Genomic DNA, 139,480 nt, shown 5'->3' with positions numbered 1-139,480 from the left:
TAGAAGGAATAAAGGCGTAGTCTATTTTCTAAATGGGGAGTAAATTCAGAAATCAGAGGTGCAAAGGGACTTGAGAATCCTAGTACAGGATTCCCAAAAAGTTAACTTGCAGGTTGAGTTGGTTCTAATGAAGGCAAATGCGATGTTAGCATTCATTTCAAGAGGACTAGAATATAAAAGCAAAGATGTAATGCTGTGGCTTCATAAGATGTTGTTCAGACCACACTTGGAGTATTGTGAGCAGTTTTGGGCCCTATATCTAAGGAAGGATGTGCTGGCATTGGAGAGGGTCCAGAGGAGGTTTACGAGAATGATCCCAGGGAAGAAAGGGTTAATGCGTGAGGAGCATTTGATGGCTCTGGGCCTGTACTCCCTGGAGTTTAGAAGGATGAGGGGGGATCTTCTTGAAACCCACCGAATATTGAAAGGCCTGGATAGAGTGGATGTGGAGAGGATGTTTCCAGTAGTGGGAGAGTCTAGGACCAGAGGGCACAGCCTCAGAATAGAAGGGTGTCCCTTTAGAACAGAGATGAGAAGGAATTTCTTCAGCCAGAGGGTGGTGAATCTGTGGAATTCATTGCCACAGACGGCTGTGGAGGCCAAGTCATCGGGTATATTTAAGGCAGAGGTTGATAGGTTCTTGATTAGTAAGGGTTTCAAAGGTTATGGGGAGAAGGCAGGAGAACAGTGTTGAGAGGGAAAAACAAATCAGCCATGATCGAATGGCAGAGCAGACTCGATGGGCCGAGTGGCCAAATTCTGCTCCTATGTCTTATGGTCTAAATCTTCTGCACACTCTTTCCAGCTTAATGACATCTTTCCTGTAACAGCGTGACCAAAGCTGTCCACAATACTCCAAGTACAGCTGCACTGGCGTCTTGCACAACTGCAACATAATGCCCCAATTCCTGTACTTTTAATAGAATGAAAAGAGGGAAAATATTCCCCCTCACAGGGGTATCAGTGACTGCAAGCCGAGGGTTGAGGAAACTGGCAACAGCAGCAGAGATGACAGGAGGAGAAAACATTGGGAATGTTCCCTCCGATCTACGCTGCCCTTCCTGAACGAGTAGGGAACAGAATAACCTTCAAATGGTATTGAAATAAATACTTGACAAGGGGAAAGAGTGGGTGAAGCGGGTGACCAGAAAAATGTCACCAAGCACAATGAAAAGAATAAGTTTCATTTTTGTGGCCCCTTTCACAACTTCCCAAAGTACCTCAGATCCAATGAAGATTCTTTGGAAACCAGCAATATCCCATACATGGTAATATGACCAGATCATAAGATACATGAGCAGAATTAGGCCATTCAGCCCATCAAGCGCTCCGCCATTCAATCATGGCTGATTTTTTTTTCAACCCCATTCTCCCACCTTCTCCCCGTAGCCCTTAACCAATCAAGAACCTATCCATCTCTGCCTTAAATACACCCAGTGACTTGGCCTCCACAGCCCTCTTTTTGGCAATGAATTCCACAGATTCACCACCCTCTGGCTGAAGAAATTCCTCCTCACCTCACTTCCAAAGGGACGTCCCTTTATTCTGAGGCTGTGCCCTGAGATCCTGGACTCTCCCGCTGATGGAAACATCCTCTTCACGTCCACTCTATCCAGGCCTTTCAGTATCATCTGCTTTAGTGAAGTTGGTTCAGGGATAAAGATCAGCCAGTTTGACTCTCTTCCTTGAGGGAGCACCAATACATCTTGCTACAGAGTGTGGGCGAGGTGCACCTGGAGTACTGTGCACAGTTTTGACCCCATTATTTATGAAAAGATACACTAGTATTGGAGGAAGTGGAAGAGGTTACAAGGCTAATTCCTTGGATGAGAGTGTTGTCCTATCATGAATGTCTAAAGAAATTGGATCTGTGTTATTTAGAGTTTAGAAGAATGACCTTATTGAACTTTATGAGATCTGAAGGATGTTGGACAGGGTGATGTTGAGATGTTTCTACCAAGTCGAATGAGGGACATAGTATTTTTTATTTCAAAAATTAATTTTATTCATAATAAAATATATATACAATAAGAAAAAAAACCAGTGCAAAAACATTTTACATTCTTGTGCAAAATTTTCATTCTGAATGAGGAACACAGTTATAAGGGAAATTAAACCTGAGATGTTCGGAATTTGTTCTCGCAGAGGGTGGTGGATCTCTGGAATTCACTGCCCCAGAGGGTTGTGGAGGCTGGGTCACTGGGGGCTATTCAAAGAGGAGGCAGATAATTTTTTGAAAGATCAGGAAATTTAGGGCTATGTGATACTGTCAAAGAAGAGGGGCTGAGACCTGGGGGATATCAACCATAATCATATTCAATGGCGGGACAGGTTTAAGGGGCTGAGTGGCCTACTCCTGCTCCCATTTTCTTGTGTTCTCCTCCACTTGAAAGGTCAGACAGAGCCTTAGATGAACACCTCATCCAAGAGGCAGTCCCACCAACACTGCTCCAGTGGAACCACTCAGCCTGGACTTCGTGCTCAAGTCTCTGAAGTGAGACTCGAACCCACAACGTTCTGGCCCAGCAGTGAGTGTGTTACCCTCTGGGCCACAGGTGACGGGAGCCCCATCTGGCCTGTGTCATCGTGTGACCCTGTGAGACTGGTGCCTGTGAGAGGGTGGCTGATGCAGCAGGTCCCCACTCGTTCCCAGTGGAGAGCAGGAGGGGGTGGGGAGATATTCTGGTCTTGCTGTGGGGGAGAGTGAGCTGGCTGCAGTTTGTCAGTGAGTGAACACCAACCCTGTCGTCCAGGAATCCCTGCCAAACACCAGAAAGGTTCAAGCTCCAATCCCCTCCTCTGTCTAGCCTACATTACAACTTGGAAGGAGGCCATTCAGTCCATCAGCTCCATGATAGCTCCCTGCAAAGCAATTCCATCAGTTCCATTCCACTGTGTATTTTCCCTATAACCCTGCAGCTTATACTCTCCTACGTACCCCATCAACTCTCCTTTGATTCTGTTGCCAACTTACCTACACTCGGGGCTATTTACAGTCGCCATTCAACTGACAACTCTGTGATGTGGAAGGAAATTAAACTACCTGGGGAAACCCACACGGTCACAGGGAGAATGTGCAAACTCCACACAGACAGCACCGGAGGTCATTATCGAACAGGTCCCTCAGACTGAGGCAGCAACACTAACTGCAGCACCACCAGCTTCATTGTTTACACTCATGCATCATTACCCTTAGTTTACTCTCTGCTATTGCCAAGGGGCTTTATCAGTTTAATTAAGCGTTATTTGATCTTCAAAAATCCAACCTGTTTTTTTTATACATATTTTCTCTATTTAAACACGCACTTATCATTTTTAGTACAGACTTCAGTATCTTTCCTCTAACCGGCTCATTGTTCTTGGGTTTTATTCACCCCCCCCCTTCACGTATGTAGGAATAACATTGGCAGTCTCCACTGTCCTTTGGAAATACTCCTCCTTCAATGCAACTTGGTTGCATTTAACTTTGTAGATAATAAACGAATGCGCTGGTTACCTTCAGTATACATGGGTGTACCTCTTCTAGTCTTTCCAGTTTCTCAATCATTTTCCTGTGTTTTTTTCCAGAATGCACAATACCTGGCAATATTGCCTCTGTAACCTCTCCACGAACTATTTCTACAGCTTTATGCATTTCAATTTGAATGTGGCAAACCTTTCTTTACTGATCATGAAATGTTTTTCTTGCATTCCTTTGCTCTGTGACTTTATCTGAACTCTGGCCATCCCCACCCTGCCCATTTCTTCGTTCCTTCTTTTTAATTTGTCCTTGCTTTTCTTTTGCTCTTTCATTTTCGGTCTACTCTATGTAATTTCCAGCAGTTCCTTTCTTATGTCTGTCCCCCAAGTTATTTAATTCCTGTTTACTACCATAGTTCATGAAAATTTACAAAGAGAAATACAAATACTGGAAATCTGAAATAAAAACAGGGAATTCTGGTAAAAACTCAGCAGTTCAGGCAGCATCTGTGGAAAGAGAAACAAGCTCCCCCCCCCAAAAAAAATAGACTTTATTCATGGTAAAAACATATGTACAAAAGGAAGAAACGGTGCAAAAAACCTTTACGTTCTTGGTCAGTACATTACATAGTGAAAGCTTTAAAGAGAAAAAAAAAACCACAAACAAACATAGCACCATTGCCATCACATAGCGCGCCCCCCCCCGCCCCCCGATGTGATACCCCTTTCATTGTCCAAGGGGCTTCCCCCACCTAACTCCCACCCCTCCATGTGAGGTAGTGGAAGGAGCCCAGGGGAATAAGTGTCCAAGATTTTCTCTTCAGAGAGACTGACGTGTTTCCAACACTGCAGATTGCCTGGGTGCACTTGGTCCAAGGAAGGATCTTTGTTTCCCATTCTGCTGAAGGGAAGGCTGGAGACCTCACCTCCTCAGCCAGGAGATGGAAGTCTAGAACTACAGTGCACCTGACTTGTTGAATAACCCATTACCCCCCCTCCAGTGGGTGGGGGGAGAACTCACCCTGGGCAAGGTTCTCTATTATTGATTATATGGAAAAGGTACATATTTAGAATTAAAATAAAAACCCTCCCTGTGTTCAGCCACACTGAGACCAATCCCCGGTCACGTGTCGGGCCCAGGCTGAAGCTGACCCGTGTCACTGTGTTGTTCCACCGCGCTGAGGATCACACCCGTGTCATATGACGTGTCCCGCCCGGAGACGGGCCCCCCGTCACGTGCTCTGTTCCTCTGGCCGGGACGTGTCGATGGTGACGGGGGTGGGGTTGAAATCCGGGGCAATAAACAATGTTCTGTGTTTACTTTCTGCCTGTGTGTTGGGAGGATGTGGGCAGGGGAGATATGCGGGGTGGGGCTTGGTATCAATGCAAACAGGCAGGCCAAGCTTCTTATTACAGGCAGACCAAGGGTATAAATGCCTTTTGAAAATTAGCTTTTTATAATTATTAATTTTATTCATAATAAAAGAAACTATATACAATAATAAAACAGTTCAAACCTTTACATTCGTGTACAGTTCCATTCTTAGTGTTACCTTATATATTAAAAAAAACAGCACCGCTGCCACTCGTGTGGCTCCCTGGGGGTGATACCCCCAACCATATTTACAACATTTGAGAGGCTTCCTCGCCTGACCCCACCCCTCCCTCTCTTGTGGCAGAAGAACCCTAAACTGTTGTCCTTCCTTTTGAAGCGACAGCAGAGTACAGGCGTTACAAACATAAGTTAACATGAACTTAAATTAACAAATATTGTTTGCACGACAAAAACAAACATAATGACACATCTTAGTGCATGTGCCAATAATAAACCGCAGGGAATCAAGTGATACGGGCCAAGTAGGATTAGTTTGAATTGGCATCATGGTTGGCAGAGACATGGTGGGCTGAGGGGCTTGTGCTCTGCTCTTCTCAGACGCTGAGTCCATGCTGTCAGCCACTCATTTACACCAGTCATATTCCATTTTATTCTCCCCTCATCCCCCCACTTAATTGCTGGCAGACTGACCCCATGTAGCCAGATCCTGAAACCCCAGTGAGTAGTCCCACAACATCTGCTCATGTAACATGCACCAATTTGCTGAGGTGAGTGGAGTCACTTGTGCTTTATGTTGATGTTCCGTTGTCACCACGGCACAAATACTTATATTTTCTTTTCCCGCCGGGGGAGTGATTGGCTTCCCTGGTTCATCAGTTTCACTGGATCCCAAATTCAATGTTGATCCCCGCAAGAATGAAATTGTTTGGACTTGCGCCGGCAACAATCTCTCCTTTTGGATCACGTCCCTGATTTTCACACAGTGAAACCAAGTGAACAGTTCAAATCCCGCTTGTGGTTCACTTCTTCTAATTGCGCAGATGATGTCAATTAGAAGTCAGTGATCAAGCAGATAACACCTTTACTATAGATGCACAAGAGCAGAACATAATACATTTGTGAGTGGTTTTGCTTGTGTGTGAAGCAGTATGTGAACCATTCACCAGGCCAGGGTGTGCAGTAACTGCAGCAAGCTGGACATGTGGCATCACAGAGCAATGCTCGCATCTTTAGAAACTGCAGGCAGGAAGGCCACCAGACTGAGGACAGTAAGGTGGCCACGTGTTACAATCTATGTGGGGAAGCTAGCCATCCTACAGGGCCTGCCACAAGTGCTCCTAAAGTAATTCACAGGCTAAAATAGGGGGAGCTGCCAGAAAGCTCTAAGAACGACACCTCTCCTCTACTGAGAGTGAGGCCTGGGTAAAAGGAAAGAAGATCCAGCTATCTCAAGCTGAATGCCCCAGGAGATGGAGAGGATTGAAGAGGAGGCTGCAGAGGAACAAGCAGGGTAACAGCAGGTAGTGAAGAGGGAAGAAAGTGCAGAAAGCACCTTCCAAAAAGCCAAGTAACCTCAGACAACAGCAAGATGAATGGGGAAGAAGCCACAGATGTCTCGGATGTCAGCAGCCTCTCCTTGTTCGAGGATGGAGCCTCACTGGCAAATCAATTTTGCGGGCAGAGTGACAGAATGGAAGTGCTGGAAAGAAGAAGAACCTACCAGGAACCTGTGATGGAGGTAATCAGCCCAGTGACCCCCAGCTCTGGGTGACGGCGAGCAGTATTGTATACAAGCCACCCCAGCACCACAAGACAAGAGTACTGACACAGTCCAGAAACAGATAGAGATGGTTGTTCTTCCCTCAGCAACACTGCAGGGAACCCACAGCCTGGGGAGATCAGAGCCTGTACCTCAGCCCAGAACAGGGCAGTGGTTGTCTTATCTCTGGCTGCTTATTTTGCTGTGGGTCACCAGCATTGAAGTCAATGAGGTGGTTGGAGGGTGTCTCTTTGTGGCACATGTAAGGTACAGAAATGCCCTGCCCAGAAGGACCAATGACTGGCTGTCCTCCAGCAGCTCCCACCACTGCTGAGGGAGGGGGCAGTGAAGCTCGGTGCAGAAAGTTGTTAAAACCCTAGGAGCTGATCATGTATATCCTCTGGGTATCATCTTCAAAGTTTTACATATTCCAGAATGGCTCCTGCAGATTGAACGGAGGCAAAAATGACCCATTTCAGAAGTGCAATAGAAAATAGGGAAGTACTGATTTGGGAAAATGTATCTATGCAGTATTAAGCTAGTTAGAAAATAAGCAGAATCAGCATGGGATTCACAAAAGAGAAATGAGATGTATCCAGCAGAGGAGGTACCATTGGATGAGGTGTATAAAGTCCCAGACAGATCAGTGAACAAGATTACAGCTCCTGGGATTGGGGTACTATGAGTGAGGATTAACAAATGATGTTAAAAAAGATCTTTGTTTTCTCTCTGTTAAATAACTCTCAAATGTACTCAAACTAAAGGAATGGGCATTTATTACAGAAATGTTAATGTTCTTCATTCAGAGGACTGCAAGTATTTGGAATTCGCTATTTATTGCATGAAGCACTGCGACATTTCTGGATATTAAAGGCACCAAGTGATGCGGGGGCGACACGAACATCAGGGTCGAGATCTGAACTGTGCTGTTCCCCTCTCGATCAGTCCCAATTCAGTTTGCTTTCAGTTTCACACTTCAGTTTCCATTTCAGGCTGAACCCCGCCCTGGGTTCAATGTTCAGCGTTTCCAGCTGCGGTCGGTGTCTCTCTCGCCCTCTGCCAGTCTCCGGGTCCCGGTCCCGGTGGGTGCGGGGTCCCGGTGCCGGGAAGCTCAGACTCCGGGAAGGTCCTCAGTGACTGAAGCTTCGGCTCCCGCTCGGCGCTCGGACATGTTGTCGCTCGTTCTCCTGTTCGCGCTTCGTGTGTTGAACGCGGAAGGTGAGGAGCGGGGACCGGTTCAACGGGGGGGGGGGGGGGGACCGGGAGGCGGGGGTTCACCCGGGGGGGGGACCGGGACGCGGGGGTTCACCGGGGTGGGGGGGGACCGGGACGCGGGGGATTAACCGGGTGGTGGGGGGGGGGACCGGGAGGCGGGGGTTCACCCGGGGGGGGGGGAACGGACGGGGAGGGGGTTCACCCGGGGGGGGGAACCGGGAGGCGGGGGTTCACCCGGGGGGGGGAACCGGGAGGCGGGGGTTCACCCGGGGGGGGGAACCGGGAGGCGGGGGTTCACCCGGGGGGGGGAACCGGGAGGCGGGGGTTCACCCGGGGGGGGGAAACCGGGAGTTCACCCGGGGGGGGGGAACCGGGAGCGGGGGTTCACCCGGGGGGGGGGACCGGGACGCGGGGGTTCACACCCGCGACCGGACGGGACGTTCCCGGGTCCGGCGCTCGGAACCGCGGCCTCGCCCGCCGACAAAATGGCGCCTGAAGTCCTCGGCCCAGTGCGCATGCTCCAGGGCCCGACAGGTCACATGACGGGGGGGGTTGTTGCCGCGTCTGAGTCCGTCGCTGACCGGTCACGTGTCCTCAGGAGGTTCGCGACCGTCTGAGCGGTGGGAATGGGCGACTTCAGTTGCTGTTGCCTGATGTCCCGGTCAATGTGTCCTGCCCCTCTCTGTGTCCTCCTTCACCCACACCCTCAGCTCCCACCCACCCTGTTGCCATCTGCACAACTAACTATGGTATTTTTTTGAAAATAAACTTTATTCGTAATAAAAGACAAACTATATACAGTTGTAAAACAGTGCAAACCTTTACATTCTGGTGCAGATCATTCACTAGTGTTACCTTTTTATATAGAAAACAGCACCGATGCCACACGTGTGGCTCCCTGGAAGCTACCCGGTCCTGTATTTACAATATTTAGGGGCTTTCTCCCTGTCCCCGCCCCTCCTCCAGTGGCAGCAGAAGAACCTTAAACTGTAGTCCTTCCCCACCGAGCCTTTTGCGTTGGCTGCGCCCAGCTTCAGTGCGTCCCTCAGCACGTACTCCTGCAGCCTGGAATGTGCCAGCCGGCAGCATTCCCTACGGACATCTTGCAGTGCTGGGAGACCAACAAGTTTCTGTATTGTTTATTATTGTCACTTCACCGAGGTACAATGAAAAACTTGCCTTGCAAACCGATCATACAGGTCAATTCATTACACAGTGCAGTTACATTGAGTTAGTACAGAGTGCATTGATGATGTAGTACAGGTAAAAACAGTAACTACAGAGTAAAGTGTCACAGCTACAGAGAAAGTGCAGTGCAATAAGGTGCAAGGTCAACAAGGTAGATCATGAGGTCAGAGTCCATCTTATCACATAAGGGAACCATTCAATAGTCTTATCACAGTGGGATAGAAGCTGTCCTTAAGTCTGGTGGTACGTGCCCTCAGGCTCCTGTATCTTCTACCCGATGGAAGAGAGAGAGAAGAGGGAATGTCCCGGGTGGGTGGGGTCTTTGATTATGCCGGCTGCTTCACCAAGGCAGCGAGAGGTAAAGACAGAATCCAAGGAGGGGAGGCTGGTGTCCGTGATGCGCTGGGCTGTGTCCACAACTGTCTCTGCAGTTTCTTGCGATCCTGGGCAGAGCAGTTGCCTTACCAAGCCGTGATGCATCCAATAAAATGCTTTCTATGGTGCATCGGTAAAAGTTGGTGAGAGTCAAAGGGGACAAAACCAAATTTCTTTAGCCTCCTGAGGAAGTAGAGGCGCTGGTGAGCTTTCTTGGCTGTGGCATCTACATGATTTGACCAGGACAGGCTGTTGGTGATGTTCACTCCCAGGAACTTGAAGCTCTCAACCCTCTCGACCTCAGCACCATTGATGTAGACAGGTGCATGTACACCGCCCCCTTTCCTGAATTCAATGACTAGCTCTTTTGTTGTGTTGACATTGAGGGAAAGGTTGTTGTCATGGCACCATTCCACTAAGCTCTCTATCTCCTTCCTGTATCCTGACTCATCACTGTTTGAGATACGGCCTACAACGGGGGTATCATCTGCAAACTTGTAGATGGAGTTAGAGCAGAAGCTGGCCACACAGTCAGGAATGTATAGGGAGTAGAGTAGAGGGCTGAGGACGCAGCCTGTGGGGCACCAGTGTTGAGAATAGTCGTGCCGGAGGTATTGCTGCCTATCCTCACTGATTGCGGTCTGTTGGTTTAGAAAGTCAAGGATCCAGTTACAGAGCAGGAGGTGTTGAGTCCTAGGTCTTGGAGTTTGGTGACAAGCTTACTTGGGATTATTGTATTGAAGGCAGAGCTGTAGTCAATAAACAATAGTCTAATGTATGTGTCTTTACTGTCCAGATGCTCCAGAGCTGAGTGTAGTGCCAGGGAGATGGCATCCGCTGTAGGCCTGTTTCGGCGATAGGCGAATTGCAATGGGTCCAGGTTGTCTGGGAGGCTGGAGCTGATGCGTGTCATGATCAACCTCTCAAAGCACTTCATGATGGTGGACGTCAGAGCCACTGGTCGGTAGTCATTGAGTCATGTTACCTTGCTTGAAGACCTGACTATTTCCGGCATTGCAGTATTTTATTTTTAAATGGTTAGTGAGGTCAGAAAGCAGACCAAGGAGTCGCAAAGGGACCGATATTTTTGAACTGCTGACAGGAGGGGGAGATGTGCCTGGTGGAATTTTGTTGGAGCTGGTGGAAATTGTGAAGGATGTGGAGACGAGTTGGGTGGAAGATGAGGAACAGGATACTTCTGGTAGCTGCCACCTTCATGGGTCAAGTAACATTACTGTGGTTGTTTGGGACCGGTGGCATTCCCTGGGTTGTTTCCTCAGCAATGATTGCACGGGTAGGACATGGAGACCCACTTGTTTTCATGCCAGAGTTGGTGACAGACACTCAGTTCCTTCATGTATGATGGCTGTGGAATTGTGAACAGGGATTATTCTTGTGGATTTTCCAGGAGTAGGTGTGGCCGTCCTGTACTGTTGCCAGTCCTGAGAAAAGGAGAGTAATAGTGCTCGTATTACCAAGCAGAGAAGAAGGTGCCTGTCAGGGATTGAAAACAAGGTGAACATCAGAAGCCAATGCCCAGTCCTCCAGTTGTTTACCACTCTTTTTTCCCCTACGATACGTGATGGTGGCTGTTAAAATTGCCAATGCAATGGATGGATGGTTCGCATTTGTTTGAACAAATTGTAGAATAAGTGAGATTTGGGAGGATAAACTAGATTGACTTCCCTGGAGGGTAGTGAATCTCTGAAATTCTCTGTCCAGAGGGTGGTGGGGCCCAGGTCATTAGATATATTTGAGGCGGAGATGGATAAATATTTGAAAGATCGAGGAATTGAGGGTTATGAGGAAATAGTCGCTCAAACATAACCTCTACCTTGCAGTGTGATCACTTTTTAAGTGATTGTAATAGATTCGGAGCTGATTTGGCTGGTATGAGGGAAGCTTTGAGAGGAAATCGGTCTAGATAAGTTGGATAAATACAGGTGAAGGAGAGATGTGGGGAAATTTACGGTGGGGATCATAGACTAGAAGTGGGTTGGGAAGTCATTCGAGCAAGTGAACGGTTGGTGAGCAGAGGGCCATTCTCCAAGATCTCACATATGGTGTCTGTAAAATATTCTTTCTTTTGCACCCTTCCTTGCCCAAATCTATTTGTTAGCCATCAGATTTCTTATTCCACAGCCATTATACTTGCAGCAATGTTGGTTCTACTCCCAGCCCTACCTTCCTGCTGGGTTGTGAGGGCTTGCTAGATGTTGGTAGAGGTGTTACAAGGTCATGTCATTGCACCATCTTGTAAGTTAAACCAGCAAAGGATTCAATATTTTTATTTGATGATGTTTTAAAGGCAGCTTAATCAAAAGCCAACTTTCCAAATTTGATACTGGGAAATAGGACAAATATCTCTGTCATTCATTTTCATGACAACAACCAGCGTTTTTCCTTTTGTTAAGACAGCCCATTTTTTTGTGAAACATTCTGAACAATTCTTCTGTATCACTTGCTTGCCCCAAGTGTGGATGAAATGGTGGAACATTTGGGACATTTTGAGTGCTTTTTCTCAATTTCTTACTTTCATTTTTTTGCTCAACTTTCTGCCTATTCCTAGAAGCTCTGCCGGAGTGGCCTTTTAAACCACATCTGCAAGAACTTTCTTATCTGAAGCAGTATTCAGACAGGAGGGCAGCAATGACGAAAGTGAGGCAGTAGGGCCTGAAAAATTGACAGTCCATTTCCCTCCATAGATGTTGCCTGACCCGCTGAGTTCCTTCAGCTTTTTGTGTGTTGCTCAGCATTCAGGCAGTGAACGTTTCCCTCCACAGCAATTGTTTTAAATTTGTAAAATAATATTGGGTTTTAAGACATAGAACATTGCAGCACAGCACAGGCACTTTGGCCCACAATGTTGTGCTGACATCTTATCCTGCTCTAAGATCTATCTCACCCTTCCCTCCCACACAGCCCCCCCCCCCCCCCCCCCCCACCCCCCCCCCCCCCCCCCCCATTTCTCATCACTCATATGTCTATCTAAGAGTCTCTTAAATGTCCCCAGTATATTTGTCCCAACAACCTCTGCTGGCAGTGTGTTCCACACACCCACCACTCTCTGTGTACCAAAAAACTTACCACTGACATCCCCCTTATATCTTCCTCCAATCACCTTAAAATATACCCCTTTGTGTTAACCATTGTCGCCCTGGGAAAAGTCTCTGAATGTTCACTTGATCTATGCCTCTTATCATCTTCTACACCTCTATTAGATCACCTCTCATCCTCCTCCTCTCCAAAGAGAAAAGCAGAAGCTCACTCAACCTATTCTCATAAGACATTCTCTCCAATCCAAGCAACATCCTGGTAAATCTCCTCTGCACCCTTTCCAAAGCTTCCACATCCTTCCTATAATGAGGCGACCAGAACTGAACAAAATTCTCCAAATGTGGTCTAACCAGAATTCTACAGAGCTGCAACATCACCTTGCAGCTCTTGAACTCAATACCAACGAATGAAGGCCAACACCCAATATGCCTTCTTAAAACCCTATCGACCTGCGCGGCAACCTTGAGGGATCTATGGATGTGGACCCCAAGATCCCTCTATTCCTCCACACTGCTAAGATTCCTGCCATTAACCTTGTATTCTGCCTTGGAATTTGATCTCTGGTTGAACTCCATCTGCCAATTTTCAGCCCAGCTCTTGCATTCCATCAATATCCTGTTGTAATCTACAGCAACCTTCTACACTATCCACAACACCACCAACCTTTGTATCATCAGCATATTTACTAACCCACCCTTCCAGATCCTCATCCAAGTCACTTATTAAAATCACAAAGAGCAGGGGTCCCAGAACAGATCCCTGCGGAACACCATTGGTCACCGACCTCCAGGCAGAATACGTTCCTTCTCCTCTGAATCCATACAGCCAAGTTTCCCTTGATCCAATGCCTCCTGACTTTCTGAATATCCCTTCCATGAGCAAACCTTATCAAATGCCTTACTAAAATCCATGTACACCACATCCAGTGCTCTACCTTCATCAATGTGCTTTGTCACATTCTCAAAGAATTCAATCAGGCTCGTGAGGCACGACCTGCCCCTCACAAAGCCATGCTGACTGTCCCTAATCAGCCTATGATTCTCCAAATGCCCATAAATCCTGTCTCTAAGAACCTTCTCCAGTAACTTGCCCACCACTGAAGTAAGACTCACTTGTCTGTAATTCCCAGGGTTATCCCTACCCCCTTTCTTAAACAAAGGAACAACATTTGCCACCCTCCAATCATCCGGCACTACTCCTGTGGCCAGTGAGGATGCATAGATCGTCGCCAAAGGCACAGCAATCTTTTCCCTTGCTTCCCGTAATAACCTTGGATATATCCCGTCTTCTCTATCCTAATGTTTTTCAAAAGTTCCAGCACATCCTCCTTTCTCATGTCGACATGCCCCAGCATATCAGCCTGTCGTACGCCATCCTCACAAACGTCAAGGTCTCTCTCTCTGCTGAATACTGAAGCAAAGTATTCATTAAGGACCTCCCCTACATCTTCCAACTCCAGGCACGTTTCCTCTTTTATCCCTGATCATCCTACCCTCACTCTAGCCATCCTCCTTCACATATGTGTAGACTGCCTCGGGTTTTCCTTGATCCTACTCGCCAAGGACTTCTCATGCCCCCTTCTAGGTCTCCTAAGTCCATTCTTAAGCTCCCTCCTGGGTACCTTGTAACTCTCCAGAGCCCTGCCTGATTGATGCATTCTAAACCTCAGGTCAGCTTCTTTCTTCCTCTTGACAAGATATTCTACATTTCTTCTCAACCATGGTTCCTTCACTCGAGCATCCTTACCCTGCCTCAATGGACAAACCTATCCAGAACCCCATGCAAGTACTCCTTAAGCAACCTCCACATTTCCGCCGTGCGCTTCCCCAAGAACATCTGTTCCCAATTTATATTCCCAACTGATGCTCCCAAGTTCCTGCCTAATAGCATCATAATTCCCCTTCCCCAGTTAAATACTTTCCCATATCGTCTGCTTCGATCCCTCTCCAAGGCTTTGGTAAAGGGTTTTCTTCAGAACCATGCGTTCTGCATTTCTTGTTTACGTATGTTATTGCAGAGAACATACAGTATCACTTGTAAGTCCTGCATATTTTAATAGAACATAGAACAGTGCAGCACAGGACAGGCCCTTTGGTCCATGATGTGTGCTGAATTATATGAACACCTGCTCCGTGATCAATCTGACCCTTTCCTCCTGCACACCCATAATCCTCCATTTTTCTCACTTCCATGTGCCTATCTAAGAGCCTTTTAAATGTCCCTATTGTATCAACCTCTACAACCACCCCCAGCAGTGTGTTCCAGGCACCCACCACTCTCTGTGTAAAGAAGCTACCGCTGACATCTCCCCTGAGCATTCCTCCTCTGACCTTTACTTGCCCAGTCACTGCTTGGGCAATTTTCAGTGCATTCTTGGAGGTTTGATTTACCTCTGCTAACAATTGGCTCTGAATGCAGTCCTGATTGATTCTACACATTAAGCATCTGTGAGAGTGTGTTGCTATCATTATAGTCTTGTGGTAATTTCATCAATTTGGCTGCAGACCTGGCCACTACTTCATCAGGTTTTCTTAACCATGAATCAACTTAAACCTTTGCAGGATCGTACTTGGATTTGGCTTCCAGTAATTCAACATATCCCAATTCCTTAATTTTCTTTTATTCCTATTTCTCCAGCTTCAGCAGGTTTCTGATTAAACTCTAATGCAGCTGTTCCCACCATGCCAGTGAGGATAGACCACTGTTTGTTTTCGTCATAAATGCTGTTTGCAGCAAAGGTCATTAACAGTACATTGCGGCAACCCGGCTCCGAAGTCGGTGCCCGTCGGCAGACAGGCCAGCCGCAAAATGGCGCTGGGCCTTCTTCAACAGCGAGAGGAGAAAGCCCGCGCATGGGAAGAGGTTCGGTTGGCGCACCTCCGACGTCATTGCCATGCGTTGAGCACGGGAACTTAACTGCTTAAAAAGCCAGCACGGCAAGCTTCGAATAAACCAGTCTCAAGTTCAACCCACCAACTACGTGTCATTATTCCTAGCTCAGTGCTTAGCCCATCGCTACAACATCTCAGTATTTCTGCCTTGTCTGGAGTGAGAATCAAATGCTGCCATTGAGCCTGTTGTTGTGGTCATTTCCTTTTTTATTGCAAAGGGTTTTTTTTTAGACTTTCCTTCTCTCCCTTGTTTTCTTTTCTTTGGTAAGAGCTTGTCTTCACTCCAACCAGATTTTGGGAATAATTGTTCTTGTCACCACTATGTTACATCTTAGCCTTCACATCTTTTTGTATTCTGAGTCTTGCCCTTCAGGAGTTTTTTTTCTGAGGCCGACTGATTGCACATGTCTGGAAATGCAGCCCTGCGAGAGTTCAACTGATGAACGGCCTCTTTGAAAGGTCAAAACTTTGACACAGGATAAGCTTCCAAAAGCACCTATTGGCTTGGAGCACATTTATCAACTATATTCATTCAATACTATGTTACTGCAGTAACATATAAAATTTATGCTGCACAAGTCATGGGAAATACTGTGTCAACAAATTTCCTGTGTTGAAGCAGTGGGAGAATTATTGTTGTGTTTGTAAACAGTGAAGAAAATACTACTGGCTTTCAGGAGGGAAAACAGGTTGGAGGAATAGGTGAGCACATGGCAAATGGAATTTACTGATGAAAAAGTAAGATGAACCAATGCGAACCAAGTTTTTGAGGGGATTTAGAGGGATTCCTTGGAAGGTTTTTTTATTATTTGGCCAAATTCATCTCACTGCCTGCAAAGCTGCAGTTTTAGAGATAATAGAGAGACTTGGAGGTCCACAAGTCTCTGAAGGTGGTGAGATGGGATTACAAAGCAGTTAATAATGTAAGGAAAAAGATCCTGGGTTTTAAATGCAGAGTTCAAAAGCTAGGAAGTTACACTAATCCAGTATAAAAGTTCAGTCCAGTTGGAGTATTGTGTCCTATTCTGGGCTCTGTAGGAGATTGAGAAGGCTTTGGAGAGGGTGCAGAGGGGATTTACCAGAACGGTTCCCTGGACAAGACTGGAAAATCTGAGATAGGTAACATGGCATAGAGAAGATTTGGCAAAGATGTTTAAATTCAGCATGTGTCAATTGGGATAAACTAGATCTGAAAGTATTTTGAAGAGTGAAAGAGAGCGTGAACACGTAGTTCCTGCTGTTATTCACTCCCTGACCTTTTGATCTCGCTCAGATAATGGGTAGATAGTGGATCTTGCACAGATCAGGTAACCCTACAAGGCCAGGTCCTGACACTGCAGTAACTCGTCCCATAACATCTGCTCATGTAATATTGCTCACATGCACCGACATTTCAATGTTTCTTTCTCTCTACAGTTTAAATGATTATATTTTCTTTTAATTCCAATCAGCTGAAAGGGAAGAAGTGGTTGGTGTCCGTGATTCATCAGTTTTATTGGATCCTGAAATCACTGTTGATCCCAGCAAGAATGAAATTCTTTGGACTTTCAAAGCCAGCAACAAAAGCCTGGATATTATTTTGAATCACATCCCAGGTGTTGCCACAGTGGAACCAAGTGAACAGTTCAAGGACCGTTTACAATTCAATGCTTTGAGTGGTGCGCTGACGATAAATGGATTAAATGCCAGAGATCAAGGAGATTACACCTTTATTGTTGATGGGAAAGAGCTGAAAGTAATCGAATTGCTCATCATTGGTAAGAAGCTTCACACATTTGTGATGCAGTGTGTGATTTATTCATGGCAGAAACTGCCGTGGTATCCATGATCTGTGATTGTTGTTGCCATTAAAGACGAAGTAGAATACCTCTATGTGACTACTGAACTGAGTCATCGGAGAGACACTGAAGCCGGTGATGTAAACGTCTTTATTCAATACAGCAGATCCTCTGGAGAGAATCTGGTTCTCCTCTTCTCACACAATGTTTTATATTTTTAAAAACACAAAGACAACAATTAACTGCAGTTTCAATGGTTATAATTACCTGCTTAACTTTAACATTTTGAATGTGGACAGGTAATGTTGCAGAATTACATATTTACAATGGTAGCACATCCCAACCAGCAGAACCCCTTTGAATATTCAAACTGGTTGCTGGTCTGAAAGCTTCTGAGCACAAACTCCAGACACCCAGAATATACCTCTTAGTAAAGTGTTGAGGGATGGCTGTCTGAATATACAACTAGCCTTAATATTAAGTGACAAAACTGTACATTAAGTGGCAGGGATACACCTTTAACAATGTGTTAATACAGGAGATGGCCACTTAACACCTTCCCTGATCTCATCCTGAGGGTTTCAATGACCAGCAATTAACATGAACATTTGTCTATTACCTTCCCTTGTACAGAATCAGAATGTTCCAAACTCAGTGATGGGTTTCAATAGCCTAAAAGTATCAGTTGAAGTTAAATTGTGAACAGCTTCATTTCCAGAAGACTGGTACTCATTCTTAATATCTGCTATCCATAATTTCATAACTCCATGGTAATCCCAACACTCACCTGGTAGAATAACCACTGCCGTACGAGATATTGAATGCAGTCATTCCGTCATCTTCCATGGCTGTGATGTGTCTGCCTTACAATGGAACAGTTCACTTGGGATTTCATGCAACATCCACAGCTGCACTTGTGAGATAGATGTTGTTGAAGGGAGGGACGGACAGGACAAAGGGAGTATCTCTGATAGGGTGGGCCAGGTTGCCTTAGTGGAAAAACAGATGATGATGTGATGTAGTTGATTGGTTTATGAGGGCAGTTAGTGAGAGAGGGAGAGAGAAAAATCCTGGCTCAGAAAATCGCAAAGGAGCTGAGGATGGTTTCTGCAATGATGACAACAGAGCCCCATTAACAAGCTAAGACATCAGGATGGCCGTGTTCCTGGTGCAGCTGGATCCTTGTTGTTGGGTCACAAGATACTGATAGAGAGGAGGGAGGGGATAATTCAGCAGCCTACTTAAATCAGGTTTGATGAAGTATCTTGGAGATGGAGGGACAGTGGAGTTCAGGGAGGGAAATCCAGAGCTTGAGGGGAGAGCTGACAACGGTAGGGAATAGAAAATTGGGGGTGCACAAGAGGTCAGAAGCTGAGGGTTTGGAGTCTGAGGGATGTTCCAGAAAAAGGAAGGAATGAGGCCCCAGAGAAATCTGAAGGGTTGGGAATTTAACTTTCTGGGGGATGGGAGATGGAGAATGGAGAATTGAGAATTTCAAAGCCAGTGCATTGCCAGATCAGGAGCTAACATCAGTCAAAGAGCAGTGGAACCCGGCCTGTACGGGTACAGTAGGGGAGTCTTGGATCAGCTTAAGGTGGAGGGGTTTGAGGTGGGAGGCCGTGAAGGAAAGCACTTTCACAGCAGTCTGGTCCTAAAGAGCCAGTTCCTGTAACCCCAGCAAAAAAATGTCACACTTATCTTCGCATGTTGTATGTACTCATTTGCTGTTGTTTTCACACAGTGCTCTGTCTCAATGTTTCACAGCCACCACATTTTAAATGAGTACAATTATTTTTATCAACAGATAAAGATAAAGAAGAGATTGGTGCTCTTGGCTCATCAGTTTTACTGGATCCTGAAGTCAAAGTTGATCCCAGCAAGAGTGAAATAGTCTGGACCTTCATCAGCAGGAGCATTTTACGTCACATCCCAGGTCGTGCCTTAGTGAAACCGAGTGACCAGTTCAAGTCCCGTCTGCAGTTTAACACTTATAATGGTGCTCTGATGGTAAATGAATTAGATTCTGGTGACCAAGGAGATTACGCCTTCATTGTAGATGGACAAGAGCTGAGGATAATACAATTACTGCTCTTTGGTAGGTAACTTTGTTTCGTGATGTGATTGAGTACAGAATCCACCATAGTTTTTGTGGTTGTTGTTTCCAGTGGAGGCAAAGTTGGACACCTCACCTGGTAGAATAAACACTGAGATACCAGATGTTGAATGCAACCATTCAGTCAATCCCCATGGCTGAGATGTGTCTGCCATTCCCTGAAGGAGACCGCTCAGGATTGTGATTCACCATCCATTGCTGTACTGGTGGGATGGGAGAAGGAGAACAGTTTGTCAAACCCAAGGCTCGGATTTTCTGTTGGAGAGGATGAAAGAGATGGTTTTCTGTTGGAGAGGATGGAAGGAGGATGGAAATGTGGACGGATGGAAAATGTGGAGAATTAGGATGAGAGTAGGAAGGGAAGAGAGGATGGGAAGGGAGGGAGGTACAGAATGCATTGGATGAGTGTGGGAAATGGGGAACGGGAACATGACAGGATGATGGGAAGAACTTTCAATTCTCCCATATAACCCAGAGTTATCAAATTCCACCCCACCCAAATCTTATCTGTGCGTATGTATGAGTTAAGACTATTGTTTGCACTGTAAAGTCAACAATGTGTTGTATTAAAGTTTTCTATTTCATTTGGTGATTCTCGGTGCTGAGACAGAGACAGGAATTTTGGGAAGCTGCCCTGGGAGGAAGATGGAGGAGAGTAAAGGAGTTAGGATTGCTGTCTCTGTTTTTTGTTTTTGAAATCCATGCAATCCCCACCATGGTCACCTTAACCTCCTTGTTTAAACCCACTTCTGAGATGACAATTCAACTCCTGGAGAAGGTGATCAATGAGGAATAATTACAGAGCCTGGCTGATAAAAAGGCAACGAGCCTGAGGATGTTCTCTAATATCATGAGACCAGAACCTCATTTAAAGGGCTGAGATGTCGGGGTATCCATGTTCCCCATGCAGATGGGTCACTGGCAGGTCACAATGTACCGATGAACACCTTCCCTTCCTCCTGACGTGCCGTGCCTGACGGTTTCCTCAGCAGTGTCCGATTTGAGGATTTCAGTGTCTGTTCCTTAAGACAAGTGGTTAATAAAGCATTTTCAGGTGTGAAGCTGGTCAGTCCTGCTGGGAGACCAGCAGAATTGTTGGAGCTGGTGGTAATTCTGGGATCAATCACTTACCCCTTCTCTTTCCCGGGATGGGGGAATGTGAAATCATTGGTCTTATAAATATCTTGTGGATCTACAGGGAAGTGGAGCTGACTGTATGTGGCATCTATGAGAAAAACATGCTGTCACAGTGATAGAGATGTACAGCACGGAAAGAGGCCCTTCGGCCCACCAAGTCCACATTGACTGTCAAGCACCATTTCCACCAATCCCATACTGATTCCATTTTATTCTTCTCACATTCCCATCAATTGCCCCCAGATTCTACCATTGACCAATTACTCTTCCAGCCCACGCATCTTTGGGATGTGTGAGGAAACTGGAGCATCGGGGAAACCCACACGGTGACAGGGAGAACATGTATTCCCACACCAAAAGCTTCAGAGTTCAGGATTGATCCCCAGTACTGGAGCTGTGAGGCAGCGCTCTGTTAGCAGGGAAATCATTTGCTGAAGACCCCCAGCAGGTTTGGATCTTCACTACTTGAGGGGAGGTGGCAAAGTGACAGCCCAGTAATCAGCCTGATCGATGGTCAGTAATTTGCACAACAGATGAGACAACTATCACCACAACATATAGTTGGTTGATGCTGTGCTGAATGGTCTTTAGTTACTGAGTTCATTCTTCCCTTGTTGAACAGGGCTACAGCATTTGCCTTCAGTCCTTTCACACCAGTGGAGTGGAAAGATGATCATCACTCCTCCATGTTTCCTTTGTCTATCAACAACCTCTGGTACACCACACCTGTCAGAGAATCCTCTGCTCTTTGTGCTGCCGTCAGTTTTATTCATTTGTCTGCAGGATGTGGGCTGGCCAGCAAGGCCAGTGTTCACTGTTATCACTGAATTACTGACTGAACTGATTGTCTGCTGGAGCCCAGTGCACTGGTGCATCAGGAGTCAAAGGGTAGCCAGACCAAGTAAAGATAGCAGATTTCCCTCCCTGAAGGGCATGTGTAAGTCAGGTGGATTTTGTGGAAATCTGCACATTCATTGTCACCATTGCTGATATGTGAATTTAACTTCTGCAGCTCCTTCGGTGGGATTTGCTTTGTCAGTTCCAGGCATGTCTGTATTCTGCATGATTTTGTTTCCAATATCAATATGTCAGTGTGCACATGGGGTATCTAGGATATTAATTATTGTTGGTCTCACTCATCAGTGTCAGTAAAGGGTAATATAACATTTGCATTACTGTGATTTTAATGAGCTGAGGAATTTCCCAGAAGTCTCAGCAGTCGGTCTGATGTCGGCAACCTAAAGATATCAGATAGTGGCCAAAAGCTGGGTTTGTTGTGTTTGATAAGGTATCAGAGAGGTCGAGGAACAGTGTGGATCAGGGAGGGAATTCCAGAGCAAGAGGGTGCAGCTGTCAGTGGAGGGGATGGGAAGTCTGGGTTGTGCAAGAGGCCAGAAGGGAGGAAGCTGGAGATCTGAGGGTCCTGAGTCTAGATGATTCTGAGTCGAGGGATGTTTCAGGAAAAGGGAGAAATGAAACTCCAGGAAGTTCGAGATGAGATGGGAGAACTGAGAATTCTGAAGCCAGTGCATTGGCAGAGTAGGAGCCAGTGCAGGTCAACGAGCACTGGGACCCAGCTTGTTCGGGTATGGTATCAGTGTCTTGGGTCAATTTAAGTGATGAGGGGTTTGAGGTGGGAGGCCAGGCAGGAAAGAGTTTTAACAGGAAACAGAAACAAGGAGAAGTGCTGTAGTTTGGTCTCAGCTGGAGTATTGTCCAGTTCTGGGCATATCACTCTGGGACAGGTGTTGAGGCTTTGAGAAGATGCAGAAGGGAGTTACCAGAATTTGACCAAGTATCCAGAGCTTGAATCGTGCCATCCAGAGTGAATCGAGAAATTGATATTGATATTCTTTGAGCTGAGGTGAACAGGAAATTTAATGGATGTTTCAGAACTATGAAGTCCTGATGCAGGGTTGCGATATGGAACGTCGATTCTCCCATTGCCTCCACAGATGCTGCCTGGCTGGCTGAGATCCTCCAGCAGCTTGTTTCTTGCTCCAGATTCCAGCATCTGCAGTCTCTTGTGTCTCGTTTCAGAATTCTAAGTGGTCTTGAGGGTGGAGAAGCAGAAACTGCGGGCAGTTTTGCAATCAGATGACACAGTGTTGAGCAACAAACAGTCTGCTGGAGGAATGCAGTGGGTTGAGCGCATCTGTAGGTGGGGGAAGAACTGTCAACGTTTTGGGTCGAAACCCTGCAACAGGCGGTTTGGTAAAAATTCCAAGGGTGAAATGTGTGGGGAAAGAGTCAAAATCAAGTTTATCGTCATCTGCACAAGTACATGTCTGCACAGTGTCATGGGAAACTTACTTAGCAGCATCACAGGCACAGCATCAGATACGCAACATTCACAAGGAAAACGTAAACTGAAATTGCACACAAATTTTACATGAAAAAACACGATACGAAAAAAAAATGCAAGTCCTTTGCAGTGCAAAGTGATCATAGTGTTGCTATACTGAGATAGAGATTAAGGTTGTGCAAGTTGGTTCCCTCACCAAATGGTTGAAGGGAAGCAGCTGTTGTTGAACTGGTGGTGTGGGACTTCAGGCTTCTGTACCTCCTGCCCAATGGTAGAGCAGAGTGTATTGGAGCCAGCGCAGTGGGTGGGCTGTATGGCCCTTGCGTGATGTGATTCTCTGGTCTGTTTCCTTGTCAGCTTCAGGTTTAAATGTTTATCACCTCTGGTGTAGTTGGTGTTGAAACCTGTCCCTGGACTCCCCCTGATTGCAGCAAAATGAACATCTCTCCGCCTGCTTTTCTGTTCCACTTTTTTGAATTCTCTCTCAGTGAATCTTGGAGTCGCTCCCTCCCCTGTCCTGACACTGCTGAAGCCATGTTGGCCTCGTTGACACACTTCATATCCTGAGGGGTTGTGACAGAGTGGAGGTGGAGGGGTGTTTCCTCTTGTGGGAGAACCTTGAACTGGGAGTCACAGTTTAACCATAAAACTTTGCCCATTTAACACAGAGAGGAAGGTTTTTTCCCCTCTAAGAGGCTTCAAGTCTTTGCTTCCACTGTTCTTTGAAGAAGGTGGTTTGGAATCTTGAATATTTTTGAGGCAGAGGTAGATGAATCCTGGATCAGCATGGGGGTGAAAGGTTATTGTGGGGAGATGTGAATGTGTCCCATCAGGTCAGCTGTGATCTCACTGAATGGCAGAGCAGGGTCGAGGATCAATGGTCCAGTGCTGCTATTAATTCCATTGCTGTGTGTATATTTGGTGTGTACGAACCTATTGTACTTTCGTACCTTGTTGCAATGTCACATGGTGAGATCACATTCCATGTCAAGAGAGAATATCATAGTTTGGTCATCAATATTTTCTCTTTAGATCAGCTGTCAGAAGCTTCCATATTGACCAACACTGAAGCATTGGGTTTAACCGTCGAGCTCACCTGTGATGTCAGTGGAGATTCTAATGAGTATCAATGGCAAAAAACGGAGGGGAAATCTCCAGCATCACCAGCTAATGGATGAAAACAGGACCCTTGTCATCCCAAGCGCTTCATTTGAGACTGTGGAATGTACACCTGTGTCACAACCAATCCCGTCAGCTCCATCCAGGCAAATTTCACCTTAATTCTTCAAGGTAAGCTTTATTCATGAATGACATTTTACAGTTAACATTTGTGACCACCTGCTATTGCTGGGCCGTTGAACACAGCCTGTGCAAATCAGCACTACAGCAGAGATGGGCAAAAGCTGAAGTAATTGAGTTCACAGAACCCCAGAATGTTATAGCACAGAAGGAAGCCATTTGGCCCATCAACTATCTCCTGGTTCTATCTGAGCAATCCACCGAGTCTTCCTGTCCTATTCTCTCCCCATAGCCCTACAACTATCTTTCAGATTATTATCCAGGCCTCTTGATGAAACTACAATTGAATCTTCTTCACTACTCCTGACAGTGAATTCCAGATCCCATTCCAAATACTGGCATAACAAAAGTATCTTAAGGATTTTTTTCTTTTCCCAATCACCTTCATTCCCACCCAGAAGTGGTTTTAGAAAGTTCCACCGTGACTTGTTCTTTATGCCTCTCTTCATGAAGCCCAAGATCCTGTACGCTTTTAACTACTTTCTCAGCCTTGAATGACACTTTCAGGAAATCCCTTGTTCTTGTAACCCTTTTAGAATTGGTTCCTTGAGTTTCTGTACTCTTCTCATTCTTTCAACACATGGGATGGTATCAAGGGGCAGATAATGCATCTCACTGATAAATTAGAGCCAACTGCCTAAAGGTAGTCCTGTTCCCTGCCCATATGTACCATCTGGTGTACCAGCCCATAACATCAGGGGAAAGTAGTGGATTACAGTACCTATCACGTGTGAGTGTTGGAGGGGTGCCATTGACCATGTGGGCATCAACCTTCTGATCCAGAACCGCTTTCTCTCCTCGGACATATCACTGACCACGTCACAGAAATCTGTCAGAAATATCCTCTGTCAAAAAGATGGAAAAAAATTACAGGACATAACAGTGGAAGGGAACCAGCAAGGAATTATCCACAGGGATGGGTTCGTATCTGCTCCAGTTATGAATGGCAATGTGACAGAGCCTGGTCAGATTGAGGGAGGGAATCAACAGCTTTCTCACAAAATCATCAGGGCTTCTCCATAACCTGTAGGTGTCAGCGGAAGCAACCCATGTATCATCTCATATATGTTCGGTCACACCATAATGTACTACTCAAGACCTGGCCATCCCAACACCAGCAGGAGCAGCCAGAGCAGAATACGAGCAGCAGGGTGAGATGTAAAGATTGGACTGGAGACCAGTGAGACGACTGAATAGGCCCCATGAATCATCTATCATTCGCTGGTATAACAATTCATTGTGGTTAATCCACCTCAGAGCAGAGTCAGTTGGTGTCGGCCTGGGTCACTGGTTGGTGAGACTGGGCAGGGGTTGGCACATTCCCTTCTCTGCAGGAAATAAGGGAACAGTTTGGTTGTTGCATCATCTGGCAGCTGGTGCCTTGTTATGTGTTTAATTATTTGAATTTGCTTTTAATTGCAGGCCTTTCCCCCAAGGACGTTGCAATTGTTGCTGCATTGACTGCAGGCCAACTGATTTCTGCACCATCTCTTCGTTCAGCTGTGTTGCCGGACCAGTGGAGGTGGAAAACACTCGGAGGTATTTGCTTTGAATGAACCTGCAGGCACCACCCAGTAACCTTGGATGAACTTTAACAAAATGAGAAAAATGTGGTAAATGCATTCTCCACCACCGTCCCTTACCCTCAGTCCCTGTGACCTGGGGGATGCAATTGCCCATATTTTCCCAGTTGTTAGGTGGCACTTCGCAGTGACACGGGACACCTGGAACAACCTTGGAGTCGCCTCCAATCTAACTGCAGAAGATGCTGAGGAGAAGTGGCCATGAGAGGATCTGCCTTAATTCACTCGTGTTTGCTGCGTTGTGTTGTCACACCTCATTGTAACACCGTCTGTTTCGAGATGAGGACTGAGGGAAAAGCCCTTTGATCCTGACGGTGGCAGCATGGATCGGCGGGGGCCCTCATTCACATATGGGGCAGGGGTGTGAGGAGGGTTCCCCTCCCCATCTAGTAGCGGGGGTTTAAGGGAATGTCTCACAAACCTGGCGGAGACAGTATAAGAGGGTGTCTCCTTCAGGCTTGGTGATAATTCTTCTTGGGTGTTTACAACAGTTTTTTTTCAAAAGCACTTTCATTCCCATGGTGTTTACCACATGGGAACACCACTCGCTCCCAGAACCATCCCATGTCCACCACCAGACATGCCTTTCCCTTCCCTCCCCTTTCAGCATTCAGAGGGATCTGTTCCCTCTACATCTCCCTGCTTCACTCTTCCATCTCCTCCACTGCCCACTCCCCTTCTCACGGTACTTTCCCTGCACCCAAAGAAGATGCAGCACCTGTCTTATTACCTCCTTCCTTTCCACATTCCTGGGGCACAAATATTCCCTCCAGGTAAAGCATATTCTTACAGCACGGAAACAGGCCTTTTGGCCAACTGGTCCATGCTGACCGAGATGCCCCATCCAAGCTAGTCCCTTTTGCCAGAGTTTGGCCCATAACCTTCTAAACCTTTCTTCTCCATGTCCCTGTCCAACTGGCCTTTTAATGTTGTTATTGTACTTGCCTCAATCACTTTCTGTCGCAGCTCATTCCACATGGATACCCCTTTGTGTAAAAAAAAGTTGCCCCTCATGTTCCTCTAAATTTAGCCCTTTCACCTGAACCTTTGCCCTCTAGTTCTTGATACCCCAACTCTGAGGAAAAAGACTGAGTGTATTCATCTTATCTCTGCCCCTCATGACTTTATACACTATAAGATCACCTCTCAGTCTCCTATGTTCTGAGTAATAAAGTCCTGCCCTGTCCAACTCAGTCCCTCAAGTTCTGGCAGCATCCTTGTAAATCTTTTCTGCACTCTTTCCAGTTTAATAACATGTTTCCTATAGCATGGTGACCAAAACTGAACACAATACTCCAAGTGCGGCCTCACCAGCGCCTGCCATGACCTCCCAATTTTCATACTCAATGCCCTGATGTACGAAGGCCAATGTGCCAAAAGCCGCCTTACTGCCTACCTGTGACTGCACTTTCAGTGAACCTGTACTCCCAAGGTCCCTCTGTTCTACAACAGTGCCCAGGGCCCTGCCATTCACTGTGAAAGTCCTACCTGGATTTGCCTTTCCAAAATGCAACACCTCGCACTTATCCAAATTAAACTCCATTTCCAATCCTCGGCTCACTTACTCAGCTGATCAAGGACCCCCTGTAATTTTTGATAACCTTCTTCATTGTCCACTGTACCACCTATTTTTGTGTCGTCTCCAAACTTACTACATGCCTTGGTTGCCTGTTGCTTTAACTCTCTGTCTGATCTCCCTGCCTTTGGCCTTTCTACAGTTCCAGCAACGCCCATGAGGAGCAGCATCTCTTATTCCATGCACCTTGCAGTTCCTGGACTCAGTAATGAATTGAACAACTTCAGATAACCAGCCTTTCCAGTTTGTGTCAGAACTGGCTACTCCTGATATAAGATCATCAGCCTGTACTTAACTCCATTTTCCACTCTTCACAGATGCTACCTCACAGGCTGGGCATTTCCAGCATCCTCCTTTTATTTTAGACTTCCAGTAGTTTTAGTGCATTGTACACCATTATTTTTTCTCTCCTCCCGCCGCCTCTCCCCCATCCCCCTCTCTTCTCAGGATTTCCCTCTATTTGCATCTCATCCAGTCAGATCCACTGTGATTTAATAACAATCCCCCACCCTTTCTCAGCCATTGGTGTCATTCGGTCTCTGTTAGTCTCCTCCTTTGCGCACACATCCCTTCTGTTTTCACAACCCCTCACTCTTCTCTGTGACTGGAAACATCAAATCATTTCTCTCTGCACAAACACTGCCTGTCCTGTTGAGTACCTCCAGCGTTTTCTGTGTGCTTTTGGCTTCCAGTTACTACATTGATTTGGCCACAGTCAAGGTGCTTTGTTCAATTCCAGTCACCAGAGAACTGGATGGAGCTGATTGCACCTGACAGTGATGTTGCCGTGGCTGGGAAATTCTCAGTGGAGTTGTTTTCTTTGGAACAAAGGAGATTGAGGTGTACGGGATTATTAAAGGATGGTAGATGTTACGTGGACTTTAGCAAGGACTTTGACAAGGTCCCTTGTGGTAGGCTGGTCTGGTCAGGGTGAGCTGAATCAGGTGCAGCTGGATCTGGTGGTTGGCTAAAACAGTTGTTCACCAAGGACATTTACTGTTATGTCTTTTACACCTGGGGGAGTTTAGATGGAAGCTTTGCCATTGGTAGCAACTGAGTTGAGAGAACAACAGTTGGGGGTGGACAAGGGTTCCGATGATAATAAGAGGGTGTGATTCAGCACCTCAGTAGCTCCAGAGACATGAATCACAGGATTTAGAATTTGAAAATGCAAATAATAAGGGTTTTGAGAGAGAATATTTTTGAGGAATGGGATTTGAAGAGGGTGGGAACATGGATGGAGAATAAAACAAATAGCTCACCACCACGTTGAGAGCAACCAAAGATGAAATGCTGGGCCCACCAGCAATACCTGAGTTAATTAAGAAAAGATGTCTGGTGAAGGTGCGGTGTCCCTTGGATCGGGTGGTGATTGATTCCAATTACCAGAGGACCTCCTGGGAAACCTCCATCCTTATTATTAGATCTGGAGACGATGATGTCCAGAAGGTTCTTTGAAGTCAAGAATGAGGTGCAAATCTTATGGTTACAGCCATTTTATCAGATGTTCGTCATAGTACAGGTGTACCAGCAAGCAAGGCAAGTAAGAAGTAACAAAGGAACTTGAGCACATGCTTTCCTTTTGTACTGCAAACTGGTCTGAAGTGGTTTAGATAAGAAACCTGTGAACAGGTACTGACTGAGTCACATTTCAGCTTTGCAGACAAAGAAACTACAAAGTATAGAACCAAATGTACTCCAAGTTTCTAAAAGTTTACAAACAAACAGGTGATTCTGCAAACATACAAGCAAGCATAAAGAAGGGTAAAACTACAAGGAAAAAACACAATAAAAACAACAATATGGACCCTAATCCAACATTATCTACATCAAATATCCCAGCACTTGGACAATTCATCCTGAACACTTCCATAACCAAAAGTCACCATCCTGAAGCAGAACACTGCTGATGCCCATGAACACCTGGGCGCAGTGACGTTCCAGTCCTTTGCGTCAGAGAAAGCTTCACAGTCAAACAGTGCAACTTCAGTGTTGCAGCTGGGATTGGTTTTTGCTGTCACTGACAAAACCCTGTGAGTTGTAGCCCTTGACCACTGAGACAGGACACAGAGCTGATTTACAGTGGACTGTTACCTTGTGCGATGAATGTGTACACACAGTGAAACTGTAGAATACCTACCGCTTCCATATCCACAGCCAGCAGGTGGGGGATTACCAAAGTTACAAAATGTTCAATGTTTCCAGAAGGGAATGTTTTGGCTTTCCCTGGGCTCTTCACTACTACTGGTGTGAGCAAACACTCTGAACCTCCTTCAGTCCAGGGTTCTGATGTCTGATCCATTTCTGGGCTGGTTGGATTGCCTTGCATTTCAGACACTCAAAATTGCCAGTAACCCCACCGACCTTGGGTCCATTACTTGTTATCTGGGCCCTGGAAAGTCATTGATGCATTAAATCATTGTACTGAGCTGTTCAAATGGGTGCCACAAGGTGGCACAGCAGAGAGTGCTGCTGTGAACAGCTCCAGCGATCCTGACCTTGGGTGCAGTCAGTGTGGAGTTTACTCCCAGTAACTGCTGGATCTCCACTGGGTGCTCCCGTTTCCTCCCACACCTCTATGATGTGTTGGTCGGTGAATTGGCTGCTGTAAGTTACCCTTGATGTAGGCAAACAGCAAAAAGAATCAAAGAGGAGTTGATGGACAAGTGAGGGGGAATAAACTACAGGAGGAAAATGAGGAGGGTTGGGGGTGGGATTATTCCCTGGGGAGCTAGCATTGACTGATGTGCAGAATGGCCTCCTTTTGCATCGTAATTGATCTGCATGGATTGTTAACGGCTCTCACATTCTTGTTCATTTCTCCACAGCACTTCTGGGAATTGCATTTTATTTTCTGATCCTGTTTGTCTGCAACAGTTTGTCTGTTACTGCCACGTACGTTGCCTTCATCTATTGGATTGTGTTTAAAGGTACGTGCACCAATATTCTGTACTTGGATGATAATGATCACTGTGGTACTCTGCAGAGAGGTTGGAGTGAAAGGAGTTTCTCACTCAGTACATTGTAAACCACTTTACCTGGACCACCAGCACCTTTGGTCCTTAGTCCCACAGCCAGGGGCAGGGAAACCTGCTGGAGGTTTAGACTTTAATGGGTGAACATCATTGGTTCAGTTCAGAACTGCTGGCCACACCCAGCACAATTTTTTCCCAATAAAGAAAGGCTATGCAATGCCCCAGCATGTGTCTGGTGTCCAGAAGTCATTTGATAAAATCATTCATCCATGAAACTCACAGAGTTGGAAGGAAATTATTGCCCAGTGCAGACAGTTGCCTCAGTGATAGCCCCACACTACAGGAAGGATGCACTAGCCTTTGTGGGAGGTCTGCATAGATGTACTGGAATGTTAAACTATGAGAGATTGCAGAAACTAGGTCTGCAGTTTGCACAGTTAAGAGGTGGTGTCACTGATGTTTTCAAGATATTAATGGTGAGTGATAGAGGAGATGGAAACTATTTCTACTGGTTGGGACTGGGAATCATTGCCCCAGAAATTCAGTTACAGTGAAGAAGGTTGTCTGAGGTTACAGCAGGATCTGGGTCAACTGGGTAAGTGGGCAAAGGAATGGCAGATGGTATTTAACATGGGACATACACTGCGAATGGCTGGGCCCTGGGAGTATTGTTGAACAGAGACACCCAGGGATACAAGTACATAGTTCCCCGCATGTGGTGACACAGGCAGAGAGGGTTGTGAAGAAGGCGTATGACGTGCTTTCCTTCATCGGTAGGGCATCGAGTACAGGAGTTGGGATGTCACGTTACAACTGTACAAGTTGTTGGTGAGGCCACACCTGGAGTATTCTGTGCAGTTCTGGTCACCACACTTCAGGAAGGATGTGATTACACATGAGAGAGTGCAGAAACGATTCACCAGGACATTGCCTGGACTGGAGAGCTTTAGTTACAAGGAGAGACTGGAGAGGCTGGGATTGTTTTCCCTGCAGTGAAGGAGGCTGAGGGGTGACCTTGTAGAGGTTTATAAAAATCATCAGGGGCACAGATAGAGTAGATGTTCACAGTCTTTTTCCCTCCCGAGTAGGGGAGTCTAGAGGGCATAGGATTAAGGTGAGAGGGGAAAGATTGAAAGGGGATCTGAGGGGCAAGTTTTTCACACAGACAGTAGTGGGTGTATGGAACAAGCTCAGAGGAAGTGATAGAGGAGGCAACATTAACATTTAAAAGACGTGGACAGATGCATGGATCGAAAAGGTTCAGAGGGATGTGGGCCAAACACAGGTAAATGGGACCAGCACCCTGGTTGGCATGGGCGAGTTGGGCTGAAGGACCAGATTTTCAGCTGTAGAACTCTATGACTCTTTGGCTTTTCTGGTTTCTGTCACATTGCTGTTTGTTCAGCATTGCTCAGTACAAACTGGAACAGTGCCTGCACTTGAAGAACTTCATTGGCTGAGACCTGCTCCTAGGCCTTAGGTGAAAGGTGCTCTGAAGTTGCAAGTTTCCTTTTGCATTGGAGGAATTCACGGTTTCCCCAACGCACAGAAACTGGCTGAATTTTTCAGTCAATGAATAGATACGCAGAGTCAAAGCAGCTGTCGAAAACACTCCTGTTTCCTGCCTCTGTTCACCATCTGGTGTGCCAACCCCAAACACCAGGAGTGATGTAGCTGGTGACAGTGAGCACCATGTCTGAGTGTTGGACAAGTGTCACTCACCATATGGGCATCAGCTTTCTGAATCAGATCCACTTTCTCCCCTCCCGTGCACTGTTGACCACATCATGGAATGAGGGAAATCGGTGACGAGAACGTTGAAGGGAACCAGCAAAGAATTTCCCCCAGTGAGGTGTTGGCATCTGGCTCAGTTCTGAACAGCAGACGCTATGGAACCTGGTCAGAATGGGAATGGAAATTTCAGCAACTTCCATGTGAAATTGATGGGGCTTCTCCATGATCAACTGTTGTGGATGTTGGGAGAAACAAACCATGGACCATCTCCTGGATCCCAGCAGCAGCATCATGCACTCCTCAAGTTCTGGCCATTGTAACACCAGAAGGAGCAGCTGGTGCAGAATATTGGCAGCAGGTGACATGGAGAGATTGGACTGGAGACCCCTGGGGAAGGTTGAGTGGGCACCATGAATTATTCATTCTTGCCTGGTGTAACCATTCAGTATCTTGTTAACCCACCACAGAGCATGTTGGTGCAGGCCTGGGTCACAGGTTGGCAAACTGGGTAGGAGATGGCACGTTTCCTTCCCTGCAGGACATCAGAGGAAGAGTCTGGTTGTTGCAGCCACTGGAAGCTTTCATTGACATTTCTCTGGAGCCTTGTTACATGTCTGCTTATTTAATTTATTTTTAATTGCAGGCCTTTCACCACTGGACTTTGTAGTAGTTGCTGTGTTGATCATAGGACTGCAGATTTCTTCATTCTATATCAGAACACTTTGGTATGTGGACGAGATCTGGGAATCACTTCAAGGTATCTGTCATTATTTAATATACACTTGGGTATAAACTTGTGAGCAAGTGAATCGTAAATCTTTTCTGAAAAACAAGATGGCAAATAAAATCTTGTCTGAATTATCAATCTCCCGTCCCAGCTTCCCCGGTCCCCAATGTTTAGGATGCAGTTGTCCTGTGTTTTTCAGTTCTGAGGTGATGTTTTGCAGTGACACAGAATGCTGGAAATATTTCAGAGTTGCCTCTGACCTGACTGCAGACGGCTTCAGAAGAAGAGACCCTGAGAGGAGCTGTCTCAATTCATTTGTGTTTCACAGATTGTGTTGAACTTCATTGTAACACTAAATCAGTTGGGGGGGAGGATGGAGGGTTGGCGAGGAGACTCGGGCAGGAGTAGAGCTGTCTCCCTTGTGCCTCTCTTGAATATTTACAACATTTTCCTTCAACAACACCATTTAGCTCTGTGGTTTTACCACCCCTCAGGTTCAAAATATTGTTATTCTTCCCTCATGTCCTAATTCAGGATCTTCCTGGCAAGTCCACTTTGGAACTAACTTCTCAACACAGACTATAGTCCAAGAACAGCAGCAAAACCTCCAGCTCGTGACATGAGTGAAATGAAACCTTCCATGATGCTTCAGAGGCAAATTGCAAAATAACATCTGTCAGCAAGCCACAGGAGGCAATAATGATACAGGTGACCCTAGGATGGTCGCAGAGTTAGGTTTTAAAGGAGGATTGTGAGGTGGAGGGTTTCAGAGAGGGAAGTTCAGTGGTTTGGGTTGTGGTAAAGTACACAAACCAGTGGTGGAGTGATGAAGATCAGGAGTTCACAGGAGGAGAGTATTAGAGGAGTGCAGAACTTTAATTTAAACAGTTGTAGAGCTGGGTCTGGGGAAATGAGGTGTAAATGCACGAGAGGGTTCTGAAAGCACAGCTGAGCTTTATAATATTGAGCTGCTGTCTGAGTGGGAGCCAGTGCAGGTCAGAAAGGCCGGGAAATTACAATCATCAGGCAAAAGGAACTGAGCAAGTTGTTGGAACTGTGGTCTGACACGTCCCAGGGTCCAAACTTCATCTGAGCATCTTTCAAGAAGTGACAAGTGTTGTAGTTCATGTATCGGTTTTAATTTCCCAAAATTCTCCAGGCTCAGGAAAGATTCTGTTAGATTGGAAAAAAGCAAACACGACCGGTTCATTCAAGGCAGGGAACTGCAGGCTGGAGGGAAAATGTTAGAAGCTATTCGTAAAGATGTTATAACAGGGCACAAAGCAAACGTCCCAGTATCAGATAAGGTGAACATTGTTTTGTGAGAGGCAGATCATGTTTGACCAATCTATTGACATTTTCTGCAGTAACAACATATGTTGTGGATGAAGGGTAACTGGTGGATGTACTGTACTTGGATTTCCAGAGAGCAATTGATGAGGTGCTACATGAAAGGTTGTTGTGGAAAACATAAAATTATGGTGAAGGAGGTCACAGAAGATTGGCTGACAAACAGCAGACAGTAGGCATAAATGGTTCTTTTTCTGGTTGCCAAGATGTAACAATTGGTGTGTCCCTGTGTTTGGTGCTGGGGTCACAGATTTTCATATTTTTTCTGATTTATTGTCCACCTTGCTGAGGGAGATATGATGAGGGTACCAAAGGTATGGTTGTTAAATTTGATGCTAGCATAAGGAGGAAAGTAAATTGTGAGAAGGACATGAGGAGGTTACAAAGGGATAGAGTTAAGTGAATGGACAAATCATCTGGCAAATGGAGTATAAGGTGGCAGAACGTGAAATTGTTCATTTTGTCAGGGAAATTGAAGGAGCATATTATTGAAATGGAGAGAGGCTGCAGAGCTCTGAGATGCAGAAGGATCTGGGTTCACTGGGTACGATTTGCAACTGGCTGAATTTCAGGTTCAGCAAGTAATGAGGAAAGCCAACAGAATGTCACAGTTATTGTAAAGTGAATTGAACATAAACGTAGGGAGTTATGCTCAGTTAAAAAGGACACGTGTGAAGCCACATCTGGAATACTGAACTTATTTAAGGATTTCCTTATCTTCTGGTCCCCTTACTGAAGGAAGGATGTTTATGCTTTAGAGCCGGTTCAGTCCGTATGATAGAAAGGCCAGAGACAGCACAACCTCCCAGAATTTCCTGTCTTCCAGCACGGAGGTCTTGGACGACAGCAAGTGGGAGAGTGTGGATCAGCCACTGACCCTGGAGGAGCTGACTGGTTCCATCTGTTGCTTTAGCTCAAATAAAACTCCTGGATGTGACGGCTTACCGGCAGAGTTGCACTCGGCTCTGTGGGCATGGATGGGCCCGGACCTGCTGAAAGTGAACAACACTATGCTTCTGGTTTGCAGCATGGTAGAATACATGAGGCAGGGCATCATTACCCTTGTCAACAAACAGACGGGAGAGAGCATGGATGTCAGGAATTAGGGAACCATTTCGCTGTTGAGTGTAGATGATAAGATCCTGTCCAAGGTCATCGCCAACCTGTTCAAGTCTGCTCTGGGACAGGTGATCCACCGAGACCAAACCTGTGCTGCACCTGGCTGGAAAATCTTTGCCAGTGTTGTGCTGCTCAAGGATACCATCGCCTCCGTGCAGGACAGAGGGGTGGATACCTGCCTGGTCAGCTTGAACCAGGAGAAGGTCTTCGACAGGATATCACACATGTACATGTTGGACGTGCTCTCCCAAATTGGTATTGGGGAGAGAATCAGGAATTGGATCCAACTGCTCTGCACAGATATCCGTAGCGCAGTCCAAATCAATGGGTGGGAGACAGATGGTTTCCCCATGTCTGGAGTCAGGCAGGGTTGTCCACTCTCCCCTGTCTTGTTTGTGTGTTGCATAGAACCTTTGCTGAATCCATCAGGAAGGACGAGAGCATAAGAGGGTGACATTGCCAGGCAGAGGCACACAAGTCAAAACCTCCCTGTACGTGGACTATGTCGCTGTCTTCTGCTCAGATCCACGGTCAGTTCACAGATTGATCAGCATCTGCAAACAGCTGGAGTTGGCATCAGGGGCCACAGTTAACTGCATGAAGAGCGAGGCCACGCTCTTCGGCAACAGGCCCGATCGATCCAACATCCCCTTCACCGTCAGGTCTGACTTCGCGACGGTGCTGGGGATCTGGTTCAGAGGGGCCAAGGTGTGTAAGAGGAATTGGCTGGAGTGGATCAGAAAGGTCAGACAAGAATTGGGTCTGTGGAAATGGCGCTCTCTCTCAACAACTGGGAAGAACTTGGTCATCAGGTGGGATGTGCTCTCGGGGCTGCAGTACTTGGCACAGGTGTGACCCATCCCCCCCACCTCCTCCTTGGTAATCACCCAGGCCATCTTCAAGTTCATCTGGGGATCCAAGATGGAGCGAGTCCGACAGCTCACGATCAATAAGTCCCCAGGGAATGGGGCCAAAAGAGTACCCAACTTTGCCCTCATCCTGATGACCACCTTCGTGTGTGGCTGCATCAGGCTGTGCGTGGATCCAAAGTACATGGGCACAAGTGTCACAACGTGCTGAGGTTCTACCTGTCCCGGGTGTTGCGGAGGATGGGTCTGGCCCCATTGCTGCACTACCTGTCCTTTGTGGAAGAGTTCTTCCAAGCAAACGCCTTTGACCACAAGTCGGTGGTCAGTGCGGAATGTCCTGTATGGGACAGGGATACTATGGAAACTGTGGGGTGGCTCCCTGAACAAATTGTCCGAACCATCTGGCAGAATGCCTCATCACCAGACCTCACCAACAAGCACCAAGACCTTGTTGGCAGTGAGAGGGGCCCTCCCAGTCAGATCCCTCCTGCACAGACAAAATATCGTCCCCAACGCACGCTGCCCTTGGGATATCTGCGGTGGGGAAGAGACAGTCACCCACCTCTTTCCAGACTGTGGATTTGCTAAGAGGGTGTGGAGAAGGATGCAAGGGTCCATGTCTTGGTTCATCCCCAGCAGCTGTGCAACAGCAGACTCTCTGATCTACGGGCTGTTCCCAGGGACACACACCAAGACAGACATCAAGGAAGGTCAAGAAAGAAGGTGAAGAAAGAGCCTTTGCATTGGCTGCACTGAGCTTCAGTGCATCCCTCAGCACATACTCCTGCAGACTGGAATGTACCAGTCAGCAGCATTCCCTTACAGACATCTCGCTGTGCTGGAAGGTCATAAACTTGGTGAAGGAAGCATTGGTCTTCCTGAAACCTATTGATCTTCCAGCACAGCGAGATGTCCATAAGGGAGTGCTGCTGACTGGTATATTCCAGGCTGCAGGAGTACATGCAGAGGGATGCACTGAAGCTCAGTGCAGCCAATGCAAAGGCTCTGTGAGGAAGGACCACAGTCTCGGCTCCTTCTGCAACTGCACACGGAGGGTCTGTCGGGTGGGGAAGCCCCTCAAACACGTGTGGCAATGGTGCTGTGGTTTTATTTTTTTAAAAAGTAACACGACTAAAAGTGTTGACCATGAATGTAAAATTTTGAACAGTTTATTTTTTGTAGTGAAAATTTTTTTTCAAAGTAAACTTGGTTCAGAGGTTTACGAGCCTGAGATCTGAATGGCAGGGTTGTCTTATGAGGAAATGTTACCCAGGTTTCACTTGTCTCCCAGGAGGGGAGTGATTAAGGTGCAGATCACATTATTGGGCAGGAGCTCTGGAGAGTAAACTGGGAGCAGCTGTTACTGGGTAAGTCCACGTCTGACATGTGGACATCAGCTGATCATAGTTGAGGACCAGCACGTTCCAGTAAGGAGGAAGGACCAGGATGGGAAGGTGAGGGAACCTTGGAGGAGGAGAAAGGTTGTAAAAAGAAGCGAATGTATGGTTCAGGAAGCTGAAATTGGACAGGGTCTTTGAGGAATATAAGGAAAGCAGGAAAGAGCTCAAGCAGGAAATTAGGGTCAAAAGGAGCTATAATGTGTCTTGGCAAGTAGGATTAAAGAGAATCACAGGCATTTTATACGTCCATTGATAACAAGGGAGATGCTAGGATCTCTCGAGGGTAAAGGAAGGAATTTATTCAAAGGAATGTTTACAAAGGATGTGGGCAAGGTACTAATTGAAAAATTTGCATCTGTATTCACCAAGGAGAAGAATATGGAAGGTAGTGAGATCGGTGTGAGTTACTCTAATATGCTGGGGCATTTTGAGATTAAGAAGATGGTGATGTGGGATATCTTGAAGAGTATTAAGATGGGTAAATCCCCAGGGCGTGATGGGATCTATCCCAGTTTATTGAGAGAGGCAAAGGAGGAGATTGCTGGAGAGTTGATGATGTTCTTTGTTTTCTCTCTAGCCAGAGGCAAGGTCCTGGAAGACTGGAAAATAGCCAAAGTTGTTCCTTTGTTAATGAAGGGAAATGGGGATCATCCAGGGAATGATAGGCTGGGATGGGCTAATTAATGAGCATCGGCATGGTTTTGTGCGGAGCAGGTCACGTCTAAGAAACGATTGTATTTCTTGAGGAGGTGTCAAAGGTGATTGATAAGGGTAGGGCAGTGGATATTGTCTACATGGAATTCAGTAAGGCATTTGACAAGGTCCCTCATGGTCTGATCCAGAAGATTAAGATGCATGGGATCCACAGTGATTTGGTAGTTTGGACTGAAAGGAATGTGATGGAAGGGTGTTATTCTGGCTGGAGGTCTGCGACCTGTGGTGTTCCGCAGGGATCGGTGCTGGGACCACTGTTGTTTGTGATATATATAAATGACTTGGACGAAAATTTAGATGGATTGGTTGGTAACTTTGTAGACAACACAAAAATTGGTAGAGTTGCTGATAGTTAAGAAGGATGCAGCAGGATATAGATCAGTTGCAGATATGGGCAGAGAAATGGCAGATGGAGTTTAATCTGGGTGTGTGTGAGGTGTTGCACTTTGGGAGGGCAAATGTAAGGAGAAAGTAAACTTAATGGCAGGACACTTAACAGCATTGACATACAGAGTGACCTTTGGTTCCAAATTCATAGCTCCCTGAAAGTGACAACACAAGTAGATACAGTGGTAAAGAATGCAAAGGGCATGCTTGCCTTCATCGGTTGGGGTATTGAGTATAAGAGTCAGGAAGTCATGTTGCAGCTGTACAAAACTTTGGTTAGGCTGCATTCAGAGTGTTGTGTGCAGTTCTGGTCGCCCAGTTACAGGAAAGATCTGGAGGTTTTGGAGAAGGTGTAGAAGGGGTTTACCAGGATGCTGCCTGGATTAGAAGGTATGAGCTATAAGGAGAGGTTGGACAAACTTGGATTGTTTTTTCTGGAGTGTCGGAGGCTGAGGGGAGACCTGATAGAAGTTTACAAAATTATGAGAGGCAGAGAAAGGGGGAGACAGTCAGTCTTTTACCCAGGGTAGAAATGTTGAATACTGGAGGGCATCACTTTCAGGTGAGAGAGAGAAAAATTTAAAGAAGATGTACGGGGCAAATTTTTGATACAGAGTGGCAGGTGCCTGGAGCAGGCTGGCAGGGGTGGTGGAGGAAGCAGATACGATGGTGGCGTTTAAGAAGCATTTTAATAGGCACAAGAATCTGCAGGGAATGGAGGGACGTGGATCATGTGCAGGCAGAGGGGATTAGTTTCATTTGGCATCATGGTCGGCACAGACACGATGGGCCGAAAGGCCTGTTCCTGTTCTCTGCTGTTCTATGTTAAGATCCTGAGGGTCTTGACAGGGTGGATGTCAATTGGATGTCTCCTTTTCTGGAAGAATGTGGAACTGGAGGGTCCTTGTTTGTAAGTAAGGCGTCACCCATTCAAGATGCATGAGGTAATATTTTTAATCTGAGATTTGTAAATCTGTGGAACGTAGGGCAGGAATGTGGAGTTGAGGTTGCAATCTGATTGGCCCTGTTCTTTTTGAATGGGGAATCAGTGGAGTGATATTTCATCAGCTCCAATTGTAACCTGGTTTCCTTTCTTTTGGTAAGTAGCCAAGGTGCAATGTACAGATGAGAAATGGGAGTCTCAGGATAGATCCTTGGGAAGCTTAAGGAGTGGGAGGAGAAAACGCCAAAGGGGATTCTGTCGACAGTTGGGAAAAATAGGAATGGATCCAAGTAAGAGCAGTCTCATCGAGCAGGGGAACAAAGGAGACCCAACTTGTTCAAACATTTCAACATGGGAGTGTGTCGATGAGGGTATTTGATGCAGTACACATGTTTGTAACAAGGCAGATTGGTCAGAGTCAGGTTTATTATCACCGTCTTATTTGACGTGAAATTTGTTGTTTTGCGGCAGCAGTACAGTGCAAAGACAAATTACCATGAATTACCAAATAAATAAATCGTGCAAAAAAAAATGAAATCATGAGATAGTGTTCATGGACCGTTCAGAAATCTGATGATGGAGGGGAAGAAGCTGTTCCTGAATTGTTGAGTGTGGGTCTTCAGGCTCCTGTACCTTCTCCCCGATGGTAGTAATGAGAAGAGGGTATGTGCCGTGTGGTGAGGGTCCTTAATAATGGGTGCCGCCTTCTTGAGGCACCGCCTCTTGAAGATGTCCTTGATGGTGGGGAGGTTTGTGCCTGTGATGGAGCTGGCTGAGTCTACAAACCTCTGCAGCCTCTTGCGATCCTATGCATTGGAGCCTCCATACCAGGCTGTGATGCAACCAGTAAGAATGCTCTCCACTGTACATCTATAGAAATAAATGGAAAAGCCTGTGGATCTGAGAAAAGGTGGCAATGGATTAAAACTGGCCAGTGGGAGGAAGCAAAAGGTGTAGGTCAGTAGGAGTTTTTGTGATCAGAGGTAGATCTCTGACCTTAAACCTATGTCTTCGAGTACTTGATTCCCCAACCCTGGGAAAAAGACTGTGCATATTCACCCTATCTATGCCCCTCATCATTTTATACACCTCACGTCTCATTCTCCTGCACTCCAGTGAAAGAAGTCCCCATCTGTTCAACCTCTCTCCATAACTCAGTCCCTCATCCCAGAACATCCTTGTAAATCTCCTCTGCACTCTTTGCAGCTAATGGCATCTTTCCTATAGCAGGGTGAGCAAAACTGCTTCACTACTGCAACAGGACTGTTCCCCAGACACTCAAGCATCAAATTGCCCACTGATTTAGGAGATGCCAACAAGGGTTTGTGGATAGGAAAGGTAGGCTGGTGATGGGGGAACTAATTTTCAAGGACAGTGGGAATATTGGGTTTGGTGGGGTCAGTCCGTGAGAGAGGTGATGTGGGAGGTTTGATAGGAGGAAGATGAGTCCTGTCAAACCATAAACAATGTGAGTTAACACTGGGTCCTGGAAGGGAAATTGGAAATGAACAGGACTGTGTGAACAGAAGGTGCATTTCGTGGGTAAGTTTAATGTGGAGAGGCAGTGGGATAAAATCTAGATGGAGATAAAATTTCACCAATGGGGCAGCAAGGACGAAGGGAAAGGAGAGAAGCCAGAGAGGCTGGTGAATCGTCTGAACCACAAGTATCCGTGGAGACAGGAGACTGCAGATGCTGGGATCTGGAACAAAAAACAAGCTGCTGGAGGAACTCAGTGGGTCGGCAGCACCTGTGGAGGCAAAGGGAGAGTCGGCGTTTTGGGACGAGACCTGATGCAGCTTGTTTTTTTGCACAAGCATCCCCGGTTTGTTGTAAATTGTTGTAAGACATTAAGGTGATGAACTTGGGGTTAACTTTGGATTCTGGTTAATCCTTAAATAAACAGTTTGCTGGAGAGTAGGACCTAATGATGTTTGGTGGGCAAGAGCTAAATCTGTTGATCGTTGGTTAAACCAGTTTATAGACGGGGTGTTCAGGCCTCTTAATCTTGAGTGAATGGAGATGGAAGGTGTGCCAATGGGGAGCGTCTCGGGTGAAAGAGCTACAGTTATAACAGGGACAAGGGATTTGGTGATATGAAGGAGATTTGATTCAACACCTCAGTAGCTCCTGGAACATGGACAAAAAGGGTGGGAATTTGAAAGTGCATTTGTGAGGGATTTGAGAGAAAATCTTCTCCAGGAGTGGGATTTGAAGAGGGTGGGAACATAGGGGGTGAGAGCAAAACAAGAAGCCAGCTCATCACCACTTACTTGAGAGCAACTGAAAATGAACAAAAACTACGAGAGGAGAGGTGTCCCTTGGATCTGGTTCACTGCTCACCACTGGATGTCCTGGACAACCTCTACCCTTGTCTGTATTAAATGTCCCAGCATTTGGACAGTTCAGCCTGAACCCTTGAGGTGTTTAGTTTCCACCTTGGAATAAAGCACTGCCTGATGCCGTGAGCACCTGTTCCAATCCTCAGCATCAGAACAGCTTCACAATCAAACCGTGCAACTTCAGTGCTGCAGCTGGGGTTGGTGGTTGTCACCACTGGCAAGTTGATGTCAATTTCAGCCCTTGAGATGATGAGGGATACAGCAGAGATGATCTGCAGTGGGCTGTTGCCTTATCTGCTGGACGTGTACACGGGGAAGCTGCAGTGTACCTGTTGTTTCCACATGCACAGTCAGTGGATTAGGGTTTACCTAAGTTATCAAACGCGATGAATTTCCGGTAGCAGCCACAAAATGTGTTTTGTCTTTCTCTGAGCTCCCCATTTGCTGCTGTTGTGAGTGGACTTTCCGAACTTCCTGCAGTCCAATGGTCTGATGTCTGGTCTTTTTCAGAGCTGGTTAGATTGCTTCATGTTAAGGACACTCGATTCCACCACCAGTCTAAACAGCCCTGGGTCCAGCTCTGTTCCCTGGAACACTTGTCCATTGATGCATGTGCTAAGTGATTTGTGTTGTTCAGTTATCAAATGTTTCGAGTTTCTTTTTATTCATGAAAAGGTTCTCGGGCAGCCAGAATTTGGTTGAAGTGCAGTGCTCTCTATGAAGCGGTCCTCATCAGTTGCCTCATCGTTGCCTTCATTGTCAATGCTGCGATTTCAGGTATGTGGTCAAATATCATTCTGAACTGGAATGAAAATGATGGACTCAGCACTCTGCAGGGTGCTTGGAATGCATTATTGAGTATCTCAGTCAGTACATTGTGAGCTGCTTTATCCGGACCACCAGCACCTGCAGTCGTCGGCCCCACAGCCGGGGACAGGGAAACCTGCTGGAGGTTTAGACGGTAATGGCCGAACATCAGCAGTTCAGAACCACCGGCCACACCCGGCACAGGTCGGTTCAATGCAGATAAATCAGTGGAGAGACATAGGTAAACCGGACTGAGTGCTTGAATTTCCAGAAAGCATTTCATACAATCCGTGATAAGCTGAAGCTCATGAAATGGAAAGTCTAGAACAGAATTGGGACTTTGTAGGTGCTTGGATTGGCAGGAGGTGACCAACGGTGTCCCGCAAGGATCTGTGTTGAGGCTGCAACTTTTCACCAGGTTCACACAGGTAATGAGATAAAAAGTCACAGAACCAAGTTTCCCAGTGACACAAAGGTAGGTGATAATACAAGCGACATGATGGCAGCATCGAACTACAAAGAAAAATGATAAATGCTGTGAATGAACAAATCTCTGGCAAATACATTTCATTGCAGCCAAATAAATCAGTTGTCTTGGACCTAAAAAGGACAGAACAGTGCAGTTTCTAAATGATTAATAATTAGAAGCAGTGGAGGCCCTACAACCTCGGGGGTGGGGTCTGTGTTCATCGATCATTAAAATGTCACGGACGGGTACAGACAATCATCGAAACAGCTGATGGAATCCTGCCCTTCAGATCCAGAGCACTGGAATACAGCGGGATAGGAGTTGCACTGCAGCCAGACGAAGCCCTGGTTGGACCACAGCTGGAGGATGCAGAGCAGTTTTGTGCCCCACACCATCAGAAGGATGCATTGGCCTTTCAGTAGGAATGTTAAAATATCAGCAAAGATTATAGAAACTGAGGTTTGTTCCTTGGGGAGATATGATTGGAGCTTTGAAGACATTAGTGGTGAGTGACGGGGTTAGATGGGAACGTTTTCTGCAGGTTGAGCCTGGGACGAGGAAGCAGAGATCCTAGAACAGTACAGCACAGGAACCGGCCCTACGGCCCACAATGTCTGCACCGAACACGATGCCAAATTAAACTAATTCTCTTCTGTCTGTACATGATCCATATCTCTCCGTTCCCTGCATATTCATGTGTCTAACACCCTCTTAAACGTTACTATCGTATCTGCTTCAGCGTTCTGTGTTTGAAAACAAAATTGCCCTGCACATCTCCTTTAAACTTTCCCCCCTCACCTTAAACAGTGGGAAACAGATTCTGACTTTCTCCTCTCTCTATGCCTCTCATGATCTTAGAAACTTCTATCAGGTCTCCCCTCAGTCTCCAACACTCCAGAGCAAACAACCAAGTTTTTACAGCCTCTCCTTATAGCTTGTACCCTCTAATCCAGGCAGCATCCTGGTGAACCTCTTCTGCACCTTTTCTAAAGCCTCCATATCCTTCCTGTAATGGGGCAACCAGAATTGCATGAAAATGTTCCAAGTGCGGCTTACCCGAAGCTTTATATGGCTGCAACATGACTTCCTGATTCTTATACTCAGTTCCCTTCCCAATGAAGGCAAGCATGCCATGTGCCTTATTTACTATTCTATCTACTCGCATGGCCACTTACAGTGATCTATGGACTAAAACCCCAAGGTCCTTCTGTACATCAATGCTGTTAAGGGTTCTCCCATTAACTGTGTACTTTCTCCTTACATTAGACCTGCCAAAGTGTTTCACCTTACACTTGCTCGGATTAAACTCCATCTGCCATTTCTCCACCCATATCTGTAACTGATCTATACTCTGCTGTATCTTTTGACAGCCCTCTGCACTCTCCACAACTACATTAATCTTTGTGTCATCTGCAAACTTGCTAACACACCCATCTACCCCTTTCATCCAAGCCATTTAGATACATTACAAACAGCTGAGGCCCCAGCACCGATCCCTGCAGAACACCACTGGTCATGGACCTCCAGCCAGAATAACACCCTTCCACCACTACCTTCTGTGGACAAGCCAATTCTGAATCCAAACTACTAAGTCACCGTGGATCCCATGTATCCTCGCCTTCCGGATCAGCCAACCATAAGGACCCTTGTCAAATGCCTTTACTCAAATCCATTTGGACAACATCCACTGCCCAACCTTCATCAATCACCATCGTCACCTCCTCAAAGAACTTGATTGAGCTTGTAAGACATGAATTGCTCCATACAAAGCCATGCTGTCTGTTCCTTATCAGGCCATGTTTTTCCAAATGTGTGTAAATTCTATCCCTGAGAATCCTCTCCAATACTCTCCCTACCACTGATGTGAGGCTCACCGACCTATAATTTCCAGGATTATCTCTATTTCCCTTCTTGAACAAAAGAATAACATTGCTTAATCTCCAGTCCTCCGAGACCTCGTCTGCTGTTAGTGAAAATAAAAAAATCCTGCAAATTGCCAGCAATCTCCTCTCTTGCCTCCCTCAATAACCTGGAATATATCCCATCAGTCCCTGATGACTTATCCATCTTAATGCTCTTCAGAACAACCAGACACCACCTCCTTCCTGATTTCAAACTGCCCTCGCACATTAGCATGCCCCAAACTGCTCTCACTATCGTCCATGTCCTTCTCCTTGGTGAATACTGATGCAAAGTACTCATTCAGTACTTTGCCCATGTTATCCGATTCTAAGCATAAATTCACTCCTTTAGTCCTGAGTGGTCCTACCCTCTCCCAAATTATCCTCTTGTTTTTAATGTAAGTTTTAAATTTCTTGGGGTTCTCTTTAATCCTACTTGCCAAGGACATTTCATGGCTCCTTTTTGCCTTCCTAATCCCCTGCTTTAGCTCTTTCCTGCTCTCTCTATATTCCTCCAGGGCCCTGTCTGAATTTAGCTTCCGATATCTTACATGTGCTTTTTTTTTTACTAAGTTCATAATCTTTCTCATCATCCAAGGTTCCATTACGTTGCCCCCCACCCCTTGTCCTTCCTCCTCACTGGAACATGTCAGTCCTGAGCTCTGATCAGCTGGTCTTTAAAGAACTCCCACATGTCAGATGTGGGCATGTCTGACAACAGCTGCTCCCAATTAACTCCCCCTGGCTCCTGTCTAATAATGTCGTAGTTTGCCTTCCCTCAACTGAGTACTTTCCCACAAGGTCCTGATTTGAAATTATTCATAACTCTCTTTAAACTTAAGGAGTTGTGATCACTAATGCTAAAATGTTCTCCAGTGAAGGGCCAGTCACCTGTCCAGGCTCATTTCCCAAAACATGGTCCCTCCTCTAGTTGGACGATTCATGTGCTCTTTCAAGAAACCCTCTTGAATGCACTGAAGAAATTCTGCTCCATTTAAGCCTCTTGCACTGAGGAAATCCCAGTCAATATTGGAGAAGTTTGGGTCACCCGCAGAGACAACCCTGTTGCTTTTATATCTTTCGATAATCTGTCTATGTATCTGTTCCTCTATCTCCCTGTGGCTATTGGGAGGCCTGTAGTATAACCTCAACAGAGTGATTGCACCTTCTTAGTTTTGAGCTCCACACATGCCTCAGTGTATGAGCCCTCCAGTATTTCCCCTCTGTGTGTAGCTGTGACACTCTCCCTGATTACTAAAGCCACTCCTCCACCTCTTTTACTTCCCTCTCTGTCTCCTCTAAAACATCGAAACCCAGGACACTGAGCTACAGTTCTGTCCCTGTTGCAACCAAGTCTCTGTAATGGCCACAACATCACAATTCCATTCACTGATCCAGGCTCTGCCTTACCCATCATACTCCTTGCATGAAAATAAACACACTTCAGTCCATCAGTCCAACTATGTTCATAAACCTGACCCTGCCTGTCCTTCTGGTCAGACTTGCTCGTCATAACATCTACTTTCCCCTCAACCCCTCCACGTGCTGCCCTGCTGCTTGGTTTCCCACGCCCCTCTTTACCCCCCCCCCCCCCCCCCACCCCCAACACCACTCTAATTTAAACCAAATTCAGTTTCAGATCAGTGGTGTGAACACCAATCACCCTTGCATCCGGACAGGATTTCCATGTCCGGGACGTGTGGCAAAGTCATTCCCTGTGTGACATCCTCCTGTAGGGGAATTGCAGGGCAATTGGACCATGTTTGTCCCGGTAGCTTGCTCTGTTGGACAGTCCCAGGATGATTGGGTTTTACCATCTCAGTTCCAAACTTTGACACCTGCAGTTTTTAATTGCCGGCCTTCATCCCTCAGGGCTCCCGGCCACCCCGACAGTATCTGTTGATTCTACCGGTGCTGATTTTTCTTTCTCATCTCCTCCTTCCACTCCCTCAGTTGACTCTGCTGTTTCCCTCTGTTTTAGTTTTGTCATTTGAGTGAGTTTGGTGCAGACTTCCCAGATTTGTATCTGGATTCTGGTGTTCCGGTCTCAAACCCAACCCCTGCAAAGCCCCAGTAAGTTTGGACGTGTGGAGTTGGGACATAATCCCATTGAACAGCTTGAGGGGGTGAATTGTCAGCTCCTGTTCCAGTGCTCTGAGTATCCTCAATAAAAGCTGAATCAGCTGAGAATGCTCAACAGCTCAGGCAGCACCTGTGGTGAGAAAAAGACAGTAACTGTTTTAAATTGATGAGCTTTAATCTGACTGGGAAAATTCAGAAATGAGAAAAACATTTCAGTGCAGCAAAAGGTGAGAGGAGCAGAGGGAACTAAAGGAAAGTGTGTGACAGGTGGGTGATCAAGGGAACGTTTGGGTGTTGGTCGAAGCACAACTGGTAATTGTAGCCCCAGTAACAGTGATCTCTGTGACTCTCAAAGTCCGTCATTTAATTACAGTATTATAATGGCTCATACACAGTGATATCACGATGACATCACAGTTTCAGCTCATGTACACGGCAGCAGTTTATTGTCACTGGGTGAGTATCCTGGAGTCCCAACCCGGCATCCTCATGTGAACAGCAGAGTTTCCAGTGGGAGGCTCACCATCACCCTGTCAGGATAAACAGATGGGGAATAATTGTGGCCTTACCAGCATCACCCACATTCCCAGACCCAGTGCTGAGGAAGTGTTGCACCTGCGGAGATCTCCTCTTTTGAATGAGACATTAAACCAGGGTCCGATCTATCTTCTTTGGGAAGATATAAGTTGTTCTATTAATGTTCTAGAATATGTAGATATCAACAGAGATGATGTGCTGGAGTTGTTTGAAAATATTAGGACAGATAAGTCCCCGGGGCCTGACAGAATATTCCCCAGGCTGCTTCGTGAGGTGAGGGAGGAGCAGTTGGTTAGGATCTTTGAGTCCTCGTTGTCAACGGGGATGGTACCGGAGGATTGGAGGGTGGCGAATGTTGTCCCCTTATTCAAAAAAGGTAGTAGGGATAGTCCAGGGAATTACAGACCAGTGAGCCTTACGTCTGTGGTGGGTAAGCTGTTGGAAAGGATTCTAAGAGATAGGATCTATGAGCATTTGAAGAAACATGGACTGATGAGGGACAGCCAGCATGGCTTTGTGAAAGGAAGATCTTGCCTCAAAAGCCTGATAGGGTTCTTTGAGGAGGTGACCGGGAAGATTGATGAGGGTAGTGCAGTGGATGTGGTCTACATGGATTTTAACAAGGCATTTGACAAGGTTCCACACGGCAGGATTCTTCAGAAGGACAGAGGCCAAGGGATCCAGGGCGGCTTGGCCGTGTGGATTCAGAATTGGCTTGCCTGTAGAAAGCAGAAGGTTGTGGTGGAGGGAGTACATTCAGATTGGAGGGCTGTGACTAGTGGTGTCCCGCAGGGATCGGTTCTGGGACCTCTACTTTTTGTGATATTTATTAATGACTTAGATGAGGGGGTGGAAGGGTGGGTTCACAAGTTTGCAGATAACACAAAGACTTGTGGTGTTGTGGATAGTGTGGAGGGCTGTTGAAGCTTACAGAGGGATATTGATAGGATGCAGAGCTGGGCTGACAAGTGGCAGGCTGAGTTCAATCCAGACAACTGTAAGGGAGTACACTTTGGAAGCACAAACTCCAAGGCAGAGTACAAGGTAAATGGCAGGATCCTGGGCAGTGTAGAGGAGCAGAGGGATCTGGCAGTTCATATCCACAGATCACTGAAAGTTGCCTCATAAGTGGATAGGGTAGTTAAGAAAGCTTATGGGATGTTAGCTTTTATAAGTCGGGGGATCGAGTTTAAGAGCCGCGAAGTGATGATGCAGCTTTACAAAACTCTGGTTAGGCCGCACTTAGGGTTCTGGTCGCCTCATTATAGGAAGGATGTGGAGGCGTTGGAAAGGGTGCAGAGGAGATTTACCAGGATGATGGTTTAATGTCTCATCCAATTAGAGAGTATGGATTATGAGGAGAGACTAAAGGAGCTAGGGCTATTCTCATTGGAGAGAAGGAGGATAAGGGGAGACATGATAGAGGTGTACAAAATATTAAGAGGAATAGATAGAGTGGACAGGCAGTGCCTCTTTCCCAGGGCGCCAATGCTCAAAACAAGAGGACGTGGCTTTAAGGTATTGGGTGGGAAGTTCAAGGGTGATGTCAGAGGGAGGTTTTTCACGCAGACAGTGGTTGGTGCATGGAATGCGCTGCCTGGGGTGGTGGTGGAGGCTGATATATTGGACAAGTTCAAGAGATTGTTAGATAAGCACATGGAGGAATTTGTGGGAGGAAGGGGTTAGATAGTCTTAGGTGTGGTTTGAAGGGCGGCACATCATGTTGGGCCGAAGGGCCTGTATCGTGATGTATTGTTCTATGGTTCTATCCCTCGATGTTATTTCCATAAGAGCAGAAGAGTTCTTCCTAGTATCAGAGAAAATAATTTTCTCAACCCGCATCACAAAACCAGCTTGTCTGGTTCCTGTCACGTTGCTGTTTGTTCAGCCTTGCTCAGTGCAGACTGGATGCCTCATTCCCTCCAACAGTGACTGCACTGAAAGTATTGGTTTATTATCGTCACTTGTACCAATGTACAGTGAAAAACTTGTCTTGCATACCGTCCATACAGGGCAAATCATTACACAGTGCAGTTACATTGGGTTAGTACAGCATGCATTGAGATAGTATAGGTAAAAACAATAACAGTATAGAGTAAAGTGTCACAGCTACAAAGAAAGTGCTGTGCGATAAGGTGCAAGGTCACAACAAGGTAGATCGTGAGAAGTACTTCATTGGCTGAGACCTGCTCCTGGACCAGAGAGCAGTGAAAGGTGCTGTGAGATTGCAGGTTCTTTTTCTCTTTAGAGAAATTTACTGTGACCCCTGCCCACAGGAATTGGGTGAATTTTTAAAATTTGTGTGGGGCATCATTGAACAGATATGAAGAATGAGAGAAGCTGCTGAACACACACTCCTGTTCCCAACACTATGCAACACCAGTCCCTAATGTCAGAAATAAAGCAGCTGGTGACAAATAAACATGATGTGTAAGTGTCAGAGAAATACACGCATATCAATGTTCCCTTCAAGAGACAGCATTCTCTCCTCTGATGTACCCCTGACCACATCATGCATATCACCCAGAACTCTCCCGGCAAATGGAATGGGACAAATCAGGTGACAAAGTGTGGAATGGAGACAGCAAGGAATTGCCCCCAGCAAGGGGTTAACATCTGGCTCCAGTTATCAATGGCAGATGTGACAGAGACCGATGAGATTGAGATTGGGAGATTCAGTGACTTTCCAGTGAAATTGTGGGGACAACTCCAGAACCAGCTGTTGTGGATGTCGGGAGAATCAAACCATGGATAATGAGATGGTCGGCCACACTGCCGTGCACTCCTCAAGGTGTGGCCATCCCAACACCAGAAGCAGCAGCTGGTGCAGAATATTGGCAGCAAGTGACCTGGAAAGATTCGACTGCAGGGACTAATTCTGGGCTGGAATATCAGTTCAGCTTGTTCTCCACATCGGAGGGCATGCAGAGTCGGTTGGTTCAGTCATGTAGACAAAGTGAGGAAGACTGGCCAGAGGTTGGTGCATTCCCTTCCCTGCAGGAGATAAGTGGAACAGTTTGGTTGTTGAAACAGTGGGCAGCTGTGCTGGTTATTTCTCTGGTGCATTGTTACATGTTTGCTTATTTGAATTTGTATTTAATTGCAGGCTTTTCCGCCACGGGAACTGTAACTCTTGCCTTGGCAATCATCGTGCCACTTGTGTTTATTTTGATTCCGGTGTATCTGGACATGAGGCGGAATTTGAAAGCAGGTATCTGTCATTGTGATTTTATACTTGTGTATCAACTCCGGTCACCTCTCCAAGTAACTTTGGACTCACTTTAATGAAAGCAAGATGGAAAAGAGAAATTTGAATAATCATCACCCCCACTGAACCCCCACCCCTTCTGAATTCCTGTGAGCTGTGGGATGAAATTGTTTTACCCTTTTGCCCAAATATGAAATTGTGATTCACGGCGACACCACGGCAGGAATGATTCTGGACTCGCCTCTGACCTGACTCCAGAGGGGTCTTCAGAAGAAGTTGGCTTGAGAGGAGGCTGTCTCAGTTCACTGGTGTTTGACACATGGACTTGTTAAACTTCAGTATAAGATCAGGTTGGTGTAGAGGTGAGGAGTGAAGATAGGATTCCCCTTGATCCCAGTGATGGTGAGGTGAGTGAGTGATGGGGGACTTCCTCATCCTTGATAGAGTTGGGTGTGAGGAGGCCTCTCCTTCCGGCTGTCAGTCATCCCACTTGGATATTTGCAGCAGTTTTGTTTTCAACATGATCTTCCAGTCAGTCAGCACGAGGGAACACCACCCTCTCCCTTTTCCTCTCCAAGTTATAAACCATCCAAAATGTTCACATTCCTCCTTCATGACCTAATTCTAGCAAGCCCTGGCTAAGTTCACTTTGGGAACGACTTCACCACACAGACCATAGTTGTTCAAGAATAGAACCAATAGCTACTGATGTTTGTGTTGTAAGTGTGCTCTGCTGTTTCACAGGGAAACTAGCAAATGAAGTCTGTCACCAAGCCACAGGAAGCAAGAAAAGGGCAGATGACCCCAGGCTTGGTCAGAGAGTTGGGGATTACAGAAGAGTTTAATGGATTAGGGAGGGATAGAGAGCTTTATTAGTGGAAAATTCAAGATAAGAGACAAGACTGCTCAAAGCAAGAAGTGATTAAGATCAGGCTGGCTCAGACGGACAGGATTAAAGGGGTGCAGAAATATAGAAAACATGAAGACTGCAGAGAGGTCAGGGAAGTGAAATGTAAAGTCACAGGGGTTCTGAAAGAGCAGATGAGCATTTTAATATTGAGCTGCTGTCTGAGTGAGAACCACGTTGGGCAGTAAACCTGGGGACGTTGCGATCACCAGGGAAGAGGTACTGAGCACGTTGTTGGAGCTTCCATCTGACATCCCAGGTCCAGATGGACTTCATCCTGGGGTCGAAAAGAAGCAGCTGATGATGTAGTTTATGCATCAGTTTTAATTTTCTCAGACTCCCCTGGTTGGGAGAATATTCCATTAGATTTGAAAATAGCAAACTTAATTATTCAAAGAAAACAGGAAACTATAGGCTGTTACCTTAATATCTGTCATAGGAAAAATATCAGAAGCTATTGTTAGAGACATTATAGCAGGTCACAAAAATCACAGGATTGGGCAAAGTTAAAGTGGGTTTGTGAGGGGGACAGTGTGTTTGACCAATTTATTGGCATTGTTTGAAGAAGTAACGTGCTGTGAATAGAGGGAACCAGTGGATGTGCGATGCTGAGATTTCCAGAGGACATTTGATAAGATACCACATACACTGTTATTGTGGAAATACCTCGTGGTGAAAGGAGGTCACATACTGATATTGACAGAAGACTGGCTGCCTATCAGGAAACAGACAATAGACATAAATGGGGCTCCTTTTTGGTAAGATGTAACAAGATGTGTACCACAGGGACGGTCGCTGATGCAACTTGTTATCACATTTTGTGGTGCCTTCATTCTATTTCTACCAGTAGGGTGGACAATCTATCAAAGGACTAGTTGCTAAATCTGACCGAAAGGTGAAAAGTAAGTTGTGAGGAGGTCATTAGGAAGCTACAAAGGGATGGAAGGTGAGCAAAGATCTGTTGGATGGAGTATAATGTGGGAGAATGTGAAACTGTCCACTTTGAAAGGGAATATGGAGGAGCTTATTGTCCAGTGAGAAATGGCAGCTGTCTGAGATGCAGAGGGATCTGGATGTCCCCATGTGTGATTCACAAAAGGCTGGAATGCAGGGTCAGCAAATGATTGGGAAAGTGAACAGATTGTTTTTGGTTATTGAAGATGGAATATCAAGGTAGGGAAGTTATGCTTCAGTTATTTCGGACATAGTCAGACAACATCTGGAATACTGTGAACAATATTGGTTTCCTTCTGTAAGAAAGGATGCAGTAGAGGTAGTTCAGAGAATGTTAACCAGACTGGTGACTGGAATGGGTGGGATGTCTTCTGTGGAATCGTTGGACAGTCCAGTCTTGTATCCTATGGAGCTTAAGGGTCAAGGACAACTTGTTTCAAACCTGTAAGATCCTGAAAAATGTTGACAGGATTGGTGCAGAGAACGGGATAACCTAAGACCAAGAGATCACGATTTAAAAATAACAGAAATAAGACAATATTTTAAATCTGAGTGTTATGGGTTTCTCTTCTTCAAAGGGTAGTGGAAGCAGATTCCCTGAATATATTTGAAGCAGAGGTAGATGGATTCATGGTTAGTGAGGGGATGAAAGGTTATTGGGGGTCGGGTGGTAATGTGGAGTTGAGATTACAATCGGATTGGCCGTGATCTTATTGAATTGTGCTTCAGCCTTGATGAGCCTCCTCCTGCTGCCAGTTCATATGTGTGAATGTAGTCGGTGAGCACGAATGGAGCGAGTCAATGTGGGTAGCAAAGTTTTGAACAAGCAGGTAAGGGCATTAGGTGGAAGGCATGTCCGGAGAGAACGTAAATGGTCAGATCTGAGGTAACAGATGGAAGATTGTTCACTCCCTCCTGTAGAGGAACTGAAGGGAAATGGGGCCTTGTTGTTCTGGGGGCTCCCGCTGTTGCGTCAGTCCCAGGACCACTGGGTTTTACAATCACGGCTCTGAACTTGGACGGCTGCAGCTGATGATTACTGACCTTCATCCCTCAGGGATCTCAACCACCCCGACACCAACCATTGATTCTGCCGGTGCTGATTTTTCTTTGCCCTCCCCCCACTCCCTCAATTGTATGTGGACCCCGGGGTGTTCTGGTCCCAGTCCCCACCCTCCACAAACACCAGTAAGGTCGGGCATGTGGAGCTGTGTCGCGGGTCAACCAGGTCCCATTGAGGGGCTAAATCACCTGCTCCTTTTCCAATGCTGTGCGTAGCTGCAATAAAATCTGACTGAGCTGGAAATGCTCAGCAGGTCAGGCAGCATTTGTGGAGAGAGAACCAGGGTAAATGTTTCAAATCAATGAGCTTTAATCAGACTGGGAAGATTTAGAAATGAGGAAACGTTTTCAGTGCAGCAAAAGGTGAGAGGAGCAGAGGGAACTAAAGGAAAGTGTGTGACAGGTGGGAGATCAAGGGAACATCTGGGTGTTGGTCTGAGCACAGCTGGTAATTGTAGCCCCAGTAACAGTGATCTCTGTGACTCTCAAAGTCCGTCATTTAATTACAGTATTATAATGGCTCATACACAGTGATATCACGATGACATCACAGTGTCAGCTCATGTACACGGCAGCAGTTTATTGTCACTGGGTGAGTATCCTGGAGTCCCGACCCAGCATCATCATGTGAACATCAGAGGTTCCAGTGGGAGGCTCACCATCAGCCTGTCAGGATAAACAGACGGGGAATAACTGCGGCCTTACCAGCATCACCCACATTCGCAGACCCAGTGTTGAGAAAGTGTTGCACCTGCAGAGATCTCCTCTTTTGGTGAGACATTAAACCAGGGTCCGATCTATCTTCTTTGGGAAGATATAAATGATCCCTCCGTGTTATTTCCAAAAGAGTTCTACCCAGTATCGGAGAAAATAATTTTCTCAACCAGCATCACAAAACCAGCTTGTCTGGTTCCTGTCACATTGCTGTTGGTTCAGCCTTGCTCAGTGCAAACTGGATGCCTCATTCCCTCTAACAGTGACTGCACTGAAAGTATTTCATTGGCTGAGACCTGCTCCTGGACCAGAGAGCGGTGAAAGGTGCTGTGAGATTCCAGGTTCTTTTTCTCTTTAGAGAAATTCACTGTGACCCCTGTCCACAGGAATTGGCTGAATTTTTCTGTTCCTGTAGCGCATCATCAAACAGATATGAAGAAAGAGAGAAGCTGCCTAAAACACTCTCCTGTTCCTGGCACAATGCAACTTCAGACCCTGATATTTGAAAGAAAGTAGCTGGTGACAATAAGCGTGATATCCAAGTGTCAGACAACTCTATGGGCATCAACCTGCCCTTCAAGAGATGGCTTTCTCTTCTAATATATCCCTGACCACATCATGGATATCAGCCAGAACTCCCTGTGGCAAAAGAAATGGGAGAAATTGTGTGACAAAGTGCAGAGTGGATCCAGCAAGGAATTGCCCACATTGAGGGGTTAACACCTGGCCCCAGTTATCAATGGTAGATGAGACAGCGACTGATGAGTTTGAGGTTGAGAGATTCGATGAATTTCCAGTGAGATTGTGGGGACAACTCCAGAACCAATTGTTGTAGATGTCGGGAGAGTCAAACCGTGGATCATGTGCATGCCGGCCACGCTGTCGTGCATTTCTCAAGGTGTGGCCATCCCAACACCAGAAGAACATTGGCAGCAGGTGACATGGAAAGATTTGATTGGAAACCTCTGAGGAAGACTGACTAGGCCTCATGAATCATCCGTTCTAGGTTGGAACAACAGTTCAGCATCTTGTTTTCCCACATCGGAGGGCTTGCAGAGTCAGTTGGTTTAGTCATGTGGACAGAGTTGGTAAGACTGGGCAGAGATGGACACATTCCCTTACCTGTGGGAGATTAATGGAGCAGTTGGTTTGCAACAGTGGGCAGCTGTTATGTCATTTCTCTGGTGAATTGTTACTTGTTTTCTTATTTGAATTTCTTCTTAATTGCAGGTGATTCCATCAAGGACGCTTTAATATTTGCCTTGAAATTAACTTTGTGGTCATTGCCATTTGTGAATGTTATATATTTGGTGTATCAGCTCTGCAAGAAGTCAGACACAGGTATCTATTATTGTGTAATTTATCTCTGTGTATATTACCTTTGTGACTATTTTGAAAAAAACAAGCTGAAAAGAAAAATTTGAACAATCATCTCCCCCAGAGACCCCACCCCTCTGAGTCCTGTGACCTGTGGGATGAATTTGTCATACATTTTGCCCAGTAGTGATGTGGAGATTCACAATGACACCACAGCTGGAATGATTCTGGCGTCACCTCTGGCCTGACTACAGAAAGGTCTTTGGAGGAAGTGGGCTTGAGAGGAGACTGTCTCAGCTCACAGGTGTTTGGCATATGGTCTTGCTGAGTGTCAGTATAACATCAAGTTGGTTCAGAGGTGAGGAGTGAGGGAAAGGTTCCCCTTGACCCCAGTGATGGCGAGCTGGTTGAGTGTAGATGTCTCTCTCATCCTTGATAGAGTTGGGTGTGGGGAGGCCTGTCAGCAATCTCTCTTGGATATTTGCAACAGTTTTCTTTTCAACAGCACCTTCCAGTCCATCAGCACAAGGGAACACCACCTTCTCCCTCTACCTCTCCAAGTTCCAGATCATTCAGTATTCAAAATATTGACATTCCTTCCTCATGGCCAAATTCAAGCAAGTCCTGGCTGTTCACTTTGAGAATAACTTCACCACTGTGATGATATTGAGAGCACCTGTTCTAGAGTCCTAAATTTAAACCAAGACCTTAAGTCTTATAAATGTCTATAAGTCCCCTTACTATAGGGCAATTATATTGTATCAACCGATAATTCAAAGACTACTTTGCTTAACTACTTTAGTCTCTTTTCTGAAGGGGTTTGGATGTCAATAATCAGTATTTTGAGTGGTGGGTCCCCCTCTTAACCAAGGAGGAGATACTTCCAGCTAATGAAGCAGATTAAATGCAGTTACTTTATTTTAAATGGAGCACATTTATTCTGAGAAGTAATTCTAACAGAGATGATAATTCTACAAGTACAATTCTTACAAACTAGAAGACCATATCAATGACTTGCAGATGAACATGTTGTCTGTGGCCAAAAGAAGGCTCTGGGAAGAGATCCTTCTCAGGTGGAGGCTGAGGAATGGACTCTGTCTTCATCTCAGTAACTCCTCCCCACCCTGACTGCCTTCCAGTATATATAACTTTTTTGCCAGTCATCGAGTGATGACCTCACCTGCTGTGATGTTTCCACAACTGCATTGATCAGGTCAGATGGCTGGAGATTGTTTCTTCTGATTGGGTTGCAGTCTCAGTTAAGGCAACAATAGGCTTCCTGAGCCTGGGCAGTATTGTTTCTCAAGAGGATGGGTAAACAGTGGGTTAAAAATTAGCAATAAACATTTTGAACCTTGAACAGTTTCTTCTGCTGTGCTAAAAGGCTGAGTTCAGCAAAAAGCCTCTGGACCCTGGATAGTGAATATCCATCACACCACACAGACTATAGTTGTGCAATAGTACAATAGCTATTGGTCTTCATATAGAAAATTCCCACTGCTGATTCACAGGCAAATTACCAAATGAAGTCTGTCACCAAGTGACAGGAAGCAAAAGGAGGGCGGATGACCTGAGTTTTGGTCAAAATGTTCAGTATTAAAGAGGAGCGTAAAGGATTAGGGAGAGGTGGCGAGCTTTAGTGGAGGAAAATTCAGAGGTAAAGGACAAGCTGCCCAGCAGAAAGCATTTAAGATCAGGCTGGCTCAGGAGGAGAGGACTAGAGCAGAAATATTAGGCTTTTAGACTGAAGGGAGGAGGGTGGGGAAGTGAAATGTAAAGTCAGAGAGAGTTCTGAAAGCACAGATGAGAATTTTAATATTGAGCTGCTGTCTGAGTGAGAACCAGTGCAGGGCAGCAAACCCGGGAACATTCTGATCATCAGGGAAGAGGTACGGAGAAATTGTTGGAGCTTCCATCTGACAAGTCCCAGATCCAGATGGACTTCGTCTTGTGGTCTAAAAGAAGTGGCAAGTGATGTAGTTTGTGCATCAGTTCAAATTTTCTCTCCATTCTGAGAAGGTTTCATTAAATTGGACAATAACAAAGATAATTGCTTTGTACAAAGAAGGGAAGAAATGAAAGGAGTGTACGGGTGAGGGTGCTGTGTGGGAAGTTTTGTGGATAGCACACTTGGAGAGGAGATGGGGTGGAATCTAGAGATGGATGCAGTTTCAACACTGGGGCAACAGGTAACATTTTGAAGGGTTGATCCAATGGGCAGATTAAAGGGAGGGAAGCTGCAGGGACAGATGAATAATCTCAGTCACAGCCATCCCTGGCTTCCTGACAGGTTGTTGCCAAACTTCAAGGATGGAATTGGGGGTTACTTTTGGATTCAGGATAATCTTTGAACAGACAATTTGGTGGCAAATTGAATCTGATGATGTTTAGTGTGAAGCAGCCAGATCTGTTGATTCTTGGTTCAAACAGTTTTTCAGGCAGTATGTTCATAACAAGATCTCAAGAGTGAATGGAGCTGGAAGATGTGTCAATGGGGAGCGATGGGTGAGAGAGCAACAGTTATAATGGGATCAAGGGATTCAGTGATACTGAAGACGGTTTGATTCAGCACATCAGTAGCTCCTGAAACATGGACTAGGCTGGGGATTTGCAAATGCCATGGGAAGGGATTTGAGAGAAAGTCTTTTCCAGGAGTAGGATTTGAAGAGGGTGGGAATATGGGTGGGGAGCAAAACAAGAGGCAGCTTACCGCCATTTCCCTGAGAGCAACTGAACACGGAGAATAAATGCTGGGACTCACCGGCAACACCTGAATGAATTAAAGGAGACACCGGGTGATGGAGAGGAGTCCCTTGGATCTGGTGGGGATGGATTTCTTGGATCTGGATCACTAGTTAGCAGTGGATTTCTCAGGCATCCTCTGCCATTGTCTGCGTTACATGTTCCAGAATGAGAAGATTTCAGCCTGCACTCTAACGTAGTTAAGTTTTCGTGTTGAACCAGAACACTGTCCAATGCCATAGAGCATCTGGACCCTGTGATGTTCCAGTTCTCTGCATCAGAACAGGCTGCACTGTTAGACATGTAACTTCAGCCACTGGTGAGATGTTTTCAATTGCAGTCCTCCAGTCACTGGAATAATTCAGCAGAGCTGATTTACAGTGGCCCAATACCTCACCCACTGGACGTGTACCCGGGCAAACTGCAGCGCACCTGCCATTTCCACATGTGAGGCCTGTGGATTAGTAAGTTATCAAATGTCAAGTGTTTTCAGAAGCAGCCAGAAAGAAGATGCTTTTGGTCACTCCCTGAGCTCTTGTTGCCAGTGTGAGTGAGCTCTGTGAACCTCCTTCAGTTCATGCTCAGATGTCTGGTCCATTTCTGAGCTAGTTGGTTGCCTCATGTTGAGGACACCCAATATCACCACTAACCCGACCAAATCTGCGTTCATCTCTGTTCACTGGAACACTGGCTGTTGATGCAAGTTTTGAATAATTTGTGTAGATTTTCTAACTCAGAATTTAAAATGCTTTTAATTTTTTGTTCTTTTATGAGGTCTCAGTTATTGGTCATGGAGGCAATCCTTCCAAAACAGTATCGTTAACATGGCATTCTTCATTAGCATCACTCTCAGTGACTTTATTGCAGGTACGTGTTCGAACATTATTCTGTATTTGCATGAAAATGATGAACTCCGAACTGACCAGAGGGGTTGGAATGGAGTGAGTATCTCTGTCAGTACATTGTGAGCTGCTTTATCTGGACCACCAACACCTGCAGTCCTCGGCCCCACAGCCAGGGCAGGAAAATCTGCTGGAGATTTAAAGTATCTGAATGTCCATGAAAGTTTAAACCTCTGGTCAGAACAGCTGTCCACATAAAATACAGTTTGGATGAACATCGATAAATTATGGAAAGGCAGGTTGTGTTTCTGAACTTCCAGAAGGTATTTGATGAATTCAGTTGAAGCTCATGGAATGGAAGCCGTGTTGGAGTGCAGTGTAAGGATAATTTTCAGGATCTCAAGTTGGTAGGATTTGACTCGTGTCAGAATTTGAATTTTGGCTGTCACTGTACACCAGATTTGATCAAGTGATGGGATTAAAGGGTTGAGTAACCAAGTTTCCAAATGATGCAAGGAGTGGTGACGTTGTAAATAGTGTGAATGGCAACATTAAATTATGAAGAAAAAATCTGAATGTAGTAAATGAACGAATCTCTGGCAAACTCAGTGCAAGCAACTATGAGGTCATTCATCTTGGACTTAGAGGACCGAATATCTATCTCCCGCACCTTTGCTTTCACACCCTCTTCACCTACACAGGAACAAAGTTCCCCTTGTCCTCGCCTTCCACCCGCCAGCCTTTGTGATCAGGAGATCATCCATGCAGTTTCCACCAACTCCAACAAGGTTCCACCACCAGGCACATATTCACCTCTCAACATTTTGAAGGGATCACTGTCTTCACAATTCCCTGGTCTGCTCTTCTGTCCCTCCCAACCACTCCTCTCCCTGGGACACTTTCCTGTGTAACTGCAGGAGATGCAACCCTTGTCCTTTCACCTCTTCCCTCCCCACCATTCAGGGACACAGACAGTCCTTCCAGGTGAAGCAGTGATTCACTTCTTCCAATTAACTGAACTGCATTTGGTCTTCACAGTGTGATCTCCTCTACACTGGAGAAACCGGATGTAGAGAGGTGTATTGCAAAGCGATTCCCCAGTGTTCCAGGTCGAAGGGGCAACCCCGAGCTCCCAATTGTCTGTTACTTCAGTTATCACATTCCCACTCTGACCTCGTCTGTGGCCTCCTGCACTGTTCCATGGCCGAATATAATATTGAGGAACAGAATCTGAGGGCATGTTGCAGCTTTCTGGATTTGATATTCAGTTCACTCACGAGGTAAATTGCTTTTTCTTTTCATCTTCTTCAGAATTGCCCATTTCTGCCAGTCATCCCTCTGTGATTTTGGCTCGTGTTTTCTCTAACAGGACATGTCCCACAGCCCTGTTATTCATAATGTGTAACACCGATAAAGAAGCTTCTAATTGCAACATTAACTCGCCCTATCAGAGATATTCCCTGTTCTCCCCATCCCTGCCCCACCTTCTCTGCTCCTGAAAACTCCTTCTCCCCACTCTGAGTGTCTGGGACGTGTAACATTAACTTGGTTTCACCTTCCACAGATGCTGCCCAACCTGCTGAGTGCTTGCACCATTTTTGCTTTTTATTAAGGACAGAGCTGTTAGTTTCTCGATAGTAAATAGCTCAAAGCAGCAGCGGTCTAATACCTGTTGGGGGCTGTTCTGTTCATTGATTAATATAATGTCATGAACAGGTGGAGAAAGTCATGGAGGTGCATGTTCCGATGAGGATATTTGGACTGTGCGAGAGGATATAGACAGATTCAATGAGTGGGGGATAATTTAGCACATGGAGTCCAATCTGGGAAAGTGTGAGGTCACACACTTGAGTAAGAGGAATCAGTCTGTTATCTCAGTGGAGAGGGATCTTGGTGTTCTTGTAAATGAACCATGAAAGATCTGGTGCAGCAAGTAATTAGGAAGAGGATTGGCATATTGGCTTTAATTGCAAGGGGGGTGGAGTTTAGAAATAGGGAAGTATTGTTACAATTGTGCAGGATGTTGGGGAGGTCACCTGGTACTGTTCACAGTTGTGGGCCAAGCCTTATTTAAGAACAATTACTCTGGCACTGGAGGCAGTTCAAAAGAGATTCATTCAGGTAATTCCTGGGATGGGTTGGTTTTCCCACTATAAGCTTAAAAAATCTGCGTTGTTTGGTGCTGAGAAGATTGAGGGGTGATCACACAGCAACATACAAGTTCCTGAGGAGACATGACAGGGCAGATGTTGAGATGTTTCCACTTGTGGGAGAGGTTCAAATGAGAGGAAGTAGTTGCAAGATGAAGGGGCCAGTCACTTAGAACTGAGGTGTGCTGGAACTTCTCACAGAGGGAGTGAATCTCTGAAATTCTCCACCCCACAGGGTTGTGGAGGTGAGATCACTGGAGGTATTTAAAGAAGAGATAGATAAATTTTTGAAAGATCAGGGAATTCAGGACTGTGTGGGACTGGAACAGGAGGAGATCAGGCCTGGGGCAGATCAGCTCCGATTGTATTGAATGGTGGGGCAGGTTTAGGGAGCTGAGTGGTCTACTCCTGCTCTTATTTTCTTGTGTTTTTTATCTTCTTGCAAAAGAACAAGTAGATTTCTGGCCTTTGTATTCCCGAGTGTAGTAGTACAGGGAGGTAGGGATTATGTTACTGCCACACAGAGTTGGTGGTTGGACCACAGAGGGAGGACTGAGAGCAGTTCTGTGCCCCACACTAGAGGAGGGATCCATTGACCTTTGAGGTTGATTGTGGAGATTTACCGGAATATTACATTGGGAGCAGAGATTACAGAAACGAGAGCTGTGTTCCAATAGCATGTCAACGGTCCAGGCAGGTGTGATTGAGAATTTCAAAATATTAACAATGAGTGACAGGGTTGATAGAAAGTCCTGCTGCTGCCTGGGATGTCTGGGACTGGGAAACCTGAGGCAGGAAATTGAATTGTGGAGCGTTGTTTTGTTCCAGTGTTTTACAACTGGGAATCATTTTTCCTGGAGTAACACCCACTGCAGAATTGCAGCTGGGCACTGTGAGCACAAGTCACTTTGCGCCCCAAACAGGATTTCCTCATCAGGGACAGGTGTTGATATCATTCCCAGTGCAACACCCTCCTTTAGAGGAACTTCAGGGTAATTGGACCATGTTGTTCTGGGAGCTCTCACTGTTGGCAGTCACAGGACCACTGGGTTTTACTATCACACCTCTGAATATCTTGGTGTCAGTCTCGGGGTTTGCTGAACCTTGGTGGCCACCTGCAGCTGTTAATTACTGACCTTCATCCTTCAGTGTTCCCGATCACCCCGACAGCAGCTGTTGATTCTGCCGGTGCAGATTTTACTTTCCCCGTCCTCCCACTTTCTCGGTTGACTCTGCTGATCCCCATTGTTTCAGTTTTGCCATTTGATAAAGTGCACTAGATTTCCCAGAACTATTTCTGAATCCCGGTGTTCCAGTCCCAAACACATCCCCCACAACACATCAGGAAGATCGAGCAGCGTGTCCCTTTTGAATGGTATCAGGGGCTAAATCATGTTCCAATTCTCTGAGTGGCTGCAATAGGAAACAGCCGGGAATGCTCAGCAGGTCAGGCAGCATCTGTGGAGGAAGATGCAGTTGACATTTCAGATCAATATCCTTTAATCATACTGGAGAAATAAGAAATGAAAAACACCTTTTGGCTGCAGAGAGAAGTGGGAAAGGCAGAGAGAACAAAAGCGAAGTGTGATCGATGGAAAACATCGAGAGCTTTTAACTGCTGGACTACCCGTGGCTGGTAAATGTAGCCCCAGTAACACAGTGATCTCTCTGACTCTCAAATTCCTATCATTTAATTACAACATAATAATGGCCCATACACAGTGAGATCGCAATGACGCCATGGTGTCCGCTCACATAAAACTCAGCAGTGGATTGTAACTGGACCCCCCACCATGAGACCAGCAGAGGTTCCAGTGGGATGCTCCCCATCACCCTCTCAGGATAAGTGGACAGACAATAACCCACGTCCCCAGAACCAGTGGAGGTGTTGCACTTTCAGAAGTCTCCACTTTTGGTGGGATATTAAGCCAAGGTCCCATCTGCATTCCTCAAGAGGACTTAAGAGGTCCCATGGCACTGGTTTACAAAGGAGAAAGAGTGTTCTCCCCAATATCTGGAGAGTAATTCTCTCAACCAGCAGCAATGAAGCAGCTTGTCTGGTTTCTGTCACATTGCTGTTTGTTCAGCCTTGCTCAGCACAAAGCAGATGTCTCATTCCCTCTAACGGTGACTGAGACCAGCTCCTGGACCTTAGGTGGAAGGTTCTGTGAAATTCCATGTTCCTGCTTCTTGGAGAAATTTACTGCAGCCCCTGTTTACAGGAATTGGCTGATTTCATTTTTAAATTTTTGCAGACGTCTTAGACACACTCCTCTTTCTTGCTGCAGTGCACCATGTGGCAAAGCAAGCCCCTAAGTCAGGCGTGAGGAAGCTGGTGACCATAAAGATTTTGTGTGCATGTTGGACGAGCGCCACTCACCATGTGGGCATCAGCTTTCTCACTGAGGCATAGCTTTCTCACCTCTAACGTGCCATTGCCATCTTCACCGAAATCAGCCAGAATACCGTCCAGGAAAAAGAGTGGGAGAACTTGGGTGAAAAAGCGAATGAATGGAGGCAGGAAGGAGTTGACCCCAGTAAGGAGTTGGTGTTGGGCTTCTAGCTGATGGAGTCTGTTCAGATTGAGGGTGGCAGATTCTCAAGAAATAGTGTGAGCCTCTCTATAACTGTCTGTTGTGGATGTCGGGAGCAGCAAACCATCTCCTGGATGCCCGGCAATAACGTAATTTATTTGTCAAGATCTGGGCATCTCAACATCAGGAGGAGTAGCCAGTGCAGAATATTGGCACAGGTGACAGGGAAGTATTGACTGAGGAAGAGTGAGTCAGCCCCATGAGTCATCCATTCTTGGCTGGTGTAACAATTCAGTGGCTTGTTTACCCACCTCAGAGGGCATGTAGAGTCAGTTGGTGCAGGCCTGAAGTCACAGGTTGGTGAGACTGGACAGGGATTGGCACGTTCCCTTCCCTGCAGGAGATGAGGGGAACAGTTTGGTTGTGGTAACAAACGGCAGCTCTCCTGGTCATTTCTCTGGTGCATTGCTGCATGTTTGCTGATTTGAATTTATTTTTAATTTCAGGCTTTTCCAGCAAGGACACTGTAACATTTGCTGTGTCAATCGCAATGGCAGTGTTGGTTTTGGTGCTTGTTATTTCATTTGTGTTTCTCTGGCAGAATCTATTTCAGTACTATGGTAAGTGTTATTTTCCACACCTGTGCACAACTTCAGGCATCTCTCCAAGGAAACTGCAGTTAATTTTAATTTTAAAAAATACCCCCAGCATCCCTGAGACCTGTGGGATGAAATTATCCTGTATTTTCACTCAGTTGTGGAGTGGTGTTTCACAGTGACACCACTGCTGGAATGATTCTGGAGTCACCTCCAACCTGGTGTCAGAGGGGTGTTTGGGAGAAGTTACTTGTCAGTGAAACATCTCAACTCATTTGTGTTGGATACATTATGCTGTGACCAGTGACAGAGGTGAGGAGTGAGGGAAAGTTGCTCCCTAATCCTGATGAAGGTGAGGTGAGGGGGTGGTAGAGCCCTTCCTCATGCCTGGGAGAGGTGGTGTGGGGAGGTCACTCTTTCCAGCCTGGTGCCAATCTCCCATGCGCACTTGCAACAGTTTGCACCTTCCAGTCCGTGGCTTTTACCAGGGGCTGTTAACACAAGGGAACATCACCACTCCCTCTTCCTCTCCAGGGTATCAACCATATTAAGTACAAAATATTTTGTTTACAGTAAAACCCAGTCTTTCAATCAGTCGGAAAAAATAAAACACTTCAGACACTTGGTTTATTCCAAAGCCCGTTTATTTTATTCCCTTTAAACAAGTCAGTAAATTGAGGCCATCACTGGTGTGTGAGGGGTTGAGTATTTCCCACTTGTTTCCGAGGTGACCAGGCTCTGTATTGGAGGGGTTCGACTGTCGCTTATGTCCCAGACCCAAGGTTCCTCTTCTTCCTTGTCGACTGTTGGTCTCCAGAGTTGTTGCTGCCCATGTATTTGATGTTTTTTTTCTCTTGTAGATGTTTTTCAGAATGTTGGGGCTCCTTGAACCTCAACTGAGCCAATCAGGCACAGGGAATGTGGAACTGATTGCTGCTGAGTTTTCCCTCATGGCTCTTCTGCCCGCTGTTGAGGCCTTGGATGTCATGGGAGATGTTTCAGAGTGGACCCATTGTTTCTTGTCTCACTGCAATCAGAAGGCCACTGTTTTATTGTTTTCTATATATCAGACATCCAAGACCATGGGTCTCAGCAAAGCCAGACAACTCCCACTCAGAATAATGAGACAGAGACGATACTGATTTCCAACTTTGTTACCTTGTCCCATGAAGGTTTGATATTGCCCTGTTTAATTGCCACAGAAAGCTTCTCAAAACAGTGCTGATTCATAATTCTGTGATCAATAAATCAAAACCGGAGAACATCCTTCCAATTATGTTGTTATCAATGTCTTTGCCCCTACTCTTGTGAGCACTTTCAGAGAACTTGAACATAGAACAGTACAGCACAGGATCAGACCCTTTGGCTCATGGTCTTTGCCGCACACGATGCCAAATTAAACTAAATTTCTTCTGCCAGTACGTGATCCATATTTCTCTATTCCCTGCATATTAATGTGTCTATACAACAGCCTCTTAAACACTACTGCCATATCCCCTTCACCACCACCCCTGGCAGCCCATTCCAGGCACCTAATATTCTCTGTTTTTAAAAAAAAAATTGCCCTGCACATCTCCTTTAAACTTTCCCCTCTCACCTTAAAGCATGTCATCTTGTATTTGACATTTTTACCCTGCAGGAAAAAGATTCTGGTCGTCTACCCTATCTATGCCTCTCGTAATTTTATAAACTTCTCTCAAGTCCCCACTCAGCCTCTGACACTTCAGAGAAAGCAACCCTGGTTTGTTCACCCTCCCCTTGTAGCTCATACCCTCTAATCCAGGCAGCATCTCTTCTGCACTCTCTCCAAAGCCTCCACATCCTTTCTGCAATGGGGCAACCAGAATTGCACACAATACTTCATGCAGCCTAACCACAATTTTATATACAGGAGCTGCAACATGACTTCCTTACTCTTGTACTTAATGCCCTGACCAATGAAAGCAAGCGTGCCATCTGCCTTCTTTACCACCTATCTACTTGCGTAGCCAATTTCAGTGAGCTGTTGACTTGGACCCCAATGACACTCTACATCAGTGCTGATGTCCTACATCAGTCCTTGTAGACTTTTCTCTTACATCTGACCTCCCAAAGTGCAGCTGTTCTATATCCTGCTTTATTCTTTGACAGCCCTCTGCACTGTCCAGAGCTCCATCAATCTTTGTGTCATCTGCAGTCTTACTGAACCACCCGTCTACATTTTCATCCAAGTCACTTATATATATATCACAAGCAACAGAGACTCCAGCACCGATCCCTGTGGAACACCACTGGTGACGGACCTTCAGCCAGATAACACCCTTCCACCACGACCCTTCTGTGGGCTAGCCAGTTCTGAATCCAAACTTCACAGCCCATTAACTGAGGTAAAGGACAAGGCTGCTGAAGGCACAAAATGACTGAGATCAGGCATGCACAAGAGGAGAGGATTAGAGGAGTGCAGAAATTTGGACAGGAATAGACTACAGAGGGGAGGGTGGGGAAGTGAAATGTAAAGTTATGGAGGCATCTGAAAGCACAGATGAGAATTTTAGAAAGCACATGAGATGTTGTCTGAGTGAACCAGGCCAGGTCAGCAAACTTTGGAAAACTACGATTAGCTGGGAAGAGTTACTGAGGGAATTGTTGGAATGACAAGTCCCAGATCCAGATGGAATTCATTCTCGGGTCTGAAAGAAATGGCTGGTAATGTGGTTCATGCTTCTGTTTCAGTTTTCTCAAGCTGTCCTGATAGGGGGAAGTTTGCATTAGATTGGAAAATAGCAAACACAACCTATTCACTCAAAGAGAGCAGCAGATATCAGGAGATTACAGGCCATTAGAAGCTGGAATATTAGTCGCTATTATGAAAAACTTTGTACCAGGACACACACAATAATCATGAGAGTCAGGCAGAGTCACGTGATTGTGAGAGGGAAGCTATGTTTGACCAATTTACTGACGTTCTTTGAAGAAATAACATGTACTGTGCATAAAGAGGAACCGATGCACACAGTATACATTTGATAAGATGCCACCTGAAAGGTTATTGAGGAAATGAAGGCTCATGGTGAAGGGGGTCCCACGTTGACATGGGTGAAAGATTATCTGGCTAACAGGAAACAGACAATAGGCAAGATGATGTGCCACAGGGATCAGCACTGAGGAATCACCTTTTCACAGCTTTTCATAATTTATTTTCCACCCTGCTGAGGGAAATGTAATGAAGGCACCAGAGGCACAGTTGTTAAATTTGATATAAAGATAGGTAGGAAAGTAAGTTGTGAAAATGCCATATGGATGTTGCAAAGGGATAGAGAGAGGTTGAGTGAGTGGGAAAATCATCTGGGAAATGAAAATAAAGTGGGAAAATGTGCCACTGTCCATTTGACAGGCCAAATAAAAAAGAAACTATTGCCTAAATTGCCGAGCTGTGAGATGCAGAGGGTGCCCTAGTCCATGATCACCAAAAGGCGACTCTGCAGGTACAGCAGTGAGCAAAGCTAACGGAATGTTATTGTTTATTGCTGGGGAATGCAAAAGTAGGGAGAGAGTGGTTACGTTGAACAGGACTTTGTTGAGACCACATCTGAATGATTGTGTGCAATTATATAAGGTGGGGTGTTAATGCATTGGAAACTGTAATTGGTGGGTTGCCTTCTGAGGACAGGTTGGATGGGGGAGGTGAGGATCTGCTGGAGTTTAGAACAATGAAAGGTGGCAAGACTGAAGCATGTAAAACCCTGTGGGACCTTGATTGGGTGGATGTAGAGAAGGTGTTTCCTCATGTTGAGGAATCTGGAACTGGGTAAAATAGATCACCCTTTCAAGACAGAGGTGGGGTGAAATTTTTCCTCTGAGCTGTGGACTCTCTACCTCAAATGGTGGTGGAAGTTGAGACTTTGAATATTTTTAAGTCAGGTGGAGAGTGTTTAAAAAAAAATCTATCAGTGAGGTGAGTGGTTACCTGTGTGGTTGGAAATGCAGAGCTTGAGTTACAGTCAGATCAGCTATGATCTTATTGAATGGTGCAGCAGGCTCGAGGGACTGAGTGATCTACTTGTTAAGTTGTAGGAGATTCCAGCTCATCCAGCGTTAGATATCAGCAGAAACGTGCAGCAGATTTACAATTGCGGGCAGGTTGTGTGAGGGAGAGAGGGAGATTAGTCTCAATAACATATAATTGGAAGCTGGTGTTTTTCCTTTCGGTAATACAGCCAAGGGACAATGTGCAAATGAGAATGAGGGACTTGAGGATAGAATCTTAGGGATAGAGTCCTGGAGCGATACAGGCCCTTCAGCCCAACCAGTCCATGCTGACCACGGTGCCCACCCAGCTAGTCCCAATTTCCTGCATTTGTCTCATATCCCTCTAAGCACCGCCCCTCCATGTACCTATCCAAGTGCTTCTGAAATGATACTATTGTTCCTGCCTCAGCCACTTCCTCTGGCAGCTCGTTCCATACACTCTCCACCACCTGTGTGGAAACAGTTGCCCCTCAGGTCCCTGTTAAATCTTTCCCCTCTCATCCTAAATCTGTGCCCCCAGGTTTTGGACTCCCCTACCCTGGGGAGAAAATGTTACCGTCCACCTTATCTATGCCTCTCATAATTTTAAACACTTCTATCAGGTCACCCCTCATTCTCATTTGTTTCAAGGAATAAAGACCAAGTCTGGCCAACCTGTCCCTTTAACTCAGGCCCTCTCATCCTGGCAACATCCTCATAAATCTTTCCTGCACTCTTCCCAGTTTAACCACGTTTTTCCTATAACAGGGTAACCCAAATGTGCATAGTACTCCAAGTGTGGCCTCACCAACGACTTGTACAACTGCAACATAATGTCTCAGCTCCTATACTCAGTGCCCTGACTAATGAAGGCCAGTGGGCCAAACATATCTTTCACTACGCTGTCTACCTGTGATGCTGCTTTCACTGAACTATGCACTTGTACTCCTAGGTCTCTCTATTCCATTACACTCCCTAGTGCCCTACTATTCATAGTTCAAGTCCTACATTGGTTTGACTTTCCAAAATGAATCACCTCACACTTATCTGTATTGAAATCCATTTGCCACTCCTCGGCCCACTTCCCGAACTGATCAGGATCCCCCTGTAATCTGTGATAACCTTCGTCACTATCAACAATACCTCCTAATTTCATGTCATCCGCAAACTGACTGATCAAGCCTTGTGTATTCACATCCAAATCATTTATATAAATAAAGAACAACAAGGGTCCCGACACCGACCCTGCGGCACACGACTAGTCACCGGTCTCCATTCTGAGAAACAACCTTCAGCCACCACCCTCTAGTTCCTACCTCTGAGCCAATTGTGAATCCACCTGACTAACTCTCCCTGGATTCCATGGGCCCTAACCTTCCAGACCAGCCTACCATGCGGGACCTTGTCGAAGGCTTTGCTAAAGTCCAAATAGACAACATCCACTCCCCTACCCTCATCGACCTTTTTGGTTAACTCTTCAAAAAACTGTAAAAGGTTCATCAAGCACGACTTTCCACGCATAAAGCCATGCTGACTCCTGGGGTATTGATTCAAAGAGCAGTGAGGTAATGTTGCAGCTCTATAAAACTCTGGTTAGACCACACTTGGAGGATTGTGTTCAGTTCTGGTTGCCTCATTATAGGAAGGATGTAGAAGCTTTAGAGAAGGATGCAGAGGAGATTTACCAGGATGCTGCCTGGATTGGAGAGCACATCTTATGAGGATAGATTGAACGAGCTAGGGCTTTCTCACGAGGGGGCATAACTTTAAGGTGATTGGAGGAAGGTATTGGGGGGATGTCGGAGGTAAGTTTTTTTACACAGAGTGGTGGGTGGATGGAACGCACTGCTGGCAGACGTGGTGGAGGCGGATACATTAGGGACATTTAAGATGGTCTTATATAGGCCATATATGATAGAAAATTGGAGGGCTGTGTGGAAGGGAAGGGTGAGATAGATCTTAGAGCAGGATAAAATGTCAGCACAACGTTGTGGGCCGAAGAGCCTGCACTGTGCTGTAATATTCTATGTTCTAATCAGGCTCTGTCGATCCAAATAATGGGAGATCCTGTCCCTCAGAATTCCCTCCAGTAACTTCCCCACTATTGATGTCAGGCTGACCGGCCTGTAGTTTCCTGGCTTGTCCTTGCTACCCTTCTTAAACAACAGAACAACATTAGCCACCTTCCAGTCTTCAGAGAGTTCACCAGTGGCAAATGATGAAGGAAATATCTCTGCAAGGGCCTCCACAATTTCTTCCCTAGCCTCACACGAAGTCCAAGAATGCACTTGGTCAGGCCCTGAGGATTTATCCAACTTCGTGTGCTGCAAGGCTGCAAATACCTCCCCCTGATAAGATGAATTCCCTCCAAAACATTTCCACTAGTCTCCCTTGTCTCTTAAGCAGCCATAATTTTCTCCTCAGTAAACACCGAAGAGAAATATTCGTTAAAAATCCCACCCATCTTCTGCGGCTCGAGACATAGGCAGCCCTGCTGAGCTCTAAGGGGACCTACTCTCTCCTTAGCCACCCTTTTAATATACAGAGCCTCTTGGGATTTTCCTTAACCTTACCTGCCAGATCCATCCCATACCCTCATTTGCCCTTTTGATTTCCCTCCCAAGAGTATTCTTAATCTTTTTATTGTCCTCAAGGGATTCACTCATCCCTGACCTCCTAAACCCAATGTATGCTTCCCTCTTTGTCTTGACCAGAGCCTCAATATCCCTCGTCAGCCAAGGTTCCCTAAACTTCCCGGGTTTACCCTTCACCCTGACAAGAACGTGCTGCTCCTGGTCTCTTTATATCACATTCTTAAACCCTCCAACTGGCTATTCCTTCCTTTCCCTTCAAACAGGCTCACCCAATTGACCTCTGCTAGGTCCTTCCTAATTACCCCAAAGTTAACCCTGCTCCACTTTAGGACCTCAGCCTGTGGACCTGTCCTATCTTTATCCATCACTATCCTAAAACTGATAGAATTATGGTCACTAGAGCCAAAGTGCTCCCTGACTGCCACTTCTGTTAATTGCCCTACCTCGTTCCCCAAGGGGAGGTCCGGTATTGCATCCTCCTGTGTAGGATCCTCCATATATTGACTCAGGAAACTTTCCTGGACACATTTCACAAATCCCACCCTGTCCAAGCCCTTAACACTCTGGGTAGTCCATTCAATACCGGGGAAATTAAAATCCCCCACTAATACGACCCTATTATTCTTGCGACTGTGAGCAATTTCTTTACACACCTGCTCCTCAAGATCCCGCTGGCTATTCGGGGTCTATAATACAGCCCCACTCGAGTGATCCTCCCCTTCTTGTTTCCCAGTCCTATATGGCCTCTGAGTTCTATATGATGATTTCCCCAAGAATGTCATCTCTAAATTCTGCTGTTACACCCTCCCTTATCAAAAATGCAACACCCCTCCTCGCTTACCTGTACCTCTGTCACACCTGTCGCATCTGTATCCTGGAATATTGAGCTGCCAGTCCTGCCCCTCTCTCAGCCATGTTTCATTATGGCTGTAACATCCCGGTCCTCAGAGCCAATCCACGCTCTGAGTTTGTCCGCGTTACCTGTTAAACCTGGTGCATTGAAATAAATGCACTTTAACTGGGTATTCCTTTCTCTGGCTTTACTGTGCCCCTGGCTGTCCTTATTACTAAACTTTCCCTTGCTGACTCCTGCTTTATCCCGTGACTTTCTCCTGCTCAGAGCCCCAGCCCACTGCCTATCTAGCTTAAAACCTCCAGTGTAGCATTAGCAAATTTCCCTGCAAGGATATTGATTCCTCTCTGGTTCCAGAGCAACCCGTCCCTCTTGTACAGGTTGCCTCTACCCCAGAAGAGAGCCCAATGGTCGAAGAACCTGAATCCCTGCCCCCTGCACCAGCTCCTCAGCCACAAATTCACCTGGCCAATCCTTTTGTTGATTCTGTGCCTGCGTCAAAAAGTAAGAAATGGAACCCAGCAAGATCAGTCCCATCCAGCTGGAGAACAAGGGAGACACAAGTGAAGCAATTCAATTAAAGCCAGAGGAGTATTGATGGGGGCAGCACGCGTGATGCTGTGTACATTGATTTTCCCAAAGCTTTGTTACAGTGCCACGTGGTGTGCTCAAGAAGGAAATGTCTGTGAGAACCAAGAAAGGATGGCTTTGGATTAAAAATTGGTTCAGTGGGAGGAAGAAGTCAGGATCAGTGGGAGTTTTAGTGGCTGTTGGGCCATGTGCAGTGGGTTAAGCAGGGTTTAGTACTGGGTCCCTGCTTTGAGGTATTTGTCAATGATTTGAACTTGAATGGAGCAAATACGATCAAGAAGTTTTCTGCTGAGGACAAAATTAGCAGTGTGGTTGATGGTGAAGAAGAAAGGTCTGGGTCACAGAAAGGTGTCAATGGTCTGCTTGGGGACACAAAAGCGGCAAATGGAATTCAATCTGGGACAGTGGACAACAATGGCTTTGGAGAGGGCAAATGAGAAAGGAACCCACAGTAAACAGAAGGAGACTGAGAAATGTAGAGGAACTGACAACTCAATGTTCATGTGAACAGATCCCTAAAAGGGAGCAAGATGGGTGGAAAAGGTAAAGATGCCTCACAGTACACGGCCGTTGGCTGAAGTGCAGAATACAAGAGCGGGATAGTTTGAGCAGGACTTTATGAATCTTATTGGTTCTGCCACATCTAGGACAGTGTGTTCCGTTCTACAGGAAGGACCTGATGGTACCAAACAAGGTGCAGATGAGAGTTACGATAACGTTACCAGGGCTGGAGAACTCTAGGTGTGTGGAGAGACAGTTCAGGCTGGGATTAGCTTTGGAACAAGTGAGACTGAGATGCACAGAATTATAAAAGTTCTTGTCAGATTTGGAGTACTGCTTGCAGTACTGGTCGCCCTGCTATAGGAGGGATGTCCTTAAACTGGAGAGGGTGCAAAAAAGAGTAACAAGGATGTTACCGGGACTGGAGGGCTTGGGTTATAAGGAGAGGCTGAACAAGCGAGGACATTTTCCCCCGGAGCCTAGGAGGCTAAGGAGTGAGAGAGGTTCAAGGTTTATAAAAACACGAGGGGCATAGATAAGGTGAAGAGCCAAAGTCCTTTTTTCCAGAGTAGGGGAGCCCAATACTAGACAGCATCAGTGTAAAGTGAGAAGGTAAAGATTTAAAAGTGACCTGAGGAGCAATCTTTTCACACGGAGGATGGTGAGTATATGGAATGTGCTGCCAGAGGAAGTGGTGAAGGCAGTTACAGTTAGGACATTTAAAAGGAATTTGGGCCGTTACAGGGATTGGAAAGGTTTCGAGGGATATGGGCCAACGCAGGCAAGCTCACTTAACTACTTGGTCAGCACACTGGAGTTGAGCCAGAGGGCCAGTTTCTGTGCTGTATAGCTCCATCATTGAATTTCATTTGGCAGAAGATTACAGAAGAATTCAAAATGTTTTTTACACATTGCAGTGGGGACTGGAGCTGGAGACATAAACCACCAGGGAAGAACAGGAGCACAGTTAGTCGAGCTGGTGCTTCACAGCTCCAGTGACCTGCGTTCAATCCTGACCCCCAGTGCTGTCTCCATGGAGGTTGCACGTGTTCCCCATGACTGCCTGGGTTTCCTCCCACAGCCCAAAGAGGGGGTGGTAGGTTAATTGGTTGCTGTACGTTGCCGTACTGTAAGTGGGTGGTAGATTTGATGGGGATGTGAAGAGAATAGGTTGCAAGGACAAGTAATCAGGGAATGGGGTTGCTCTGTGAAGTGGCATAGACTTGGGCTGAATGACCTCCTTCCATGTGGTTAGGAAATATGGAAATTAATTTACAGGGATAATGGGGTCTCTCCTTTTGTTTGTGCAGAGAGGTGATGATGGGAGGTGTGAAACTGTGAGGAACAACACCTGAGGAGAGGGAACCATTGGCAATGTCATTAACATTGAGGCCAGGATAGGAAGCTGGGAATGAATAGGATGAAGGAGGGTTGAGCTGGAAGGGGAGGTGGATAGAATCCAGAGAGCAATGCAATTTCAACACCAGGGCAGCAGGGAACATTTGGGAGGGTTGGTCCAGTGGACAAAGAGAAGGGAGGGAGACCACAGGGGCAGATGGACGGCCTGAATCCCAACCATTCGTGGTTCAATGCACATTGTTGGAAGATTTCAGGAAGGCGAATTGCAGAGATGGTGGTGAATTAAGGATTATCTTTTACGCTTCTGAATAATCTTTGAACAAACAGTTGAAGGAGGGCAGGACCTGATGATACTGAATAGGGTGCAGCCAGATCTGACAATTGGTAGTTAAAGCAGTTTTTCACCAAGGACATTCACACTTGCATCTCTCAGGTGAGGGAGTACAGATGGAGGCTGGACCTCAGCAGTGACTTGGGTGAGGGAGTCAATCTATAATGGGGACAAGGGAATCAGTGATATTGAGGAGGGTGTGATTCAGTACTTCAGTCGCTCTTGAAACAAGGAATATAGAAACATAGAAAAACTACAGCACAATTCAGGCCCTTCAGCCCACAAAGCTGTGCCGAACATGTCCCTACCCTAGAAATTACTAGGGTTACCCATAGCCCTCTATTTTTCTCAGCTCCATGTACCTTAAAAGAGACCTCCATGTCTCTTAAAAGACCCTATCGTATCCGCCTCCACCACCGTTGCCGGCAGCCCATTCCACGCACTCGCCGTTCTCTGAGTAAAAAACTTACCCCTGACATCTCCTCTATACCTGCTCCCCAGCGCCTTAAACCTATGTCCTCTTGTGGCCACTATTTCAGCCTTGGGGAAAAGCCTCTGACTATCTACCTGATCAATACCTCTCATCACCTTGTATGTGGTTGAGAATAAAGTGAGAAGAGATGTGAGATAGAACTACTTCTAGCTGTGGAATTTTACAATTGCAGGAACATGGTGGGAAGCAGCTCACCTTCACTTTCTTGAGTAATTGAAGATACACAGTAATTGCTGAACCCAACAGTCAGAATGAATTTTTAAAAAATCTGAGTGAAGGAAAAGTGTCCCTTGGATCTTATGGTGGGAACTGCCTTAGACACGCAGCACTGGGTACCAGTGGACTTCCTGGACAGCCACTATCCTTACCGATGTTCAATGTCCCAGCGTTTGGACAGTTCAGTCTGCACCCACGTTGAGTTATGTTCTTCTCTGACCAGAACACTGCTTGAAGCCTTGAGCATCTGGGTGTAGTGATGGTTCAGTCCTCAACAATAGAACTGGCTTCACAAACCATGCAACTTCAGTGCTGGGGCTGGTTATTGTCACTACAGGCAAGACCATGTCAAATGCAACCCTTAAGACCAATAGGATAATAGAGTTGATTTACAGCGAACTATTACCTCATCCACTGGATGTGTACACAAGGAAACTGCCGTTTACCACCATTTCTGCATGTGCAGTCAGTGGAGAAGGGATTACAGAAGTTGTCAAATGTAAAGTGTTGTCAGTGGTGCTTTTTGTCACTCCCTGGACTCTCCACTTGCTGCCGGTGTGAGTGAGATTTCCAGACCACCTTCAGTCCAATGCTGTAACTTCTGGTCCATTTCTGAGCTGCTTGGGTTGCCTTGTGTTTAAGAAGCCAAACTGATCCTGGGTCCATCTCTATTACCTGGGTTACATTGTGCATTATGCGTGTATATCATCTATTATAAAATTATACATTATGCATGTATAAAAGAATTTGTGTAGATCTGTCACTATGGATTTCAAACTGTTTTATTTTCATTTATCCAAAGGCTACGCCAAATTTCTAAGATGGATGTCTATCTTTAACGTTGGTTTTCTTATTGTCATCCTCATTGCTCTCATTTCCTGGATGGCAATTAAAGGTACGTACTCATATCGGTACAGAATAATATATGTAACTGATGAACTCAGTACTCTACAGGGTGGCTGGAATGGAGTGAGTATCTCAGTCAGTACATTGTGAGTTGCTCTACCTGGATCACCAACACCAGCACACAGCTGGGACAGGGAATCCTGCTGGAGGTTTAAGCTTTAATGGCATTTGATGAAATCCCTGATCGATGCTCATGGAACTGAAGGCAAACTGTTGACCTGAGTGGACAGTTACCTTGATGGGACAAGGTAGTGTAGGGATAATTTGCAGGAGCTCGAGTTACTCACATTGAGATGATGTAACATAGAACATTACGGCACAGTACAGGCCCTCTGACCCACGATGTTGTGTCGACCTCTTAGCCGACTCTAAGATCAATCTAACCATTTTTCTATCATCCATGTGCCTACCTAAGAGTCTCTTAAATGTTCCTCATGTATCTGCCTCCACCAGCACCCCTGGCAGCGCATTCCATGCACCCACCACTTTCTGTGTATAAAAAAAAACAAACTTGCCTCTGATAGCCCCCCTGTACTTCCCTCCAATCACTTTGAAATTATGCCCCCTCGTGTTAGCCATTTCCACCCTGGGAAAATGTCTCTGACTGTCCACTCGATCTATGCCTCTTATCATCTTGTACACCTCTATCAGGTCAACTCTCATCCTCCTTCGCTCCAAAGAGAAAAACCCGAGCTCGCTCAAATGATTCTCATGAGACATGCTCTCCAATCCAGGCAACATCATGGTAAATCTCCTCTGCACCCTTTCTAACGCTTCCACATCCTTACTGTAGTGAGGCGACCAGAACTGAACACAATATTCTAAGTGTGGTCCAACCAGGGTTTTTTAGAGCTGCAACATTACCTTGCGGCTCTTGAACTCAATCCCCTGACTGATGAAGGAAAACACAGCATATGCCTTCTTAACAACTCTATTAACTTGTGTGGCAACTTTGAGGGATCTACGGACTTGGACCCCAAGATCCCTCTGTTCCTTCACTCTGCTAAAATTCCTGCCGTTAACCCTGTATTCTGCCTTCAAATTCAACCTTCATTTCACACTTTTCCTGGTTGAACTCCATCTGCCACTTCTCAGCCCAGCTTTGCATCCTATCACCGCCCCATTGTAACCCTCGACAAACTTCTGCATTATCCACAACACCACCAACCTTCATGTCATCTACAAACTTACTAACCCACCCTTCCACTTCCTCATCCAAGTCATTTGTAACAATCACAAGGAGTAGGGGTCCAGAACAGATCCCTGTGGAACACCACTGGTCATCGACCGCCAGGCAGAATACGCTCCATCCACAATCACCCTCTGTCTTCTATAAGCGAGCCAATTCTGAATCCACACAGCCAAGTTTCCCTGGATCCCATGCCTCCCAACCATCTGAATGAGCCTATCATGGGGAACCTTATCAAACGCCTTACTAAAATCCATGTACACCACATCCACTGCTCTACCTTCATCAGTGTGTTTTGTCAAATCCTCAAAGAATTCAATCAGGCTCGTGAGGCACGACCTGCCCCTCACAAAGCCATGCTGACTGGCCATAATCAGACCGTGCTTCTCCAAATGCTCATAAATCCTGTCCCTAAGAATCTTTTCCAATAATTTGCCCACCACTGAAGTATGACTCACTGGTCTATAATTCCCCGTGTTATCCCTACTCTCTTTCTTGAACAAAGGAAGAACATTTGCCACCCTCCAATCATCTGGCACTACTCCTGTGGCCAGTGAGGACGCAAAGATCATCGCCAAAGGCGCAGCAATCTCTTCCCTGCTTCCTGTAAAAACCTTGAATATATCCTGTCTGGCTCTGGGGACTTATCCATCCTGATGTTTTTCAGAAGTTCCAGCACATCCTACAAACATCCTACTAATAACACAACTAATGATGACCTACAAGGATTTGTGTTGGGGTTACAACATTTCTCAGACTGACTCGGGGGTGAGGGGATAAAGGTCACATGACCATGTTTCCCAATGAAACAAAGAGAAGTGGTGGCAGCTTTGTGGATAGTGACATGAAATCACCAACAGAGATTAATAGATGGTAATGAGCAAAACTGTGACAAATGGATTTATTTGTAAGCCAATATATGCCATTAAACCAGAAGGTGGGAAAAACAGAAAAGGGTAGTTTCTAAATGGTGAATAGTTCAAATCAGTGGAGGTCCAATACCACTGTGGGTCTGTGTTTATTGATCAATAAAATGTCACCGATGGATGCAAAATGTCGTCAAAGGATTGCTGACCTTTGAATCTAGAGCACTGGAGTACAGGGGATAGAAGTTCCATTACAGCCAAAGTCCTGGTTGGCTCAGACTTGGAGCACAGAGAGCAGTTCTGTATCCCAAACCACAGGAAGGAGAAATTGGCCTTTGAGGCTGGTGTAGGTTGACAGACTAGAAGTTGCAGAAACTGGGACTGTGCTCCCTGGATCATAGACAGTTAAAGGATGAAGTAATGAAATTTTACAAGAAATTAATAGAAGTTCACAGGGTAGATTGAAAGTCCCGCTGCTGCTTGGGGTGTCTGGGACAGGGAAACCTGGGGCAGGGAATTTAACTGCAGAGCTTTGGTTTGTTCCAGTGTTTTACAATTGGGAATCCCTCCTCCTGGAGAGAAAAAGTGGTAACGCCCACTACAGAAATGTAACTGGGCACCGTGGGTGCCGGTCACCCTCGTGCTCCGACAGGATTTCCACATCAGGGTCACGTGATGTCACTCCCCGTGCAACACTCCCCTGTCGGGGAACTGCAGGGTAACTACCGTGTGTTTTTGGGCACTCCTGGAACAATTGGGTTTCACTATCACAGCTCTGAACTTGGACAGGTGCAGCTGTTAATTACTGCCCTTCATCCCTCAGGGCTCCCGACCACCCCAACAACGACCATTTATTCTGCCAGTGCTGATTTTCTTTTCTCCACCCTCCATTCTTACCTTTGACTCTGCGGATCCCCTCTGTTTTAGTTTTGCCATTTGAGTGACTTCCCAGAAGTATATCTGGACCCTGGGGGTTCTGGTCTCAATCCCCATCCCTCACAAAGCCTCAGTTACACTAGGCGTGTGGAGCTGGGTCATTTGTCAGCCATGAACAGTTCGAAGGGACTAAATCACCTGCTCCTGGAATTAAAAACTGAATCTGCCTGGAATTCTCAGCAAGTAGCAGGGGAGGCATGTGCGAGAAAATAGGTTGCAGGGAAATAGAGCGGTGGTTGGGAATGGGATTGATGGGATTTGCTCTGAGAACTGACACAGTATCAGCAACCTCCTTCTGTGTGATGAGGAAATATGAAACCAGCATCACTCTTCAGCTTGTCTGTTTTCTGTCACGTTGCTGTTTGTTCATCCTTGCTCAGTATAAACCACATGCCACATTCCCTGCAACAGTGACTGCACAAGATCATTGGCTGAGACCTGCTCCTGGACAGAGGGCGATGAAAGGAGCTGTGTAATTGGAGAAGTTCACTGCTCTCCCTCGTCACAGGAATTGGCTGAGTTTTTCAGTTAACGTGGGCATCAGCCTTCTGATCGAGAGGCAGCGTTCTCGCCTCTTATGGCCTTGATTTGGTTACAGATTCAGTTATTCAACCACTTTTAATTGCAGGCAGACCAGAGGACATAGGATTCGCTGTTCCACCGATCATGGGAGTGTTGCTTTCCACAGTATATTCCATTATATTTCTGCGTTGGACAAAGAGAGGATTCCCAGGTACCTGTTATTGTTTAATTTGCACTTGAGCAGAAATTCCAAGTGAATAATGTTGACAAAATGAACTCGTCCTACACACCCCCATCCCCACAGAGTCCCTATAACATTCAGAATGCAATTGTCCTACATTTTTGACAAGTTGTGACGTGAAGCAGTGACACAGGACGCCTGGAGTGATCCTGGAGTCACCTCTGAGCCGACTCCAGAGGGGTCTTTGGGAGAAGTGGCCCTGAGGAGGGAGTCTCAGTTCATTCATCATTGACACGTCTCGCTGTTCAACCTTAATGTAGCACCATTAGTGCAGAGGTGAGGATGAGGGACAGGTGCCCCTTGATCCTGAGGGCAGTGGGGTTGGGGAGGATGGCCTACTCTAAACCTGCAGAGAGTTGGATGTGTGAGGGTGCCCTCCCTCACACCCGACTGCAGGTTGGTGAGTTCCTCCTTCACTGACTGGGGTTTGGAGGGGGCGTTCCCTCCCACAGGCCCAGCAGCAATTTCTCAAATATTTGCAGTTTTTTGGCTTCAACAACATCTTTCAGTTGGGTGCTTCCACTGAGGGCAGTTAACAGGGGAATATCACCACCTCTCAGTCCCTGAACTGGTTATAAACCATGATAGGTTCCAAATATTGTTATTCTTTCCTTGCTACTTAATTTAAGGACTTTTTGGCTGTTCACTCTGAGAATAACTTCATGCTACAGACTATAGTTGTACATAAAATGGTAGCAATAGCTACAACTACCAGCATTTGTGCAAGAAAACGCCCCATGCAACAAACAGGTAAATTATCAAATAAAATTTGTCAGCACTTCAAAGAAAACAACAACAGCCCAGACGACTCCAGTCTTGGACCAAGAGGTAGGATTTAAGGAGCAGCTTAAAGAAAGAGAGGGAGGTGGACAGTTGAGGGGGGGGGGCTGTGGGGGGGTCAGTTTAGAACTTCAGACAGAGACGGCTCAAAACAAACCCACCAGTGTTGGAGCAATAAGGTCAGGAGTTTGCTGGAGGAGGGTATGAGGCAAGTGCAGTAATTCAGAAGGTCTTTAGACGAAGAAATTACGGAGCTGGGTCTGGGGAAATGAGGTGTAAGGTCAGAGAAAGGCAGGGATGAGCATTTTAATATTGATCGGCTGTGTGTGAGAGTCAGCAAGCCCTGGGTGCAATGAGTGAGCAAGATCAAGAGTGAATTAACATTGAGGCAACAGATGAGGGCATTAGGCTGAAGCACGGCAGGAGAATATTCCGATAGTGAAGTCTGGGATAATGAACAGATGAGTGTTTCAACAGTGCACGAGCAGACCAGGGGCAAATGGTGCACGAGCAGACCAGGGGCAAACGGTGCACGAGCAGACCAGGGGCAAACAGGGTGAAGTTGTGGAGATGGGTTCCATCAAGGGTGAAGCAAAGAGTGAATGTAGTGGGAGGGTTAGTGGTTGGAGGGTAACATATGTCGGAATTAAGGGCTCGGTACGAGGTCTCTTCTCATGGTATCAATGATTTGGATGTGAATGTAAGGACCAAGATGAAGAATTCATGAAGAACATTGTGCTACAGGGAGATTTCAATGGATTGATTTGTTGCACAGTTGTGGCAAATGGAATTTCCTCAGTGGAAGTGCGGGATAATTCACTTCAGGGGCAAACAAGGCAAAGGAATGCACACCAGCTGACCAAGGAGTGTAGATGAGCTAACACGGGAGTAACTCCTGAAATATGGATACATGGGAATTTGAAAATGCAGTGGGAAGGGATGTGAGAGGGAATCTGCTCCAAGAGTGGGTTTTGAAGAGTGTGGGAATATGGGTGGGGAGCAAAGGGCAAGAGCACGGCTTTCTTGAGAGGAATTGAAGATGAACACTGAATGGTGTTTCCCAAGAGCAACAGCCTGGATGAATTAAAGAAAGACATCTGGTGAAGGAGAGGTGTCCCTTGGATCTGGTGGTGATGGATTACTTAGACCTGGTTCACTGGTTAATAGTGGACTTCCTGGGCAACCTCTACCTTCATGTACCCTTCTATTCCTAAGCGCTTGTCCAGTCCAGCCCGCTCCTTGCATTGTCATGTTTTCATCTTGGATTAGAGCACCACCTGACACCCATGAACATCTGGGCACCATGATGTTCCAATATTTGGCATGGGAACAGGGTTCACAGTCAAACAGTGTAAGTCCAATGCCGAAGTTGTGGCTGGTTATTATCATCACTAGTAAGACCATGTCAATTGCAGCCCTTGGTCACTGGGATTATACAACAGAGCTTTTTTACAGTGGGGTCTCATCTGTTTCGCTCAATGTGTACACAGAGAAACTGCAGTGTTCCTGCCATTTCCATCTTCACAGCCTGTGGATAACAGGTTACCCAGGTTTTCACATGCGTTTCCAGAAGTGAGTGCAAGGCCTTTAGTCTCCCATGGGATCTCCACACACTGTCGGTATGACAGAGCTCTCTGAACCACCACTGCATTGCTCTGACACCTGGTCCTTTTCTGAGCTGGTTGGATTGTCTTGTGTTTAGGACAGTCATTATCACCGCCAACCTGACCAATCCCGATCCATCGCTGTTATCTGGAACACTTTGTCCATTGATGCACGTGTAGAACTGTTTGTGTTGATCTGTTACTTCAGTTTGTAAACCGTGTTAATGTTGTTGTTTATTTCTCCATGTGGACTCTAGATAGCAAACAGTGGTGGTGGTCCCTGAATATCTGCAACATCGTGTCTCTTGTCGTCATCCTCATTGCCCTCATTTGCTGGATTGCATTTAAAGGTATGTGCACAAATATTCTTTATTTGCTTTAAAATGATCACTGTGGTACTCAGCAGGGTGATTGGAATGGAAGGAGTATCTCAGTCAGTACATTGTGAGCTGTTTTATCTGGACCACCAGCACCTGCAGTCCTCGGCCCCACAGTCTATAGCTGGGGCAGGGAGACCTGCTGGAGGTTTGGCCCAATATAGACAGGTTATAGAAAGTGTGTCTGGACTTCCAGAAGTTACTTGATAACCTCCCAGAGTTGAAGCTGATGGAACTGAAGGCCTATTATTGACCAGAGTAGACAACTGATGGTGGCGGGAGGCGGAGGGGAAGGATAATCTACAGAGGCTGAAAGTGACAGGACGTGACTGATGATGTCCTGCACAGATCTGTGTTGGGGCTGCAGCTTTTCATCAGATTGCCTCAGGTGATGGGATAAGAAAAGTCACATAAACAAGTTTCTGATGATATTGTAACAGGGCAACAATAAATCACAGAGAGGTTCAGAGTTGTTGCAAATGGGGAAGAATTTTGTCAATGGATTTTATTGCAGGCAAACAAAAAGCCACTTTTTCTTGGATCGACAAAGGACAGGACAGTAGTTTCTAATCAGTGAACAGCAGGAAGCAGTGATGGTCCAGTAACGCTGTGGGATCTGTGTTCATCGATCAATAACCTGTCATGGCCAACTACAGACTGTCATCAAAACAGCCATTGGAATGTGGAGGATGTATTGGCCTCTGAGGCAGGACCGTGGAAATTTGCTGGAATGTTAAATTACATGCAGAGATTACAGAAACTGGGGTTGCACTGGATAGTTAAGGGGTGAAGTAATTACAGTTTTCAAGATATTAACAGGGAGTGAGAGGTTGATGAGAAACTGTTTCTGCTGGTCATGGTGTTCAGGACTTGGAAACACCAGAGTGCCCAACCACCCCAACAACAACCATTGATTCTGCTGGTGCTCTTGTTTCTTTCCCCCTCCCCCCTGTCCTTCAGTTCACTCTGCTGACCCCCTCTGTTTAGTGCGGTGCAGATTTCCCAGAGCTTCATCTGGACGCTGGGATTCCGGTCCCATTCCCCACCCCCACAGAACATCACTCAGATCAGGCACGTGGAGTTGAGTCACAGGTCACCCATGTTCCTGTTGAAAAGCTTGGAGCTCAATCACCTGCTCCTGTTCCAAGTCTGTGATGATGTGCTGACCACGAGAGCCTTCTGAGTGTCTGTCACTGGTCCAGCTGTCACCGGTAAATGTGGCTCCAGTAACACAGCGACCTCTGTGACTTTTAAATGCCTGTCATTTGGTTCCAGCCTAATAATGACAAGATAGTAATGACATCATGGTATCAGGTGAACACAGTGAGGCAGTTTATTGTCACTGGGTTAATGTACTGGAGTCCTTACCTGGTGTCACCATGAGAACAGCAGAGGTTCCAGTGGGAGGGTCACCATCACCCTCGAATGGCAGATATGGAATAAATGCAGCCTTGCCTGTGTCACCCACGTCCCCAGAGTGGATCTATAACAGTGCTGGGGAATGGCACATTGCACCTTGTTGTTTTAGTTTCCCATTAAGTGCTGCGTGAATTACCGACCACTGTTGTTGGATCTTTGTTCCAGGCACTGACCCTCTACCTGTGGTGTCTTTATGCACACTGCCTGTCCTGCCTGTTGGTGTTGCTCTTACTGAGTGAATCACTGGTCAGAGATTGACCACTTGTACGTTGCTGCAGCCCCAGTCCAGTTCAGCAGCAGTGATGCTACACTGCCACTCCCGGTGTGGAGCTGTGGAATTTCAACTTGCTTCTTCCAAGTGTTCAGTGTGGAGCAGCACTGAGACACCAGCTGAGGGAGGGTAATCGAGAGGTTTCCCTGCCTGTATGTGACCTGACATCGTGAGAGTGGATGGGTGTGGGGTCAATAACGAGGAACCAGGACCACTCCTTCCTGACTGGACACCACTGAGTTACTCCCTCTGGTGGGTCTGTCTGGCCAGTGGGCCAGGCCACAGGAGGATGGGGGACTCTGGGGCATTGGACACCACTGAGTTATTCAGAATCAGAGTTTTTATCGCTGACACCTGACGTGAAATGTGTTGTTTTGTGGCAGCAGTGCAGTGCACAACATAAATATCTATAAATTACAAAAATAAATAGTGCAAAACAGAAGGAATAATGAGGTAGTGTTCATGGGTTAGGGTCAGCATTGGGAGCAACTGGACAAAGCACTGAGGGAAATGGGGACAGGGAGTTGAACATTGCAGAGTATAGGAAGGGTGGAAAGGATGAAGCGACAGAGTTATGGTGCTTATCAGGAACAGTAGAAAGGGAAGGGGAAAAATTAATGTCAGTGCTTCCCCTCCTCTCCCCACCCTCTGACCCTCCACAAGCAGTGGATGCGACTGCAGCAGGAAGGGACGGCTCCATCTCCTGCAGTGCAGGATATCGGAAGAGTTAGTCTAGTTGGTGCTTTCTCTGCTCTTGCCCATCGATCATCGGAGGGCAGTGTGAAGGGTTGGGGGGAGAGTTCCCTTGAGGTCCAATGGCAGCGGTAGTGTATCAGGGTGGGGGCAGGGTATCATGATGTTGTGACAGTTTGGAAGTGGCCAAGTGAAGTTATTACAGTTAGTTTATATGAAAACTCTGATTAATGCATTTAAACGCATGTTAATTGGTTATGTGATTAATAACACTGATTTGTCGGTGATAGGTTGAGAGCCTGACGTGTGTTAACTTGTTGCTTTGTCTCAGAATTGCCATTAGACATATAAGTGTGTTAAAGGTACTTTCAAAATGGGAGTGGGTGTGGGGAAACTCAGTGTGAATTTACTCAGTGGGTTCACTTCTGTACATTTCAGATCAAGGCTGCGATATCAACATTCCAATCTGGATCATACTCACTGTATCAATGGTCACATCTGTGATCACATTATCCAGGTCCTTTCCAGTTTGCCACAGTAAGTATCAAAATCACAGCATTTTCTAAAGAACTCAATCGTTGTGAAAACTTTCCCCAGGGTCTCACCATCACTTCAGTTTCTAAAGGGAGCAGTTGTGGGGAAATCTCAAACACATGACCCAGTCTGTCCCTGACTGGCTGCTGTCATTCGGGAACAGCTCTGGCCTGGATTTTGCTGGAAGTTCTGCACAGAGATGCTGGAATTTTACAGTCGATAAGCTGATGAGTTTTGGGACTCCTGCTGGAGTGCGGAAGTCCAGAACTTCTGAGCTGAGCTCCAGTGATTTCCTGGTGTGACTGAAGGGAAATTATTGGAGAAGATTCTAAGTGGTGGGAATTGTGGATAATTGGAAAGGTCAGGGACTGATTATGAACGGTCAGCAAGGCTCTGTGTGAGGGGATCTGTCCCTGTCTCTCTAATTTGGGTTTTTGAGTACATAATAAAGATTGATGAAGGCAGTGCGATAGCTGTTGTCTGTGTGGACTTTGGTCAGTCATTTGACCTGGTCCCACATGGTAGGCTGGTCCAGAAGGTTAAGGCACACGGGATCCAAGGCAAGCTGGCTAATTGGATCCAAAATTAGCTTGGTGACAGGAGGCACAGGTAGTAGTGGAAGGATGTTTTTCTGATTGGAAGCCTGTGACCAGTGGTGTACAGCAGGGATCGGTACAGGGACCTCTGCTGTTAGTGAGATGCGTATTATATATATGACTTAGTTGTGAATGTAGGAGGTATGATTAATAAGTTTTCAGATGACACAAAAATTGGTGGGGTTGTGGACGGTGAGGAAAGTTGTCCAAGGCTACAACAGGATTTGGATCAGATGGAAATTTCGGCAGAGTATCAGCAAATGGAATGTAATTCTGACAAGTACAAGGTAATGCATTTTGGGAAGTCAAATAGGGTTTAGTCATGTACAGTAAGTGGCAGGGACGTCAAAAACAAGAACGTTTAGGTTTAAGGAGTTTTGAAGGGGATCTGAGGGATTTGTTTTTTTAAACAGAGAATGGTTGATATCTGGAGTGCGCTGCCAGAGGAGGTGGTGGGATCAGATACAGTTATTATGTTTCAGTGACATTTAGACAGGCTTCGAAACCTACATGGCACAGAGCATATGGTCCGAATGTAGGCAATTGGGATTAGATGTGGGCCGAAGGGACTGTTTCTGTGCTGGACAAATCTGTGACTCAGCTGTGGATAAAACATGCACTGAAATAGATTAAAGTAACAACAAATAACATCTGACAGAAATGTGTTTCATTTCTCTGGAATTTATAAAGGATGATTTTATTCATTGTAGACGGAAACAAAGGAACGAACAAAAACGACTGTGCTGAAGTAGAACAGGTATCTTGTCAATATAAATTCATGCTGCTTTCTTTAGTTTGTCTATAAATTCACTGACATCTCTCCCCCTCCCTGTTTCACACACGTACACACTCATTGGAAGCTTTGTGCTGTATTTATACTGTCGCTCTTATTTATTGACTCTCTTGGGTCAGAGGGAATCATAACGTCTGTTAAGGTGCATTATATGTGGTTGGATTTAATGTAGTGTACAGTTTCTCTTAGTGTCTCACTGCATTCTTGTCTGGACTCGGTAATGGATATTTACCATCTCTCCCCGTCTGGTTCTGCAGAATGTGGCCGTTTTGGTCTTCCCCCTTTGCATCATCAGTAATGTAAAAATTGCTGCCTCTGCTTCTCTTTCATTCTACCGCTGCCGCCAAACCCCCCACCCCACCCCGCTCTCTCCCTCCCTCCCTCACCCACCACCCCCCGCACTCCTCTCCCTAACGTTTGTCATCACATTCTGTCCATTATAGGATAAAGAAGAAGTGCAAGAATTACAAACTATCAGCCCGGATCATGAAGCTGAACCTGAAAATCTTCCTCCTGATTAGAAAGGACACGGCAGCCTTCAGTTTCAGATGTCACTGTGAGGGCAGTTACTGTGTCCCTGCTGTAGACTGGAGCCTGGAAAATCCTTCCCTCCGACAGTGGGGAATGTGGTGCTCTGCAGCTGTAGCTCGTCTGACCCTCCGTGAGAACAATATTGCACTCATTTCATCTCTCGGCTTCCAGCGAGAACTTTGATCCTTGATAATCTCATAAAGTTGTCATTGGCACCGGAATCGTTTTAAGGGACAATGAGAGAGGCCCAGAGAGGCTCTGTCCACAAGACCTTGTCACAGCCTTGGTCCAAACACAGGCTAAAGAGTTGAATATGAGAGGGGAGATGAGAGTGACAGAGCCTGTCACCAAGGCAGCATTTCACTGTGTGGCATTGAGGAGCCATAGAAAATTGAAGTCGAAGGGATATAAAAACAGACAATGCTGGAAACACTCAGCAGGTCGGGCATCTGTGGAAAGAGAAACACAATTAATGTCTCAGGTTGAGATCCTCAGATCTGGGAAAAAGTGAAAACAAGTTGGTTTTAAGTTACAAAGAGAATGGAGGAGGGATGGGTAAATCCAGGGGCCAGGGTTACCATGGGATAAGTTGTAGATGAGGTCTTTGGGTTGTTAGGTTAATGAAGTAATTAGAAAGGTGAAACATGAACAAAGGAACATAAAAACTCCGCAGTGAGGGAGACTGAGCACTAAGGGATGTAAAAGTTGTGACGTGCAGAGCTGAGGAAATGCCCAGCAGGCCGGGCTTGTTTCTGGAGGAGTGAAAAACTGAGCCAATGTTAGAAATGGATGAGCTGCAGCAGAACTGGCGGTTCAGAAAGAATCAGAGAAAGCCAGTTATCTGATGCTGTTGAACTCGATATAGAGTCTGGGAGCCTGCAATGTGGCCAGAAGGAAGATTTTCATTTACTGTTCAAGTTAAAGGGAGTTGAACCCACTGTCTGAAACCGCACTTTACACAAAGGAAGGTGGATATGGCTGGTGGAGTTTAATCATCCCAGTCCCAGGACATTGCAACAGGAGTCCCTCAGGGCAGTGACTTAAACCCAGCCATCTTCAGCTGCTTCATTGATGACCGTCCCACTGTTATAAGGTCAGTTCTATCTCCAGCAGTCAGGCAATGAAGCAGTTTGTGGCGGCACACACAAAACTTGGACCAAACTGAGGCATGGGCTGATAAGTAGCAAGTGCTGTTGGAGGGTGGGACCCCGAGAGCTGTGAGGGACCGAATGATTGAAGTGTCTGTTGATCAGCAAACCGGTGTGGTGAGGAAATAATAGTCCTCGGGAGAGTGAAACGTGATTTCCAGAATGCTGAGCAGTGCAACGGGCTGCAGTATGGTATAATTACAGTGAAGGCCGGATGGTGAAGCAGCAGAGGGTGAAGTGAGTCTGTGACAGTTGCAGTGAAGACCTGTCAGAACAGAGTGAAACTGCAGCCTTTGGTGTGTTGGATTTGATATATATATTTTCTTCTAGGGCGTTTTTACATGTATAGTGTTTGACATACCTCTAGTGGCTTTACAAGATATAACTGCTTCCCTGGTGTGTTTTTTCACCTAGGAAGCAGTTTTCTCATTGGTTGATTTTTGCCATAGTAGAGAACAGGTATTTTCTGATTGGACCATTGTTATCTAAGGAATGTCTCATCTCGGGTATAAAAGGAGCTGTTTTATTGTTTAAAAAGCTCTCTTTCTCTTGCCCTTTTTCTTGCCTTCTCTCTCTCCCTACCCCCCTCTCTACCCCCGCCCTCTACCTACCCCCCTCTACCTACCCCCCACCCCCTCTCTCTATCCCCCTCTCTCTACCCCCCCCACTCCCCCACTACCCCCCCACCACACCCCTACCACCCACCTCTCTACCTCCCGATCACCCTGCACCAGAATCCCACAGGTGATGTGTCGAACTGTCAAACATTGAAGGGTTAATGAGCTGACAAAGGGTGAGAGGGAGAAGGCCAGTTGATAGAATTCACTGGTAGCTGCGGTTTGATGGTATTTGGGGTGGGAGGTAATCTCGGTGGTGTAAAGCCACACCGATGGTGAGATAATGCAGTCAGTGGGAGGGAGACCCTGCTGGGACCGTGTTTGTGTCTCGGGACAGTGTAATCCCGGTTCCAACAGTTTGGTTCACAGAGGCTGATCTGTTAGTGAGTGAGCTCCAGAGTTAACGCTTCAGATCGAAGACTCTTCAGCTGATGAGGCATTCCAGCATTTTCTGTTTTTTAGATTTTCACTTGTTCTTTCCTCAAACAAGAGACTCGTTCACAGCATCTGATTTTGGGCTTGAGGGTAGATGGGTGGGGTGAGGGGGATTGGGGGTCAGTGCCATTGGGGGTGAAGGAAGGATAGGAGGCATGTTTTGCGACTGACCTCAGTGGGATCCCTGCACAGAGCCAGGCAATGAGGACACGGATGTTCCAGGAGAGGAAGCCCCAGGACAATGGGGACTAATTCCCCCAATGTTCCAAGGGGAATGTCACTTGGGAATGATACACAAAGCTGATTCAATAGGATCCCCCGGAATTGTTACAGAACAGCAGAAGAACTTTTCCATCGAGTACATGCCGAGTGTTTGAATGTTTGTTGTAAAAGGTACAAACAAGACAAAAGCAACTACAGCTTCAAAGGTTAGAGGAAATACATCAGCGATTACAGTGCAGCGACAGTTTAAAAGAAAACAAGGTTTCTCAGCAAGATGCATTTGGGATTAGGGTTCTCACACATGATCACACATCTTTATTATTTTGATTAAATATCCCAAAATTACTGGAGAACGTATCAAAGGCCAAGGTGAGTTGTGACTGGTTCGTCAGTCCAAGTAAGTTGATGAAAAAGTCCATGCTGTCTCTAATTGTTTGTGATTTCCATACCCGTGTTGCAAGCTCAAAGTGTGAGAATTGATGCATTTTTGTCTCACTCCATTATTCATTCATGGAATCTGCTGTGTAAAATTGTACCTGCATTGTGACCTTCACTGAAACCATCCCCCCTCCCCCCACCATTCCTCCATTAATTGAATTTTTAAAATGTGATTGCCATGAGGATCTGTATTGATATCAATAATGATCATACTGATGGATTTCTGAACACGAAATGTTCCACAGCAGCCATTTCCAGCAGGTAGATAATGTCCAGAGGGCCCTGTCAACAATGTGATTCTGGTCCGGACAAAACATGGTTCAATCAGGGAACACTGACGGTCAGGGGTTCCAGTGCAATGGGTAGTAAAGTGTTCCTGGAGGCTTTAAAATGTATCCATCTGGGCAATACCTCTGTACTGGTCACAAAAACAGGGATGCTGGAAACTCTCAGCAAGTCAACCAGTACCTTCTGGTAACTTTGTTCCACATTCCCCACATCTGCAGGGTATTTTTTCACCAATTTCTCTGCTTTTGTTATCGATTATATCCAAGCACTTTTTTTAGTTTTTAAAGCTATGTCAAAATAATGGATTTTATCTCAAAATAACATTTTGGGATATGGAAGATGGGTACTTTGAAGAGTGATGTGGTAAATGTTGCAGATCTGGGGGGATAAAGGTGACATGGGTCTTTCTCGGAGTGTTTGGACAAAACTTTAGAAGTTAGTTGTTATCGTAGATCAACAGCTGCATTATTATTGTAATGTGTATCTAGAAGTTGGGAGATGAGTTAAATGGACTGTAATCATTTTCCCTCTGTTCCCATGAATACAGTACAAGTATTCTTCATCCTGATGGGACGGCAGGTTCTATATTTAATGGGTGGAGAGTGATTATACACTTCCCATATCTACTCAGCAAACACGCTGACTTCTCAAACTGCGATACAGTCCTTAATACATCCCACTCCCCCTCTTTTCCTACCTATCTCTTATTTCTATTTAAACCCACTCTCTCTCCCTCTACTTCAGTTTCCATGCAACTCGATTCAAATTCATCCAGTTTCCACCTGCTGTTTGTTTGTACTTTCTCTATCTTTTCCATTCATGGGTTATAAGAATATTGAATGGCTCCCTGGTATTAGATGGACCCTTGACCTCACAATCTACTTCATTATGGCCCTTGCACCTTATTGTCTGCCTGCACTGCACTTTCTCTGTAACTGTAACACTTTATTCTGCATTCTGTTATTGTTTTCCCTTCTACTACCTCAATGCACTGAGGTAATGAAATGATCTGTATGGATGGCATACAAAACAGTTTTTCATTCTACCTGAGTACCTGTGACATTAATAAACCAATTTACCATCACTGCGCTGAGCACAATGTTGTTGAGGCCCCAGTCATCACACTGACATGCTCCATCGTCAACCTATCCATCCACAGGAAGTGGAGATGCCTTTATGTGATGAGCCGAGTGTCCAATGAATATTTCCCACTAAGAACTCTGGTCCTGGGGGCCTAAGGTATTTCCTTAAATCTTGGTTTACTACTTTATATATGCAGGGAGAAGCTCGGACATGACATAACAATGGAAACATCTGTCTTTCTGCCAACTCTGACAAGATAAAGTTAAACTCCCTCAAGTGGCAGAGGGCCCAGTTCCAAGGAGTCATGCTTCAACTGAGCAGGAAATTCAGGACTTCGGTGAATGAGGGAATTGGTGACATGGAGGAAAGAGATTCTGTCCTGGTTCTTTATTTCTGCTCTGTGAGTTAATCTAATAATAAGAATGACTTGACAAGCCATTTCATTCCTGTTAAGTGTACATTCTGCACCACTGGAAACTCCAGAATGCTTCCTGGACATTCATGGGAACAGGAAATGTTTTTTAGTTGTAGGACTGGAGCTCTGGGTTTTGGGAGTCCAGGCAACACTGCAGTCCATCCACAAGACAGTGTTGTATGGATAGGACATTCCGGAAGTGGTGGCCCTAGAGTAAGAGAGAGCAGGCACAGGGGCAATGGATAACTGCTGGATGGACAACTATAGAGCAGGCAAGTAGTTCAGGGAACCTCTGAAGCACCTGTTCTCCGACCAGTATCCCACTTTTGAACACACTAGCCTTAATCAGTCAGAGCAATGAATATAGGAATTGGGACATTATGTTGCAGTTATATAGGTCGTTGGTGAGGCTGCACTTGGAGTACTGTGTACAGTTTTGGTCACCCTGTTATAGGAAAGCCGTGATTAAACTGGAAAGAGTGCAGAAAAGATTTACAAGGATGTTGCCAGAACTAGAGTGCCTGAGAGGTTGGCCAGGCTCAATCTTTATTCCTTGGAATATAGGAGAATGAGGGGTGATCTTAGAGGTTTATAAAATCAAGAAGGCAGAGATAAGGTGGATGGTAACAGTTGTTTCCCCAGGGTAGGGGAGTCCAAAACTAGGGAGCATAGGTTTAGGGTGAGAGGGGAAAGATTTAAAAGGGACTTGAGGGGCAACTTTTTCAAGCAGGGGGTGGTGAGTATATGGAACAAGCTGCCAGAGGAAGTGGTTGAGGCAGGTACAATTGTATCATGGGATAGGTACATGGAGGCGTGGGGCTTAGAGGGATATGGGCCAAATGTAGGGAATTGGGACTAGGTGGGTGGGTGCTTTGTCAGCATGGACTCATTGGGCCAAAGGGCCTGTAACCGTGCTATATTGCTCTATGACTCGATGACTCTAGGAGTTAGCTCCCTGGGAAGTGCAGCCAGATCCAAGATTTACAAGCATCATGGGTGGCTCAGGGAGGGAGAATGAAGATCGGGAGGATAATAGGGAATCATATTGACAGGGGAACGGAGAGAAGTTTCTGATGTTGCCTCCCTGGTGCCAGGATGTTCTGTATTGCCTAAAGAACATTCTGGAGGGAGGGGATCAGAGGGAACAGCCAAAGTCGTGGTCCACATTGAAATCGCTAAGAAAAAGGCTGGGATCCTGCAGGTAGATGTTGAGGAGCTGGGAAGGTGAGTGAGAAGCAGGACCCCAAAGATGGCAATCCCCAGATTCCAGTGCCACCCGCCAGTGGGAACATAAATCGGAGACAAGTGCAGATGAAGGAATGGCTGGAGAAACGTTGCTGGGGGAGGGGCTTTGGATTCCTGGGATTGGGACTGGTTCTGGGAAAGATGGAACCTGCACAGCCTGGATGGATTGCACCTCATCGGGATGGGAGAATGTGCTGGTGAGCAGGTTTGCTCAGGCGTTGGTGGGGAATGGGAAGGTGAGTGTAAATTCAGAAGAGGGTGAAGCAGAAATGGAAGTGGTAAGGCATTTGCCTCACCGACACACACGCCCAGGCAAACATCAGGAAGAACATAACTCGGTGAAAGGTGCACTTTGGTCTGCCTGAAACTTGCTGGTCTTCCGGTGTAAAGGGATGTCTGCAAGGGAATGCTACCGATTGGCACATTCAGGGCTGCAGGAGAAGGTACCAAGGAACGTGCTGAAGCTTAGTGCAGTCATCAGAAGGTCGCTGTGGGGAATGGGGTCAGTTCGGGGCTTTCCCACTCCCAGGGTCGGTGCCACACTGAGGGGCTGCAACCGGTGTGACAACCTGTCAAACTTGTTGCTGATGTGCTGTTTGGGACTGAGAAACCAATGACATGTTGACAGATTGAACATATTGTGAGCAAATGTAATGAGGTGCTTGTTCCCGTGAATGAAGGCTATGTAATGTCCCACATTGTATCACCGCATGTTTATGGATGTATTTGCAACGACCAAACCAAAGCTCCTCCCTTCACGTTACTAAAACTTCCCATCAATCACAGCTATTTTGAAGTGCGTGCTTCCGCTCATAACACTGGTTGGGTTTCTTGCAGAAAGGGGCTGCGAACTGGTTAAAGTTTTTTATTTGTAAATAGAAAACCTCCGAGATCCGCTGTGCGAGGAGAGGGCTCGGTGTCCGGGTTGTGAAGGGTCCCAGATCCTGGAACTTCACTCTAGGGTTGGGGAAGCTGCGGCTCCTGCTCGCTGTCCGGAGATGTATCTGAGATAAAAGATATGTTTATTAGTCACATGTGCATCGAAGCACACAGTGAAATGCATCTTCAGCGTAGCGTGTTCTGGGGGCAGCCCGCGAGTGTCGCTGGTTTCACTAAACTCGCTGGCGTTTTGCTGCTGTTCTTGCTTGGAGTGTCTGATAACGAAGGTGAGGAGCCGGAGGCAGGAAATGGATTAAGTGGGAGTGGATTAAATGGGAATGTAAGGCCAAATATCCATTTCGGCGCTGAGAACGGTGTCCCCATCTGATGCACCCGTCGCCTCTCGGAAATGCGTCTAGCAGAGCTGAGGGTGATGCAATACTTTTAAAAGTTGGCATGCAGGAGTTGAGCTGGGGGTGTCAGGTCTGGTAGCAGTAAGTTATTGAACATTCTCATGCATTGGTGCTGGTGTCAGCAGTGCGCTGAGTCGGATGGACAAGCCCCTTGAACAATGAAGGGGGGATCATCCTAGGGGGCCACATGAGTGGCAATGGTGCTGTGGTTTGAAAAAATAGTGTTAACACTACTGAATATATTGACCGTAACACTAAGAATGTAGAAAGTTTTTTTGCACTGTTTATTCCTTTGTATATATTTTTTATTATGAATAAAACTTATTATAACATAGAACAGTACAGCACAGTACTGGCCTTTCGGCCCACAATGTTGTGCTGACCTTATCCACATTCAATCTATCCCCCTCTCTACTTCACCACCCATAATCCTCTATTTTCCTTTCATCCATGTGCCTATCTAAGAGTCCCTTAAATGTCCCAGTTGTATCAGCCCCTACCACTACCCCCGGCAGTGCATTCCAGGCACCCACCACTTTTTTTTAAAGAAAAAACTACCTCTGACATCTCCCTGAACTTTCCTCCACACACCTTAAATGGTAATGGCCAATACCTCTAGTATTGGCCATTACTGCCCTGGGAAAAAGATGCTGGCTGTCCACTCTGTGTCTCTCATTATCTTATACACCTCTATCAAGTCGCCTTTCGTCCTCCTTCTCTCCAAAGAGAAAAGCCCTAACTTGCTTAGTCTTTCCTCATAAGACGTGTTCTCCAATCCAGGCAGCATCCTTGTAAATCTCCTCTGCACCCTCTCCAGAGCTTCCACATTCTTCCTATAATGTCGTGACCAGAACTGAAAATAATATCCCAAGTGTGGTCTAACCAGACTCTTGTAGAGCTGCAACATTGCCTTGTGGCTCTTGAACTTAATCCCCCAGCTAATAAGGCCAGCATACCATACGCCGCCTTAACCACCCTATCAACTTGTGTGGCAACTTTGAGGGATCTATTTACTTGGACCCCAAGATATCTCTGTTCCTCAACACTGCTAAGAATCCTGCCATTAACCATGTACTTTGCCTTCAAGTTCAATCTTCTAAAGTGTAGCATTTCACACTTCTCCCGATTGAACTCCACTTCTCCGTCCAGCACTGCATCCTATCTATATCCCATTACAACAGCCTTCTGCACCATCTACTACGCCACCAACCTTTGTGTCTTCCGCAAACTTTACAGACCCACCTTGCACTTCTTCATCCAAGTCATTTATAAAACCACAAAGAGCTGGGGTTCCAGAACAGATCCCTGCAGAACACCACTAGTCACCGATCTCCAGGTCAAATACTTCTCTTCTACAACTACTCCCTGCCTTCTGTGGGCAAGCCAATTCCAAATCCACACAGCCAATTTTCCATGGATCCCATACCTCATGACTTTGAGCCTACCATGGGGAACCCTGTCAAACACCTTGCTAAAATACACATATAACCACATCCACTGCACTACCTTCATCAATTTGTCTTGTCACTTCCTCAAAAAACTCTATTCGGCTCATGAGGCATGACCTGCCCTTCACAAAGCCATGTTTTCTATCCCTAATAAGACTGTGCTTCTCCAAATGCTCATAAATCCTCTCCCTAAGAATCCTCTCCAATAGTTTGCCCACCGCTGATATAAGACTCACTGGTCTATAATTCCCAGGATTATCCCTTTTACTTTTCTTGAACAATGGAACAACGTTTGCCATTCTCCAATCCTCCGGTACCACTTCTGTGGCCAGGGAGGACTCAAAGATCATCGTTCACACTCCAGCAATCTCTTCCCTCCCTTCCAATAGTAACCTGGGGTACATCATATCCAACCCCACAGACTTATCTATCCTAATGCTTTTTAGTAGCTCTTAACCTCAACATGCTCCAACACATTTACCTGTTTTGCACTAACCTCACATTCATCTGTGTCCTTCTCCCTGGTGAACACTGAAGCAAAGTATTCATTCAAGACCTCCCCTTACTCCAGGCACATTTTCCCCCCCCCTCATCCCTGAGCAGTCCTACCCTCACCCTAGTCATACTCTTGTTCCTCACATATGTGTAGAACACCTTAGGGTTTTCCTTAACCCTACTTGCCAAGGCCTTCTCATGTCCCCTTCTAGCTCTCCTAAGTCCCTTCTTAAGCTCCTCCTCGGTACCTTATGACTCTCAAGAGCCCTGTCTGATTTCCGCTTCCTAAACCTTAAATTTGCTTCCTCCTTCCTCTTGACTAAACCTTCCACCTCTCTTGTTAACTATGGTTCCTTCACCCTGCCATCCTTTCCCTGTCTCAGTGGGACAAACCCATCTAGAACCCCATGTAAGTGGTCCCTAAACAACCCCCTCATTTCTGTGGTGCATTTACCTCCCATCCTAAACCCCAGAACCTCAAGCAGTCAGTCCTGCCCTTGCGACAGCCAAGTCTTTGTAATGGTCACAACATCATAATTCCGTGTACTGATCTGTGCTCCAAGTTCATCACCCTTATTCTTAACACTTCTCACTTAAATGTAAACCCATCTCAACCCATCTAACTAACTGCATTTATGCCTATCCCCTGCCTATCTTTCCTCACAATCTCTGTACACATCGCATCTACTTCTACACCAACTGATCCATCATCGAATCTAACACTCTGTTCCCATCCCCCTGCCAACCTAGTTTAAACCCTCCCCAATAGCTCTAGCAAATCTGCCCACGGGATCATTGGTCCCTCTCAGGTTCAGGTGTAACCCGTCCCTTTTGTACAGGTCATACCTTCCCCAGAAGAGATCCCAATGATCCACAAATCTGAATCAGTGCCCCCCCCGCACGAACTCTTCAGCCATGCATTCATCTATCGTACCTTCCTATCCTTTTCTTTCCTAACTCCCAATACTCCCTCTTCAAGATCTCATCCCTTATCTTACCTATGTCGTGAGTGCCAATGTGTACCACAACTTCTGGCTGCTCACCCTCCCCGTTAAGAATGTTGTGCACTCAATCCACAATGTCCCTGACCCTGGCACCTGAGAGGCAATCCAGGAGTCTAATTCTTCTTTACAGAATCTCCTGTCTGTTCCCCTAACCAACGAATGCCCTATCACTGTGGCACCTTTTTTCCACCCCCACCCCCTTCCTTTCTGAGCCACAGAGCCAGATTCAGCGCCAGAGACCCGGCTGCTGTGGCTCTCCACCAGTGGTTCATTTCTCCACTCACACCCCGACCCCCCCCCCCCCCCCCCCCCCCAAACAGCATCCAAAACGATATACCTGTTACCAAGGGAAACGGTCACTGGGGTATCCTGTACCGACTGCCTGTTCCTTTTCCCTGCACTTGGCTGCACATTGCCAGGTCCTGAACCTCTGTTGAATCGTCTTACAACACCTGCCACTGTGATATGTGCTCGCTTTCTCAATGCCGCTCCATCTCGGTGTTTCACTACTGTCTCCACAGATTTAACGGTTACATTTTCTTTCCTTACCCTCATCAGCCAAAAGGGAAGAAGTGGTCAGAGTCCTTGGTTCTTCGGTTTTACTGGATCCTAGAGCCAAAGTTGATCCCAGAAAGCAAGAAATTATTTGGACGTTCATCGCCAGCCACAAAAGCCCTGTCACCATCGTACATCACATCCCAGGTTACATGAAGTGGGCAGAACCCAGTAAACATTTCCAGTCCCGGTTACAGTTTAATCTTTCTAATGGCTCTCTGATGGTAAATGGATTAAAAGCTGGTGACCAAGGAGATTACAGCCTCATGGTAGATGACCGTGAACTGAAGATAATACAATTGTCCCTCTTCGGTGAGTGGTTTCACTTGTTTTCGATGCCACCTGTGGATAATTCATTGCAGATAATGTGGCAGGTTCTGTAAATGAAAATCAAAACAAAAACTGCAGATGCTGGAAACCTGAAATAAAACCAGAAGGTGCTGGAAAAGCTCAGCTGTTCAGGCCGTGTCTGTAGAGAGAGGAAAATTTAAAATTCAGAAGAGGGATCCTTTATTGGCCCTGAAAAATAGAGGAACATATTGGTGACAGTGAAGGTGAGGGATGGCGATGGGTTCAACAATCTCTGATCAGGTGAAGTCATGTTGCCGGTGGGATCAGCTATCACACCAGTGCAGTTTGGTGTTGACATGGTTCTGCTATACTTGGACATGCCCAGCAAGCCAGACCATACACAGAGGGAAAGAGAAAAGGATGGTGGGGGAAATGACTCTTACATTGGAACGAAGAGCACGTTATCTGGAGTTGGGGAATTCATCAAGTCTGGAAGGCTGCAATGTGCCCAGGCAGAAGATGAGGTGTTGTTCCTCGAGCTTGTGTTGGTAATTGGTTTATTATTGTCACGTGTACCAAGATACAGTGAAAAGATTTCATTCACATGCCGTCCAGGCAGGTCATTCCATACATAAGTACATCAAGGTAGTGAAAAGGAAAACAGGGAAACTGCAGTGCAGGTAGACAACTAAGGTGCAAGGACCAAGATACCAAGAGCTCATCTTTTAGCATACGAGAGGTCCATTCAAGAGTACAATAACAGCGGAATAGATGTCGTCCTTGAGCCCGGTGGTACATGTTCTGGTCGTTGGGAGAGGGGAGAATGACCGGGGTGGGAGGGGTCCTGATTGTGATGGTGGCTTTCTCGAGGCAGCGGGAAGTGTCGATGAGGTCAGTGGGTGGGAGGCAGGTCTGCGTGATGGACAGGGCTGTGTTCACATCTCTCTGCAATTTCTTGTAATCTTATCAGGCCTCTCTACAACAGTCCCAGAGGCCCCACACAGGAAGATCAAAGTGGGAATGGGATGCTGAAAATAGCAGTCAACAGGAAGCTTGGCGTCACTCCCGTGGACCGAACACGGGTTCTCTACGAAGCAATTGCTCAGTTTGTATTTGGTTCCTCCAGTGTCCGGGAGATCACATAGTAAATGCCAAATGCAGTCCAGTAAATTGGAAGTAGTGCCAGTGAATGGCTGCATCATTTGGGTGGTGGGAAGGGAAGAGGTGATAGGATAAGGATTATAAATCCTCTGGCTGGGCAGGAGTGGGCTGGGAGACGGGGAGTGGTAGATGGGGCTGCATGCAAGTACCAATCACTGAAAGGGGAGTGCATAATGTGTCTGGTGGTGGAATCTTGTTGGAGCTGGTGGAAACAGTGAAGGGTGATCTATTGACTGCGGAGGCTTGTGGGCTAAAAGGTGAGGACCCAGTTCTTGTGCATCCTCCTTGACCGATGTAAAAAGAGTTTTACCGTTGCCTTTTGACCAACCAGAGATGAGACCCCTCTGCCCCTGATCAGTATCCAGGTCATAACAAAACATGCTTCTCGTACAACCAATCACACAGTGTCACATCTCCTCGAAGGTTATATGTACCCACAGCTTGTTATCAGTAAGGATTCTATTGACCAAGTGTTTCTCAAGCCATCGGTGTTACACTCAATGTCACTTCTATAATAGTTCACACCTTTCTATAGCAGATGTAATGCAGTAGGGTTCCCTGAGTACCTTTCCTGAAACCTTAAAGACTGTTTGACATGGAACGTTGTAAAGATGTTGGAGGGGGACCAAATGTTTGGTTAAAATATCCTGATGGGGGAGAGGTGGTGCACTTTAGGGAGGGAGTTCCAGACCCCAAGGGAACAGCCGGCGCTGGTAGAAGGTGGAATATTGGGGATGTGCGAGAGGCTGGACTGGAGGAAGCTGGAGATCTGAGGGTTCTGGGTCTGGAGGACGTCCCAGAGAAAACTGGGAACCAAGTCCCGGAGAAATTTGAGAACGAGCTGGAGAGTTGAGAATCTTGAAGCCAGTGAATTGCCAGATCGGGAGCCTGTGTGGGTCAAGAGCACTGGGACCCGGCCTGTTCAGGTACAGCAGGAGAGTCTTGGGTCAGCTCAAGGTGGAGGGATTTGAGGTAGGAGGCCAGGCAGGAAAACATTTTCACAGCATACAGAAGGAAGTGGCGATAAACCTGTAATTAGGCCTCAACGATGTCCAGTTCTGGGCATCGCACTCTGGGATGGGTGTTGAGGCCTTTGGGAGGCTGCAGAAGAGATTTACCTGAATTTGACCAACTATCCAGGGCTTTAGCCATGCCAAGTGAATCAAGAAGCTGAGACTGGTTTCCTTTAGGCAGAGAACAAAACTCAGTGGAGGTTTTTAGAATTTGAGAGTGGAGAGACGAAAAACTGCTTCCACTGGGAGGAGGTTTGGGAACCAGAGGGCACGGGTGTAGGATAATTGGCAAAGATCCCGAGGGTGAAATGCACATTATTTTTATGAAGCAGAATCCATAATGTTGGAAATGGGTTCAATGGTAAGTTTCAACTAGGAACTGGATCGACGGAGGTGTCAGAGGAAGAGCAGGCTGTGTTGGAGCCAGTACAGCAGGTTGGGCTGAATGGCCCCTTGCTGTGTTGTGTCATCCTCTGGTGTGTTTCTACGTCGGTTTTGGGTTTGAAGGTTTATCACCTGGGGTGAAGTCGGTGTTGAAACCTGTCTGTCTCCTCCTCCTCCCACCCCAGCAATCAGAGGACATAGAATATTACGGCACAGTACAGGCCCTTTGGCCCACTACGTTGTGCCGACATTTTATCCTGCTCTAATATCTATCTAACCCTTCCCTCCCACATCGCCCTCCGTTTTTCTATCATTCATGTGGCTATCTAAGAGTGTCTTATATGTGCCTAATATATCGGCCTCCACAACCTCTGCTGGCAGTGCGTTCCACACACCCACCACTCCCTGTGTAACAAAATACTTAACTCTGACATCCCCCCCCCCCCCCAATACCTTCCCCCAGTCTCCTTAAAATTATGCCCCCTCGTGTTAGCCATTGTCGCCCTGGGAAAAAGTCTCTGACTGTCCACTCGATCCCTGCCTCCGATCATCTTCCATCCCTCATCCTGCTTTTGTTCCGCCAGTCTCCGTAAGACCCTTGGGGTCACTGAAGCTCATTTCACCAACCCCGCCACCCCCGCCCCCCCCACCTCCTGGCACCACTGCAGCCACAATGACCCTGTATCTCCTGTTTCCCAGTCACTGTTCCTCTCTCTGCCCTAACTCCACATTAACCCGTCACCCATCCCTGTTTGTGGCACAGTGGTCACAGAACGACCCAGCTCTAAACGTCAGCTCGTTGGGTGTGAACTCTTTCCCGTGTGCAAACTTGTTGCAGAAAGGCAAATGCTTTTCTTTCCTGCACAGTTGATGCAATGTCATACAGTGAGATTTCATTACAAGTCATCACAGTTCATTAATCAGGATCTTTTTCATCAGGTAACCTGTCGGAAGCCTTGATTTTGACCACCTCCATCTCCCTCGGTTCCACCATCGAGCTCACCTGTAACGTCAGTGGAGATCCTCATCAGTATCGGTGGTGGAAAGATGGAGGGGAAATCTCCCGGCTTCACCAGCTGATAGACGGTAACAGGACTCTCGTTATTCTGAAGGCTTCAAGACGTGACTGTGGAATTTACACGTGTGTGGCAACCAATCCCGCCAGCTCCATCCAGACGGATTGCACCCTGATTATTCCAGGTGAGCTTGGTTTATGGACGACATTCCAAGAGTAAATTTTGACATTGCTTTCTGTTGGTCAGCTTTGGAAAACAACCTGTCAGCACTGCAGCCAATATAGTCAAGAGGAGAGTTGAAATGGTGCAACACAGAAAGAGTCCATTGGGTCTGTACTAGCTCTTTGTTTGCACAATCCAGCTACTCCCACTTCCCTGCCCTTTCCCAACTGCCCAATTAAATTATTTTCTTTCAGAAACTTCTCCAGCTCCCCGTTGAACACTACAGTTAGATCTGTCTCCACTACAACCCTGGCAAAGCAGCCCAGGCCCTAACCAGCTTTGATTCCTTTTCCAATCATCTTCCTTCTCGGTCCTCTGGTCCTTGACCCTGTCTGTCTCCTCTGTCCATACCTCTCTGGTTTAACCCCTCTGGCAGATCCCCTCACAACCTCCTCTGTCCCAAGGAGAATGACCCCAGCTTCTCCTGTCTGCCCTCATTCCAGGAACCCTTTTGGTAAGTCTCTCCTTCACTCCCTCCAAGCCTTCACGTGTGTCCTGAACCCCAGCACTGGTAAAGATTCATCATGACTTTCTTCACCTTGTATTCTGTACCTCCATTGATAAAGCCCTGGAACCTGTGTGGTTTTAGCCACGTTCTCAACCTACCCTGCACCTTCAATGCACTTTGCTCATCTACCCCCAGTTCCCTCTTCTTCTGCCCCTCTTAGAGTGGTGCCCTCTAATTTACATCTCTCCTTATTCTTCCTTATGCTATGGAATGTGAAGTCTCACATTAAAGTTTATCCTCCCCTGATCTGCCCGTCCCAGCAGCCTGTCTATATCTTGAAGTCTATTACCATCCTCCTCACTATGAACCACACCTCCCTGTGATGGTGTTGAGTTTACCCATTCTAGAGCCCTAAACTTGTCAAGATCTTTAATCTTATCTGTGATGTGGCTATTAATATGCTCCCTTTAGGGAGATCATATTGTATCAACTTAAATTTCAAAAACTAATTTACTTAACTACTTTAGTCTCTTTTCTGAAGGGGTTTTGCTGTCAGTAATCATTGTTTCGAGCGGTGGGTCCCCCCCCTCCCAACCAAGGAGGAGATACCTCCAGCTAATGAAGCAGATTAAATACAGATATTTTGTTTTAAATGGAGCATGGTTTATTTTGAGGAGTAAATTCAAGCAGAGATGATAATTCTATCAAGGGTTTCCAAAACACAAGTGCAATTCTTACAAACCAGAAAAACGTACCAATGAGTTGCAGACAAACAAGTTGTCCGTCGCAGAAAGAAGGCTCTGGGAAGAGATCCTTGGGTTGAGGCTGAGAAGTGGGATCTGTCTTCATCTCTGTAACTCCTAACCGTCCTTACTGCCTTCTAATCTTTGTTTTTTTTTGATTAGTCATCTAGTAAGGCCTCATCTGCAGGTATTGCTGTTTATTCCTGATTAGATAAACAGTAAAGAGTGCTGGTTAGGAATCTGAATTATTTAATGATAACTACCTTAAGCCTTGGACAGTTTTCTTCTGCTGATGGGCGTAATGAATTGGTAACCATTTCCTGCTGACGGTAGGCACACTAATCCTTGGTGTCTGTTTCTTCTGCCAATTAGCACCTTAACCCCTGGACAGATGACTTGCTAAAAAACTGGGGTTAGCAATAAGCCTCCTGGGCTTGGATAGTGAATATCTATCACGTCCCAAGTTTTGCATCATCTGCAAGTTTGGAATTTGGTTCCATGAGTCATTCATTCTTGGCTGGCACAACAAGTCGCTGTCCTTTAAATGCACCTCAGAGGGCAGGTAGAGTCAGCAGATACAAGCCTGAAGTCACGAGTTGGCGAGACTGGGCAGGGGTTGGCACATTCCCTTCCCTGCGGGAAATGAGGGGAACAGTTTGGTTGTTGCAGAAATTGACAGCTCTCCTGGTCATTTCTCTAGTGCCACGTAACATTATTCAAAATTATTTTTAATTGCAGGCTTTCTCAATAAGGATATCGCAATTATTGTTCTCTCGACGATTTCTTTAGTGTTTTCTTGTGTATTCTTCTTTGCACATGTGCCTCTGAAGCAGTGGAAGACAAAATCGGAAAAAGGTATCTGTCATTGTATAACTTGCGTTTAACTATAAACACACAGTTAACATTGGGCCCCGGAAGAGAAGTGGCTAATGAATTGGATTAAGTGAAATGGAGTGTTTCAAGGATAAGATGAACTTGGATAGCAGATGGGATGAAATCTAGAGGCAGCAAGGAACATTTGGGAGGGTTGGTCCAGTGGACAAAAGGAAGGGAGGGAAACCATGGGGACAAATAAATGATCTCAGTCACACCCGTCCACAGATTCAGTGTATGTTGTTGGAAGATCTCGGGGGGGGGGGGGAGGGGGGAGGGGGGGGTGGGGGGGGGGGAGGGGAGGGGGTAGGGGGGGTGGGGGGGAGGGGGGGGAGGGGGGGGTGGGGGGGGGGAGGGGGTAGGGGGGGTGGGGGGGGAGGGGGGAGGGGGGGTAGGGGGGGTGGGGGGGGGAGGGGGGAGGGGGGGGTGGGGGTGGGGGGGGGAGGGGGGAGGGGGGGTGGGGGTGGGGGGGGAGGGGGGGGTGGGGGGGGAGGGGGGAGGGGGGGTGGGGGGGGAGGGGGGAGGGGGGGTGGGGGGGGAGGGGGGGGGGGGGGGGGGGGGGTGGGGGGGGGGAGGGGGGAGGGGGGGTATGAATTATGGAGACATTAGTCAGTTGAGGGTTATCATTACACTTCAGGGTAATCTTTGAATAAACTGTGGTGATGGAGAGCAGGACCTGGTGATGGCTTGTTCAGAGTGGCCAGGCGTTCCCCTGGATGTTCACACCCAGTCCCTCGGACTGGAGACGGAGGGTGCACCCTGGGGAGTGAGCAGGAACCCAACAGAAGCAGGAGGAGGCCATTCGGCCCTTAGCCAATCATTGAGCTCTTGGCTGATCGCTGACTTTCCTGCACCAGCCCATGTCCCCTGGTTGCCTTCACATCTAAAGATCTACTGATCTCTGCGGCTAGTGGAGTCAGTGACAGAACCTCAGTGGCTCCCTGGAGAAGTCCAAAGATTCCCCACCCTCTGGGTTTTCCTATCTGTCCCGAATGACTGAACCCTCATTTTGAGACCATCACCACCGTGCACCCCCCCCACCCCCACTCCACCAGTTGTAGTTCACCAGCCAGAAGAAGCATCCACCCACCCCACCCCACTCCATGACTGGCAAGCCCCACACAGATGTTGAATGTTTCCAAGGGATCCCCCAACATCCTTGTAAACTTTGGAGGCTACAGGCCTTGTCTCTCCTTGAATGACGAACCATCCCAGGGATGAGTCCGATGAACTTCTGCTGTATTCCGTCTATCACATCTGTATCCTTCCTCAGTCAGAGAGACCAGACCTCACACGATATCCTGGATGCAGCTCAGCGTAGCTCTGTGTACCTGGAGCAAGTTCTCCCCACTCCTGAGCTTAATTTTTTCACAATAAAGTACAACTGCTGTCCCTGCATGTCAGCTTTTAGTGACGTGTACAAGAACCTCTGGGCACCCACAACTTTCAGTCACTTCGAACAAAGATATTCTGTTTTTTACCTATCATGGTGTAGCAGGAACAATTACAATGCGAGCAAGGGATTTATTGATATTGGAGAAGGTGTCACTTAACACCTCAGTAGCTCCTGATGCATGGCTGGGAATTTGAAAATGCCACAGAAAGGGATTTAAGAGGGAATCCTTTCAAGGAGTGGGAATATGGATGAGGACACCAGCTCACCACCACTTTCTGGAGAGCAATAGAGGGTGAACGATAGGTGCTGAACCAGCAAGATACGAAGGAATTAAGAAAAGCACCAGGGAAAGGAGAGGTGTCCCTCTGATCCGGTGCTGGTGGTTCCCTCGGACCTGGTTCACCGGACTCCCTGGGCAGCCTCCATCCCGTCAACATTAAGTGTCCCTGCATTTGGACACTTCAGCCTGCAGTCCTGTTCGGGTAAAAGTTTTCATCCCGGTCCAGGACACTGCTCAGTGCCCGTGAGCATCCACGTGCAGTGATGTTCTAGTCCTCTGCTTCGGTTCAGGGTGAAACAGAATAGCTGCAACGCTGCGGCTGGAGTCGGTTATTGTCACCACTGGCAACACCATGTCAATCCCAGCTCCTGACACCGTTGGGAAAATACAGCTGATTCACAGTGGGCTCCTGCCTCCTCCACGGGCACATACACGGGGGGGACTGCAGTGCACCCGCCTTTTCTGTATCCACAGCCTGTGGATAATGAGATCACAAAAGATATCAAATGTAAGCAGTTCCCCTGTGTCTCTGCCTGCTCCCTCTCCCCTTACTACCCTGAGCTCTCTGAACCTCTTCCAATCCAGTGTGCTCTGGTGTCCGTTCCAGATCTGGGCTGGTTGTGTTGCCTCGTGTTTGGGCACTTGGTACCACCAGCAGCCTGACCAACCCTGGGTCCCACCTCTGTTACCGGGAGCACGTTCTCTGTTGATTCCTGCGTCGAACTATTCGTGTGGATTTCACGTTCTGAATGTTCTTGACTGTTTTCCCGTAGCCGTGAAGAGGCTCAAACGTTGGAGGCGGCTCCTGAATGTCTGTGACTCTGTGTCTCGTGTTGTCGCCTTTTCCATTCTCATTCACTGGAGCTGGATTGAAGGTACATGTGTGACATTCTGTACTTGCATTGAAATGACCACCTTGGTACTCTGGGGGGTGGGTGGGGTGGAGGGGGAAATGTACTGGAGGTTTAGACTTTGATCGCTGAACATCAGTGCTCCAGTTCAGAACTGCCAGCCACACACAACCCCATATCCAAGGAAGGACGTGCTGGCCCTGGAGAGGATCCAGAGGAGGTTCATCAGAATGATCCTGGGATTGAAAGGCTTAACATATGAGGAACGTTTGATGTCTCCTGGCCTGTACTTGATGGAGTTCAGATGAGGAGGGGAATCTCAGTGAAACCAACTGGATACTGAAAGGCCTGGATAGAGTGGACGTGGAGAGGATATTTCCATCAGTGGAAGAGTCTAGGATCCGAGGGCACAGCCTCAGAATAAAGAGATGTGCCTTTGAATCTGAGATGAGGAGGAATCTTTTCAGCCAGAAGGTGGTGAATCTGTGGAATTTGTTGCCAAAGAGGGCTGTGAAGGCCAAGTCACTGGGTGTATTTAAGGCAGAGGCTGATAGGTTCTTGATCGGTAAAGGGGTTACAGGGAGAAGATAGGAGGATGGGGTTTGGGGAATAGAAACCAGCCGTGATTGCATGGTGGAGCAGACTTGATGGGCCGAATGGCCTGATTTTGCTGCTAGATCTTATGGTCTTGGCCCAATACAGATGAGTTGTGGAAAGGCAGGTTGTATGTCTGGACTTCAGCGGCATTTGAAGAAGTCCCTGAGTTGAAGCTAATGAAATTAAGGCATAATTATAAACTGGAGGTAGACACTTGGTCCAGTGGTGGGAGGCAGTGTGTCGGGGTAATGTGCAGTGGCTGAAAGCTGGTAGAATGTGTGTCACGGTGTTGTACAAGGGTCGATGTTGGGGGTGGAACCGGTCCTCGGATTGATTCGGGTGATGGGATGAAAAGTGACCTCATCAAGGTGGTCAAGTTTGACCAAAGAGAAATGACGTTGTAAACTGAATGGCAACGATAAATCACCGGAGATTAACAGATTGTGCAAATGGACAGAACTGCGGCAAAGGGAGTTCATTGTAGGTAAATACATTGTTGGTAAACGTGTGTCATGTGCCCCTGATTTTAAAAAGGAGAGAACAGTAGATTCTAAATGATGAACAGCAAGAAACAGTGGAGATACAAGACCGCAGATGCTGGAATCTACAGTAGCAAACAATCCACTGGAGGAACTCAGCGGGTCGAGCAGCATCGGTGGGAGGGGGGAGGATTGTGGACATTTCATGTTGAAACTCTGCAGCAGAAGCAGTTGAGGTCCAACAATAGAGAGAAAGATACAGCCTTTGGTCCACTGGATCCTTGCCCGCCATTGAGCATCCGCTTGCACTAAAGCTACAGTATTCCCATTTTATTCTCCCCACATTCCCATCAACTACCCCCTCCTCCCCCCAATTCTAACATTCGCCTACACACTAGGCGCAATTTACAGCAGTCAATTAACCTGACATCTTTGGGACGTGGGCGGAAACTGGAGCACCTGGAGGAAACCCACGCGGTCACAGGGAGAATGCGCAAACTCCACACACACACACACACACACACACACACACACACACACAGAGTCAGCGCCGGAGGTCGGGATCGAACCCGGGTCTCTGGAGCTGTGAGGCAGCGGCTCTACCCGCTGTGCCAGTGTGCTGCCTGTCTTAATGGGTCTATGTTCGCTGATCATTGAAAAGCAGTGGACAGGTCCATAACGTCATCAGTTCAGCTCATGGAATGCAGGCCTTTCGATCTGGGGTACTGGGGGATAGAAGTTACGCTAGAGGCAGACAAAGCCCTTTCAGACCACGCCTGGGGGGTGGAGAGCAGTTCTGGGCCCCAGATTAGGAAGGATATATTTTGTCCTTCATGGGACACCAGTGTAGATTTATCAAAATGTTAAATTATGAGCAGGAGTTTGGATGGTCAGAGGGTGACGTGATGGAAGATGGAAGTTGTTGAGCTATTAATGGAGAGTGACAGGGTTGATTTAAAAACTCTGTTGGTTGAGATATCTGGGTCAAAGAAGCCTGGGTCAATGGCACAGCACTGTTGTGTTTGTTATAATAATTGGGAATCACTTTCCCCCAGAGTGAAAAGCAGTAACGGTCAGTCCAGAAATTCAGCCAGACATTGTGGGCATCGGTCACCTTCACTTGACCGGTGATGTTGTTGCCTATGTGCCACCCTCCTAGAGGGGAACTGCTGGGTAATTGGACGATGTTGTCCTGGGAGCTTCTGCTGTTGGGCAGCCCCAGGACCAGTGGGATTTATTGTCAGCTCCAAACTAGGATGCCTGCAGGTCTTAATGACCGAACCTTCGTCCCTCAGGGCTCTCGAGCATCCCGGCAGCAACCATTTTACTTCACCATGTTTCCCCCCGCCCCCACCCCGCACCCCTGGGCCACGACTTCTTCCACTGGCTTACATAAACACATTTGAAACACTCGAGGTCAGGCAGCACCTGCGGAGAGGGGACGTCAGTGAAATGTTGCCGTTCACATTGTTTACAACACAGCCCCTCTTTGCATCAGTGGTCAACTTGGTGATGCCATTTTTTCTGTTATCCCATTATCTGAGTCGATCAGGAGAGCCAGTGGTTCAGTGCAGTGATCTTTCATGAGACGGGGTGAAGTTACAAATTGCAGAGATGGATGAAGGGCTGAGGAAAGGTGTGTAAAGGGCAGAGACCAGGAGTGCCTCATGAGTGTCTGACACTGGTCCGCTTCCAGCTGGTGAGAGTGTAGCTCCAGTGACCGTGATCCCCATCACCTCTCATGGATGACTGCATTGTTGGCCTTTGCTCTCCTGCTTCTGTCCTTCCATCGAAGTGGAATGTTGAAAGCAGAGGAAAAGGTGGAGGTGCTTTGGGAGACGACTTCAGAGCTTGGAGCAGGTGCAATTGGTGTTGATAGCTCATAGATGGACAGCATGGAGAGTGTTTCTGTGCTGTGTGACTCTGACAGAATGAGGCAGCAGTGACTTGTCAGTGCTCTCTCTCTCTCTCTCTCTCTCTCTCTCTCTCTCTCTCTCTCTCTCTCTCTCTCTCTCTGTCTCTCTCTCTCTCTCTCTCTGTCTCTCTCTCTCTGTCTCACTCTCTCTCTCACACACACACTTTCTTATCACTGGGTCAGTATCCGCCCACAACACTGAGAGCAGCAGAGGTTCCAGTGGGGGCGATCACCCTCGGGACAAGCAGATAAAGAATAGATGCAACCTTTCCAGCACTGCCTACGTCCCCAGAACCAGTACGTAAAGCAGTTACCAGTGTTGGGGAATGGGATTACTGCAGCTCATTTGTTTAATTTCGAGTACTGAGTGAATTGCCGACCATTACTGTTGGATCTTTGCTACAGGTTCTGACCTTTTCGCAGTGGCAGCTTCATGCACTGTCCTTCTCCAGCTTCTGACTTGGATTCCACTGATTACTGTTCAGAATTTAGACTTCTGGTGCACTGACTGTTTCCAAAAAAGGATGGGTAAGGAGCAGATCATTAATTGTATGAGACTTCCAATTGTCTCAGTGAAACGACACTCTCTAATCATCACACCTTCTGTATTTGACAGATATTTGGAAATGGACTGTATTTGGACTGCATGTCATTGTGATCGTCATCTCAATCACTTTCGTAACGTTAACGAGTGATCCAAACTGTGAGTTTGCCTGGAACTCTTTAATTACTGTTCATAACACTGCAAGCTTCTGATAATTATATTTCCTTTGTCTCCCTTGAGGACTCTGAGGTGGTCACTTCCAATAATATTGTCAGATCTATCTGCAGCAAACTGATTTCTGTCGATGATATTAGGGGAGTTTCCCCTCATATTTGGTCATCTTTGCACCTTCCACTGCCCCAGTAACACAGATGTGTCCTTCAGGACCACATAACTAGGTCAGCAGGGATGTGGGACCTTGAAATATCCCACCCAGAGTAGGTCCTGTCTCCTTGCTCTCCTCAGTGCTTCTTACAAGTGGTGTTGAGTGTGGAGGAGTCCTGATCCACCAACTGAGGGAGATGGTAATCAGAAGGTTTCCTTTAATGAGAAAGGGAAAGTACATCTAGAGTTGGGAGAGAGAGAACAGAAGTACCATTGGTGTTGGAAGGTGGGAAAGAAAACTGATCCAAACCACATCTGCTAATACGTGCTATAAGGAACACCAAATGTAGCTTCAACAGAGACCAGAACTGATGGTGACAGATCTACTTCTTCTTCATTGGTCTGTGCAAATTGTATGTGAAGTTGTTCTGGAAAGTGCAGTTGGATGTGTTAGTGCATTGTGGATGTGGGGGCTTGTTGTCAGTTTGTCAATGACTTCACTTTGTACATTTTCAGATGCCACTTGTGACAGCAGCCTTATAACCTGGAGAGTATTCTTCGCAACAACGATTGGGAGTGCTGTGACCTTTTCCTTGTACTTTGTAGTGAATCTCTGTAAGTAATTATCACACCATTCAGCAGTTCCATCACTTCTGAAGGAATTGAGTTACAGTAAAAACTTTCCCCCAGTCTCGCCGCCACTTCAGCTTCTAAAGGGAGTTGTGGGGAAATCTCCAACTCGTTACCCTATCTCACTGGCTGCTGAGAGTCAGGAACAGCTCTGACCCGGTTTTCCCGGGTTCTGCTGGAGATTCCTCATGGAGCTGCTGGCATCTCACAGGAGCCACGCTGGTGGGTTTTGGGACTCCTGCTGGGACGTGGAAGTCCAGAGCTTCCCAGCTGAGCTGGTGATTTCCCAGTGCGTCTGCTGCTGGGCTCCATTGGGACCAATGGAGAGTCGTCCACCAGTGTCTGTCTCCACAGATGCTGCCTAACCTGCTGAGTGTTTCCAGCATTCTCCACTTGCACTGAATCTTTTTAAATCAGTTTGGTTTTAATTAAGTGCTGGTATCTCTTTTGGAAAGATAATTTGGTTTCTGTTGAGTTAAGTTTGAGTAGTTTTAATGTTCCTGAGTTGGGATTGTCTTCGGTGTCCGCCTGAGGTTTGTGGGCAGGGCTACTTCCTGTCCGTCCACATCTCCCTGTAAAAAGCTTGATCCCAGGCTACCACGTGGCCCCCAAAACCATCTGGGCAGTGAGATCCGCTGTCCACGTCTGGGGAATGCAGAGCGTCAGCAACGAGTGTGGATGAGGATTCCAGCTTGGTAAAATTGTTGCTGCTGGACCAACAGACTCCCAGGGTAATTGAAGGGGAGGTTGATGGGCCTGTCCCATCTGGAAAACTCCAGTGCTCCCGTGGGCAGAGATCCTGGAGCAGTCCTTAGAGAGGCAGTAAATGGAAGTAAAACTGCCACTGCTGGGAATGGAATGGTGGAGGGAGAACAGAAAATGCTGGAAATGGATTGGGGACAGAAAAATAAGGTTTTGGGTCCAAGACCCCTCCTTGGAACCAGAAAAAGGAGAAAATGAGTTGGCTTCCAGTGAGAGAGAAGGTGGGGGAGGGAGAGATGGAACAAGGGGTGAGAACAACTGGGTTAATGTTATGGTTAGAACGAGGTTATACTCACACAGAGCAATGTGTTGCTAATAGCAGGGCTGCAGGACAGGTCCAGGGGGTCAGAGTGTACTAATGGAGAGAGGAAAACTGAGCCAAAAATCACAGGCAGGTGGCTGGCAGAAATGGTCAGTTCTGATCCAGACAGAAGAAAACGTTTTAGGCTACGGTGTGCCCAGATGGAAAGTGAGGTGTTGTTGCTCAACCTCGTGTAGGGCTCGAGGAACAGCACAGGAGGCCACAGGAGGGAGTGGGGTGGAGAATGAAAGTGGCAGGTGACCAGAAGCTCAGGGTGGTGGTGGGGGAAAAGACCCCCTGTGGACTGATTGCAGGGGCTCCACAGTGGCGACCCAGTCTGCGTTCGGTCTCCCCGGTGTAGGGGAGACTACGTTGTGTACATCGAGTGCAGGGCACCAGATCGGAAGGAGTGCAAGTGAGTGCTTCACCAGGAAGGAACGTTTTGGGTCCCTGGTTTGTGGAAAGGGACAAGGTAAAAAAGGACGGGTGTTGCAAATCTTTTGTCGCTTGGGGAAAGTGCCAGGAGGTGGAAAGTGGATGGTGGGGATGGAAAAGCATTTGAGTCACAAAGGAGTGATCCCTTTGAAATGCAGAAAGGGGAGGGGAAGGAGAGAGGTGTCTGGTGGTGGAGTCTTGTTGAAGCTGGTGGAAATTGTGAGGGAGGATCTGTTGAATGCAGCAGCTGGTGAGATGCAGTGTGGGGACCAGGGGAACTCTGTCCAGGATGGGGAGGAGTGAAGAGCGGAGCTACAGGAAATGGATGTGTTGTGGTCGAGGGCTCCATCCACAGCAGCAGAGGGGTAGCCATGGTTCGGGAAGAAGGGAGGTATTTCGGAGGCACCTGTGTGGAAAGCCTCATCATCAGAGTAATGCAATGGAGACTTCCAGTGCATCACGTTCAGCATTCACACAGCACTGATGTTAGCAACTAAACACGGGCAAAGAAGTGTGCAGACTGTGCGGAATGTCCAATTGATGAGGCTGCACCGGGAACATGGATACAGGGAATGATGAAGTGAATGGGAACGAGACAGCAGACCATGTCCTGGGGAAAGCTTCGGTCTCTGCAGACAAGGAATAAGAAAGCAGATTTCCTGATCCGGCTCCCAGTCCAGGTTGGGAGCCTGTATCCAGACTCCGTGCTCTCCGAGTCCAGAAGTTTGCACCCAGTGATGGTCAGGCCGGGGGAGCAGAACTTCCTGGTTTGCTCTGTGTGAAACACCTCGGGGGTCACTGTGGGACCCTGTGGGCAAAGTGACTCTTCCATTCCCTTTCCCAGTGTCTGATCCCAGACCTTCCGCCAATCAGTTAACTAGAGATACCGTCAGCACTTGGTGTTCAAACTCAACTGTAGAAAACACTGAAAAGATCCAAAATATCTGATCAAATGAGGGTCATTTGTAACTTTTAAGAGGCTGACAATGAGACACAAATAATCTCTGACAAGACTGTACATTATATATCCAGAATTTATAAAAGGTTATTTTCTTCATTATAGGCAGAAACAAATATACAAGTGGGAACATCGACAATGGAAAAAAACAGGTATTTTGTTAATATAAATTCCTGCAGGTTTCTTGTTATAAAAGTTAATTTCATGTGTTTCTAAATTGACTGACTTGTACCTACATGTTAACACAAATAGATCTACTTTGTTCATAATGCCTCTCTCTCGGACACTGACACAACCAGCCCAGAGGATCTGGGGTACTTTCTGTGAATTTAACGTAGTACAGGGGCTTCCAAGTTACAGAAGACCTGACTTACAGAAGCTCAACTTTACACAAATTGTCCCGTAAATTATTAAAGAATTTTTCAGGATGATATGTTATTAATAAAACCCAATGCAGTATATGTTCCATTAATTAATTACAGGTAGTGTTAGGGTGAAAATCGATCACCCATGAAATGAAAGAATTAAAGGAAGTGTATGCAGAGTGATAGGATATAGGTAGCTATCTAAAACAAATGTTTCTGATTTGCATAAATGTTGGTTTATGGACAAATCTCAGGAACAGAACCCTTGTGTAACCCAGGGACTGCTGTATACAGTTTCTCTTAAGGTTTTAGAACTTCTGTGTCTATTCACGTTCCCCACTGAAGCTGCAGAGATTGCCTGTCATTGAAATATTTTCTCCCAGTTTGTACCTGGTTCTTCTGCCCGCATTGGTCTTTGTTTGCATCTTCCTGTCTCCCTGTCATACTTTGTCTCTGTTGATTGATTGGGATTTACTGCTTCCTGTAACAAATGCACTCTCTTCATTTTAGTATGATGGAGAAACACAAGAGTCAAAACTGACACACCAGGTCGGAGCTGCTGCTGAATCTCTGAAGCTCAACTTGGAAAGTGTACAAGAGACTTCATTTTCAGACGACATTCCCAATTAAAAGCTTAATCAGTCAGGGTGAGTTCTTGTTGTCATCTTTGTTTCCCAGCCGTACAATGCATCCGAGAAATCTTCCCACGACTCAGAGGGAAGAAACTGATGTGTGGTTGAAAATGAAGTCAACATACATTATAACAACATTGGAATTGTTTTTATCTCTTGTCTATCGACTGACAATCTGGGAGAATTTTCATCTGGAAATGAGGCACCCTTCCGTTTACCATGTGGGAAGGGGCACGGACGGACTCTGTACACAAGACCTTATCCACCTGAGTTTACAGGGACTTGTGCGAGGAGCTGGACTTCCCCCAAGGACTAATTCTCTGCCAGCCAGCGTTCAGGACCAGTCTTGCCGAGATCTCCTGTAAGCTCAGACACAGTCTCACACATGTGCTTGGACCACGTTTACTGTGGAAGGTGCAATCACTACCTGATTTCTCATCGTTGTCTCTATAACTCCTTCCCCTGCTTCCCATACCCTCCAATAGACTTTGTCTTTCAAATAACTTTTAAACCAAACACACGGTTCCACTATCTCAGGCATTATGTTACTGTTTTAATATTTCTCTCTCTGCCTGGCAGATGTCCAATATTGGAACCTGATTACGGATTAATTTGCGTTTTTGGTGCTCTGTGTGTGTGCACGCGCGCCAGTCTTCCAGTAGCTGGAGGAGTGCTGCCTTGTGCCTGTGTCTCTTTACCTGCTGACTCTAGACCAGAGTTCTGAGGCTGAATACCAGAAGTGAGGTCTTGCAACAGATGGACAGAGTAACCCACAGTGTACGATAAGATGGACTCTTGACCTTATAATGTACCTTGTCATGGCCTTGCACCTTATTGTCTGCCTGTACTGCACTTTCTCTGTAACTGTAACACCATATTCTGTTATTGCTTGTGCTACCTCGATGCACTGATGTGATGAAATGATCTGTCTGGATGGCACGCAAAACAGTTTGTCACTGTACCTCAGTACATGTGACAATATTAAACCGGCTACGTAGAGCTTTTAGACCAGGCAGCCCAACAAGAACTGTTCTGGGAACCTCGCCATTGACACAACACGTTGAAGACCCATGTTCCTGATCACTGACCTCTGAACCCCAACTCTGGCTGCACACCCACCACACTGCGGACCCCCCAGCTTGCACTCCGCACTAATGAGTGAGCCAGATGCCAGACTTCCAGGATTTCCAGGCAATCAGATGCCAAATGATTGAAGTTTTACTTACAGCACCATGCACCTGGCTGAGGTTTGGTCTGACAACAGTGATCGGCAGGTTCTGGCATCATTTATTTACAGGGAACCGTTTAAACCCATATCACTGGACAAAGATCCCAAAGGAGTGAACCCCTTGTTGCTTTACCGCCCTGCGTCAGACCAACATTTGAACCAATCCAGTGGCTCTCCTGCCCAGTCGTCTCTCTCTGCCCGTTCACCAAAGTCCTGGGCCCTTTCACTCCAGGGCATAACCGTATCTGAGAGGAGGATTGGCACAGCAAGATCCACAAACTTTGAGTACTCCTATGGACACCACTGGATGTGAAATTAACCCATCCAGCTCCCATCAGAGGTAGCTCCGGGCATATTCTCAATGAAATAAGTGCGGACGGTTACAGCAACCTCACAATTTGGATAGAGTGAAGAAGTGATGCTTGGGATCAGCTGGATTCATCTTCAGCCCAGCTGATGGGTAGGTCTGTTTATGTGACTGTGCTTCAGAAGGCCCTTGGTGGCTCTGCTTATCACTGTATCTGGGCCAAAGAAAAATGTCTGTGCCTTATGTATTTGAATGTTTTTGACTTTTTTAACTTCTTGAATAATGTTTTTAAATATTTATATGTAGTTAGAATAATAAAATTCCACTCCTGTTCTTTTCAGTGGGTGACTGTTTTTAAAATCTTTTCATGGGGATTGGCTGCTCACCTGGCCTGGTGACATCGCAGCTGCTGGATCTGGGATCTTGCTAAGCTTTTGGCCAACAGTGGCAGAGGTGAGAAGGGGGGAGGATAGGACATCACCCTATCCTTGTGGGGAGTATTTTCCCCTCATCAGTGGGAAGCACTGTCCCATTCCCACTGCAGGTCCTGGGACAGCCTATTCCCGGCTCGGTATCAGACTGTCTTTGACTGCACTCCTGTGACCTGCCGCAGGATTTGGCAGAACATTTAAAGGTGCTGTGGAAATGGTGGCGGTTGTCCAAGAAGTATCTGATGCATGTAAGAATGGAACGGCAGTTGTCACAGGGAACTTTAACTTCCACATGGATTGGGCAAATCAAGTTGGCCGAGGCAGTCTTGAGGAGGACTTCATGGAATGCATCCGTAATAGCTTTCTTGAACAGCATGTTAGTGAACCTACAAGGGAAAATGCAGTCTTAGATCTGGTCCTGTGCAATGAGCCGGGTAAAGTTAATGATCTTGTCGTTAAGGATCCTCTTGGAAAGAGTGATCACAGTACAACTGAATTTCTCATCCAAATGGAGGGTGCAATAGTTCGACCTAAAACCAGCGTATTATGCTTAAACAAGGGAGACTACAACAGGATGAGGGAGGAGTTGGCTAGTGTAGATTGTGAACACCGCCTATGTGGCAGGACAGTTGAGGAACAGTGGAAGACTTTCATCGAGATTTTTCATGGTGCTCAACAAAAGCATGTTCCAGTTAAAAGCAAGGACAGTAAGGGTGGCGAGAGCCAGCCTTGGATAACTAAGGAAATAAAAGAAGGCATCAAGCTAAAAGCTCATGCATACAAAATCGCCAAAAGTAATGGGAAACTGGAAGATTGGGAAAACTTTAAAAAGCAACAAAGAACCACTAAGGAAACAATAATGAAAGGGAAAATAGATTATGAAAGTAAACTAGCACAAAATATAAATAGTATATACAGACAGTAAAAGTCTCTATGATTATATAAAGCGGAAAAGGGTGGCTAAAGTGAACGTAGGTCCCTTGGAAGATGAAGAGGGGGAATTAATACTGGGTAATGTGGAAATGGCTGAAACCTTAAAAGACTTTTGTGTCAATCTTCACGGTGGAGGACACGTCTAACGTGCCAAAGAGAGATGTTATGAATGCGAAGGGAGGTGAGGACCTCCATACAATGGCTATCACTAAAGAGGTAGTGATGAGCAAGCTAGTGGGCCTAAAAGTAGACAAATCCCTGGTCCTGATGGGATGCATCCCAGGGTACTGAAAGAAATGGTGGAGGTTATGGTAGATGCACTTGCGATAACATACCAAAACTCTGGATTCTGGGCAGGTCCCAGAAGACTGGAAAACAGCGAATGTCACACCACTGTTTAAAAAAGGATGTCAGCAAAAGGCAGGTAACTATAGGCCAGTTAGCTTAACGTTTGTAGTTGGGAAAATGCTTGAAGCTATCATTAAGAAAGAAATAGTGAGACATCTGGATAGAAATTGTTCCAGCAGGCAGACATGGCATGGATTCAGGAAGGGCAGATCCTGTCTGACAAACTTATTGGAGTTCTTTGAGGATATAATGAGCGCAGTGGATAGAGGGGAACAGATGGTTGTTGTATACTTGGATTTCCAGAAGGCTTTCGATAGGGGGCCGCATAAAAAAAACATCCATAAGGACGCATGGAGTTGGGGGTAATGTTTTAGCATGGATAGAGGATTGGTTAACCAATGGAAGGCAGAGAGTTGGGATAAATGGGTGTTTCTCTGGTTGGCAATCAGTGGTGAGCGGGGTGCCGCAGGGGTCGATGCTGGGCCCGTAACTGTTCATGATATACATTAATGATTTGGAAGAGGGGACCAGGTGTAGCTGATGATACTAAATTGAATGGAAAAACAAATGGTGCAGTGTCTGCAGAGAGATATAGATTCGGTAGGTTAAGTGAGTGGGCAAGGGTCTGGCAGATAGTACAATGTTGGTAAATGCGAGGTCATCCACTTTGGAAGGAAAAATAGAAGATCAAATTATTATTTAAGTGGTGAAAGATTGCAGCATGCTGTTGTGCAGAGGGACTTGGGACTGCTTGTACATGAATCGCAAAAGGTTGGTTTGCAGGTGCAACTGGTTATCAAGAAGGCAGATGGAACGTTGGCCTTCATTGCTGGAGGGACTGAATTTAAGAGCAGGGAGATTATGCTGCAACTGTACAGGGTACTGGTGAGGCTGCACCTGGAGTACTGCATGCAGTTCTGGTCTCCTTACCTGAGGAAAGATATACTGGCTTTGCAGTGTAGAGGAGGTTCACCAGGTTGATTCCAGAGATGAGGGGGTTAGCCTATGAGGAGAGATTGAGTCGCCTGGGACTATACTCGCTGGAATTCAGAAGAATGAGAGGGCACCTTATAGAAACATATAAAATTATGAAAGGGATAGATAAGATAGAGGCAGGATGGTTCTTTCACTGGTAGGTGAGACTAGAACTAGAGGATATGCCCCCAAGATTCGGGGGAATAAATTTAGGATGGAGATGAGAAGAAACTGCTTTCCCCACAGAAACTGCTTTTCACCAATAACCCAACAAAATTCCTAACTTTGGACTGCCTGAGCCCTGCGGTATTGCAGTCCCTCTGTCCCAGGTCTGGACGTGTATGGGTCAGAGTATTCTATGAAACGAGCACGTCTCCCAGGTGAAAGCCTATTGATACAGTGATGGAGTTTGTACTTAAGGCGGCAGAAGCAGTTAGAACTCAAGGTAAATGGGATGAGTATGGGTGAGTGCAATGGTCAGTGTGGACGTGGTGGGCTGGAGGGTCAGTTTGCTGTGTGAATCTACAACTCTCAGTCTGTTGATAACATGGATTTGTCCTTACACGCACTGAAGGGAAGCATAAAATGAAACAATTAGAACAGTTTGCTCCAAGATCAACAATTAATTTATCCCAAGTACCTTTTTATTTACAGGTTTGAGGATGGTATTTTTAATTGCAGTCCTGGTGAGGTGTACACTGGGCAGCTTATCCTGTACTGACTGCTTTACATCGCCAATAACGAGAGTAATATGGTTCATTTTCATCTCCTTTCACCACACACACATTACAGAACTCTGAAATGTGGGATTTCAAAGTGTCTTCTACTTTGTGAAGCGTGTTGTACCTGCAACCGTCTTTTTTTTTAGAAACAATACAAAAGTTTATTCAACTACTACAAAATCGTTACCAAAAAAAACTACTATACATATTCAAAACTACAACTAACACTTTCAAATTAAATCTACCCGCGGAACCCGCTGATAGTGCGCAATACAACAGCTATGCAGATACAAAACTACAGCAAACATATTATTTACGTTGTCAGATTAAAATGCAGTTATCGCCATCGACAACACACTCAGTCCCCTGGTGGGGTGGTGATGGTGGGAGTTGGTGGTGATGGGCTGGTGGGGTGGGGGTAGTTGTGGTGGTGGGGAGGGGGGCTGGGGTTGGGGTGATGGTGGGGGGGGTTAGGGTGGTGGGGGGATGGTAGGGGAAGGGCGGCACCCATCCTGGAATTCTCCCCGGGTGCCCGTGGATACCGTGTGCTCCCTCTCCAATGACACGCTGGCACGGACCTCAGCCTCACCTTTGAACAGAGTGACCCACATTGTGAAAGGGGACGAGGTGATGCCTTTCCTGACGTTGATCTTTTATTGCCCGGATCCAAGTTCCTGAGAACAGTCCCCGGCCCTGTCAGCGCCTCGACAACACCAGCAGGCACAAACCTGCTCAACAGCAAGCAGGCTTCCCATGTTGAGAGTTAACGCCAAACAGAAGGTCGGAACTGACAGCAGAATGATTCACGCTTCTGAAGAAACTTGTGGATATAGTCATTCTTCTCAAAGCAATACAGTAAATTGGGATTAATGCAACCAGCTACTTCGTCCAGCTTTCATTTCTGCCCAACAGAGTGAAACATTGGATGGGGTTGAGTTAGTCATGTGGTCTCTGATGACATGGGGAACTGTAGACGTTGGAACCTGGAGCAACAAACAATCTGCTGGAGGAACTCAGCGGGGTCAGCGTTTCGGCTCCAAACCCTGCATCAGGACTGAGAATGGCGAGAGGGAGAGAGCCGGTGTAAAGAGGAGAAGGGGAGGGGAGACACAGGACTCAGGTGATTGGTGGACTGAGGAGGGGCGAAAGGTGACGGGCAGGTCGCGTCAGGCAGGGGAGGGGAGTGGGGGTGGAGTTGGAAGACAGTGAGGCAGACAAAAACAAGAGAGGTAAATGGATCGATGTGGGGAGGAGGGTGGTGAAGGTGGAGATGGCTGCTGGAGGGAGATAAGCTGGAATACAGAGCTGCCAGCGCTGGACTCTGATAATGAACCATTGGGGGATCGGCAGCTTCGGATGTTTCACACGGCCCAGACCATGCCAACCCCACCCCAGGGTCCATTCTCCCTCTATGAACCCCGAGACCCAGGATCCAGCCCTCTACAACTCACTCCCCTACTCCCACCCCCAAATCTGGCCCACAGCGCAGTCCCTGATCTCTACACCCAAACCCCACCCCCACAACTTACCCACCAACGCCAAGCCCACCCCTAGACCTGACCCTACTTATAGAGGACCTCCACCCCACCATCCTGCCCGTTTACCTCCTCCCGGTCACCTTCCCCACTCACCCATGTATCGGTACAGAGATACCATACCATGGTCTGAATCGACAGATGAGAACCCCCCGGGATATTTTATTTTGCTAAAAGTGCTTTATAAATGTAATCTATTTTTGAGGAAGCAGCGTTAGCTAAGACATCGGGAATTTCCTAATCTTTCTTTGGACAGTACGTCTACAAGCCGTGACAGAGCACCCCCCCACCTCCCCACCCAGAGTCAGGCTGGATTCCACACAGACGTCCTTCTCCAGAACTTCTATCCCAGAGGCAAGGACGGGACACGTGGGTTTCACACACAAGACAAAGGAGCAGAAGTAGGCCATTCGGCCCATCGGGTCTGCTCCTCCACTTCACCATGAGCTGAACTATTCTCCCATCTAGCCCCAATTCCTGGCCTTATCCCCACATCCCTTGACATCCTGACTAATTAGATACCTATCAATCTCTGCCGTAAACACCCCCAATGATTCGGCCTCCACAGCTGTACGTGGCAACGAATTCCATAAATCTACAATCCTCTGGCTAAAGAAATTTCTCCGCATCTCTGTTCTAAATGGGTACCCTCTAATTCTAAGACTGTGCCTTCTTGTCCTGGACTCACCCACCATGGGAAACAACTTAGCCACATCTAGTCTGTCCAGTCCTTTCAACATTCAAAATGTTTCTCTGAGGTCCCCTCTCATTCTTCTGTACTCCAGTGAGTACAGTCCAAGAACTGACAAATGCTCATCATATGTCAGCCCTTTCATTCCAGGAATCATCTTCGTAAATCTTCCCTGAACCATCTCCAACATCAGTACTTCCTTTCTAAGATAAGGGGCCCAAAACTGCACACAGTATTCCAAATGAGGTCTCACCAGTGCCCGTCAACACTTTACTTTTATACGCTATTCCTCTTGAAATGAATGCCAAAATAGCATTCGCTTTCTTTACCACCGACCCAACCTGGAGGTTAACCTTTAGGGTATCCTGCACGAGGACCCCCAAGTCCCTTTGCACTTCCGAATTTTGAATTTTCTCCCCATCTAGATAATGATCAGCCTGTTTGTTTCTTCTTCCAAAGTGAACAACGGCACATTTCTCAACATTGTATCTCGTCTGCCATTTCTTTGCCCATTCTCCTAAACTGTCCAAGTCTCTCTGCATCCTTTCTGTTTCTTCAACACTTCCTGCTCCTCCACCTATCTTGGTGTCATCTGCAAACTTAGCCACAAAACCATTTATTCCATAATCTAAATCATCGATATACAGTGTAAAAAGAAGCGGCCCCAACACCGACCCCTGCGGAACACCACTAGTAACCGGCAGCCAACCAGAACAGGATCCCTTTATTCCCACCCTTTGCTTTCTGCCTATCAGCCAATGCTCCACCCGTTCTAATATCTTTCCTGTAATTCCATGGGCTCTCATCTTATTAAGCAGCCTCTTGTGCGGCACCTTATCGAAGGCCTTTTGAAAATCCAAGTACACAACATCCACTGCTTCTCCCTTGTCCACCCTACTTGAGATTACCTCAAAAAACTCCAATATGTTGGTCAGGCAGGATCTTCCCTTAATGAAACCATGCTGGCTTGGAGCTATCTTGTCATGCACCTCTAGGTATTCCACAACCTTTCTGACCACTGATGTCAGACGAATAGGCCTGTAATTTCCCTTTTGCTGCCTCCCTCCTTTCTTAAACAGCGGAACTACATTTGCAACCTTCCAGTCCCCTGGAACCATGCCAGAGTCTATTGATTCCTGGGAAATCATCTCCAATGCCTCCACAATCTCTAAAGCCACCTCCTTCAGAACCCAAGGGTGCACTTCATCTGGTCCGGGAGACTTATCTGTCCTTAGTCCATTCAGCTTCCTGAGCACCTTCTCTCTAGTAATCTTGACTGTACTCAATTCTATTCCCTGAGACCCCTGACTATCAGGTATACTGCTGATATCTTCCACAGTGAAGACTGATGCAAAATAATCATTTAGTTCCTCTGCCATCTCTTTGTTACCCATTATAATTTCTCCAGCACCGTTTTCAATCGGTCCTATACCTACCCATGTCTCTCTTTTACTCTTCATATATTTAAAAAAAACTCTTAGTATCCTTTTGTATGTTATTTGCCAACTTCCTTTCATAATTCATCTTTTCCTTCCTAATGACTTTCTTAGTTTCTTTCTGTAAGTTTTTAAAAGCTTCCCAGTCTTCTGTTTTCCCACTAATTTTTGCTTCCTCATATGCCCCCCCTTTTGCTTTTATTTTAGCCTTAACCTCTCTCGTTATCCACATTTGTGCCATTTTTCCATTCCTAATTTTCTTCTGTCTTGGAATATACCTATCCTGCACTTTCCTCATTTCTTGTAGAAATTTCATCCATTTCTGCTCTGCCGTCCCTCCATCTAGCTTACTTTTCCAATCAATTTGGGCCATTTCCCCTCCCATGCCACTAATTTCCTCCGTTCCACTGAAATATTGACACACCTGATATCAGCTTCTCCTTTTCAAATTTGAAACTGAACTCAATCATATTATGATCACTACTTCCTAAGGGTTCCTTTACCTTTAGTTTCCTAATCACCTCAGGTTCATTACACAGCACCCAATCCAAAGCAGCCGATCCCCTGGTGGGCTCATCAACAAGCTGCTCCATCCCATAGGCATTCCACAAACTCTATCTCCTGAGATCCAGTACCTTCCTGACTTTCCCAATCCACTTTCATGTTAAAATCCCCCATAATTATCTTGACATTGTCTCACTGGCACGCTTTTTCTATTTCCAGCTGTAACTTGTAGTCCACATCCCAGCTGCTGTTTGGGGGCCTGTATATAACTGCTATTAGGCTCCTTTCACCTTTGCCATTTCTTAACTCAACACATGAGGATTCTACCTCTTCTGATCCTGTGTCCCTTCTTTCTAGTGATTTAATATTGTTGCTCACCATCAGGGCCACGCCACCCCCTCTACCTACCCGCCTAGCTTTCCTCTACACTGTGTACCCTTGGACATTCAGCTCCCAATCACATCCATCATTAGGCCATGACTTGGTGATGGCCACAACATCATATCTTTTAATCTGTAGCCGTACTACAAGGTCATCCACCTTATTTCTAATGCTATGTGCATTTAAGTACAGTACATTCAGACCAGTATCTGCTACCGATTTCGCTGCATTTCTATTGCACAGCAAATTATCCTGTCTTTTCAGCTGCCTGTCCTTCTTGCCATCATTGCTCACACTATCTTTGACTTGTTCCTATTTTCCTCTTCCTCAACCCTAACACCCTGGTTTCCTTCCCCCTGCCAAATTAGTTTAAACCCTCCCTCACAGCTATATTAAACATTCCCACCAGGATATTGGTCCCCTTTGAGTTCAGGTGTCACCCATCATTTTTGTATCAGTCATACTTCCCCCAACATAGATCCCAATGATCCAAGAATTTGATGCCCTGCCCCCTGCACCAGTTACTCAGCCACACATTCGTTTGCCTGATCTTGCTATTCTTGCCTTCATTAGCACATGGCGCAGGCAATAATCCTGAGATTACTACCCTGGAGGTCCTGCTTCTCAACATTCTTCCTAACTCCCTGTAATCTTCCTTCAGGACCTCCTCTCTTTTTCTATCTATGTCATTGGTACCAACATGAACCAAGACTTCTGGCTGCTCACCCTCTCCCCTCAGAATACTCTGGACCTGACCTGAGACATCCCGTACCCTGGCATCAGGGAGTCTAACCCGGAGGGGGAAGTCCTGATGATGGGTCTCGGCCCGAATCGTCGACTGTTCCTTTCCCTCCACAGATGCTGCCTGACCTGCTGAGTCCCTCCAGTATTTTCCGTGTGTTGCACCTGGAGCGGTAGATAGCGCCCGTCTTGTGTCACCGCCCGAGACGAATTTCCACCCCATTTGGTCCACCGCTGTTTCAAAACTCACAGCGCTGCATATTAATACCCCCATTGAGAGTGACATCAAACATCCATCGCTGTTTCTGTGCCTGGGCGACAGCCGGAGACCTGTTTCAGATATCCGAGCAGTTGGCAATTTGTTAACCACAAGCAACGTTTTGCGCCCTTCTCGCGGCCGGTTGATGCCGCCTCACAGTAAGTAGGTCAAGCTCGCTGGAACAAGTGTTACCTGCCCGTGGGCGGTGTCCGGCGCTTTCTGCCGGCGGGGAGATTTGCTGCTTCCAGTTTGTAATAAAAAGTTCAATTTTATTCCTTGACGTTTGTGCTTCGTTCTAGTTTTCCTCATTTCCCACTGAAGCGAATGGTGGCAGCTGGCAGTGGCGGGATCCATCACACAGGGAACACAGTCCCGACCCGGATTAAACAACAGCGGTGGCATGAATGTTTTACTCCTCTGAGTTAAAAAAGATCGTCATTTAAACAAAACTCAAAGGTAAAAGGGGCCTCTGCTGTGACATTGACCACTTGCTGTTTGAGAGGCGACGCAGTTCAGACCTGCTCCACTTACATTCGATATTGCAGCGTTTCTTTTTTTCGTTATGAGAATCAAAAGCAGGAAATCTGAAAGAATGAAAAAAAAACAGAAAATGCTGGAGATGGCGACTGCTTGGAGAGAAAGTGCAGCGCCTGAAACGTTGACGGTGTCTCTTCCGGCAGAATGGAGTCTACGGATGCTGGAATCTGGAGCATCACTCAATCCGCAGGGGGAACTCAGTCCTCTGTCCGTTTCCCTCCATAGATGCTGCCTGACCTGCTGAGTTCCTCCCGCGTTCTGTGCCTTGCTCCCTTCCCACAGACGCGGCCTGACCCGCCGAGTGTTTCCAGTATATAGTCTCTTGTTACTCGTGTCACGACGGTGCGGAACGGGTGCGGGGCCGCGCCGGTGTGTGCTTACTCCGGGGGGGTCCCAGAGCTATGAGGCGGCAGATGTTCAACTTGCTCTCGGCAGCGGCCGGTTGCTCCGCCAGTGGAGGTGCGAATGCATTGAGCTCCCCCGTTATTGACCTCAGTACCACTCACAGCCGCCGCTGCAGCCGGTCTCGGATCACCGCCCATTGGTCTCCACAGACACCAGCTTCACTCTGCTGCTGACCACTCCCCCCGTAGAGCTGGGCTGTTGACCCACCGCCGGTCTTCAGTGAGTGTCAGACGCCCGAAAGCAATTACTGCCTTCGTTACAATTAGTGCGGACACATTTCTATTGGGAAAGTCCGCTCCGAGATCCGGGAGCTCCCAGACACGGAGTAGATGGTCATTTCCACCATTCCGCTGAGATTCCGCTGAGATTGCGGTGCGGGGTCCAGAGATTGCAGAAAGTGGACACGCCTGTGCTGCTGGTTGAGTCCAGACACTCCCCACAGGTTACAACGACGGCCATCCGTGAACCAAAGGGTTGTTGAGGCCGGAACCTCACCCACTCCCCGGACCCGGGTCTGGATGAGCATCACTGCGGACATCTCCGCACCGACAGCGGTTGGACCTTCGCCCCGGGAACTCAACGTCCTTCAACAGTTGAACACAGCCCGCGGCACCATGCGGTTCAGAGAGGCTCCTGGGGTGTGCGGTCTCGGGCTTTTCACTTACCTCTCTGCTGTTACCGGTGAGACCTCCCACGGTTAACCATTGGAATGATGTGTTGTCGCGTTTATTTGGGATGTAGACGTGTTGGGGGAATTATCTGGGATAATCCGTCGGTTCCACACCCCGTTCAGTGAAGTAGGTCTAAAACTCCCGCAGCTTCAACAGTTTTCTGATCGGACTTTGGGTTTGTGTAAATAACGTCAGGGCTGTGGGGAAAGAGCGGCCGGTGATCCCGACCAGAAAGGTCTTTCAGAGAGCCGGCAGCGGCCCAATAGGCCGATTGGCCTCCTGTGCTGTCTGATTCGAATCAGAAACACTCTTGGCTGAACCAGAGTGTCCGGGATAATTCCAGGGCAGGACTGCAGCCGGTTCTCCCGGGATGGACCCGGTCCTGTCCCACAACCTCCCAACACCGGCGCTGTTGCACCAGTCGGTGTAGAACGGGGACGGGAAGGTACAGAATTCCCGCGCGGGCTGATCCTTCCCCGGGGACCGGCGGAATGTTGTCAGTGAATGTCCCGGGCTGTGACTGATGTTGGGGAACAGCTCAGACCCAGTGACCCGGAGAACAGAAAGTTCCCGCATCAAACCCAACGGGAGCAAGAACATCACCCGCGGTGGTGAAATGTGTGAAACACGGTCAGTGTTTATTACAGTGAGTTCCACTCTGCAGCCCGAGCAATGCTTGTTTATTGTTTAAATGTTGTCACTTTATATTAAAACAATTACCATCTCCACCTTTAGCCGCTCTAACGCTGAGGGTGCCTCAGGACAGTGTGAATGGGACCGCCGGCCGGTCTGTGCTCCTGCCCGTCTCCTACACCGTCCAAGACCCACACGGATATCTGCGGATCACATGGACCAGAGCGGGGGAGGTGATTGCGAAATACACCTGCTTCTCGGGGAAATTCTGCGACCCCGGTCAAAATCGCCCGTTCATCTCTGTTTCCGACGACTTTAAACTCCGGGTGCTGCTTTTCCCGGAGAACGCTTCGCTGTTACTGAGAGATTTGCAGATCGGCGACAGCGGGATTTATGAATTATCCATTAGCGACTCAACGGGAACGGGAAAAAGCAGTTTAACGTTGGTGGTCCGGCCTGACGCCGGGAATGGAACAGACTCCGGGGATTTAACGGGTAGGTCCTTTCCTGGGACGTGGGGAAGTTTTGTTGAGAACATTTCTGCACGGGATGTATTGAGTGGAATGGCGCCCGTGGTAAAATGAACATTAAATGAGTCATAGAGCACTACAGCACAGAAACAGGCCCTTCGGCCCATCTAGTCCATGCCAACTTGGTCTTCTGCCTAGTCCCTTCTCCTTGCACCCGGACCATATCCCTCCAAGCCCCTCCCATCCATGCACCTATCCAAACCTCTCTTGAATGTTGCAATTGAAATAGAGGGATATAAAAGTGAAACGTTATTGTGGTTGCTTTGTTAACGTTGTGCTGGGTTCCTCCTCTCTCACGCCAAGGCTTGGACCTGAAGGTCTCTGCAGTGTTGGTGACAGCTTTGTAAACGGACGAAAGAAACATTTTCCGACATCCTTTGCTTCCTGTGGAAACAAGTAAGCGAGGTGGTAACCCGTGAGGCAACTGGAGAACTCGTGCTTTTTGTGATGTTTATTAATGACTTGGATGAGGGGGTAGAAGGGTGGGTTGGCAAGTTTGCAGACGACACAAAGGTTGGTGGTGTTGTGGATAGTGTAGAGGATTATCGAAGATTGCAGAGGGATATTGATAGGATGCAGAACTGGGCTGAGAAGTGGCAGATGGAGTTCAATCCAGAGAAGTGTGAGGTGGTACACTTTGGAAGGACAAACTCTAAGACAGATACAAAGTTAGTGGCAGGATTCTGGGTAGTGTGGAGGAGCAGAGGGATCTGGGGGTTCCTATCCACAGATCCCTGAAAGTTGCCTCACAGGTGGATAGGGTGCTTAAGGAAGCTGATGGGGTGTTAGCTTTCATAAGTCGAGGGATCGAGTTTAAGCGCTGTGAGGTAATGATGCAGCTCTATAAAACTCTAGTTAGACCACATTTAGAGTACTGTGTCCAGTTCTGGTCACCTCATTATAGGAAGGATGTGGAAGCGTTGGAAAGGTGAAGAGGAAATTTACCAGGATGCTGCCTGGTTTGGAGGGTATGCATTATGAGGAGAGAATAAGGGAGCTATGGCTATACTCTTTGGAGAGAAGGAGGATGAGAGGAGACATGATAGAGGTGTACAAAATATTAAGAGGAATAGATAGAGTGGACAGCCAGTGCCTCTTTGCCAGGGAACCAATGCTCAATACAAGAGGGCATGGCTTTAAGGTAGTGGGTGGGAAGTTCAAGGAGATATCAGAGGAAGGTTTATTACCCAGAGAGTGGTTGGGGCATGGAATGCGCTGCCTGGGGCGGTGGTGAAGGCAGGTACAGTGGTCAAATTCAAGAGATTACTAGATAAGCATATGGAGGAATTTAAAATAGATGGATATGTGAGAGGAAGGGATTAGATGGTTTTAGGCGAGGTTTAAAGAGCGACACAGCATTGTGGACCGAAGGGCTTGTACTGTGCTGTACTGTTCTATGTTCTATGAGTCTTGATGCAGGGTTTCGCCCCCAGACATCGACATTTCCTTGACCGCCCTCTCCCCCCCCCCCACACACACACACAGATGCTGCTCGACCCGCTGAGTTCCTCCAACAGATTGTTTGAGACTCGAGTTCCTGATGGTGACTCTTCGCAAAACCATTTCTTCACCACCCCACCCCGCCCCCGGCCCCCGGGCCATTCCACCCGGTAGCTGTCAATGCCTAGAATCACGTCTTGACAATAGTCAAAGTCGAGTTTTATTGTCATCTGCACAAGTCCACGTGTACACAGGTGCAATGAAAAACTTACTTGCAGCAGCATCACAGGCACAGAGCATCAGATCAGCAGCACTCTCCATCAAACCCTGCATGGTTCGGTCTCCCAGCTTCCTGCTCTGCGGAGGGTGCGATACATCTTCTCCAATCCTTCCACACAATGGGTGGCTTTCATTCCTGGCACCGTTCCTGTTAATGTCCTCGCTATCCCATCCAAGAGCGAGGTCTCCACACAACTGGCTGCAATAACCCAGCTAGTGTGTATAAAGGCTCAGCAACAATTCCGTGCCCATGTTTTGTTTTCTGCTTCCATTTGTGAGGACCGGGAGCATGTGTGCAATTTTGAGAGCTTTATCACCGAAAGGACAGAGCGGTAAATTCAGCCCAAGCTCAGGGATACAAGGGGTGGTTAGACCTGCTGTTGGAGACGCCTCCACACTGAATACGTTGAGTGGACAGGCGCCAGTTTCAGAGTCGGTATTGTGGAGGGTTCATGAGCTGACTGGCCCTCTTCCGCAACATTTTATTTTTGTGTTTTTATTTTCCAATTGTCAGTGCGTATTTATTTGACATGTACCAGGACTATTTTGTAACATACACCCACGATAACAATTTCCATTGATACACTTGCTCCATGCAGTGAGAGTTCAGAAATTGTACAGAGAGTGCAGAAACGTCCAACAAGTTTTACTGACATTAGTTATTTGCTGTAGTTACGTAGTTGGAATCTGTCTGTGTAGTTTTTTTCCTTCTTTCTTGCATTAGTTGTTGTAGTTTTGACACTGGGTGTCATTTTGTAGTGCTTTTGGAGAATAAACTTTTGTACATTAAAAAATAAACGTCCAACGAGTGGGCAGCGTCTGTGGTCAGAGAGCTGGGTTAATGCTTCTGGTCAGAACGGGGAACAGTAGCAGATAAAACAAAGTTTCAGGTGCAGAGGGCGCGGGGGAGGCTGGTGGTGGCAGAGAGAGCAGAGGTTCTGCGGTGCGGTGGGAGGCTGGAGACGAGCGGGTGACATGACCTGACAGCGTGCGCCTCACGTTTCCGGCCTTCGCTTTCGTTTTCTGGTCATTTGAGTTGTTATTCTGCTGCTCCCGGATGTGCTGCGGACATTGTGACTCTGCAGCGGGATCTGGATAAACCTGGCGAATGGAACGAAAGCTGGGGAAGTGCAGGGCCCCGCTCTCCTGTAAGAGGCATCAAAGAGCGGATTGTTATCTGAATGCGGAGAGGCTGGAAATGAGAAAAATCAGATCAGATCTATTATCACTGATTTATGTGATGTGAAGTGTTGCACTAAATTTGTTGGAGACACAAACAGACCGCAGATGCTGGAATCTGGAGCAACACACAATCTGCAGGTGGAATTCAGCTGGTCCAGCAGCAACAGTGGAGGGGAAGGAATTGTTGACATTTTGGGTTGAAACCCCCCCCCCCCCACTAATGCTGCTCGACCCACTGAGTTCCTCCAGCAGATTGTTGGTTGACGCTGGAAATGAGTGAGGTTCAGAGGGATCTCCGTGTTCTGGTGGATGAGTCAGGAAAAATGAGCAGGCAGGTCCAACCGGTGGTTAAGGAGGTAAATGGCCTTGCAAAGGGATTGGGGTTTAAGAATAGGGAGGTTTCATTACAGTTGTACGGGGTGTTGGCGAGGCCACGCCTGGAGCACTCTGCTCAGATTTGGTCCCCTCACCTAAGATAGGATAGAGTAGCATTGGAGGCAGGCTAATCTCTGGGGTGAGAGTGTTGTCCTATACAGAGGGAAGTAAATCGCAGGGCCCTGAGGAGGTTTGATGTACAGAGGGATCTTGGGGTGCAAGTCCATAGCTCCCTGACAGTGGCAACACAATTGGGTAGACTGGGGAAGGAGGCATACTTGCCTACATTAGTCAGGGTGCTGGGGGAGCTTGTGTTGCCACTGTCAGGAAGATATGGACTTGCACCCCAAGATCCCTATGTACTTCAAAGCTCCCCAGGGCCCTGCCGCTTACTTTCCTTTTTATAAGGACAACCCTCTATAAAGTAGGAAAGTCATATTGCAGCTGTGTAAAACTTTGGTTAGACCACATTTGGAGTATTGTGTGCCAGTTCTGGTCACCAAATTACAGGAAGGATGTGGAGGCTTTGGAGAGGATGCAGAAGAGTTTCATCGGGATGTTTCCTGGATTAGGGAGTACGAGCCATAATCAGAGGTTGGACAGAATTGGATTGTTTTCTCTGGAGTGGCGGAGGCCGAGGGGAACACCTGAGGGGAACATTGCGATTCATAAGATGGGGACATTTGTTCTATTGCGACATGTTATACCAGCTTCATCAGAGTTGCAAGTGCTATAATTTCTCTTGCCTCAGTACGTAAGGATCATCTTCATATTTAACAAGACACCGATTGATTGGTTGAACCAAAATGATATCTTATTAATTGGATAAGATGACGAGGTCTTATCTCACGTTGGTTGAGGAGTAATAGTGAAATGTTAAGGAACTGCTCATCTATAATGTGTAACCTTGGAACTGGATGGCAGCTGTTGTATATGATTATGTGTAAGGTTTATTAGTCACTGTACGAGTTGTGACTTCAATTTGTCACAGCACTCTTGCATCTGTAAAAGGCTTTAGAATCTTTCTCACGGTCCCACTGCATTCTACTTTCCTTTCCTAGTCACTGCCTTGATCCCCCCTTTGGTAAAATCAATAATACTTTGGCAATGTCATCAGAGACTCCACTTTGACCATTTCATAAGTAGCAAAACTGTAATCTCTCCACAGAGTCAGGACAGCTGCTTTCTACCTCAGATTAAATGTCTACAGTAAGAAGAATAGAGTACATCACCTCTCCTTCATAACGGGAGTTTAAATAATTAAATAATTTGATCTAGCTGATGCCTTTCGATATAGAACTCTGAAGTCAAAGTGGTCATGTGATTAAAGTTCCAAGTTTCTGATCCTCCTCAAATCAATATATTGGAACGACAATCGTCATAGGTGAAATACCTAACTCATTATTTGTTCCATAGGTACAAACAAGAAACAACTATCAGCCTTGGCTAACATTCGGTATGTTAGCCTTGTTCTTATTTTAATCTTCTTGGGTTTCACTGTGAAAATGCACAGAGGTAAGCAGCGACGGTGTGACACAGTCTCTGTGCCCTTCACTATGATATTTCTGAATGGTTGTTACTTTCAATTACGTTGGTTATTGGTTTATTGTCGTCACATGCACTGAAATAGGTTGAAAAGCTTTTACCTGAGTGCCACCCAGACAGATCATTCCGTATATACATACATATAAGGTAGTAAAAAGGAAAACAGGCTGTAGAATATCATGTTACGATTACAGAGAAAGTGCAGGGAGACAAATGAACTGCGAGAGCCTTGATGAAGTAGATTGGGAGATCAGGAGTTCACCTTTTAGCGTCTGAGAGGTCCGTTCAATGGTCTGATAACAGTGAGATTAAAGCCGTACTTGAGCCTGGTGGTACATGCTCTCAAGCTTTTGTATCTTCTGCCCGACGGGAGAGGGGACAAGAGAATGTCTGGGGTGGGAGGGGTTGTTATGTTGGCTGTTTTCCCGAGGCAGCGGGAAGTGTAGGCAGAATCGATGGAGGGGAGGCTGGTTTGTGTGATGGACTGGGCTGCGTTCACAACTCTCTGCAATTTCTTGTTAATGCATGTTAACGGCAGGACTCTCAGCAGTGTGGAGGAACAGAGGGATCTTGGGGTCCACGTCCATAGATCCCTCAAGGTTGCCGTGCAGGTCGATGGGGTTGTTCAGAAGGCATATGGTGTGTTGGCCTTCATTAGTCAGGGTATTGAGTTCAAGAGCCACAAGGTAATATTGCAGCTCTATAGAACTCTGGTTAGACCACACTTGGAGTATTGTGTTCAGTTCTGGTCACCTCATTATAGGAAAGATATGGAAGCTTTAGAGAGGGTGCAGAGGAGATTTACCAGGATGCTGCCTGGATTGGAGAGCATGAGGATAGGTTGAGTGAGCTTGGGCTTTTCTCTTTGGGGAGAAGGAGGATGAGAGGTGACCTGATAGAGGTGTAGAAGATGATCAGAGGCATAGATCGAGTGGACAGTCAGAGACTTTTTCCCAGGGCGACAATGGCTCACATGAGGAGGCATAATTTTAAAGTGATTGGATGAATGCATATGGGGGATGTCAGAGGTAAATTTTTTTTACACAGAGAGTGGTGGGTGCATGGAACACACTGCTGGCAGAGGTGGTGGAGGCAGATACATTAGGGACATTTAAGAGACTCTTAGATACGCACATGAAAGAATAGAATAATGGAGGGCTATGTGGGAGGGAGATAGATCTTAGAGCAGGATAAAACATCAGCACAACATAGTGTGCTGAAGGGCCTGCACTGTGCTGTAATGCTCTACGTTCTTGCGGACTTGGGCAGACCATTTGCCGTACCAAGCTGTGATGTATCTGGATAGGATGCTTTCTGTGGTGCATCTGTAAAAATTGGTAAGAGTCATCGGGGACATGTCAAATTTTTTGGCCTTCTGAGGAAGTGAGGTGTTGGATTAATGTCCCATGTTGGTAAAACAATTGTTGTACAGATTGTAGAAATAGATGGTTTATTTCTTTGTTCTAATTGAGACCAGTCAAAATGTCTTCGGAATTCTTCTTGGATTCTTGTTGTTTGTAACATGGACTAATTTATTCTTAAAGTGTTGCGCTGTGGAGATGGGATTTTACTCCAGGTGGGAAGATGGGAATTCCAGGGGATTGTGTGGAATGCTTACCTTAAGCACTGCCTAATATTGCTTACAGTTGAATTCAATGGGGATTAAGATCAGAAGTGTTGAACAATCAGTGTTGCACCTGAACCTGTGAACCTCCCCGTGTATAAGTTAGGATAAAATTATCTACAAGCATGAAAGTAAATCAACCAATAAATGTGATTTGATATATTGTATATTTCCCATACAGAGGATGTTGGATCAAACATCATCCAGACTATTTCTCTTTTACCACCGTGCAGAATAATTCTCTATTTCTTCTGGTTAGCATTGTCTAGCAGTGTGGTTTCAGTAAGGACAACACCTGTAGACCATTGACCGCCTGTAATGGTAACAGTAGAACAGAGAACACAATGAGCTTGACACAGAGCTGCAGTCATCCAACACACAGTCAGAGAAAATGAACAGGAATAAGAAACTTTAGACCACAGCATTCTAGACATTGCCTTCCATGTATGGCTGCTTTAACACGAGAGTGATTGGGACTGTGTGCATTGTGGGTCTGATAACTGATCATCAACAAGTGTTTTCCTCATTAGGTCGTGGACGAGCTCAGGAAGAGACGGAGAAGGGAAGTGCCTCTCAGGCAGACTGGGTAAGTAGAAGACTTTGTGGATGGGAAGAGGATTGTTTAACCTGGTTGGTGTTTAGATTTGAAATTTCCAAACCTGCTGTTTTCCCAGCATAGTCGAACCCTCGGGCATAACCAATTCCCACTCCCCCCAGGGTCTGCTGTGGAATCCCGGCATCCACATTAACTGTGGAGATGTAAAGCTGTCATTGCAATGCGAAACTGACCAGGATGCCTAACTGAACATAGAACATAGAACAGTAAAGCAAAGGAACAGACCCTTTGGCCCACAAACCAATTAAGCGAATGACTCCTAATCCCTTCTGCCTGCTCAATGTCCATATCCCTCCATTCTCTGCACATCCATGTGCCTATCTAAGAGCCTCTTAAACGCCTCCAATGTATCTGCCTCCACCACCACCCCTGGCAGCACATTCCAGGCACCCACCACTCTCGGTGTGAAAAAACTTGCCCCGCACATCTCCTTTGAACTTTCCCCCTCTCACCTTAAATCAGTGCCCTCTGGTGTTAGATATTTCAACCCTGGGAAAAAGATACCAGCTGTCTGCTCTATCTAGGCCTCTCATAATCTGATAAATTCGCCGCTCCAGAGAAAACACCCCAAATTTGTCCAACCTCTCCTTACGGCACATGCTCTCTAATCCAGGCAGCATCCTTGGCTGGAGGTCAGTTGTCTACAAGGGTGGAAAGGTCGAGATGACGGCAGATTTGAGAGAGAGATGGTCCCCGAGGGGAAGAACCCTCATCAGGGGGAATGAGGTCTTCCCCTTCCATCATCACACCACCCTCACGTCACCCCTGTGCCCACTTTACACAGAATGATCAGGAACCTAGATCATTGTAACTAAATTGTAATAAATTCCATTTGTTTGGTGACAACTAATTTCTTAGCCTCTCCTGCACTGAAATGTTGGGTATTTATTTATCCATTAGTTGGGTAACTACATTTGTTCTGGTTAGCAGTGAGGCACTGGAGAGACAAGATCTAACGGTTACTTCCAGCATATATTTACTCAAAGCCTGGTGCTGATTTGCAGCAGAGGTAGTAACACCTCACAGCACAGAAATGGTAGAGGAGAGAATGGGTGACCACTAAAGTGACCAAGGCTGCTTCACTGCAGAATGTGAACAGAAAGGTATAACCACAATGTTTCAACAGGCCTCTACAACATGCACCAGTAATCTATTTTTAAGACCTCAGAGTCTCCTATTCTAGCTTACATTTTTTCATTAAGTAGAAAGAACTTGGTCCTGGTCACTTTCAACACAAGTGCAGCACAAGATTAAATCCACCACAGCCTGAACTCAGTCCCAAACAGCGTGGTTAGTTTAAGCACTGACTGATCAACCAGGCCACAGAGTACACAGGAAGAAATGAGACTGACAGGGTGTATTTGGATCACTGGAAACTGCACGGAAGAGCATCTTGAATTTGACACCACACATTCCATTAGAACGTGGAACACAGAACAGTAAAGCACGGGGACAGGCCCTTCGGCCCATCATGTCTGTGCTCAACATGATGCCGAATCAAACTGATCCCTTCGGCCTGCACGCAATCCACATCCCTCCATTCCCTGCACATTTGTGTGTCTGCCTAAAGGCCTCGAACACCACTATCATATCTGCCTCCACTACTGCCCCTGGCAGCCCTTTCCAGGCACCCACCACTCTCCAGTGTAAAAATCTTATCCTGCACATCCCCTTTAAACTTTCCCCCTCTCACCTTAAAGCTGTGCCCTCCAGTATTCTACCCTGGGAAAAAGATTCTGACTGTCGACCCTATCTATGCCTCGCATAATTTTATAAACTTCTATCAGGTCTCCCCTCAGCCTCCACCGCTCCAGAGAAAACAACCCAAGTTTGTCCAACCTCTCCTTATAGCTCATGCCCTCTTAATCCAGGCAGCATCCTGGTGAACCTCTTCTGCACCCTCTCCAAAGCCTCTACACCCTTCCTGTAATGGGGCGACCAGAACCGCACACAATACTCCAAGTGCGGCCTGATCAAAGTTTCACACAACTGCAACGGCTCCTGACTCTTGTACTCGATGCCCGTAGCGATGAAGGCAAGCATGCCACATGCCTTCTTTACCACTCTATCTATTGCAATGCCATTTTCAAGGAGGGGTACGGATTCATCGGATAATATACAGAAGAAACCACAGTGGTTCATGGAGCGTTCAATAAAGGAACGAGTACTTTGTCCATCCCCCTGAGATATCTGTAGACCCCACGACATGACCCATGTTAATCGGTGAATACAAAGTAATCAAAGTCAGGAGGACAAATTCAAAATCTCGTTCCAGACTAATGACGGAGACACAAGAGGTTCTGCGGATGCTGGAAGTCTGGAGCAACACACAAAATGCTGGAGGAACTCAACGGGTCAGGCAGCATCTGTAGAGGGAGTGGACACCCAGTCATCTCTAATCAGGTTGGCAGTCTCCAACCTGACGGCAGGAACATTGATTTCTTTAACTTCCAGTAACCGTTCCCTTCTGTCCCCCCTTTTTCCCGTATCCCACTGGCCCCATCGTCCCTTCTCTTTCCCCTCCCCTGCCATCTCCATCCGCTCATCACCCACACACCTCCCTCTGGTTCCTCACCTCCCTCCCTCCATTCCACTGCCCACTCTCCTCTCCCGTCTTCAGTCACTTCCACCCATCACCTCCCAGCTTCTTACATCATTCCCACTCTCCCCTTCCCCCATCTGCCTGTCATTCCTCGCTCCCCCCCCCCCCCACCCCCTCCCCACCTCACCTGGATTCACCGATCACTGTAAGGAGTTCGTACGTTCTCCCCGTGTCTGCGTGGGTTTCCCTCCGGGTGCTCCGGTTTCCTCCCACATTCCAAAGACGTGCGGGTTAGGAAGTTGTGGGCGTGTTATGTTGGCGCCGGAAGCGTGGCGACACTTGCGGGCTGCCCCCGAACACTCTGCACAAAAGATGCATTTCACTGTGTTTCGATGTACTTGTGACTAATAAAGATCTTATCTTATCGCACTGTATTTTATCACCCGCCAGCTCTCTATCACCTATCACCCCGTCCCCCCACCCTGTTACACTGGCTCTCTCCCCTCTTATCTTTCCAGTCCTGATGAAGGGTCTCGACGGTCCATTTCCCTCCACAGATGCTGCCTGACCTGCTGAGTTCCTCCAGCTTTCTGTCTGTTGTTCCAGACTAAAGGTTTCAACTTTTCTCAAGAGTGACTGAATTTCCAAAGGATTGAGGAGTAACAAATGGGTTTAATGGTTTATTGGGCTGTGACACCAGGAGCACGAACAGTGAACTGGTTTACTGGTCTCTGAACAGCGGATGGGGACGGGGAGTTTCTCTGTACAGTCTCGACCCTCGTTCAGCAGGAGTTAGCCTCCTTCAATCGTCTCCCTGAACTGATCGGGGCACCAGGATGAAGATTAACTCCCTGAAGAGCTCTCCTATTCTCTAGCTTTCGTTGTCTCTCCCCCTCTCAGCCTATTTCTTGAGATCTCAGTCCCTTTCGGCGGTGGGTAATATCCTCCTTGGGAAACAGCAACTTCTCTTGCACCCGAACACACTGCAGCACCTGGGACTTAGCAGTGAGTTTAACAACCTTAGGTTACCCGCCTTTCCTCAGGGAGTCGGCGTCACACAGAAACAGGCCCTGGGCCAATGATCACACACCATCTATACTCATCCCATTTCCCAGCACTGACCTTCAATGCCTTAATGATTAAGTGTTCATTCAGATACTTCCTAATGTTGGGAGAGTCCCTGTTTCCACCACTGCCTCAGACAGTGAATTCCAGATTTCAACCACACTCTGGGTGAAAGTAAATCTTCCTCACATCCCCTCTAAACTTCAAACCCCTTACCATAAACCTATGCCTTCTCTGTTATAGGGAGAAGTTCTTATGATTTACCCTGAGCACACCTGTCAAAGTTTGTATGCCTCGGTCATGTCCCTCCTCTGCTCCAGGGAAAACAGACCTGGCCTCTCCATTCTCTCCTCATGAAACACTCCATCCCAGGCAACATCCCGGTGAGTGTCCTCTGCATCCTCTCCAACGGTGTAGTGATCTGAACTGTGCACATTCCCACAGTGGTGACCTAACCAATGTTTTACAAAGTTGTAGCACAACCTCCCCACTCTTATATCTGAAACCCCAACTGACGAAGGCAAGTATCTCGCATGTCTCCTCAACCACCTCATCCACCCATCCCACCTCCAGGGATTCTTGGATGTATATCAAGGCCCCTCCG

The 139,480-nt window shown here is 46.7% G+C and overlaps 2 protein-coding genes across 5 annotated transcripts; both read left to right on the top strand.

Annotated features, from left to right (window-relative positions):
* The first annotated feature begins 23,708 nt into the window (after window positions 1–23,708).
* Window positions 23,709–64,774, top strand: LOC127585778 (uncharacterized). Its single transcript, XM_052043469.1, has 9 exons — window positions 23,709–23,903; window positions 25,335–25,451; window positions 29,900–30,001; window positions 32,424–32,537; window positions 42,307–42,408; window positions 50,534–50,638; window positions 55,503–55,613; window positions 59,106–59,198; window positions 64,364–64,774. The coding sequence occupies exons 1-9, from the start codon at window positions 23,837–23,839 to the stop codon at window positions 64,633–64,635; spliced, it is 1,083 nt and encodes a 360-aa protein (XP_051899429.1). The 5' UTR covers window positions 23,709–23,836; the 3' UTR covers window positions 64,636–64,774.
* An 11,403-nt stretch (window positions 64,775–76,177) lies between these two features.
* Window positions 76,178–116,790, top strand: LOC127585775 (contactin-5-like). Of its 4 annotated transcripts, XM_052043457.1 has the most exons (16): window positions 76,178–76,273; window positions 79,904–80,008; window positions 82,680–82,772; window positions 85,621–85,719; window positions 87,023–87,069; window positions 87,549–94,693; window positions 98,325–98,633; window positions 102,110–102,370; window positions 104,338–104,454; window positions 106,922–107,023; window positions 110,396–110,518; window positions 110,607–110,693; window positions 111,375–111,473; window positions 114,050–114,096; window positions 114,820–114,956; window positions 115,521–116,790. In XM_052043457.1, the coding sequence occupies exons 6-15, from the start codon at window positions 94,546–94,548 to the stop codon at window positions 114,937–114,939; spliced, it is 1,413 nt and encodes a 470-aa protein (XP_051899417.1). In that variant the 5' UTR covers window positions 76,178–76,273; window positions 79,904–80,008; window positions 82,680–82,772; window positions 85,621–85,719; window positions 87,023–87,069; window positions 87,549–94,545; the 3' UTR covers window positions 114,940–114,956; window positions 115,521–116,790. The 4 variants fall into 4 exon arrangements, with proteins under 4 accessions (XP_051899417.1, XP_051899419.1, XP_051899416.1 ...); XM_052043459.1 differs by having other exon boundaries at window positions 87,549–92,267; window positions 114,820–116,790; XM_052043456.1 differs by having other exon boundaries at window positions 114,820–116,790.
* Window positions 116,791–139,480: the final 22,690 nt, after the last annotated feature.

The sequence above is a fragment of the Pristis pectinata genome, chromosome 34 (assembly GCF_009764475.1).
Source record: "Pristis pectinata isolate sPriPec2 chromosome 34, sPriPec2.1.pri, whole genome shotgun sequence".
NCBI classification, from domain to species: domain Eukaryota; kingdom Metazoa; phylum Chordata; class Chondrichthyes; order Rhinopristiformes; family Pristidae; genus Pristis; species Pristis pectinata.
Note: the sequence above shows the minus strand (reverse complement) of the source record. Positions and strands in the feature narration are given on the sequence as shown.

Bases quoted from the DNA above. Each gene is read 5' to 3' on its own strand.
- LOC127585778 (XM_052043469.1), top strand. From the start codon at position 23,837: ATGTACACCTGTGTCACAACCAATCCCGTCAGCTCCATCCAGGCAAAT. The intron at 32,538-42,306 runs GTATCTGTCATT...ATTCATGAAAAG, and splicing joins GATCTGGGAATCACTTCAAG to GTTCTCGGGCAGCCAGAATT. The intron at 42,409-50,533 runs GTATGTGGTCAA...ATTTAATTGCAG, and splicing joins TGTCAATGCTGCGATTTCAG to GCTTTTCCGCCACGGGAACT.
- LOC127585775 (XM_052043457.1), top strand. From the start codon at position 94,546: ATGTTTATTAGTCACATGTGCATCGAAGCACACAGTGAAATGCATCTT. The intron at 94,694-98,324 runs GTGAGGAGCCGG...TACCCTCATCAG, and splicing joins TGGAGTGTCTGATAACGAAG to CCAAAAGGGAAGAAGTGGTC. The intron at 114,097-114,819 runs GTATTTTGTTAA...TCTTCATTTTAG, and splicing joins TCGACAATGGAAAAAAACAG to TATGATGGAGAAACACAAGA.